Consider the following 118453-nt stretch of genomic DNA (forward strand, 5'->3'; position numbering starts at 1 on the left):
ATGGTTGGACATGGAGATTGTCATCCTAAGTGAAGAAAGTCAGACAGAGAAAGATAAATATATGATATCACTTATATGTTGAATCTAAAAAAAACTATACAAATGAACTTATTTATAAACCCAAAACAGACTCACAGACATAGAAAACAAACTTATGGTTACCAGAGAGGAAGGGGGTGGGATAAATCAGGAGTTTGGGATTAACAGATACACACTGCTATATATAAAATAGATGAACAAGTTCCTACTGTTTAGGGAACTATATTCAATATCTTAAAATAACCTATAACAGAAAAGAATCTAAAAAAGAATATATACATATGTATTTGTATAACAGAATCACTACGCTGTACACCTGAAACTAACACAACATTGTAAATCAACTATACCTCAATAAAAATAAATTTTAAAAAAACCTAAAGTATATTTATTGTGGATATTTAAGACAGTCTCAGTATATAGAGTAATACAGTGTTTGCTTGTGTATGTAAACACTGAAATTTCAATTAAGTCCCTGCCGGCACGGGGCGTCTGCGTCCCTCTGCTCAGTCTCCCGCAGGAAGCCGCCCGTCTCATCCTTCATGTTGGTCACAGCCAGGCACCGCTTCACTTTTCCACCACAGCCGTACCCAGAAGCAGCACAGCTTCTCCGAAAGGCTTTGAAAGGCCAGGAACTGAGACCAGCGTGTGGGTTCAGTCCGTGGGTGGAAGAAGACGGGCCACCAAGCTGACACCCCTCCGTCCTTCCCGCCCCCATCCGTCCTGTGACATTTGCACGCCGTTTGCAGGGTCAGGTTCATGGCTCCTTGTGGGTCCCTGTGGGCGGGTGCTGCCACACCTCAGGAGGTTCCCCTGGAGGTGTGTGGGAGGCCCTGGGAAAACACCTGTGGCATTCATGACAGAACACATCCAAGAGACAGTGGCCTCTAAGGCCTGAATAGGGGCTTTCAAGGCCAGGTGGAGGAGTCTGTGTTTTTGGATGACGAACACCGCGGTGACCTAAGGATGGACACTGAGCAAGTTGGACCAGCCAGGAAGCCCCCAGTTCAGCCGTGTGAACAGCTATTAAACACTGGTGCAGGGCAGGCATGGTGCCAGGCCCCAGAACCACAACAACAGCATGGAGACTCTAACCTCACAGCAGCACGGCCCAGACTTCTGCCCACATCCAAGGGCAAGGCTGTCACAGCCCGAAGGTCGACCTAGAAGTCTTGCTCAGAGACTGGCCTTGCTCGCCACTGGGACAGAGTTCCATTAAGTTTCTATCTTTGCAAATTATATGGAAAAATATAAACCATGACTTGTGACATCTCAATGTTCAGATTATATGAATTACGCTGCGGTTTCCCGAGGGAAAATGGGGCTGTCTCGTCCCCGAAGACCACCGTTAGCGCCTGGACTGGCTCCTCACCAGGCAGGACTGCAGGGCTTCAGGGTCTATTGGTGTCAATATTGGCTAGCGGTCTAGGGACGCTGAGGGATCTGGGGGAGATGACGCCCTCGGGGGAGGAGGATGGCTGCCCCCCGTCCATCCTCTACCAGGTGGGAAATCTGAGGATGCCTCCACCCCGTCAGCTCATTCCCATCGTTTTCCACATGTGCTCTGCCGGAGGCTCCAAAATTAGGAGAATTTGACCCATTTAAGAATAACTGTTCATCCAGGGGCGTCCCACATGATGGAGCAGGGTGTGGTTCCTGCACAGCTTTTGAACATCCCGAGTACAGCACCAAAAACAAAACTGTTCGTCCAACCTTGACTTCTCCTCCCACGTCTTTAACACAATTGCCTGAGAAGAAAACCCACAAAGACAAAGCAGCAATGTGTCGTATTCCAAAGCCAGATTCTCAAAGCCAGATTTGGAGCTGTGTTCCTAGGGGACCCCAGCTCTAGGGTTTGAAATCTGAAATCACTTGCACAAATGCCGCTGCGTACTGAAGGGGCCAGTTAAGGCTGTTCGAGGATCTTCCATCCCAGTGCTTATGGGTGATCATCCTGCAGGGAGCCCAGTGCTCCTGGACGTGCGCAAAGTCAGGGAAATGGTCTCTGCAGAGAAAAGGCCGCCCTCCACTGTGGGCACAGAGCGGAGGCCCGCCTGCCCGGGAAGGCTCTGCCTGTGGACCCTTTCCTCCCCTGACCACGCCCCATGCCCAAGCATCCATCTCCAGGGCAGGGTCAGCCCTTTGCAAAGTCTCTGCTTCCCTCCCTGGGTCCTGGTCCCCATGCTCAGTGGCTCCTCTCACAAATTAACAGTGGGAACCTCTGCTTTGGTCTCTTGGCTTGTTCATCAGAGGACGATGTCCTGAGCTCACCCCTGAGTCCACATGTCCCTCTGCCCCCAGGTCCTGGTGCCTCCAGAGACCCCTCTGGCCACGGGGCTGGAGCAGAGTTCAGGCCAAGGTCATGCATTTTCAAACTGAATCCTTTATCATCTCGTATGAATTTGATTTCTTTGTTTTTACACTTGCACATATATTTGTATTGTGGTACAATAAACGTAACACAAATTTGCATTTTAAGTGTACAGAAGCTGTAGTATATCTATACAATGGAATAGTACTCAGCCATAAAAAGAATGAAATCATGCCATTTGCAGCAACATGGATGGACCTGGAGATCGTCATACTACGTGAAGTTAAGGCAGACGGAGAAAGACAAATATATGATATCGCTTATATGTGGAATCTTTTTAAAAAAAGGACACAAATGAACTTACTTACAAAACAGAAACAGACTCAGACATAGAGAACAAACTTATGGTCACCAAGGTGGAAAGGGATAAATTGAGAGTTTGAGATTTGCAGATACTAACTACTCTAACTCTATATAAAATAGATACACAACAAGGTCCTACTGTACAGCACAGGGAACTATATTCAATATCCTGTAGTCACCTATAATGGAAAAGAATCTGAAAAGGAATATATGTGTGTACATGGATGACTGACACATGATGCTGTGCACCAGAAATTGACAAACATTGTAAACTGACCAGGCTTTAATTTAAAAAAATTAAAAAAAAAACGGCTATGATTCCGACTTTTCTGGAGTCAAATCACAGAAGGTTTCGTGCACGAGATATCTCAGCCTATATACAATTTAAAAGCCCAAATGGAAAGACCTGGAAAGCGGGTGAGACGCAGGCAGGGGACAGGCCTGAAGGGTGGCAGCTGCCGGGGCAGAGGGCTCACGTCCTGTGGTTTCAGGGTCCGCCCAGCGGGAGCGCTCTTCTGTCAGAATGTTAACATAAAAAGGAAGCTTGAGTGAAGCCAGAAATAAAATGGAAGAGAGGAGGGTGAGCTTTCCCAGGGGCTCGGGCCAAAGGTCAAGTGGCCAGTCATCCAAACAGCATCCACTCACATAGCAGTCTGGCCGCTTCCCAGACCCTCCACTCCCAAGCCACCCCTGGCATGTCCCCAGCGTCTTTCCAGCTCTCTTCCGGGCCCACGGTCACAGGCACTTGGAGAAGCAGCTGTCTGCTAAGAGGCGGCTGCGGGGGGCGCGGCAGGAGAAGGCGGCTGGCTGGAGGCCTGGGCAGTGGGCGGTGAGGACCGGGCAGTGTGGGCCCCGCTCCTGGGACAGCCTTGCCCCCGGGGAGGCTGCTCCCAGCACAGACACAGCCATGGGCAGCCTGACCTCAGAGGGTTCCAGAACGTCTTGAGAAAAGCCTGGTGTTTGGTCTCCTGGTCTCCTCTCTGCCAGTCCACCCCAGGCGGCCGTGTCCGGACTTTCTCCAGCATCAGGAGGCAGGGCTGGGCGCCGAGTCACGAGGAGGGGCGGGCCCAAGGCTTTTCTGAATGAAGACAGAAACCCCTGCTGTGGGCCAGGGGAGAGCCGCTGGGGGCCCCGAGCCTGCTGGAAACCTCTGGGTGACTAATACCCCCGCGAGTTCAGAGAATCAGACACGGAAGTTCCCATGTCCCTGAGAGGGGGCACTGCCAGAGAGGGACCCTGGGGAATAAGAAGGCTGCCCTTAGGGGACCAGCCACTCCTCCTGTCCTGACTGAGTGAGCTGGGCCCCAGGCATGCGGAGACACAGGGTTGGTGGGTCTGATGCAGAGATGAAGAGACATCAGATCTCGGGGACCTAGGAAGGGGGGCTGGGTGCAAGAAGGGAAGGAGCCTTGGCTGGGAAGGAGGAGAGGAAACAGAGGGCTGAAGACAAAACCCCAAGATCCCCGCAGCCCCGCAAGCTCGCAATTGCAACCAGCCTCTCCAGAACACTCTTATCTGTAACCTGGCACAATGTGAAGGCTCAGGGATTAGATCTTGACATTATTTGTTTGTTAATATTGAAATAGTGCTGTTGGGCCCTGGGAAATTCACAGGGTTTCTATGTCCCCGTCTCGCCACTGGTTTCAAGCGGAATTGTCCATCTGATTCTTATCTGCCTTTTGAGAGGTTCTTCCAAGAAAGCAGAGCCCACGCAGTGGATCCGGGAGAGAGAGGGTAACCCGGCCCCACCATGGGGAAGAAACTCACGTTCAGAAGTAAAGTAATTTGCACAGGTCACCCAACTACAGGTGGTAATAAGGCGAAATAAAGGCATTAGAGACAGCATCGGGCGGGGAGGGTGCAGCTCAGTGGAGCGCAGTGCAGGGCTCAGCACGCACGGGGCCCTAGGTTCAATCCCCAGAGCCTCCACTAAAAAATAATAAATGAATAAATCAGTGAATGAACAAACAAACAAACCTAATTACCTTCCCCCTGAAAAAGAAAGAAAAAGCAAAAAAGAAACAGCACCTAGAAATTCCCACCAGGCTGCCCTAGAAGATATTTCAGAAGTGCTCGCGATCACCAGGCCCCAGAACGGCTATGAGAAGGATGGCCCTGAGCCACAGCAGGTGCGGCACCCTGAGAACGCTGAGCAGAACACAGGGGACAGGTGCGCAGACCTGGTGGGTGAGGTGTGGGCACACCTGCCAACTCTGCTGAACCCCAAAGCCACCTTCCGTGCTAAGGGACAGAAAGCAGTCGTCATTTGAAGGCAGAGAGTTTGGAGTGAAATCAGGAACAACATGGGGGTTTGGGGTGCTGCCACCCCACACGGTGGAGACCAAGTGTACCTTCACCCTTGGCCTCCTTTTACCTGCAGTGCTGCACCCTTGGATTCGACCACCGCAAGGCATGTCGCACGGCTGTCCAGAATTAGGGGGAATGTCCAAGTACATGTAGACCTGCACACTTGAGACGCATGTTGTTCAAGGGCCAGCTGGATATGGAAACCCTTCATAATCTGAGACGTGTGATTCAAGTACAGGGCTGTGCTTGAACTTGCAAACCCGAAAGCTGGCACCAGAAACGTGTGATTTCCCAGTCAATTTGCAAGTATCGCTAGAGAGCTAGTTGTACAGAAATTAACCCACAGGGATGCAGTTCTGTCTTTAACATTTGTCGGCCCAGGAGGCACGCCAAGGCTTACCCAGAACACATCGGAACACTCAGTCTGTAATCAAGCTAAGTGTTAAGCAGGCCCTGCCTTCCTGTTGCTCTGAACCCTGGGAGGCCACTTTCAGACACAGGAGCTCGGTTTCCTCCGCCATTCAGTCTGAGCCAGCTTGTGACGGTGCGGGGACAGCCTCCCAGCCCTGCCTGTGTGAGACCAAACCCGAGTACGTCGCAAGGGTGCCCCAGCCTGCCCATCCAGACCCGTCCGCACCACCCGCCTGCTGCTGCTGCCCAAACCGGGCGGAAATGCCAGGCTGCGGTTGGGGGAGGTACCTGGGAGGCCCATAGGCCACAAGGCACACCGGATGCTTTCTTAGGGACTTTTCTGCCAGTTCTAGCTTCTATTGCTGCTGGGAATATGGCAGCCAAGGTCACTGACCCGAAAAAGACATCCAGACCAAATTATTCAGGGGAAAGGCAGGTTTTAAAGTACCATATACAGAACAACACAGTGTTTGTCAAGGAACAAACACAGTGAGAAATCTGGAAATGTGTCATCCCAAATCTGTGATTGGTGTTATCCTTTAAATAAAGCTGTTTCTTCTACCGATCTCTCCTCAAAGGTAACTCCTTTTGATTGCTGCTGTAGTGGGGCACTAAACTGATAGATAATAGATAACAGATAGACAGAGTAGAGACGTAAATACAGCAACAGATCGCATTTCACACCTAGGAGAGGCACACAGATGACAGAACGTTCTCGGCAGGCAATGGCTGACGTGTGGTCAGAGAGACTGGGGAGGAGAGGGAGTTACACAGGTACTGCCTGCTCTCCATCCCGATATGAAAGCACCATCAGTAACGTGGGTGATAAACCAGAGTTCACAGCGGCGGAAGACAAGTGAGCCAGTGATGTTAGGAGAGGGGGGAAGGTGGGTTTGGACTCAAGGAAGACAACTGTGTGCAGACACGCTGGACAAGGCGGGCTGGCCGCACATCCCTGAGAGAGCGCGCGCCCAGAGCAACGTAAGGGTAGAGCAGACAGATGACAAGGTGGTAACGGGCCACTGTCTACACACACACACACACACACACACACACACACACACACGTGCGCGCATATCTGCTGACCACCAGCAGAGCAAGAGGAAAGGGGCTGGAGGTCGTGTGATGGCCTTCTGCCCTCTGGATGCTTGGTCAGGGCTGTGGTTGGGAGCCACATCCCTGAAGTGGGAAATAATACAGGGAGAGGACCGTCAGGGCGGTTACTGAAATAATCCTATGTTTGGACATGAGAACTTTCCAACCAGCACCTTAGGTGAAAAGAAAGAAAGCCAAGTTGAGGCTCTAATTAACAAAAGTATTTCAGATACGATGGACCAGTGCAGAAAATAACACCTCGTCACCACGCGGCCCCCAGATCGGAGCAGAAATTGCAGATATAATTTCATTGCCTTCGGCTGCCTGTTTTCATCCCCTTCTTCCCCACCCTGGAGGGAAACATGCCCCCAACTTAGTGACTGTCCTTCCTGACCACGGTTTTGTATTTTTCCTGTAGAAAATATTGTCCGAAGTCACTTAGAATAATGGGTGTTTTTTTCATTTTCAGTTTTATTAGGTAGAATTGTTACAACGTGACTGCACATATACAATATATTGCATGTAAATACATATATATAGCATACTGCACGTATTTTAAAATTTACATGTATGTACTTTTCATTGTTTCTAAGAATAGTTTAGAGCTTTAGCTTTTTAAACTTACATAGTTATCAAAGGAATAAAGCCAACCACAAAACAAAAATCAGTAGAATGCAGTGATCCAATCATAAAGGACAGTCAAATGTGCTCACACACATTCAAGAATCAATCATCTAAGTTATAAATAATAAGTAGTTCATTTGTGTCTTTTTTTTATTATTCCACATGTAAGTGATATCACATGGCAATCTTCTTTCTCCTTCTGGCTTACTTTACTCAGAATGATGATTTCCAGGTCCATCCGTGTTGCTGCAAATGGTATTATTGTATAGAAGAATGAGTGTTGATTTAAGTGATGCGATTCGCCACTTGCCTTTTCCCCATGAACTTGGCACTATGTTTTTGACATTCATTCTCCATGAAGTGTGTCCCATTAACTTTCACTCCTCTCAAGGACACACAGTATTCCACTCTACAGACATGCTACAATCTATCCATTTCCTGTGGACAGACGTTTAGGTTTTTCCTTTCTTTTGCTTTTTCTGTGGTTTCCCCTTTCACATCCTTGGACTGTTTCTCTCTTAGACTTCTTATATCTTACTGATCTGTAGAATCTGTTTTTATATGGTAGATTCTAGTCCTTTCCAGGTTACATAAATTGCAAGTCTTTTTCTAACTTTGGGCTTGTCTTTTTACTTAGTTTATGTTGTCTTTTCACATAAAAATGTTCACCTGCTCTGTGGTCAAGTACACTGGTCTTTCCCTTTCCATGTTGGGTGTTCCCATTTTGAAGTATTCTTTCCTACCTCAGTGGCATACGTATATTTTCCTCTGAAAGTTTTAAACTTTCGTTGTTTGCATTAAAAGTTTTTAGCACATCTGAAAAGAAGTTTGAGATTCTTGAGAGTGGCATTCTGCACTGGGCACTAATTTCCCTGAGCACCGTGTATCGAACAGTCTATTTTTTCTACAGTGTGTACCATACCAGCTGTCATGCCCCAAGGTTTCCATATGTTTGAGTCCTTTTTTGGATTCTCTGTTCTATTCTGTTGATCTTTTTGTGTATACTCTTTATTTTTTGTAGGGCAAGTCTCTCAACAATTTTCTTCTTGAATTTTTAGGTTCTTAGGTTGAGGAATGTTTACAAAAACTAGTCACATTTTTCTGTTTCCTTTCGGGCATCAGTTAGCAGTCCTTCTCCAGCAAGAAACAAACAGTGCCTCTATTTTAAGCAAAAAGAAGTGGGGGAAATGATTCTTTGGAAAGATACAGGTCTCACAGAATCAGCAGGAGACTAAGATGGGCTTGGAAAATGGGTTAAATGCAAGACAGTGCCAGGAAGCCAAGTTGAAGGAAGCAGGGCCCTGGAGAGGCCTGCGGGTGGAGGGGTGTCCCCTCCTCGCTCAGTGGCTGCAGAATGGACCCCCGGTGGGTATAACTGACCAGACCTCATAGGACCAGCCTGTCACACATCAGAGTGTGCCCCCAAACAGGGCGATTTTATTTGCTATCTTTGATGTCAACCCACTCCAATTTTTATTAACCAATAGACAAAAAGACACTGAAATCATGTCTTCGGCAGGGATGTCTGACTTGGTCCCCTGTGTGTCAGGGAGACAAACAGCAGGTTCACATCAAGCACATCAAATGATTTTTTAAGCCTTTTTAAACTTTATGACATTGGCGGGGGGGGCTGGAGGATTAAGTTTATTTATTTATTTTTTGATGGAGGGACTGGGGATTGAACCCAGGACCTCGTGCATGCTAAGCACACACTCTACCACCGAGCTACACCCTCCCTCTTCTAATGCTTTTTATATTGGTTCAAATAACGCTTCTTAATACTCAGCACGTATCAGAATCACCTGGGAAGCTTTCAAAACGTACTGATGCCCTTAGCCCTCCGCAGGCCCGAATCTCCGGGTTAGGCCGAACTTCGGGACTTCTTTAGATACCTCCCGCCCTGGCCCTCATCCAGTGGTGCTCACGAGGAGCCCGGGCTGCAAGGTGCCCGGCTGAGAGCAAGCAGCTGAGCTGACAGCCGTGCTGGGGGGCGGCGCCCCACCTCTGACTCCCCCGGAAGCACCGTCACGCTGACTGAAAAGCGGCATCGATGACCCCACTCTATTTCAAAATCACGCAGTTTGTCAATGGAAGCGAAGGCTGGGGAAAGACACGTTCTTCAGACACACTTAGACAGTCTTGATGAGGTGTACCAGGACGTAACAGTGTTTGCAGTGAAATGATGGTGCCTGCAGCCAGCTTCTCTCTCCTGGGCAATATTAAATTTTTTTAAAAGTCCTTCGTTTCTTGCAGGGGGAAAAATCATGTTTTGAAGAGAACGCTTGTTGAATCATAGATTTATAATTTAAGGGAGATAAAAGACTCCTGTTGCAAGAGATGTAATATACCAGTCTTTATTTTCATCAGGAGGAAACCACGCTGATAGACTTAATTACGGGAAACAGTTTGGCAATTAAATTCTACTGCTCAGAACAGGATCGGAGTTGTTCTGATGGCAAGAGAGCTGCTCCTGAGGCATATTTTTCTCCTTCAAATCTGAGCGATTTAATTCTTTAGATTGGTTAGACCTCCTGGCTTCCAAAAGAGAGGATTCTTGGAACCATTTTAAAGAGGTCTTTGGATGACTTCAGAGTGAGTAACTTAGTGTAATCATATACGAAGATCTGTGTTTCCGCGATCTTTTCCCAGGAGCCCTGCTCTGAGGGACATCCTCCGGTGTGTCCTGATACCTGAGCCCACGGCGGCACAGGCGTGCCGGGGACTCTCCTGGGGCAAGGCCGGGAGTGTAGTGACTTCTGTTGTGGAAGTCCTCCCCCTCCGGCCGACTCAATTTCAAGCTACCAAATTTAGGCCACTAGTCAGAGCTGGGAAGAGGAGCCCCGTAGGTCCCATCAGATAATAATTCCACTTCGCAGGCACCACAGATGGAAGGAAACTTACGGACCTAGAAGTAGTAAGGGTAAGTCAGGAGGAAGTGAGGCGTTCCGAGTGCGTATTACCCTGCTTTTCATATGCTTTATTAATTAAAATTTATGCAGTTTAATTTTTAATACACTTTACTTTTTAGAACGCTTTTAGGGTCACAGCAAATTTGAGAGGAAGGTACAGAGATTTCCCATATACCCTCTGCCCCCAACCCACTCACACAGCACCCCCACCATCAACGCCCCCACCGGATGGCAGAGGCCTGGGGTGGAGCCTTCCTTCAGAGCCTCACGAAGGAACAAACCGGAACCTTGGTTTCAGACGTCTGGTCTCCAGACCTGACAGAGAACACGTGTCTGCTGCTCTAAGCCCCCTGTTTGTGGGACTTTCTTACAGACACCCTAGTGACACACACACTCGCCCTCTACCCTTTGGCTCAGTCTTATAAGGGACTCCAAGTCTCTCTGACGAATGCCACACAGTCCTCGAAACAGCCACATTGTCTGGGGAGGATGGGGATGGGGGTCAAAACCCAGTTAGGAATCTGGGTGCTCCCACCAATGAAGTATATAAGCTGTCCTGGGTATTAGCATCCTCGCTGTCCAGAGGGGCCACAGTGTCCCCCCTACACACCACACACACACCACACACATGTACCCCCCACCACACACACACCACACACACACACACACACGTACCCCCACCACACACACACACACACACCCCTCACCCCACACACACACCACACACACACCACACACACACACGTACCCCCCACCAAACACACACACACATACCCCTCACCCCCCCCCCACACACACACACCACACACACAATGTTGCCGTGAAGGCCCGTGCAGTTCTGTACAGAAAGTGTACATACAGACAGAACTTGATAAATTCTTGTTTTCTCCTTTTCCAAACAGTTTTCTTAAGGTTATATCTTTTTATTAACTGAAATAAAATGACAGTGCCTCACTTTTTATGATGTTTTACCATAAGCTTTAACCCAGAGACAACTTTTGTTGCTGAAGCTGTTCTTCGGCCAAAGCAGACTTACAGCAGGCCTGCTGACCGTCATTTTCTGAGTGTGTCAGGTGCCTTTATTGTAAAATGCAAGTAAGTTTAATAAACCATGACAGTACGACTGGGCATAAAAGTGAGAAGCGTGTCGGGTCAAAGGTGTGTGCGTGTGTTCAGGGTTGTGACAGCTCTCATCTGTGGACCTCGTAAAGCCTTTAGAAGCATGAACTTGTCACCTGCGTCTCCCTGTGACACAGCCATCAACGCCAGTGTCATCCCACAGAAGGGACAGACAAGTCAGTGTGGTTTCTGCCCCTGGAGTTTCTCCGTTCAAATAAGTCAACCCACATAGAAAACGGACGAACTACGTCTATAAAATAAGTTTCTCAGTTAAGGCTGTGTGGACCCGTCAGCGAGTCTGGAATCTGCTCTCTCGGCTTCTGCGGTTTACGTTCCTGAGACTCCTGGTTGCTTATCCAACAGGCCCTTCTTTCTCGCTGGTAGAGGTCACTTCCGTCCTGGAGGCTGAAAACACCAGATACTCACAACCCCAGCCTCTCTTCCAGCTGGTCACGGGCCCAAGAACCAGTCAAGGCCAGCGGACCAGAGAGCGCACCTGCTAAAGAATTCCACCGCAGGCCTTGTTAGGAAAGGCCGGCCGGAGACGAGCAGGGAAACCACTCGTGTTAGGGAACAGGGAGCTGCACACGTGTCATTGCCTCTGGCTTAACTGAAAATCCACAGTGTTGAGAGCGCACGGCCGACCGAAGCGGGCGGCGAGGACGAAAGAGGTTTCCTCATGGAAACGCAGCAGGCCTCTGTTCAGGGTCTTGGGCGGGACAGACTCCAGAACCGTGACCCTCGCTTTGCTGACTGAGATCAACATTCCGAGGCATAAGAACATTTAACTGGTAATGAACTTGAATCTCTTTAATCAAATTTGTAATTAGTGCTCAGGTTACCCAGGCTAACATTGGAATCCTTACTCATTGATTCAAAGTATTACCCCAAGAACAAGATTTTAAAAAACATAGAAAACAAACCATGGTTACCAAAGGGGAAAGGGTGGAGGAGGGATAAATTAGGAGTTTGGGATTAGCAGACACACATAACTGTACATAAAGTAGATAAACAACAAGGTCCTACTGTACAGCACAGGGAACTATATTCAATTTCTTGTAATAACGTATAATGGAAATGAATTTAAAAATACTCATATATGTATACGTATAACTGAATCACTTTGCTGTGCACCTGAAACTAATATTGTAGATCAACTGCACTTGATAAAAAATAAGATTAGAAAACCCCAATTATTATCCATATGTCCTACCCTAGAAAATAGCCGTCCTCTTGTATCTTTTACAGCACAGAGCAGCAGTGAGATTGGAGAGCAGCTGTTTCCCAAGGGGAGGTCAAGCTCCCAAGAGCGAGGGCTGCTGTGCCAGGAGGACAGAGCTTTCCCTCCACCGCAGCCCGGCAGCTGCGGGGCACCCACCCCCGAGTCACCTGCCCCGTCTCTCGGCCCTCGCTGAGGTTGCTGACTGCTCCCAGAGAGCAATGTCCTCTTTTCTAATTCAGTTGTGCGGGGCGTTTTCCTATCACAACGATATATGTGCATGTTTTGAAGTCACGTTATTTGATGAGAGGCTTTTTATGCAAAGCAGCTGGACCTCCTCAGCATCCTCTGCTCCCCAGGGGCACCCGGGCAGCACAGGCTGCCCACGTTCTTCAGCATTTCCTTTCCCGTCTCCCAACACGGGCTTCTGCTCCGCTTCGTGGACTCTCTGGGCTGCCCTTCCCGGGACGAGGAGTCTGTCCTCTGACAGCCCCCGGCTGTCCTCCCCCAGCTGTCATCCCCCAACTTCATCGGCTTACATTTCTTGCCTTCCCATCCTCTGAGTACAAATAAACCGAGCGCGGAGTTTGGCGATTGCAGTTCGGAGTTTGCATAACGATGCTCACGCACGCTGTTCACAGCTGAGTCACGGTGGACGACGCTTGCTTTTCCTTTCTTGCACAATATTATGTTTTCCTTTCCTTTCTTGCACAACATTTTGTTTTCTCTGGTGCTTATCGCTTTCCCAGGGGTGTGTGTGCGTGCGCGCACACGCTGAACTCTGCATTTATACTACGTACATTCAAACTCTCTCTCCTTTGTGTAAATCAACTCCTTCTACAGGCAAACACGCAGGGCGCCAGTCGGCTGGAGCTTCCCGCCCTCGTTCTCTGTCCTCCGATTCTCCGTCTCCGGTTCACGCCCCTGCTTTGAGAACGCACCCAGCAGTGGCGCCGCTTCTCCTGGAGGGAAGTTTCCTGCAGTCTTGCGGGCCCTGACAGTCTGTATCCCACCCTCACACTTAGCTGATCTGCTGGCCAGGGTACAGGACGCCAGGAGAGGCGTCCCTGCCTCTCGGGATTTTGGAAGCTCTGCTTCACTGTGGTCCGGCTTCCAGGGTTGATTCAAGGACGTCTCATTAGCGCCCTTCTGTTCTAGACTCTGTCTGTGAACTGCTGGCTTGTCCCTGGGGTTACTTTGGGTTTTCTCCTTGTCTCAAGGGCCCTAAAATTCCACAGGGATGTCCCTTGGTGTGGCTCATTTCCATACTCTGGGCCAGCTGCAGGGTGAGCCTTTTTAACCTAGAAAATATCCCCTCAGTTCCAGAAAACACTCCTGGGTTACTTCTCAAATAATTTCCTCCCCACAGCTCCCTGTTCTCACCCCTCTGGCTTGCTTGCTGGATTCCTGGCATCTACACTGAGTCTCTAAGTTTCTTCTTTTTTCCCTCCCTCCGGTCTCTTAGTCTTCTCACTCCACTTCCTGGAAGGTTTCTTCAGCGTCATCGTTCAGCTTTCCTGCTGGGCCTCACATCTCAGCGATCATACTTTTGTCTCCGCAGATTCTTTCGGCCCCTCGAATGTTGCTCCCACATCAGAGCCTCTTCGTGTTTGCGGCTACAACAGCTCCTTTAACGCACTCTTTCAGTGAATCAGAATGAATGCAAAAATCCACAATGAGCACAGTGTCCCCACTTCACATAAAGACAGGATGGGAGTGACTGGTTCTCCTGGGACTCATCTTCCAACACAGCTCGGCTGGTGGGGGTGCAACCCACGACCCTCAGCCTGTCCGGTGACCCCGGTTCTCCCCACGGCCGCACGATGCTGTAAATTCACAAGAAGCTGCAAATCGTATTTTCTACTTGCTCATCAGGCAAAGGAACCTGAAAGTCCAAGACGTGAGGGCTAAATCCAGTCGGCCTGAGCCATTTTCAGACTAAATGCCATGCTGGCGTCTGGCAGGTGACCTTGTCTGGCGAGGAAGGGCATTCTCAAGTGTCCTCCAAGGGGTCCTTCATCCTAATAAGCGCCCCTCTGGAAGACTTCCGCGAGTGACAGTCGTGTTCCTGTGTCAGCAGGACAAATGAGGGAGCCCAGAAACAGGTGTTTTTCACTCTGTGGGGACATCTGGCGTGTGGTCCAGGTGTCAGTCATCAGTCAGGCGGCCCTCACACCCAGAAGAAAGACAGCCAAGTTCAGGTTTTCTGCCAGAATTTACATCAGCAATTTTCTCACTATGTCCCAACCTTAGCAGTTCAGTGTCACCCACTCCAGGCTGAGCTCAGACACCTCAGCTTGTGCTGCAAACGGCTGTGCAAGTCCCAGTCCTCCTCCACACGCCCTCCAGGCCGCTGGCTGCACACTTCTGGGTCCTGTTAAGTGGTCAGCTACCCCGACTCCAGAACACCCTCAGAGTCAGGAAGCCTGGTATTTGCCCATCACCTGATATTTGCCAGGAATCACTGAACCTTTTCGACAAATGCCATTCTAACGGCCGCATTTCTGAACACACTTTCAGGGATGTCACTCTGGAGACACTTTCCAAAACCCTGCCCTCTGGGGGGAAATTTTCCCCAAAGCTTCCTGCCTTACATTGAAACTAAACGGGTCCTCCTCAAAAGCCGGGGTGCTGTTCCAGGGGGCGGGTGTTATAAAGATAAACTCAAGTTTCCACCTGTATTTTGAGACCCAAGAATAAAGGAACTCTAAACTGCTGCTAGATATACACTGTACTATTTAGTGGGTTACCTGAAAAAATATGGGGGGGAGGTGCTTGGCTGGCAGTTCTCTGCTTCTTGAAGGAGCCGGTAATCACCTTTCGGGAGGGAGCGAGTGCATGTGCGCACGCCTCTGTGTGCCAGGTAAGAACAAGGCATCATTGTGAGGAGAAGCCTGACCTCACGGCCTGGAGGCTCAGCTGAGACCACACCTGGAGGACTCTGATCTGTCTCAGGAAGCTTCGGTCCAAAACGATGAGGTGATGGAACACGCTCACAGGAGCAAGGTCTCATGGGACAGCACAGGGAAGTAGTTTTAATACCTTGTAATGGCCTAGAAAGAGCACGAAAAGGAATATATATGTGTGTGTGTGACTGAATCACTATGCTGCATACCAGAAATTAACCCAACATTGTGAACCAACTATATGTTCAATGAAAAAAAAACTTAAAAAAAAGAGATACAGGAAATTAAAGCTGCCAGAACATGAAAAAGAAAAATCTCAAGGAAGTAACTATCCCCACATCGGTAACTGACAGTGGCTTAGCAAGAGTTTGACACGTGTACGACTCCACACCTTAGAGAATTCAGACCCTTCCCTGACGGTGCTTCCCACAGAGTCAGCGGCCGGAGCAGCTGTGACAAGCAAACACCTCCAACCGTCCTGGCCGCTGTGCACGGGGTCGCGGGGAGCTGCCCCGTCAGGAACACTGAGGCTGAGCTCCCGTTCCGCACCCCTGGCGCCACCAGCCAGGGGAACAGATGCTACACAAGCAAGCAGACAGCTTTAACTGAACAACAAGGCAAATCCTAATACAAAGTGACAGTGTGCAGTCAGTCCCCTGGAAGGGACGCCTTGAAACACAAAACTCTAAACCAGGCAGAAAGAGGGCTGCAAAGAGAAATGTGTTCTTTGAGCAAAATCCCTCCTTCCTGAGGCTCAGAAATGATCACAAACATGTAGTCACGGGATTTCAAATGGCCAGCAGTGGCCACGGGAAAGAGGGCCGCTTGAGGGAACGAGACAGCACAGGAAGCAGCCTGGACAGCAGTTCCGTCTCGTCAGGGGCATGGTGCTTGGGCGCCCCGCTGCCGACCGCCGCTGCTGGGACCCGTTACCACGCACGCAGTGGCTTGAAATCCACAGATTTACTGGGTCACGTTTCTGTAGGTCAGAAGTCCAACAGAGGTCTCGCTGCGCTGAACTGAAGGTGGCAGGGTTGCGTTCCTTTCTGGGGGTCTAAAACAGCATGCCCTTCCCCCTCACAGGGCCCTCTCTGTGCTCTGCCCACACCCTCGGCCATGGGCCACAGAGCCTGGAACCCCCTTCCCTGTGCCCAGCTGGCGAGTGGGGAGTCAGTCATGGTGCTAAGATGGGACAGCAGGGACTGCCCCCCCCATTGGGATTTGTCCCCACCACTCCCGTCTAGACGCTCCTGACCCATCTGCCTCCTCGTCCTCTTCCTGGTGGTGGGGTGACACCCGGGCAAGGTGCCCTTCGAGACAGGACCCCCTGAGTGGGGATGTGAACCTGGAGGGGAACCTGGGCACTGGTGTGCTTTCCCACCTGGACGTTCAGATCCACGTATGCCACGGACACACAGATGAGTGCACATCTGTGTCTCACTGTCTGGATGTGAAACAAGTCGTCCCATGGAGGTCCAGGTCCTTGTCCTGGAGGTCGTCCCTGTCAGTGAGCAGCTCAGTCCTGATTCTTCATGACCTCTGGTGGCAGAAGGACACGCTGATGTTTCCCAAGGTGTCTGGTCTCACATTTGCCGCACCGTTTCTCCTGAATCTCTCTTGTCCACCCAGCTCTCCATTCCCACGGCCACTGCCCACCTCGGCCTCTCCCTCATGCCCTTGGCCCCTCCTCGTCCACAGAGCACAACCCCTCACCGGGTGGCTCCCACACCCAGAGAGGAAGCCACAGTCTGCTCCTGCCTCGACGGGGTGGGTCGGGGAGGAGGCTGTTTATGGTCTTTATCCCTGAGGTGTAGGGCCCAGACGCTTCTGCAGAACCACACGTGGCTGAGTGTGAGGCACTGCCCCAGAGCCCTCGGGAGGTGGACTGTGTTCTGAGTCACTGGCGCTGTTACCTGTCTGAGACCTAAAACGTCTGATTTGAGAAAGACAGCCGCCCCACAGGCGTGGTTAAGGGCTGGGCACCAGCTGTGCGGACACAGCTGGCTTCCCGGCCAATACTCACTGGGAAGAGTTTGCACCTGGCAGAGAATTTCTCTCCCTCTCTCTTCCTCTCCGGCTTCTCTTTATCTCTGGCTGCCTCCCTCTTCCCTCTCTTTCCCCCTCCCCCTCCTCATGCCTCTCTCCCTCCTTCTCCTGACACCCACTGTGGGGTGTAGGGGGGACAGCATATGCTCTGCTTGCCACAGGCAGCCATCCTGTGACCACGAGGAAAGCAAGACTTTGGTTGAAGCTCACAGGGAGGCTGGCAGAGCAGAGAAGCAGGCAGAAGTCAGGTCTGTGGAGACATCTTTGAGCTCTTGGACCCGCCCTCCCTCTGAACTTGCCTTATGTGAGATGATAAACTTCCTTATTGCTCAGACCAGCCTGAGCTTAGAATTGTTCCCCATGACCTTCAGGATAAAGTGTTGCCTCCTCAGCTCAGCTGGGGCAAGAGACCCTGTACCCTGCCAAGAGCAGAGACAGGTCTTCTACTAAGACAGGAAGAAACTGAATCCCGAGAGTTGATACTCACAAGGGCAGCGCATCAAGAGAACGCACAGGCGTGCCCTCCTGGCCCCAGTGCCAGGCTGGTGGCAGTGGTCGACGCTCCCTTGGGGTGGGGTTGGGGGTGGGGGAGGCACATACCATGTTTTAAAATATTCCAAGCCTTCAGCAAATTAGTTTTCCAGGTAGAGATTCAAACACAGGGCTGTTATTCCTTTGAGCAGTAGCTCCCTGATGTACACAGCCAGCCTCAGAAGGAGTGTGCAGTGGGCCGTGTGGTGTGTGGACACCCTTTCCTGTGGTCCAGCCAGCACGCATCCCTGAGAAACAGCCCTGTTGTCTTGTTGTCACAGCCTGAGTGTCCAGGGAGTCTAAATCCATCCAGGCAAGAAGGATGCTCAGCAGGACGCCTTCCTCCCCGCCACAGAGGCTGCTTCCCTGAGGTCGGCTAGTTCACGACCAAGGGTAGGTGCTGACTTGGGGTGCAGGGAGAGGGGAGAGGAGCCTTCCCCACAGGGCTTGGTCTCAGCATAGCTGACTGACAGCTGTTGGCTGGGGGCAGCGGGGATTGGACCAAAAAGACAGATGAAGTCAGTTCCCAGCCCAGATGCACTGGAACTTGTTTGACTGTACTCCAATTCCATTTATAGCCTCCCAGAGCACTCCCAGACGGTGTGTCTGTCACCAGAGGGGATGCCGACTGTCAGGCAGCCGGAATCAAGGCGTGGACACGACGACGGATAGGGAAACAGCACCTGAACCTCAGAGCGGGCTGGGGGACCACATGGAGGGTCACAGCAGCAGAGCCACGAGGCGCCAGGCGGCCGCTGTGTGCCGGGTGCTGTCCTAGGGACTGGAGTCCTTACCCCACCCGGGGTTCACAGATGCCCCCAAAGGGATTCTCCTCACTCAACAGAGCCCACCAACACCCGGAGAAATCATCGCCAGCTGCCGTCACAGCCAGGATCTGCCGGACGCTCTGTGCTTTCTGTCATACTCTGTGCTTCTGAGAAAGCAGCCCCACACCCGCTGCCCAGGGTCGCGGGCTGTTTGGAAGGAAAAGATCACGCGGAGTGGTCACTGCCATGGCCGTGAGTTACTGCCGCTGGGTCAGTCATCCCACCCCAGTCTCTCCCGCTGGGTCATCTTCTCACAATCGGCTTCATCTCATCTTCAGTCGCTCAAAATAAGGGCAGGGCTCTCCGACAGGGAAAGTAGGATGAATCCTCCATCAGAAACTCACCATCCACACAGAGAAGGTCAGCACTGCGCCGTGGGCCTCCTGTCCATTCACGGCCACCCTGGGAGGTCTGGCTGTGCCCCGCATTCTCAGGTTTTGGGGTGCCCAGCCCCCTCCCCGGGGTGGGAGCGAGGGGCAGAGGGAGGGGTTCTCGCTCTGTGATTCCCAAGCTGAAAGTTGTCACCTGGCTGTGTCATCAGCTGGGCTTCAACCTGTTCGACAGAGTAGGTACCTTGATTCCTGAAGTGGTGCTACTGAAGTGGGTCTGAATGGCGGGCCTCAGGGGCCCTGGAGCGTTTAGGAGTTAGGATCCCACCAATCTATAAAGAGTCACAAGGGCTGGGCCAGGGCACGATGGGGGCAGAGTCCTCCCCTGGGGGGACTGCGGGCAGGAGTGAGGGGAGGGGGGCGTCTGCAAACCTCAGGACACCAGCCTCAATCACACAGTGAGGCTGACCGGCCACACCTGGAGTGGGGTTCTCCTGACAGAGAGAAGGGGGAAGGGGACTGGTGACCCCCTGGTGGGTCCAGTGAGCAGTGAGACCGTGGCTCAGACAAGACAGAGACATTCGTGCAGACTGGTCTCAGTCTGGCGTACAATGCATGTCCCTGGGAGGAGCACTGTCAGCTCCTCAGTTGCCTTCCTCTGCTCCCGTGGTCCCACACTGATGGACAGATTTTCACACCTCTGGGCAGAGGGGTTTTGCTGAGAAAGCTGTGTGCGCAGGAGCTACTGCTCAATTTCTGAACCAGAAAAGCAGCTGAGAACTTCCTCCGAGGGACCCAGAAAACGCAAGCCATCCCGGCTGACCTCAAAACCAGCCGTCACCACGGGGGAGAGTCAGGTCCCCAGTGTCCCAGGCATGCCTGGTGCAGCCTCACATCACCTGTCTAGTCTCGTCACACTCAGTACTGGCTTTGCAAGGACTGAAAGGCCTCCTCCTGGAGGGTGGAGAGCCTGGAGAAGGCCATCACAACATGAAAGGCCTCGCAGAATACCCAGCAGGGTAGACAAGAAGAAAACCGTAAATTAGAGGGAGCACCACCAAGAATTCTGATGAAAAAGAGAAAAGTGCTGAATCTTCCAGATTGAAAAGCAGCCTACCTACTAGGATTGCAGCCCATACTCTTTCCTGAAAGCTTGAGAGAAGCTTATAAACCAGTTCCTGAACAATGCGACCATCGCCTGACACTGTAGTGGAGGGCGGGTGACCGGAGTCCTGCATCGGTCCACGCCAAGCCCAAGCCCCAGGCAGACACAGAATCCGATAAAGCCAGGTCTCCGGGTTCCTTGCAAGGAGGGAGAACGCACACAGAACCTCGGGGCGTTCACCAGGAAGGGAAGGAGGGGAGCAGGTTCAGGACTGGGGGGGAGGTGGGGCTGAGGCAAAACTGACAGGCAGCAGCATTTTCACAGCTCAAAGCAAAGCGGGACTGGGCTTCCCTGGACCAGGTCTGGATTGCAGAGTCCAGGGTCCTATTTCCTTGGAAATCAGACAGGAAAGAAGCCACGAAATTCGTGTCTAGAATGCCAGCATCTGAAACTCTGCACCCTTGCAGCTCCTCTGTGTCCGGGACGTAGGTCCCTGAGCGGGGTGCCTCCCCTCCCACTAGCGTTTGGGAGAGCGGAGTTCCGTCAGCCTGTGATGGGAGGTTAGATCGCTCTGACACCTCCCAGTTTCAGCACGTCCTTGGGAGGAACACTGTCAACTTCTCAGCTGCCTTCGTCTGTTTATATTTTCCAGACAAACAAATGGCCATCTTCTGACCTGGGTCTGGGCTAAGTTTTGCTTCTCAGCCTTTTCCACCATGCTCTGCCCCAGGGCTGACCTAGAGGAACCACATCGAGGGGTCCTGTGCCCAGGGCTTCTGCTTGGGATGGTCTGTGGTCCAGCAGACTGGGGAGGGGGCTGGGAGGACAAAGGCAGGGCTTGTCCCAGGGGCTCCCCCAACCCCTTCCTCCACCCCGAGGGGCAGCCTGGACACGTCTGTGTCTCCTGTGTGGGCAGCTACTCTGTGCAGCCTCCTCCTTCTGGGCTCAGACAGCTCCCCCCCTTCCCAGGGGGTAGCAGCTTGGCTGATGGGAAGCATTAGATATGCTCACCCACACCTTTATCCGTAGTGTCTGTGTAAGGAAACCTCCTTGAAATGTCCTAGTTTGAAGATGCCACCTGTTTCCTGATGCAGATGGCACAAGTCAGTAAAAGTCAATGTTATCTAATAGATCAAGCTTATTAATATGCCATTCAAACTTAGTACATCCTTGGGGAAGTCACACCTCTCTGAGCCTTTGTTTGCCCACCATGGAACAGAGAGGGTCGAGGGCTGTCCTGTGGGTTAAATGAGACAAAAGATGGGAACTTGCAGTGTGTTCCTCTGCAAGCCTGAGCGTAGCTTCCTGGAGAAGGACTGTGCCGTGGGGCACACAGGCTTGGTAAAGACCCCCTCCCTCCACGCAGCTCCCCCTCCACTGCCCCCTGCTGGACGGATCTCCCCGGAACCCTGCCCCCCAGCGATGCCCCCGTTCTGTTCTTTGCAAAAGACATTCTTGACTGGACACTTCAGTCCTGGCCCTGAGCTCCAGCCTTCGTGCACAGCCCCTCTGACAGAAAAGACCTGTCAGGGGCAATTCCCAGAGCGCACATCTAGAAAAAAGCCCTGATTCATCAGTGTTCGATTCCCCGGGGACACAGACGAGCTACAACGGCCAAGTTGTGCCTTTGGAAACTCCCGTGAAGCGCAGCCGGCTGTGCACTCATCACAAGCTTTCATTTAGCCCCAAAGCCCTGGAGGCCCAGACACAGCATTGGCCCAAAGGATGGCCTCTGTCTCAGCCCCACAACCCTGAGCTTCAGAGGTGCGTAGGGCTCGTCTTCCTTCAGCTGTGACAAGCTGCAGGCGCAAGGGGGGTACGCGGTGGCAGGGCGGGTCGCACCTCTGTCCTGTCCAGCCTGCACCTCGTGGGGACGGGAACTGCAGGAGGGGTCTCAGCCCTCCCAGCCTCGTCCCATCCGCTGGTGACAGACGGCCAGCTTTCCCAGGGCCGCGTGAGGCTGGCAACTCTGCTCCGCATCCCAGCACAAGCAGGGCTCCGAGCCTCTGTCCGGGGACCAGCCACCTTGCTGGGCAGCCTTTCTGGAGGCTGTTCCTTTCTCCATCCACGCCATGTTGGTCTGCTCTCCCTCCAAAGCCTCCTCCCCTCCAAAAGGTTTCTTCTCCGTGTTGCTTTGTGGGGGAAGAGGTCTGCATGGTGATTACCTGGGCCTCTCCAAGCATTCAGAAGTTGCTTTGTTTGAATGGCTGGGCCAAGTGTCCCCTGGAGAAAGAGAGCAGGAACCTCCAAAGAGGGTGCCCTTCTCACCCACCCCCTGTTCCATGAAGAAACGCATTGCTCGGGGGGCAACATCAGCACTGGAAAGAGAGCCCCCACCCCGACCTGTATGATGGGTTCTGCTTTGCCCCGGGAGGGCTGGGGACCAGGAGGACTAAACCTCCATCCACATCACTGCTGTGCTCACCTGGTCCAAAATGTTCCTATTAATTACACGCTCCTGATCTAACCGTCTTTCTACAACATTTGAACCACTTTTTAAAAGCTCAACTCCTCAGCAAGTTCCTACTGTAGAGCACAGGGAACTATATTCAATTTCTTGTAATAACCTATAGTGGAAAAGACTCTGAACAGAAAAAATTATGTGTGTATGTATATGTATAATTGAATCGCTTTGCTGTACACCTGTAACTAACATCGTAAATTAACTATACTTCAATTTAAAAAAATGTTAGAAAGCTCAACTCCTCAGATAAACATCATTTTGGAAAACAAAGACAAATAATTGTGCAAATTTCATCTCATGGGCATTGCAGTAAGTTTAAACAAAGTTGCCAAGATACAAAGAACTTGGGATCTAATTGAGTTGCCACCCTGCCTACTTCTCTGAAAACCTTGCGGCAGAATACTTGAATTTGCTTCTTCCCGGGATGCCAGGAGATGGCGCCCACGTGGACGCTGGGGCTGTCTTCCGAGAGAAGGCGGCTGAGCAGGGACCAAACTGAGCTGTGAAAAAGGAGGAAGAGAAAGAATCGAAGCGGGTCGCGGGATGAGAGCGTGTCAGGACAAGTCTCAGGATCCCGTCCACAGCTCATCAGCTGCTTCTGTTTGGGGGACGGCAAGGCTAACTAAAGCAACACAGGAAGAGGCGGAAAGCGGATGACGGAAACAATGCTATCATTTTAAGTGCATCCTCCGAGCTGGGGCTGTGGGGAGGGGGGCGTCACACGGGTTATTTGTCCCCGCTGCTGGCGCACGGGTAGAGAAAGGGTGAGGCTGTGGGTCACCCCGGGTTGGATCCCCGTTGCCGGACTCCCAGCCTTGAACTCCACGGAGCCTCACCTGTCGACTGTGATTAGCATCCCTCTCGCTTGTGGGTGGTGATTAAATGAGCTAAGATTCAAAGGGCAGAAACTTCAGGTCTGTTCTGTTACAGAGTAACCCGCAGCAAGCCCTGTTGCTGTAAAGGGAGACTTCTTCCCCGGTGGTGCACTTGTGGTGTGCACTGCATTCCTTTTCCTGTTATGCTTTTCATTTTGAGTTTATTTTTGTACGTGTGTGTATGGTGTAAGGGAGTGTTCTAGCTTCACTGATTTACATGCTGCTGTCCAGTTTTCCCAGCACCATTTGCTGAAGAGACTGTCTTTATTCCATTGTATGTTCTTGCCTCCTTGGTCGAAGATTAGTTGACCAAAAGTTTGTGGGTTCATTTCTGGGCTCTCTACTCTGTTCCATTGGTCCACATTTCTGTTTTTGTACCAATACCATGCTGTCTTGATGACTGTAGCTCTATAGTATTGTCTGAAGTCTGGGAGAGTTATTCCTCCAGCCCCTTTTTCTTCAGTAATGTTTTGGCAACTCTAGGTCTTTTGTGGTTCCATATAAATTTTATTATGATTTGCTCTAGTTCTGTGAAATATGTCCTGGGTAATTTGATAGGGATTGCATTAAATCTCTAGATTGCCTTGGGCAGTGTGACCATTTTAACAATATTGATTCTTCCAATCCAGGAGCATGGGATATCTTTCCATTTTTTTAAGTCTTCTTTACTTTCCTTAATCAACGTTTTATAGTTCTCTGTCATGCTTTTCAAAGTGTCTATCTCATCAAGTTCTGGCAAAGCAGGCAGCGCAGAAACTACGATCACCCCTGCTTCTGGGTCGTGGAGTTGAACCCCAGGCTAGTGCTTGGCCATGGACGTCGAGGCTCCAGCCTCTTAGGGTGGACAGGGAGGAGGGCACAAACCAACAGACCCCTTGGAGTTAGACAGACAGGAAACAGTGTCAGATGGGATGTGGTCAATGGGGGAAGACAGGGCGGGTCCCAGCCGCACCCAGTGTGGATGGTGAGGCAGGAAATCAACAAGGCAGCAGGAGGCAAACCCCAGGGTCAAGAAGAGCTGTCAACCCCCAGAGCGTCTTCCCTCAACACTCAGCCACAGACAGACTGAATGTTCAACATCCTAGGAGTTTTTTTAAAAGTCTGCTTTGATACGGAGTCTGTGTCTGTGACATATGCTGCAAATGTCTTTTCTTGCTCTATTTTTTCACACTCCCCTTGGCGGCTCATGTTGGAAGAAGTTTCCAATTTTACTATAGCAGAGTTTAGTCATCTTCCTTCTGTGGTTAGCACTGTCTGCGTCTGCGTTAGGAATTTCTTTGCCTACGTCAAATTCTCCTGCACTATTTTCTAGAGGCTTTATGGTTTTCGCCTTGAGCTGATCTTTTGTGTATAGAATGACATAAGGGTCAAGTGCCCTTCTTCTGCATGAACATCTGACCCAGCAACACTCACAAAAAGACCACCCTTCCCCGCTACTCACTGGAGCTACCTGTGTCTTGGGGCGTCCATGCACGTTTGGGTCTGGCTCTGGGCCCTCTGTCTGTTCCCCTGGACTATTTGTTGATCTTTGCATCAGCATCACGTTGTCTTAATGACTCTAACTTAATCAGAGGTCTTGTGATCTGGGGATGTCAATCTCCCAACGTTGCAGTTTTCTATTTTCCATGAATTTGTTTCCCATGTATTTCCATAAATTTTAGAGTCAGCTTCTCAGTTCACACACACACACACACATCTGCTGAGATTTTAATTGGGACTGCATTAAACCCATATATTTGGGGAGAACTGACATCTTTACAAACTGAGATTTTCTATCCATTAACATGTCATACCCTGCCATTTAACTACATCTTTAATTTCTTTTACAAATTTTTTAAGTTTATTAACAAATTAAAAAGATACTTTTGATGCAGTTGTAAATGGAATCATTTTTAAATGTTCAGTTTCTAATTTTTTTGTACTGATGTATATATATAAATACAATTAATTTTTTAATATTGACCTTGCATCCAGAAATCTTCCTAAATTTACTTAAAATTTTAACAGTTTATCTGTAGACATTTTTGGAATTTCTTTATTGACAATTATGTAATTGCTGAATAATGTGAGACGTAAAACCTCTTTTTTTACAATCCTTATATATATTTTTTTCCTTACAGCAATGACGGGGACATTCACCACAACACTGAGCAGTATATTTTGATAGCAGATAACCTGTCTTGTTCTCAATCACCCGGGGAAAACTTCCAATAGTTTATCAAATATTAAAGTATCTGATACTTCAAGTACTAAAGTAGGATGCTTTCCTTGTGTGTGTTATACATTTTACTGAGGTGAGGAAGTTTGCTCCAATTCCTAGTTTGCTAAGAATTTTCCCACAAATTATAAATGGGTATTTACTTTATTAAATGCCTTATTGCTTTTTGACTTCTAAATAAATCATACATTTAAAAATAAATCCAAACAAACCTCTTGAAATGAATGCTCAGATCAGTGACTGTTAGCTTTCTTCTTCCCTAAAATATTTCATTAAAACTATGTGTCTCCCTCTAAATTTGGCATTAGCTAAATTCCACAAATCTTAATAGGTATAGTTTCATTATCATTCAGTTGAAAATACTTTCTAAATATGATTTTGTCATTTATCTTGAGCTGAATGGTACTATTTTCAGATAATGCACTTACATGATTTCAACCTTTTTCACCTTGTTTAGACTTGCTTTGTACCAGCTTAGGATCAATTTTGGTAAATGTCTCATGTGCCCTTGAAAAAGAATGTGTAAATTTCAGTCATTGATTGCAGAGCTGTATATACGATAAACTGGTCAAACTGTTAATTCCTTACAGCAGACTGGCTGGGAAAAAATCCAGTTTTTGTTTATTTGGAAGTGCCTTTGTCTTGCCTTCATTCTGGAAGACAAGCCCACTGGATACAGAGCTCTATATTGGGAGGGTTTTTTTCCCCACCATTTTGAAGAAATCGTTGCCTTCTGGTGTCTATTATTTCTGTTAAAAACTCACCTCCCAGTCCTGTCATTGCTCCTTTTAAGGTAATACGTTTACTCTTCTGGACGCCTTCCGTTGTTTTAGCTTTTGTTTCAGCAGTTTTCCTGTGATAACAGGAGTGTGGGCTTCTTAAAACGTTATCCCACCTCCAAGTTCAGCACTTCTTGAATCTGTGGTTTAATGTTTTGTCCTTTAAAAAAAAAAAATCCTCACCCGTTAGCTTTTCTAGATTGCTTCAGCCTCATTCTCTCTTTCCCTCTTGGCTCTCCAATATGACACGTGGTCACAACTTTCACCATATACTCTGAATACGCATATCTCCTAAGCTATTTTCTACACATTCCACTCTTTTATTTCTCAGTGCTTCAGTCTGGCTATTTTCAGATGATCTATACTCCATCTCGCTCTTATTTTTTGCTCTTAAACCCTTCTTTATTTCATTATTATTGTTTTCAGTTCTAGAACATCCATTTGATTCTTTTTTTATCGTTTCCAGGTCCCAGATGAACTTCTTCAACTCATTAAATGGACTGAACTTATCAGTTATAGTTACTAGAAAGTTAGTATCTGATAACACCTATGTTTGGATCTACAGTGGGTCTACTGCTATTGTTTGTGTATTTTCTTGGTTTTAAGTCCACTGCTTCTTTTTGCATGTCTGGTTATTTTTAACTGGGTGCTTGACATTGTGTAAGACAATTCAGAGACAGTCTGCAGGTCTGGATGTTGTCATCTTCCACCAGAGAGAATTCACCATTGCTCCTGGCAGGAAGTTGGGGTAAGAGACTGTTCTGTTGTCTCCCAGGAATTAATGTGGTTCAAATCTGGGCTGTTTTACAGCTCAGATCTGGTTCAAGGTCATAATGTTCCCTAGGGTGACAACATTATAAGGATCCCAAGTGAGAGCCTGGAGTGCTTACAGGTGCTCCTCCTTGGTGCACTCTGACCTCCAACTTTTGTCCTTCCAGCACCTGACGTGTCCACGAGCTCTGTCTGTTAGCTGATGGAGGGGCCCCTAAATTAGGAGGCACCAAAGTGTGGGTTCTTGTCACCAGCTGTGAAAGAATTTGCACAGCAGAGGCAGAGGGACAAAGTGAACAGCCGCTTGCTTTATTGCTCAGAAGGGGAGAGGGAAGGAAAGCACTGGAGCAAGGAAGAGCTGCTCGAGTGGGGAGCGTCAGCCAAGATGGGTGGTTGGGACGGCTCCCACCCGGGTCGGGCCACGTGAACTTTGATGGGAGGCTTCCGTCATCATGTCCTCCTTCCGGTGTGATGGAACCAATCAGTCCTGGTACAGGCTTTTCAGTCCCTGTATGGACTTTTCCGGTGGTTGTCATGGCAATGGTCAACTGTCATGGCGCTAGTGGATGTGTCACTCAGCAGCTAATACATTACAGGATTAGGTAAATTTAAAGTGGGCACTGCCAAGGTCCCTAAAGTGTTTCAGTCATACATATAAATACATATATTCCTTCTCATATTCTTTTTCATTAGAGTTTACTACAAAGTATTGAATATAGTTCCCTGTGTTGTACAGTAGGACCTTGTTGTTTATCTACTTTATATATAGTAGTTTGTATCTGCAAATCTCAAACTCCCAATTTATCCCTTCCTACCCCCTTCCCCCGCTGGTAACCGTAAGTTTGTTCTCTATGTCTGTGAGTCTGTTTCTGTTTTGTAAATAAGTTCATTTGTGTCATTTTTCAAGATTCCACTTGTGAGCGACCTCACACGGTATTTTTCTTTCCCTTTCTGGCTGGCTCAGACAGAAGGCTAGCTCTTAACATCTAGATTGACTTCCTTAATGCCTTCTTATTTTAAAGAAGTATTTCAGATTAATATTTACTAAAACAGTGTTACGGGCACTCTCTATGACATCAGCACAAGTCATGAGAAGAGGTTCTCCATATAGAGGTCAATTCGTGTGAATAACGTTTATGTTGTAGATCTGTTGTTTGTTCAATTAGGCCTGCGGTAAACAACTTGAATCACAGGATTTTAGGAAGTGATTTTGTTTCTCACATCGGGGCCTTCGCAGCATCCGGATCCGGGTCTTCTGTGAGACATGGAGAGTGGGAGGCCCACCGTGTCAGACCCACCGATTCTCCACTTCTGGGAAGCCCAGCGGGGAATCTGCGTCTGTAAGCTGCTCCCGGCTGAGAAGTCTTCCTCCTGAAGTAAGTCTAGGAGTCGCTGTGCAGGCGAAGAGAATTTGGGGTGAGCTCAGCAGAGGGGAGCTGGACCAGCGGGACAGGGAAGCCTGTCTTCCAGGCAACAGGACTCGGGACTAAGATAGAGTTCTTCTGCCTCCCTCAGCCCTCCCCTCATTTTTACTCTTCTGGTGTCTCATATGTTCTCGTGCTCCGAGAGTCCCCTGCTGACCTGACCTGCTGACTTTCTGCTCCACTCTTCTGGTTTCCCTCACCATCGGAGGCCACCGGTTTCCAATCAAACCCGTCTCTGCCTCGTGCCTTCAAGTTTCTGCTGACCCAGGTGCTGCTGCCCGGCCAGCTCCCTGGATGGCTGCATTCCAGAAAAATGCCATCCCTGGGGCCTCTTAGAGCAAGGCCAAGTCTCCCTGAAGGCTGGGGTTATCTCTGAGTTGTAGAGACAGCGAGGTAGCTCACAGCTCATAGTGAGCCTCCGAGTCACCAAAGGAAGGTGCCCTTGGGTTCACCATGGGCAGTAAGAGTCACTGCCCTGGAAACATTCATCAACAATTTTTTAAAATCTGTAACAGGCCTCAGTGACCTGGGGAAAACCACTCTGCTAGAAAAGCGCCAGGCCATGAGGATCCTTCATAAATGAAGAATAGCTGGGTTAGGTGCCATGTTTAAAAAAGAAGAAGTTGCAATGACCAGTGTTTCCACCAGATGGTAGAGTTGATTTTCCTTTCGCTTTTTAAAAAATAGACTTCCAAAATAACAAGTTGGTCTGTATCAGGTGATACAGTTTGGATAACACCTTTTCACGCGAGGACATAGCACACTAGAATTTTTACTAGCAATTCTTTACCCTAAGCCTTTTCTTGGAGAAGGAGAATTCCAGGTAACTTAAAAGACGTGATGTTAGCTAGATCATACCTACTTTGTCAAAGGAATAAGCATGTTTAAATGACTCTTGTGGTTACTTCCAAAATGACAATTTCTCGTGTGGTTTCTTACATTTTTACGTACAGTTATATGACCTACTGGCCTATCATTCCAATCGTTTGTAGAACCTCAACCACACAGCTCCCCAAGTGCACGCTGTAAAAATATATGTCCACTACTGTTAACAACGGTAAAGAACTAGTGTGCAACCTTACTCCTCCTTTTGTGTGTTATCATCTACATCTTATTTTTTCCCTATTAAACTGAGAGCAAAAACTAAAATCAGAAGAAATTCCTTTTTAACAACTAGTATAATAAACATTTAACATGCTTGCGATAATAAAAATCGATCTTCTCTCTGGTTCTAGCAACAAATGACTAGTCAGCAGACACAAATACCCATGCAGGCCACACTGCCATGGAAATTCCAGGCTTCAGCCCTAGATTTCAAGAGTGTGACTGTGACCAAACGCTGGGACCATGACGTGTCGGATGGTGACGTCTGTACCGTCTGGGAACTCGCCTCAGCACTACGATCAGGTATAAATTTTCGGAGCTTGAAGGCTGACATCCCTACCCCAGTCTCCCTGACGTGCTGGGCTGAGTCACCTCCAAGTTGCCCAGCAGCCCTGTGCGGTGAACGGACGCACGACGGGCGGCGGGAGAAGGGGGGCCACGTCTGCTGCGTGCAGATTCCCGAAGTGCGTAAATTTCATCCTACGTAATTAACAGTTACGTTCTTATTTATCCCACATCCTGGATGAGATCACGGAAACCCAGAGCTCTGTGCCTGCGCCCGACCAGAACTTAATCATGTGAACGCCTTCTGGTCTCTTCTACCCCTGGAGAGCGCTGAAACCCGGGTTCATTTTCTATAAAATAAACGATATAGTGCTGTGTGTCTCGCACTGCTGAAAAAGCTGAAAATCCGATCTCACCAAAACAGACGCTGACTTGGTTAAATAAGCCCAAAACATGTTCAACGGAAAGCTTCTGTGAGTCTGCACCAGCATCAAACTGCCTAATTTTCCCAACGCCAAGTTCTTTACTGTCAGTCAAGAAGTAAAGATCTTCGTTTTAAACTAAAGTTTAGTGGCGGCATGCGGTTTAAATGCTGACGTCTTCCAGGAAGTAATGTGGTGGGACTGAGAACGCTACATTTTTTTCCTGTGATATTTAAACTTAATCTTTTTTAATAGATATAGAAGAAAGGAAGCCAAAAGTCTACGAGAGGCAAAGTCTGAATCAGACTTTTCATTCCACTTTCAAGTATTCATTTAACATCTACCGAGAGTGTAATCTTAGTAAGAGCCAACCTTATCAGTGCTTTCTGTGAGCCAAGAATTATTCTATGCACTTTTCCTATATTAACTCATTTAACGTTCAGAGAAACCTTATGAACAATATTCTCCTTTCAGCCCCACTGTGCAGAGAGCAATCAATCCTAGTTGAGCTGGCTTTTTTTTCCTAGCTCACAGCATCCACGCGCAAACGGACCAGCCTCCACACCCCCTCCTCCCCATGCAGGACGCACCCAACCAGGCGCTCCGGGAGGAGGAGGGACCGACAGGCCCAGCAGCACAAAGGAGCAGCCGGGAGCCTGCACGGTGGGGAGGCCGTGGAGCTGAGCAGGGGCTGCGGAGGCACAAGGTGGGTGAGGCGGGTCCCTCCCCGGGCTGGGCTAAGAGCTCAGAATTCATCCTGTCAAGTAAGCAGTGGTTTGAAGCCGGGAAGTAACTCCGTCTGCCTGAGGGTGCAGATGACAAGGAGAAGTTGTGTGGAAAATGAGCTAAGGAGAGTTTGGGGTCTCATGGGGCAGATGAGAAGACAGATGAGGGCCTGGGTCTGTTCACTTGTGGGGCTGGCCGAGCCCGCTGAGGTTTTGCTCCCTCAGGCGTGACCTGGAGACGACCCTACCTTGCTGGGAGGATTGAATGAGGCCACGGTGCCCCCTCCCGCCCTCCCCACACACCCCAGCCTCCTTCACCCCCGCTGCAGGGGGCCAGGTTCAAACCCAAGTCCATCTGCTAATTCTAAGTTCAGGCTTGCACGCTCTATGCTTCCCGAGAGCCCATCATGGCAGGGGGTTTCTGAATCCCCTTCCCCACACCTGCCCACTTAGGGCAGGTGGCACTGAAGCAGAGGAGGGTCCTGCCTAGAGCAGGACGCAGCCGGTCGCTGCCACTGTCCTAGCACACACAGGCTGGCGGAGCCTCAGGCCAGGCCTGCCTGATGACTGGAGGTAGCAAGTCCCCTGGAGGGTCTCAAGCCCACACAGCACTCCAGACGGCAGCATGGCGAGGGCCCCAGGCACACGTCCCACACCACCTGGCCCTCGGGCCACGTCTGCCAGCAGCCAGAACTCTGAGCAGAGATAGAGACCAGGGGATAGGCCTCTGCCCTCAGAGGAGCCCAGACCTGCCTGGAGAGAAAGGCAGCTCTCGGACCTGTCCTGAAGCAGGAAGCGTCTCCACTTGAAGTTGCCTTGTGGCATTACTACCTGGAAATCAAAGTTAGCGAACCGTGGGGAGCCTGAGGCCGGCGCCCCAGAGTAGGCGCCCCGAGTGCGGGGAGATGGAGGCGGGCTGACACCCCAGAGGAGGCGCCCTGAGTGTGGGGGGATGCAGGCGGGCTTGCCCCACTGCCCGCAGCGCAGCAAACCGTGGGGAGCCTGAGGCCGACACCCCAGAGGAGGCGCCCCGAGTGCGGGGAGATGGAGGCGGGCTTGCCCCACTGCCCGCAGCGCAGCGAACCGTGGGCCAGGGCTGGCTACACTGTCCTTTCTCACTGAGACCAAGTTTCTTTACAGAGTCCTTTCTCCCCACTTCCCGTGGACACCCCACCCACAAAGCAATTGACCCAGGCCCTCATTTGCTGTTCCCTGGGCCAGGACACCATCAGAGGGCAGGGATCCACTGTGCTCGGGGCCACGGCCAGGGATGGGGCAGGACTGTAAGCAGACAATACAGTGGCCCTGGCAGCTTAGCGAGGACAAGGACAATTCGTGCAAAGGAGCTCAGCAGGTGCTGAGACGTGTGAGGAGGGCAAGGCCGGGGGAGGGGGCAGCAGGTGGGGAGTCTGGGGAAGGAGGCGGGACTGGCTGGTGAGGGGCCTGGCCTCCTGGTTGAGGAGCTGACTTCGACCCTGGGGGAGGGGACCCACATTCAGGGGCTTGGCCTGGGGATCCCTCTGCCCCAGCTGCTGTACCACCCCAGAGCACGGGGACCATGCAGTGGCTGAGTGGAAAGTGCCACTGCTGCCAGGAATGGAGCAGAGAGTTCGGGGACTGGCCTGGGCTGGTGGCCAGTGTCACCCTGGCTATGCCTGTCAACACACACTCAGCTCTGAGCACCAGGCTGGTGGGGCACAGCTGAGGGCTCTGACGCATCTGTGAGACTAAAGCCCAAAGCCGCCCAGCACAAGACTCCTGCTACAGAAATAAACAGGCAGAAAGGAACTGAGGACAGGACCTGGAATCCTGAGGTTCAAACCCTGTGCCGGTGATCACTGGTGTCCTGCTAAACCCGAGGCTCAGGATCTACTTCTAGAAAACGCTTCTGCTCATTTCCTCACTTCACAGAACGTGTGAGGCTTAAATGAAATCGAGCAATATATGCAAAACCCTAAATTATTCCTAAATACCAACTACCATATCCCCAAGTCAGCTGAGCGAAGAGAATGGCCACACATCCTGCAAGCCAAGCACCGAGGTTCCTGGGAGCACCCTGGTGCCGGCCTGGGCGTGGGTGGGACGAGGGCAAATGGGTGGCCCCTAAATGCTTATTGGAGATCAGGAGAGGCTATCAATGCCAGTCTCCTTAACAGGGCACGTGCCACATGCCAGGGCAAATAGCACCCAGAGAAAGGTTCGTGGACTGACCTGGTGCCCCAGAAATGATGTGCTGATGACAAGTGACCGATACGGCTTCTGCCAATGTCCGAGGGGCAGAAGGCCGTGGTCTGAGCCACCCCGAGCCCGCCCCTGGAACCAGATGAAATTTCAACATGGACTCTGCATGCACTTGAGAAATGAGGGTGATTGGAAGACCTTAAACTGCTTTGGCAGCGAATCCAGAAAAAGCGAAATGGTCAGAGCTAGAAAGGAGGGAGGAGAGATAATCTGGAGCCTCCGAGAGGTGGAAAACCGGGGAGGTGCTGATCTCACCTAAAAATAATCCTTGGAAACGAGACAGCCTGCAGCGGATTTGTTTGTATATTGCGTACCTGACAACAGTCAGCCCCTCGGGAGCAGTCAGGATGGACGCATCTGGAGAAGATTTAATTCTGGGTTTGCCAGTGTGGGGAGGACCCAGAGCAGCTTTACTCTGAGACTAGACATAGCTGGGAGCCAACTTTGTAAAGGGAAACCCATGAAAGTTTCTTGCGAGGCTCTGTGCCCTGCTCGCAGGGTCAGCCCCACCCCGCGGGGTGGCAGGGGCACAGGGTGACGTATAAGTCCCACCTTTGGAAGATCAGTCCGTCATCCCGTGGGGCCAGCCTTGACGCCGTCCTGATGTGCTCTTGGCCAGTGAACTATGTGAGACATGGGTGGCTGGGATCATCTGAATAAAAGCAGGAAAGTGGATTTCCAGCATCCGTACTTTGACGGCTTCACGGGACTCATCAGGTGGGCACACACACCGTCAAGAAGGCCAACAACCAGTCCTCCCCTGCTCCCAGCAACACGGGGCTGTGCTAGTCATTCAAGCTCTTTCTATTCGGCAGAGTTGGGACTGTCCAAAATGATCATTCCAAACAGGCTTGCTTGTTACAAGGCCCAAAGGAAGAGATCTTTATCTAACTCCCACAAAGACTACGTGGCGTAGGAAGTTATTTTATGCATTCACATTTAATCAAATGAGATGTGAGTAAGGAGGAAGGAAACGGGGGAAAGTTGCAAAGGTTTTCACTGAGTTCACGCAGTTTCCAGATCCACGTTCTCCAGCGCTCAGATCACATTTCATGTGTCAAACCCAAGTGTCAAAGACCAAGGCACAGCAACTCAACAGACGATGACCAAGTGGGGCAGTGTGGCTCCGGAGCGGAGACCGCAACACCGAGATCCTGAAGTGCGTCCGTGGGACCGCGGCCCTGTTCTCCCGACAGGGGGAAGTCTCTTGGGACAAGGTCTTGCACGTCTGTGTGTCCCAGAAAGTGTGCCTCTTGGAAAGTGTCCCGTGACCCGGGTGGCGTGGAAAGGAAGGAGTGAGCTGAACCACAGGATGAAGATAAGGGCGTTAGGAATAAGAATTTAAAGATGCAGAAAACAGTAGATAATGCCGGAGGCTCACGACCAGAAGGGGGTTGGGGGGTCCTGGGGGTGGGGGCCAGGATGGAGGCAGGTCTCAGCGACCACTCCCCTTCTCCCCTTGTCACTTGTGATGTCACGTCGCTTCCCTTCTCAGGGTCTGGCTTCTCTCTTGAACCAAATGTGTCCTAATCATGCAGAGACTGCAGGGCTGCTCCCTTCCTATAAAATGACTTGACAAAAATGACTAAAACAGACCAATTTGTGACATCTTACTTCTCGCACCTACACTATAAAGCAAGGAAAATTTCCTCCTTACCTCAAAAGTCTTCCTCCTTCATGGGGGTCTGGGATGTCAATCAAGTCCTACAATACATGGAAACACCCGCCAAATGCAAATATGGGAGGAGCGACATCTTTCTCTTTCCAGACATGTTTCCTTAATCCCTGACTAGGATGATCCCGCACAAGGACCTCCAAGCCCCGCCCCTGGCACTCTGGTCCACCAGACTGCAATCATGGGAGGGGCTCGTGGGGCGCTACTCCACCGGGCCAGGCTGGTGGGGGAGGACAGTGGGGGCTCCTCTGGTCAAGGAGACGCACACGGACCCTGGACACGTGAGAGGGGGAGGTGGTGCCTCTCTCAGGGCAAACGGTGTGAAGGACGACGTGAAGGAGACCACTTGTTTCTCCGTGTCCACTGCTTCCAGTGCTGCGATTAAAGGTGACTAAGCACAGAGAGGGCTTTAAAATAATGGAAAAAGCTGTTAACAATAGGTTTGAAACAATGAAAATAATGCAGGAAAGATGTGAGGAAGACAGAGACACAGGCCGGAGCGCTCAGCCTGGGTCTGCAGGTGCTGGAGGGGATGCGAGGTGACCGCCCAGGTAACCCCGAGGGAGGTGAGGATTATGATTGTTACTATTATTATTATTATTATTATTATTATTATTATTATGGATAAAGTCATGCCTCGGATTAAGGAAGAGGTCAGTCTAGCAGCTTCCGGGGACAGTGACATACACTGGAGCAGTAACACGTTCGTGGGACAGGAACACAGCGGGGAAGGCGACTGTCTCCGGGCTGGTACCTGCACGTGGGAAGGTGCAGAGGGTTTGGAGCAACTTCTACTCTGCTCACGCCTCACCCTGGCCCTCCCTTTCGCGTGTCGTAATCCAGACCCCACAGGCCTGTTACAGCCATCACCGAATCAGCACTGGGAGTCTAGACACTCACATGAGTGTTGAGACTACTACAGAAATGTTCATATGCAGCTCCTAAAAGGAAACAAAAAGCCCTCCTTTCTTTATTGATGAGACGCTTTCTCAGTCTTATGAAAAAGTAAACATATTGTAAAAGTTCTATTTTCTTTGGATGATAAGGAAAGAAGGGTTTTTTTGTTTTGTTTTGTTTGGGGGGGGGGCTTTTTATTTTGTTTTTTTGAAGTTTTCTTTTTTGTATCTCACAATTGTCTCAAAGACACTCACTAAGGCTATGTGGACAAGCGGACCCAGCAGAAGAGCCGCTCACAGTGGCAGAGTCTGACTCACCACGCTGCCAAGAGGCTGGCGCGTGCTTTTTTTGCTAAATGCACGTCAGATTCTGTCTAAAACTGTTAATTTGCACAGTTCTGATGATCTACGATGCTTTCCCCGAACACCCAGACAACGAGGATTCCCTAGAATTTTGTTAAGCTGCGTTTTCCACACCTGGGCGCTGTGCTTTCTTGCCCTCACTGCTGAACTAACTGCCCCCTGTGAGAACAATGCCTGATCACAGGAAATGCAAAGTGCAATTCGCACAGGAAGGAGAAAACGCCTGAAGGGAACTGTAACGTGTTATTCTCTGGAGAGTTGAGGAGGCGCAGACACCACGTTACAGGAAAGCTGAGATCGCTCTCGGGGGCAAACGCTGGGGGAGGAATGGGCGTGCTCTTGGGGCTTCACGTATGATTGATAAACACACACCTGAGTTCTGTGCTCAAAGTAGATGCACCTCCAAGGACACCAACACAGAAACCTGTAGTTGTTAAGTAAGGCCGATTCATAGGGAGACGGAGGCACGGAAAGGACTCAAAGGGTCAGCACAAGAAAATCTCTGATTAGATCATGTTTAAAATAGAAAGGAAGCAGGGACCAGGAGAAAGTCAGCATGTCCATTCACGACCACCAACACCTGGGGGCACGCACGCGCCCATCAGCTGGTGAGCAGATAAGCAGACGGTGCGAACGGTGGCGCATTCGCTCACAGAACAGAAGACGAGCAGGCAGTAAAAGTAACGCACGCCTTACACACACCTCTCGGAAGCATTACAGTAAGTGAAGGAAGCCGAGGAAAAGACTACATAGTGTATGAGTCAACTCTCATGACATTACAGAGAAGGTAGAGCAAAGGGAACAGACAAAACTGCGGCTGCCAGGTGCTGGGGGGCGTGGGCTGCGACAGAACATCTTGGAGTGACACATATTCTGTGCTGTGTGTGGTGGGGACGTGCCAGCACACCTTGTTAAAAACTCACTGAACTGTATACTATAAAAAGGTTAATTTTCCTCTGTGTAAATTATACCTCAATACACCTCATTTTTAAAGAAAATTAGTGTGAAGCCATACAAGTAGGTAGGCTAAAGTCCACTAGGAAATGATCCTGAAAAAATGTTAAGAGCAGCAAAAATGTTGTTTGATGTTGTTCTAACATTTATGTTCTTTTCACTTACTTCTCAGTGCCTCAGTCTCCCCTTCCAAAAACCAGTGCTAATGACAGTACCTGTCCCATAGAGCTTCCAGGAGGATTAAATAAACAACGTAGTAAAACACTAAGAACAGTGCTTCACGTATAACAAGGACTCAATCAGCGTTATTATTAGCTTTTACTGGCACCCTGCTGCTGATATCCATCCCGCTTCTTGCTTTTCTATTATTCATTTATTTTCCATAATAAGTGACTTTCTTCATTGGCTAGAAGGTTGAATAGGTGACCTCAAAAGTTCTTCCCCAACTTTTAATGTTCTATAAACGGTTTCAGCATCTCCTTATAAATACTGCCTCTTGTGCTAGATGATTTGTTCCTTCAGGTCAGAGATCTGTGTTTTAGTTTGTCTGACTCCTCAAAATGCCCAGCACAGGGCTGGATACACAGCAAATATTCATTAGAAAGTGATTCTAGAAACTGGACATCCATGCGTAGGTCCAAGATCTAAAGAAGTAAGTAGAGAGCTACGTCTGCTAAAAGCATTTATTTTAAAAATTCCTACCCGAGCCAGAAAAATCTCCATCATGAGGATGGGGTGGGTGCTTTACAGGAATTACATCAATGAGTCATCTAACAAATTTACGGTTCAACACTGCTATCTGCATTTACCAACGAATAAAATCGAGACTCAAAAAGATTAGGTGATTTGTCCGAACGCTCACAGCTCGTGTGAGATGAAGCTGAAATCAGATCTCAGGACTGTCTGATGACAAGCCCGTGTTTTATCCATCAGCTGACACTATATAAATGTATAATGTGGTAAAAAGAAAGCATGCAGGTTGGTGTAATCCCCAGTCTCTACGAAAAGGAAACAGGAAAAAGATCGCCGCAATGTTTAATGTTAATAAAAATAAAGCTGATGTGTGAGCGTTCCGGTGTCTTATTTCAGGCAAGCGATGCCCATGGGGACTTGGTAGGTTTTCCTCCAGATCACGGACGAGGCTTGTCACTGCCTGAACCTGAGCTTGCTGACTCTGTGGCTGAGGTCAGTGGGTACTAAGGGATTCAGACTGGGGCACTGCAGTTAAGAGATTCCGACCACGGCTGGAAATCTAAGCCCAGGTCAGAAAGGATCTCACTAACAGGACACGCTGAGGTGTGTAGCACCAGCAAAGGCCATCATACGATCAAGTAAATTGGTACATTGTGTGTGGCTCACTGAAAGTAACATGGAGTTTCAGAGGCGAGGGCAGGAGGCTCTCGCGTCTTCACAATTTGCTAATTCTTGATAAGCCCATGACGGCACTCAGCTGGGCACATGGACACTCACTGCACACTTTTCGGTCGATTGATTCAGGTGTGAAAGAATAGCCCCGGTGAAGATGGAATGTGTGCATTTATAATTTGTGTACTTTTCTGATTTAAGAGGCACATTCACCTCTTAAAGCCAAAATGCTTATGGAAAACCAAAAAAAGCAGTTTTCCAAGACAGTAAAGGAGAGACTCTTCAGTCAGTCAGAACACCGATGGACGCACAGGCAAAGAGAGCTCACTGCTGGAGCAGCTGCATCAAGGAAGAACATGCTTTAGAAAACAAAAAACGCACATCCCTGGATCCCAACAGCCATGCCCCCCTCCACCTGCCCAAAGCTCTGCAGGGTGAAAGGTCACCAGGCTCCCTACTCTCAGCCTGAAACGCTGGGTCCTTCATCTCACCGGCACATAACCAAAGGTAGGGAGAGAGCTGTGCCTTTTTGCCTTTGAAATGCCAGCTGGCTACTGGGAACACGGGTTCTGGGGCAAAAGCCCGTCTCCAGCCCCAATAACTGGACGGGAGGAAAAGAATCGGGAGGAATAGTGGGACCAGGAGCAGCTTCCCAGTGAGCACGCCTCCTGCAGGTGCTCCAGGGGGCCGGGGAGACCTGGGCGGCGTGGTGACAATGGACAACAGGGTGGGGGACTCTAGGCTGACAGGTTAACGGTCATTCCAAGGCTAGGCTCAGCTGGCTCCATGCTCATCGGTCCTTTGTAAGCCTTCACTGTCCACCTTTGTGAAAAGTCCTGGGATACACTGTTCACTGTATGATTTCAGCACCCAGGGACAGTGCCTGGAGGGCAGGAGAAGTTTGACATACACTTAATAAAAAACTGGGTGATCTGTATTAAATTCCCACCAAAAGTAAGCAATGAAGTTATGTAATAAACCTTATTTTCAGATCTAGGCATTTAAGCATTAACCTTGGCTTAACTATTTTTAAACGACAGAAAACATCCATAAGAATTTGTTATATACATAGTCCACGTTAAACATAAAACCTAGTTTTTGGCCTGAAGAAGCCTCCAGGGGGGGCTGTACCATTTTATGTTACACCCACCAGAAATCTATGAGATCTAGTTTCTCCGCATCCTCACAAGCATTTGATATTGTCACTATTTTTTATTTTGGTTTCCTCATATTCAAAGGTATTATTAAAAAGTACAGTTGATTTTTTATGTTGATATTGTAACCTGAAACTTCGCTAAACTCTAGAGAAGATGTGGGTTTTTGTTTTTGTTTTTTTTAATATTCCTTAGATTTCCAACATAGACGATTGTGTCATCTGGAAATAAGGACAATTTTATTCCTTCCTTCCTTCCCTGTATGTAATTTATTTTCTTTTCTTGCCTTATTGCACTGGTTAGAACTTCAAGTACTATGTTGAACAGCAGTGGTGAGAGAGGACATTCTTGCCTAATTCCAGACCTTAGGGAGAACAAAATCTTTCTTCATTAAGCACAATTAAGTGTTACTCTGATTGAATTTTGATTTGACGAGTCTTTAATGACTGATGTGGTGCCAAAGCAAATGCTTCCCAGGTTAATTCTTGTCGATATCTGAACAGCCCTGTGACAGCTGTATTATCAACCCAAACTCCGGTGCAGAAACTGAGGGCTGAATGGACGAACTCCCAGTCACCCAGAGGGAGCTGGTCACCTTGCAAGTCCAGGCCTCTTCCTGCCCTCCAACCACCTTCCTTAGACAATACAGAAAACAGTTTCCCCTCATTCCCAGATAGCATGGGGTCCCCTTCTGTTTCCATTTCAGAACCTCCAAGAGTACAGAACTGACAAGGAAGGTGCCTCCCCAGGATGGGAGCCAGGAGTTGCTCTCAGGGCTGTTCTTCCGACCAGGCTGGCGTTGGTGGAAGTGTTCATGCACTCCCATCTTCCTGCCAGCAGCAACTGCACAGGACACCACCTCTGAGTTGCTCTTTTGGGTTCTCAGTCACCTCCTTAAATCAGTTATTTTCTAAGTGTTCTTCAGGTGATCTGTTTCCTCTTTTCTTTTTTCCTATGTAAAACACTAGTTTTCTATGGAGAAACTATTTTTTATTAAAAAAATATTGAGTATAAAAACTGTTCTAGGGTTATTTTGTTTGACCATCTCATTGCTTATTTTGCTTTATTACCAACATGCCTGTTTCCCCCTTTCTTATGTATCTAAACCTATCAGTGAAGAAACAGAACCATTCACATGTGGTCTCTGAGGTTACAATGGGGCATTAAAATACCGTTTGGATTTAAGGGTGCTTACTGCCTGGCTGGGGAGGAGGCGGGCAGAAGTGAACCATAACGAAGTTATCACGATGTTAGCATTATTCTGATGTTTGTTTAGATAATGTTCCAGAAACATGATTCCCCAGGAAGAGACCCTGACATGTGTGTTTTTTTCTGGGGGAGGGGGTCTAAACTGGGAGACTGGGAAGGAATTCTAGAGATCATTCTGCCATTTGACAAAAATGTTAAGTTGAACCACATGAAATTCCCAATATTGTAACTTTCGAATCTCAGAAATGGCAGTTTTATGTAATTCAACATAATTGCATTAAAAGTGACACGGGGGGATGTGGGTGAGGGAGGAAGAGAGCAGCGGGGTGAGGGAAGATGGCTATAGGGTTGTAGACACCGATGGTCGCCCCCTCCGACTGCTCTTGGGATGGGCAGGGGATCATCGGTTCACAATTACGGCAAAGTCAGCCTGGCAATTTTATGGGGACTAATGTGGGAAATGTCAGATATAAGAAAGTTCCAGAAGACTCGTTTACTATTGAAATTGAAGGGCAGATCTAAGGCTCAGGAGGAAAATTCCCTGAGTGCCAGTGGTTTGGGGCTGGGAGAAACACCTGAACCTCAAGAGAGGGGTCTGAAGAAGAGAGGATGCCATCCCCAGAGGAGCGGACCTCCAGTGCCTCTGAGAGCAGACACGCGCCCCCCGGAAATGGCCTGGGCAACGTGGAACCCAGGCTCTGCAGTTGACTCATTACATAAACTGATTCTGGGGGTTTCCCAACTCCAATGGAAGGCCTGACTGTGTGTCTGCTGGGTGACAACGGATAGGCTGGTTCAGGTAAAAGGACAAGTGAAAGATGGCAGGGCAGAAATTGGTGCCGAGGGCTTTGAAAGCCACCCCCTGAGCCCTCTTCTCACAGCCCTGTGGCCGCAGGCGTGATGGTAGCAGGGACCACCCCGCCTGAGAAAATGCCGCGGAAAGTCCCCCGACGTGAGATCGGCGCCCCGCCTGGTCCGAAGTTGGGTGGCCGTGCAGACACTAACTCATCACTTTTGAGGACTGAACTAGAGAGAACTTCAAACTGTAGGCACAAAGCGTGCAGACAGATGGCCTCAGACTTGCTTAAAATATCTTCCCCGGGGTCTCTCACTAGGTAGCAGCTGTCCTTTCCAAGAATGTGTTTATCAAAAAGGCGACTGGAAACTCTGCTTTCTCTAGAACTCTGTTAACACGCAACTTGAGATAAGCACACATGCCTCTCTTTGGAGAGCAGAGACAGACTATTTATAATCCTAATGGCTCAGCCATCACCTCCCCTAGGGCCGGCCCTGCGGCAAGGTCAGGACGTCATGGGCCCCTCCAGATAGGCTGGGAGTGTTTTGCTGCAGCCTGAGGAGGCCACAGATTCCAACTGCAAACTCCTCCCCGGAAGTGAGGGCCTGGTGTTTGAAGCAAAGATCGAATTTCTAGAAAGAAAGAGTCCAATGATCTCCTAAGAGGCAGCAATTCTACCTCCGGGGGATCCAACCACGCAAACCCCTGATGCTCCTGAGAGCTCTCCGGCCCTCGAAGCAACAGCAGGGAAGCAGCTGGTTTCTACTGCAGGAGCTGGCAGAACACAGCACAACAACAAAGTGATCCTGTCCTGGACGTTTAAAACTTCAAAAGCAAGCTTCATGGGAGAGTCCTTAAAAACCAAAAACAGACTTACCCTATGATCCAGCAATCCCATTTCTGGGCATATATCCAGAACTCTAATTTGAAAAGACACATGCACCCCAGTGTTCACAGCAGCACTATTTCCAATAGCCAAGACATGGGAGCAACCTAAACGTCCATGGACAGATGACTGGATAAAGAAGTTGCAGTATATTTATACAATGGAATACTACTCAGCCATAAAAAAGAATAAAATAATGCCATTTGCAACAACGTGGATGGACCTAGAGATTTTCATTCTAAGTGAAGTAAGCCAGAAGGAGAAAGAAAAATACCATATGCTATCACTTACATGTGGAATCTAAAAAAAAAAAAAAAAAGACACAAATGGACTTATTTCCAAAACAGAAACAGACTCACATAGAAATCAGACTTATAGTTACCAGGGGGGAAGGGGAGGGAGGGTAAACTAGGAGCTTGGGATTTGTAGGTACTAACTACTATATACAAACTAGATAAACAACAAGATCCTACTGTAGAGCACAGGGAACAATATTCAATAACTTGTAACAGCCTACAATGAAAAAGAACCTGAAAGGGATTTTATGTACACGTATAACTGAATCACTATGCTGTCCACCAGAAACTAACACAACATGGTAAACCGACTCTACTTCAATAAAACAAAACAAAACAAAAGCAGGCTTCCATTGTGTCTCTAGCCCAAGAAAGGGAATCTCATGTTCCCTGCAAGGGGCATACTTTGCTCTTCTTTGCCAGCTGACCATTGGCCATTTATGATTCAGGAATTCTAATCTTGGCTCAGTGTGCAACTAGTTGTCAAGCCTGAGTCTGTGAAAGAGTTCCAGAGAACACGGCTCATCCTGATAATTCAAAAATACAGACCCCTTAAAACTGAGCCAGTTTGCCCTTCCGCTTCTGGTGTTGCCAAAAGTGCAAGCACTGTGCCCAACTGGGTGTTCACGCTCACACGTCACTTCTCTGAGCAGAGAAGTGACATCCCCGGAAAGTTCCTAACCTCCGCACACACGCCCTGGGGGGCGATGCCCCACCCTGGGACCGCGGTCTGAAGGGGACCTTCATGCCCAGCTCGTCACCTCGGAAGAACCATCAGCAGAGCGGCTGACGGACTGCCTTCCAGAATCCAGCTGCCTCTGAAGGGCCAAGCAGCATCAGCCCAGGTAACAGGCGACCAAAAGCTGCTGCCTGTCTTAGAGGACAGTTCGAGCATGACTACCATCAAAACTGCCTCTTAAATGGGAAAAGCGTGGCGTTTCAGCAACTCTGTGAAAAGCTGGTCGGGCCTGACTGGGGCGGGAAGCCTGAAAGTGAAAGGTGTAAAAGCGCACTTTCCCGGGAAGGAATCAGACTTACAGCGCCGCCGCTCTGTCTCTGTGACCTCCTCCCGAAGGCGCCAGCAGGGACGCCCACTGTGTCGCCCCGCCTGGAGGCTAGACTGTGCCCCAGGGTGTGGACGCAGGCAACACCAGGCCTGACGCCAGCCCCTCACTCGCTAGTTCTTCTGTGAAATGAAGCATCTTGCTCCACCGCCCTGAGTGTCAGTTTCTTCATCTGCAAAACAGAACAAAAAACATACATATAATCATAAAATTGTAAAGAACGAACAGGGTCAAATAGGAGCGTTTCACCCACAGAGGTGGGCACGTAGTCAGAGTTACATGCCAGCTCTTACCCCAGTTCTGCGTGGGGCTGGGCCTTCAATCCAGGCAAGCGGGCCCCGCTCCCCATTTCTAGAGCGAATTTCTGGGCCTCTCCCCTACCCGCAGCCTCACTCCCTCCCCTTCCCTCTCCCACACTGCCTTTTTGCCACAGTGACAAACATCATGCTTTCTCACAAGATGATCTCTGGCATTCAAGCCTAAAATGTTAAACAAAGGTCAACCAGGAATATTTATTTTAGAGGACGTTTTAGAGTGTGGTACTAGAAGTGTGCAGTGCACTGTATGCAAACACAGTCAAGTTTAAGGTCTCCCCGCTTGCCAGGCTGTTCTGAGTTGTATCATGCTGTCCTAACCTTGGGATCGATGGTACGTGGAGACCCGGGCTAACCACACGTCTGTGACATCTTTCTAACGAGTGAACAGCTCAGGATGGGCCTTAGTCTCCAAACGCTAGGCTTGGGAAACCTGACGGCTGCTTCACTGTCTCTTCCTGGAACTCATTCAGGGCCCCAGCTCGGAGGAAGAGAGCAAGTGGAGTTAAGAGGGAGGCGGATAATGGGGAGTAGGTGGGAGACCAGAGGACAGAGGCGCTGACAGCCAGGAGGAGGTGGTGAGCGCGCGTCAGGCCCGCGCCGACCCACACGCCTGTCTATTTTTACACCGCACTCGGCTGCGGTGTCACTGAGCTTTGAGGACCTCAGTGCCCAGAGTCCCAAAAGCCTATTTTAAGAGACTCCACTTCAATGGCTGATACCAACAACCAGCACATTCTGCCAAATGGCTTCACAGAGTGGGGGTCTGCCGCATGCAGCTTCCATCACTGGAGAAGCAGAAAAGTGTGTAGACTTCAGGGGACTAGTGAGAAGGCCGTCGAAGGGAATGAGCCCCAGGGAGCAGGCTCACCGTGTCCTGGGCACAGTTTTGTAAAACTGTAATTACAGGTGTCCGGTAATACACCTCTCCACCCCTCCCCAACACGGGTTAAGCCTCTGTTGTTTTTATTTTCCTGTTACTTTTCAGCTTTTCTTTATAAGTGGTTCCTCTCCTTTTGGGGTAGACTTATATTTATAAGAAAAGATAAAGGTGGGAGAAAGAATCTGGTTCCCACAAACCTCTCAGCAGGATGACAGGGGTGATGGCTGATGAGTTTTGGGAACTCGGAGGGCTTGGAGGTGATCTGGTCAGCATGACAAGGAGGATGCTGGATCTTTTCCTGGGACGGGGCCACACCCAAATGTTCCTCCACCACTGATGCTTCTCGTGTTCCGTGCACTTCTAATCACAGAGCTGAGGTTGCCAGGCTCACTTCAGCCTTGGAAACGGGACATCAAAGCACACACCAAACACAAGGGTGCCAATTCACTACCCTTAATGGCAGGTGCTGACTTTTAAGCGTCCTGCCCAAGCACGGTCTCCCGGATAATGATGACTTCTGATGCAAAGCAAGCACTGAGGGCCTGGGGACGGATTCCTGACCACCAGCAGGAAAGAACCATTGCACCAATTTCACACAGTGACCTGTAGGAGACCAGCCCAGTTGCCCTCTCTACGCCGCGCCGGGCAGATCCCTGTGCTAAGCTGATCCTGGCAGGTGGCCTCGTCGGTGCTGAACTCTGATGCTGGGGGTGACCTCTCAGGCCCCTCCTGACATGAAGGGCTCTGCTGCCCCACAAAACCTTAGTGACTAGTGGGGAAGGCAGAGAGCATGCTCAGCACACACAACGTCCTGGGTTCCAGCCCCAGTACCTCCTCTAAAAGTAAAATAAATACATAAACCTAATTGCCTTCCCCCTCAAAAAAAAAAACAAAAAACTTGAGTGACTCAAGTTGCGTGCTTAGAAAGGAAATGGAAAACAAGACAGGATTTGGATAATTGTGGTTAGAAAAATCTTTTCAGGATCCTTTGGCCTGAGGGTTGAGAAGACTCAGGGGGCCTGAAGAATGCAGCAGATTCCGGGAAGACAAGCAATTCCCTCAGAACACCCAATTACCCAGCTTCCCCTGCTTCTCTTGGAGCCGACGCTGTCTGAAGAGAGGTCGTCCTCTGCGAGGCTGGAGCGCTGAGAGATGCTCCAAGATTGCCGTCAGGCAGGACAATCGATGGGCGGCCCAACGTCTGATGCTCATTAGACTGCCATTCGAACAAATTCTAATTCTAAGCCGACAAGAGGCAGGCACTGGATACTCCTCTGAGGAGTCCCCACGGGACCTCACAAGGTCCCCAGCCCTGTAATAGGACTTAGGTGCCTGTACAAGGGGTCTGGCGGGTTGTGTAAATCATGGAAGCCAGCCGAGGTTAGAGGGCATGGTGGGCCTGGGGTAAGCAGGCAGGGCACATGCCAAACAAAGGGCAGCCCTCTCCAGTGCCGACGTCGGCGGGACGCTCAAGGCAGGTCTCCTTTTATTTTCCTGTTATTTTTCAGCCTTTTCCTGCTTCCAGAGTGACTAAATTTACAATTTTATGTAAAATTGCATCATATTGGCAAGACTTTTTTTTTAAATAATATTATTCAGACTAAGAAAAGTCTACCGGCTGGATTCTGTTCATGGACCTCTGCTTTACAACTTCCAACCTATAAAAATAATCTACTGAGAAAGAATAGAGCTGGACACATCACATCCTCTGATCTCAAACTATTATCACAGAGCTATAGTCATCAAAACAGTATGGTATTGGCCTAAAAACAGGAACACAGGTCCATGGACAGAATAGAGAGCCCAGAAATAAACCCACACAGCTGTGGTTAATTAATTTATGACAAAGGACCCAAGAATAGACAATGGAAAAAGGACATGCTCTTCAATAAATGGCATTAGAGAAACTGGACAGCCACATGCAAAAGAATGAAACTATCTGCAGCATACACAAAGATCAACTCACAATGGATTTAAGACTTGAATGTAAGACCTGAAAGCTAGAAGAAAACACAAGCAGTAAGCTCCTTAACATAAGTCTTGGTGATGAATTTTGAATCTGGCACCAAAAGCAAAAATAAACAATTTGGATGACATCAAACTAAACAGCTTCTGCACATCAAAGGAAACCATCAACAAAATGAAAAGGCAACCTACAAAATGGGAGAAAATATTTGCAAATCCTGTATCTGATAAGGGATTAATATCCAAAATATGCAAAGAACTCTGACAACTCAATAACAAAAAAACCACACAATCTGATGTACAAATGGGCAGAAGAACTGAGTAGATGTTTTCCAAGGAAGACATACAGATGGCCAAAAGGCACATGGCAAAGTGCTCACTCAACCTCACTGATCATCAGGGAAACGCAAATCAAAACCACAGTGAGCTATGACCTCACACCAGTTGCCATCAAAAAGACAACAAACAACAAGTGCTGGTGAGGAGATGGAGAAAAGAGGGCACTTGTGCCCTGTGGCTGCAAAAGTCCCCAGTTACCTCTCTAAGCCCCAAGCTGCAATTTCCTGCTGGATTCTTACTCTCACCTTAAGAGCAGACAGATGTTTTGAGGGAAATCACATGTAGCCTTTTTGGTTCATTTCTGCACGGTTCCCTCCTTTATGCAGTTTTGCATCTCAAGCTGCCACTGCTGCAGCCCTCATCTCCAGCCTACATCTCCTCAGCCCAGGCGGGCTCTCTTGAACGCTGGGTCCCGGCTCCCTGGAGCCGAGAGCAGGCAGGTGCTGTCTGGGGAAGCTCAGGACCACTGTGGCGCTCACCCTGAAGTGCTCCCTTCTCTGGGAATTGTCCCATCTCTGGCCCTGCCTGCACTGATTATATTCCAATGCCTCAAAACACTTTACATACTTTTTCCAGCTTTTATTATTTTTACTGAGAGGGTTAGTCCAATACTAGCTCCTCTACTGTGGCTGGAAATGTCACCTTCCCTTCTGCCCCCAAGCCTCCCTCACACTTCTGTTTTTATAGATACTTGCCATCAGTGATATTAGTTATTTCCCTCCCTCTGGGGCACATTAGCTGCATATTCACAGAGAGAGGAAAGGCAGAATCTTTTCATACAGATGGTTTCTGAAGTGTTAAAGTGGGTAATTACTTAATTTAAGGAAATCCTCAAAAATGCATAGGCACAACTTACATCCCAAGAAGCACTAGTCTCTGGACGTCAGGGTGTGAGGTCGCTTTCTCCAGATGGGCAGACAAGGAGGGCTCAGGCCCACCTTACTCCAGACACCAGAGAAGCTGGACATAATGTGAGAAATTCTGTCTGGAGTCACTGGAGTGCTACCAAGGTGGTGAGGACTTGAAGCAACAAAATTGCAGGGCTGGGCAGGGGTGGGGGGAAGCAGAGCCAGAGCTGTCTGACATTCTGAACAAAATTCTAAGTACCAGACCCTGGAACCCAAACTCATGCCTTAAACACTGCCATCAAAACTCCAGAGCCCAGCAGGGAGGGTGTAGCTCAGTGGTAGAACACGTGCTTAGCACACACGAGGTCCTAGGTTCCATTCCCAGTACTTCCGTTAAGGGGGAAAAAAAGAAAAAATTCAGAGCCCAAAGGATTCGTTCTCTAATTGATGAGGAGAGTAACTGTGGTCAGGATGGGGTGTGCCTCAGCCAGCCATCCCATAACGGAGTCAACACCGCTAAGTGAATCTGAGTCCAGGTTTCTACTGGGGCAAAACACTGACATGGTAGGCAAGTTTGTAGCAGCTGTCACTTCCCATGTGGTCTGGCGCTGGGTGAGGTGCCTTAGACCCCAACTTCTCCGTGGGGAGGGAGACCCAGGTCAGTTTGACCATCATCACCAGGGAGCTGGTTAGAAATGCAAAATCTCAGTTCTATCGACTGAGTCAGAATCCGCTTTTTTGCAAAATCCCCATGAGATGCGTGTATAAATTAAAGTTGGAGAAACGGTGGTCTAGACTCATGGTTTCAATCCTCATAACCTGAAAATATATGTATATATGTGTATGTTTATGTATAACTGAATCGCTTGGCTGTACACCTGAAACTAACTTTGCAAATCAACTACACTTCAACAAAAAGTAAAATTTAAAAAAATCTCAATCCTTGAAGATCAAAAGACACCTGTGTGATTCCATTAACTGCCAAATACGATGCGTTTTTGCCAGACTGAGCTTCTTGGCTTTGCTTCTGTCACTTAGACTTAAAATGAAGTAGCAGCCCTGAACCCCCATGAGGACAGACAGGGAGGGTGACGGAGGGGATCTGGGGACACAAAGATAATACAGGACCTGAAACTCGCCTTTAAATAGCAAGTCACCTGTGCCAAGCACAGTGTGTGTGCTGCAAAGTGGGAGGCATGTTCCATTTTCTTAGGAATCTTACAATTGATGAAGACACTGAAAATTAAATGGTTTAATTGGGACAGTTCTTTAAAACCTAATTAGTGACAACAGAGTGAGTGCAGAGTTGATACCTGGCTTTGTCGATCTACTTGACATGAGGGAGCAGTGCTGGTTCTTTAAACCCCAGGGGCGCCATGTGCCATGTTCCAGACATAGTCACAGGAGTGAGTGGGACGGTGTCTCCTGCTTTAGAGCAGTTGCACTCAAGTTCAGAGACAGAACTGGTGCACAAACTTTCCAAATTTAGGGCAGGGAAGGAGCTGGCCTGGTTACCAGCTGGACCGTGTACTCCTCCAACGTGACCTGTCGTTGAAGTCTGGGCCAGTCCTTTCCTCAGATTCTCTGTTCCTCCAATACAACCAAGTTGACCATCTGTTCAGAAACTGTCAGGGGCATCCCACACTCAGCCTCACGCAGGGGCAGGACCCCCACATTCACGCCCTCCAGTGACAGAGAATGTGGACAATGATGCAACAACGCTTGTCCTTTTTGTAAAAATCAAAATCTCGGGACCACTTCAACGACTATCAAGTCAGACTTTCCACGCCAGGACTTGGAAAAGGAACTTGGTGACCAACTCTTCTCTGTGGTTTTGTGGCCCAAATCTTACCCACACACCCTCCAAGCTCTCACGTGGCTGGTCCACATGTGACTGTGGGGAGGCAGGCAGAGGGCACGAACTGCAGCCCTGGGCCTGGCAGGTTGGAAAGTATCCTGGTCTCCATTTCTGTTCCCTAAATCATCCCCGTCCCTTTGAAAAGCTGACCTGCAGGAGCAGAGCCCCCTGCTGCGTGCATCTCCCAGTCTGGACCAGGGCACCTTCCCCTCGGGACGCCCTGCAGACTGCCCGCTCCAGCCACTGCTCATCCGTCTTCTCTGCTTCCGTTGAAGAAGGTGGTCCTCCCAGCAAAGATTTAGACATGATTTATGTTTGCTGGTGGGGAGAGAGGAAGATGACTCAAAGCCAAAACAGAACAGTTAGCACAAGATTGCTTCCTGCCGAATGTGGTCTGGCACCAGATTATCTGGAAACCATCTGCTCCCAAAAGAATTGCAAAAATGTTTGGAAATTAAAAAAAAAAAAAAAAAGTTTGCCGGGGCAGTCTTGCAAGTCCAATCTGAAGGAAGAGAGCTCGCCCGGGGGGCGTGGCAGAGGGCCTGCAAGAGGAAAGCCATGAAGAAAGGACACCAGCGCACATGGGGAGTTCAGAACGCAGGCCTGCCTCACAGACCTGCTCTGGGGTCACACTGAATCCTTCATCAAACACTAGGTGCCTCCTTGCGCCAGGGGCCGGGCTGGGTCTGAGGGATTCACTGACCAGCAGGCCTGCTTCCTGGGCCTTGGTCTGCTCGGCCTGCGGTGTCCACTATCCTACAGACCCGAGCTCCGGCCTAGCTTGAAAGGGGCCCAGATGAGGGAGCGAGGGGTCGTGTCCACACTGGGGGGAAAGGTCAGGCCCTCCTCCAGGTGTGACCGTCACCCCCGCCCAGGAAGAAGGGTGGTGACAGCCCTGGTGATGGAGACCGCCGCTGCTCCGGAGCACTCGAACGTGCCGGCAGATGCCCACCCGGCGAGGGAGGTGGGCTGGGCGCCCCGGGCCTCCCGAGAGGAACCCGTTCCCTATTCATCACGCCACAGAACTGGGTCAGCACCTGGCCTCTGCCCCCGGAATCGGCTGCTGACAACCACGTGCCCGCGGACGTCCGGGTGGTGGGGTCTCCCATCAGGCGCCAGGAGGAGGAGAGGACGCAGGGCAGCGGCCCCGGGGGGGCTCCCCCAGACCCAGCCTGCAGACGGCCCTGCTGCACCGCGCGTGGGACACTTCTGTCACAGCCAGGCCACCTCGTAAAAGTGAGTCTTCCAGATTCTCCGGGGAATCTGAAGCGCCGGACATGCCAGGCCTATGTCCACAGCGGGGCCCGGAGGTGAGCGGGCTGACCCCCGGGGCCTCCAGCATGTGCTCAGGATCCCTCCATCCTCCGTCCCGAGTGGCCCAAAGGGCCCTCCCGCCACCAGACCTGGAGCTGGCTGCGGCAGCAGGGGAAGGCTGTCTCCTCCGACCTGAGGCCGGCAGGCAGGAGCTCGCTCCCACGACGGGCGCGGCGGCTGCGTCACAGGCTCTCGCAGCAGCCGGTTCTCGCGGGGCTGCGACTGCACACGCCCCGGGTCGCGGCGCGGAGCTGCACACGGCCCCACCCCCGCCATCTTGAATCAAAGCGTCACAGCGGCGCCTCTGCACGCATCTCGCCCAGCGAGGTGTCGGTGCCGCCATCTGGCGCCGGGGCGTGTGAGGCCTCTGCACACGCCCCCCGACCCCCGCTGCCATCTCGGACTGAGAGTCCCCGCACAGTCGTCTCTGCACACGGCCCCACCCCGCCATCTTGAATCGCGGGGTCGCGGCGGCGTCTCTGCACACATCCGCCCAGCGAGGGGTCCGCGCCACCATCCGGCGCAGGGAACTCTGGGCTGAAGCTCCCCGTGTGAGGCCTCTGCACTGTGGGCCTGGGAAACCAGACTAAGCACACAGGGTTAAACAGGTTAGACTTTATCTTTTCTCCCAGATTCTATTCTTATTCCCCGGAACCCTGACAGGGCTTCGCGGTGACAAGGGTGGGTTCTCGCTGGGGTGGCGGCCGGGCGGGCGGCTCCTGAGGCGAGGCGCTGAGCTGCGGGTCATTGGAGGGAGGAGAGAGGCACGGCCTCGCATGCGGGCGTGCTCAGCCCGGAACACAGATAGCGTGCTCTAGGCTGGAGCCCCCGAGGGCCTGAGAGGGACGTCTTTCTCCGGAAGGGGCGGGGCGATGGGCGGTTCCAGGACTGGCCCCACCCCATGTCACGTGGCCCCAAGGTGGGGTGATTTGGCAGATCCGAGGGTCCCAGGTGGGAGCAGGACGCCTTCTCCCTCCTTGTTCTCAGGAGAAGCACCTCGTGTCCCCTCGGCTGCATCTTGACCTTGGTCCCCAGGAGAGGCCCTGCCCTGATGCGGGCAGCCCTCACCGACCAGGACCACCCTGTGTCCTCCTCCCGGCCCCCTGCATCATCTTGTCTTCCCTTCCATGGGCTGCTCCCCTCAGCATCCTGCTGTCATACCTTCATCCTTAAATAGGAAAACAGACAAACTCACCCAAAAAGGCCCCTCCAGTTACTCCTCTAGTGTTCTGCTCCGCTTCCCAGCAGCACTCTTGGAAAGGGCTGACTTTGCAGTTGTCATCTCCTCACCTGCAAGTCCAATCAGACCTTCATGAGTCCATTTCTGTGGACTCCTTGGTCAGGGTCGCCGTGTCCTTCACTTGGCATCTTCCAGCCTCCTCATCACTGGATCCCTTATCAGTCCCTCCACTGGAAACACGCCCTGGACTTTGGTTTTGGTACACCATCTTCCTTGGTTTCCCTCCTTCCTACCCTGTCTCTGTCTCCACACACAGGGTAGGAAGGAGGCCCTTTCGATGACAGGATTTAGTGACTTGGGATTTGGGTCTCTAAGGAAGCTTGGAGCTCCACGCAGATGGGCACTGACTGATCTGGGCCACTTTCTTCTCTATCCTGAGCTTCCAGACTTCCCTGGCACTCAAGAAATCTTTGCAGAAAAGAGAATGAATAAACAGGTGGTTGTGTAATAATGCCCAGCAGGCCGCAGAACGTGTGTATGACCCAGCACTTAATAAGTACATTTGCCCCTCAAGGCTTCTGTAACAAATCACCACAGATGGGCTTAAAACAACAGAAATTTATTCTCTTACAGCTTTTTGGAAATCAGAAGTCCAAAATCAAGGTACCAGTGGGGCTGTACTCCTTCCCAAGGCTCTGGGGAAGGATCTCGTCTTTCCTCGGCTCATGGAAGCACAGCCCCAGTGTTTGTCTCCATTGCCTTCTCCCTTGTGTCTCTCTGTATCCAAATCTCTCTCTCTTTTCTCTTAGAAAGATGCTATCATTGGATTCAGGGCCCATCCTAAATCCAGGATCTCAAAATCCTTAACTAATTACACATGCAAGGGCCTTATTTGCAAACAAGGGCACATCTAAGGTTCCTAGTAGACATGAATTTGGGGGGGAGGACTCTATTCAACTGCTTACAGTAAGTTTAGCTCTCCCTTGACATTTAAATTTTGTAAATACCTGAAACAGCCTCTAGGGATCCATCTGTTGGGTCTCAAAGATTTTTCGTTCACATCTTTCTTACAAAGGAAAAGTTCATAAATTGATGGAGCTGGCAGTGGGGCTAAAATCTCAAACATGGAAAAATGTATCTTCTTTTATTTTCTCACGTGTGACTTATAATTCTTACTTGAGCTCCAAGTCCACATGATAGAGATGATCATGCAGTTGTTTCCAGGTAAGGCATGTTCCTCAGTCATTCCAGGTTGGAGTACCCTGAATTCTAATTCCCACACCTGCCACCAGCTCTCCCATTCCTCTGTCATCCGGAGTCCTGGATGGCTCTGTGAGCAGGGTCTCTAGGGTCCTGTTTGCGCTTCTGGGTTATCCCTCAGGACTGAGCACTTGGACCGCAGCGCCATGTGTAGTCGTCCCCTTGACAGACAGGTGAGGACACCACTCCAGCACCTACCTCCTTGTGTCTGCCCCTTGCCACTGCTTCCTTCACTTTATCCAGGCTTGGGGCAGGGGTTGGGGGGTGGGCATGTGAATAGGAGTTGGGCCAGTACTGCCCAATTGTGCTGCACACAGATTTTTCTCTTTCTGCAAACTGGATGGAGGTAGTTGAGTTTGGTTTGGTTTTCATTTTTGAACTTAAAAGTCAAGAATTGTCTTTGATCTCAGTTTCTACCACACCCACTTTTCTCGAAGACGCTGACTCATGTCGCAGCCTGCTAAAGCAGAGGCCCTCTGGGCATGAGAAGGGATGGTCACTAAGACGAGGGTGGGGACAGAGCCCGATGCCAGGACGCAATCTTCCCCACAGGGCTTTGAAACATCCCCGAGGCTCTGTGAGTTGTGTTGATGCTCCGGGGTGCTTCACCCGCAGTGTGAGGACCATGGCCTCAGACCAAGAACACAAGGTCTTTTCACTCCAAGAGGCACAGGTTTAGTGGTATAGGTGAGTGTTTCCTTCTTACATGTCCAGCCTGACTGCTTTGTTCTCCTGACTCATGATGTTTCATCTTTACAGCACTATAAAACTTCCTGGTTTTCAGTATTTAGTGTCAACCTGTAGGCCAAGTATGGACAGACCCATTCAATACAGCTGAAGAAGAGAATGTAGCTGTTACAAACCCCATCCAGGAAAAGTGATGGGATTGCCAAAGCATCCTGGGGTGCCGGGCAAAAACAGGTGCAGGGGGTGGACGGTGACTGCTTCCCTCCACTTACCTGGTGGATAAAACTTGGGAGGAAATGACTGAATGCAACAGAACACGAAATAGAGGCCCAAGCACATTGTTGAAAGTTGTAAAAGTAAGAATGAAAGCATTCAAGTAACTACTTACAGAATGGAGGGGGCAGAGAAGTTGGGGAAGTGTTACTGAGCTGAAATCTTTACCCACAATATGAGAAGTTAATAGATACAGCCGAAATCTGAGAAGTTACCAGAGGAATAAACATGTGCTCTTAATTTTTTAGAGGGACAGCAGGTAAAGGTGTATCTCCCTGGGGAGGACTACTGTGTGTACGGGTAGGGTTCAAGTTGAAGCAAGACTCCCTTACTTTTCATTTGCCATCATTCCATTGAACTTATTACTTTGAAAATAGAAGTTTGTATTCTTAAAAAAAAGTTTACTAAGTGTTAAGTGGAATGACAGTATCCAAAACATAATGCTGTATAGTATGATTCCAATACACTTCATATATCTAGTTCTAACCTGAGTTCGAAAAAAAGATTGGAAGAGGTAATCACATTGCTAACAAAGGCCAATTCTGGGTGGTGAGAATACCGGTATTTTAATTTCAGAAATTAGTAGGCCATCGCTCTCAAAATCAGGAAAAACTGTCATTTTCATCTTGAGAGCTGGTACCAGTATTTTTCTCAGGAAGAGAACTAAATTTTCAGTGTATGGGATTTTAGAAAACATCGTCTTAGCCCTTGAGGAATGGGTGAGAGCTGTAGGCACAGGTATCTGCCAACACCTGGGCAGCAGGGTAAAAGTCCACACCCTTCCTTCTCCAGCTGCAGGGCCAGCTCATGCTTGAAGACCACGCCCAGTCATGGATACAGGCCAAAGCTCTGAATTACTGCTTTTCCATAAGCTACTTTTTGACTCTTGGGTACTGTGGTCCCCACTCTGGACTTCACATCTTGGTAAGAGTTCAAAACAACCCCTGTCTGGGAGGATGGATGTCATGGAAGGTCTCCATGGGCCATGGGAGAGAAATCAACATAGGCAAGTTGAGACCAGGGTTGGGGTCAGGGTGTATGTGTAGCTGTGGTAGAGGGTTCCATCAGGAGCCACAGGGAAAGCCCTAGTTCAGGACTGGACTATTCCCGTTTGTCCCAGGAGCCTCCAGAAGACCTGAAATGTTCACCATGAGGCTGTAGCCAGCCAGGAGTCACCTGCAGGTGGGCCTGCCTGGTGAGGTGAACCAAGACTTTATGTTATGAAATCAAGGCTGTGTGCACATGAATGCCTGCCAGGTAGGTGCCAAGGTGGCTCTGGGATATATTGGAGACAGGTGATTTCTGTCCATGTTTTGGGGTCCCTTTCAAAGCTCTTCAGAAGGAATTCACTACTGAGTCCACCACCTTTAGGAGAGTGTCCAGGGATTGCAGACTCTTATGCCTGCAGCAGCCAAGCAAGTCTATGAATGGGTGAAGCAAACTGCTTCAGGCTGTGAGTGGAAGTGAGGAGGGAGACCCTGAGCTGGATGAGTTGAAGCTCAGGAACCACATGCACAGGACGTGACCTCCAGCTGCAGGTGGGTGGCCCTGGTAGAGAGTCCAAGGCCAGGCTGATCAACACAGATTGTAAAGGCACTGGCAAATCGTGCCGGGATTGGAGGCTTTGGCCAAAAGACAAAACCTTGAGCAGAATATGAGCCCCATCAAATCACGTTACTTTCATCAGCCTTTCTGCTCAGTTGTTTGCTCCACTTTTTCCCCTTCCCCCCCGCCCCTTACATTTTTCTATTCAATTTAAGCAAAACAGACCTTGAGTTTCTTGCTTCTGGAATGTTACTGAAAATAGCTTACTCAGAAAAGCTTACTTTCCATAAATATACCAATTTATAAATGAGGGGCATGATAACAGGAAAACTGCAGACATTTCTAATTTGCTTTTGTTTCTTTGACTTTCTTGGGGACATAATTATCCAGTGTGCACAGTCTTTTCGGATCTGCACATTAGTTTTGGAGTCTTGACCAGAATTCCTTAAGCCAAAAGATTTTGCTCTTTGGCTGTTCGCTGTCAATGATCCTCTCAGACCCACTGACAGAAGTAAGCAGAAAAGTTATTATTCACATAAAGAATGTGGAATTAATGACACAGGATTAAAAATCCTCTTTCTGGCTTTACTTAAATAGGTCAGAACAAAAGATTAAAGAAGGAAAGGTCATGATACCTTCTACTACACACCCATGATTTGCTGGTGCAGTTGGAGGTTACAGAGAGAGAGAGAAAGTTCTAGAAAAAAGAATTAATTGATAGAATTCATTAGTGAAACCATCTGGTCTTTCTTGGGATGCTTTCAAGTTTTGATTCTATCCCCATGCTAGTTACAGGTCTGTTCAGGCTTTTTATTTCTTGGTGTATTGGCCTTCATAGGTCATCCGTTTCTAGGAATTTATCCATATTGTTGATGTCATCCAATTTGATGGCATGTAATTTTTCATAGTAGTCACTTACGATCTTTATATCATCAGTTCTTCTCAAACTCTTGCCAAAAAAAATTGAAGAGGAGGGAATACTTCCAAACTCATTTTATGAGGCCAGCGTTATCCTGATACTAAAACCAGAAGAAGATGCCACAAGAAATGAAAACTACAGGTCAATATCCCTAATGAATATAGATGCAAAAATTCTCATTATAATACTAGCAAATCTAATCCGACAGCACATTAAAAGGATTATACACTATGGCTAAGTGGGGTAATATCCCTGGGATACAAGAATGGTCCAATATAAGAAAAATCAGTTAATGTGATATGCCACATTAACAGAAGTAAGAAAGAAAAGCACATGATTATTTTAATAGATGCAGAGAAAGCATTTGACAAAATTCAACACTCTTCATGATAAAAATCCTCAACTAGGAAGGAAACAAACTGGAAGGAAATTATCTCAACAAAATAAAGGACACATGAAAAGCCCACAGCTAACATCATACTCAATAGTGAGAAGCTGAAAACTTTTCCTCTTAGACCAGGAACAAGGCAAGGATGCCCACTCTCACCACTTTTATCAACATAGTACTGGAACTCCTAGCCAGAACTATCAGGCAAGGAAAAAGAAATGAAAGTCTTCCAAATCAGAACTGAAGAAGTAAAACCCACTATTTGCAGATGACATGATGTTATATAGCGAAAAAACTGAAAACTCCATAAAAATCTGTTCAAATTAATTTTAAAATTCAGTAAAGCTGTAGGATACAAAAGCAACATTAAAAGATCAGTTGGTTTTCTATATACTAACAAAGAACTATCTGGAAAGGAAATTAGGAAAATAATTCCACTTACAATAGCATCAAAAAGAATAAAATATTTAGGAATAAACTGAAGAGGCAAAAGACTTGTATACTGAAAGCTACAAAACATGGATGAAAAACATACAAGACACAAACAAGTGGAAAAACATGTGTTTATGGATTGCAAGACTTAATATTGTTAAATGTCCACACTACCCAAAGCAATCTATAGATTTAATGCAATCCCCATCCAAATTACAATGGCATTTTTTAACTAGAAAAAGCAATTCAAAAATTCATCTGGAACTACAAAAGACCACGAATAGCCAAATCAATACTGAGAAAGAATAGAGTATTTAAGATGTGAAATTTGGCTTTTTTAGTGAGAATGTTTTCCTGGGTCATTCTCATGTATACACGTTATTAACTTTTATTTGATTCTTCTGTTTGGAAAAAGAAGAGAAAAGCTAGAAGCATCACACTTCCTGATTTCAAACTAGATTACAAAGCTAAAGTAACCAAAACAATATGGTACTGGCATAAAGACAGACATACAGAACCATGGAACTGAATAGAGAACCCAGAAATAAACCCATGCATATATAGTTGACACATCTTTGATGAGGGTGCCAGGAATACACAATGGGGAAAGGGTAGTGTCTTGAACAAATGGTATTGAGAAAACTGGATAGCCACCTGCAAAAGAATGAAATTGGACAGAAATCAACACTCAATGGCTTAAAGACTTAACTATAAGACTTGAAACCATAAAACTCTTAGAAGAAAACATAAGGAAAAACCTCCATGTCATTGGTCTTGGCAATGATTTCATGACTATGACATCAAAAATATAGGCAACAAAAACAAAAATAAACAAGTAGGACATCAAATTAAAAAGCTGCTGCACAGCAAAGGAAGAAGTCAGCAGAGTGATGAGGCCATCTAAAGAATGGGAGCAAATATCCGCAAACGGTATCTCATAAAGGTTAATATCCAAGATACATAAAGGACTCCTACAACTCAATTTTTAAAAAGCTAATAACCTGATTTAAGTAATGGGCTAAGGATTGAATAGACATTTTTCTGAAGAAGACATACAATTAGCCAACTGGTACATAAGAAGAATGCTCAGCATCACTAATCACTAGGGAAATACAAATCAAAATCACAATGAGATACCACCTTCATCTGTCAGGATGGCGATAAACAACAGCAGCAAAAAAAGACAGTAAGTGTCGGCAAGCATGTGGAGAAACGGAATTCTTATGCACTGTTGGTGGGGATGCAAAATGGCACAGCTGCTATAGAAAACGTATGGATGTTCCTCAAAAAATTAAAAATAAAACTACCGTATGATCTAGTATTCCTATGAATATTTATTTATCCAAAGAATTGAAATCGGGATCTCAAACATCAGCTCGCCCATGTTCATTGCAGTGCTATTCACAGTCACTAAATGTCCACCAATAGAGGAATGGGTAAAGGAAATGTGATACACGTACACAGTGGAATGCTATTAAGCCTTAAAAAAACAAGGAAGTCATGCAGTATGAGACACTGTAGATGAGCCTCGTGGGCGCTCTGCGAAGTGAAATAAGCCAGTCATGGAAAGTTGCATGTTTCTGTTTATCTGAGTGACCCTAAAATAGTCAAATTCAATTCATAGAATCAACCAGTGGAGCGGTGGTTGCCGGGGGCTGGAGGGAGGGGTGAGTGTGGGCACTAGTCAGCAGGCATGAAGTTTCATTGTTGTTTTTTAGCTTTTATCTGATCTTTTTCTACTTCCTGCACACCTTAACTGTTTTAAAATCAATAAATATCTTCACGATAGAAGACAGATTTTGACTCCTTGCTCAAAGCCCTCTCTGATTCCTCCCAAAATAGAAGGGTAATTTGGGAGGCCTTTTTCCTCTTGATTGTCCCTGACGATGGAAAAACAGGGCAAAAACTGTACATTTGAAGAATGCAGCTGTCACAGCAGGTATCACCTCTTCCACAGCTGCCATCTTTGTTTCCGAGACAGAACAGAACCCACGTGTAAGGAAATAAGTGTGCTTGGTGGGGAAGGGGCCGCTTGGCTCAGCTCCTCTCCGTTTGCTTCTGAAGGAAGGTTTGTTGCCTACTTTCTCTCTTTGACTTTTTCTTGGAGGAGCAGCCCCATCTGCTTGCCAAGGTAACTGTTGGAGAGTTTGTAGCATTTTCACCAGTCCTGTATTTTCTGGGTATCTTTAAATCAGGCAGAGAGGGCTCTGACCCCCTTCCTCCTGCTTGCACATCTTTCACGTCTTTCTCTTCTAGCTCCCTCGCTCTCTCCCAGCCCCTGCTCCTCTCCAGCTCTGCCGCTCGCTTCCTCCTCCCGCAGCCTTTCTTGGCCCTCCCACTGCCTCCTCCTTAGAACCTAAGCCCATGGCTCCCCGCCTGATGGTAGGATTCCAGCCTCAAAGGGTTGCTAACCTCTTTTCACCACCCTTAACCTCCACGACTCCTCGAGGGTCAGTCTTTGTGCCTCTGTTAAAATGTCTTCACTGTAGCACCAGCGGATCCTCAAAGAATCAGTTAATATCGAGTCCCTCCCTGTGTGTCTGGAGAGTCTTACTGGTAAATTTGTGTTGCCCTAACACCTCCCATGTTTTCATAAATTACAGTGACCCAGGACCGTGAAGTAATTTAAAGGACAAGGCCCCTTGATTTAGGCAGGTAAGAGTTCATTTCAAGGGGAAGTTGACAAATACGGTAACATCTTGATTTTGTCAAATGTCACCAACTATTTTTCAACTATGTGAGTTCAGCAAAACCAAATCTCTCCCTTCCTGGACTTTCAGATTCATGTGTACTTTAGGTGAAATATAACCCCTGTGTTTCCACTACATTTGCCCTTAATACAACCGGCTCTTGTTTTCTTAATGTCCAAAAACACTTTGAGAGATTTCAACAAGCCTCTTTTGAAAGGCTTTCTTCCTCCCAGGCCCCTAAACAGGAAATTGTATTTTACTAGGGATAAGCAGATTTTACAGTTTCCAAAGTTCAAGTGTGGCTCCACGCCAAGCGCCCAGCATGATTAAAGAGGCTCCTAAATTTGGCAAAATCTCTGTTTCTTCTGGTTCAAAAGTACGCAGATAGGAAATTCCTAACAAGTTTATAATCTTACATGTATATGATAAGATGATCAACATATGGTATAAATGCACTATATACCTTTAGGTGAATACTTTCTTCTGAGTTCTATGCTAAGGTCTAGGAATAGTTCTTTAATCTGCATACAAACATATTTAATTAAGAGTTTTGCATTACACGTGGTAAGATTTTAACATTTAAATCAGGAATTGCCTAACTTGGAAGGCTCTGAAGCCTTCTCACGTCCAGTGCTTAGACCCCACTGCTGTCTGAATTCTGACACTCTCTGTCCAGTCCCCTCCATTTGAATACCATTCGCAGATCTTTATAGCTAATTGCTCCACTGGGTTAACGAAATTGGTTTTTACGGTCTGAATGCTTTGCGAAAACTCATTTGCCATATGCCTGCTGCCCTCACAAAACTGGTTACTTTCCCTCCAGCTAGGCTGGGCTGCCCCGCAGAAATTAAGTGACCATGTGCGGGCCGAGGGGTCCACTCTGTCAGTCCTTGCAGGCTCCGAAGCTCAGTGCTGTCTCTGCACAGTGTTTCCTAGATCCTGTTAAACGTGTTAGTATTACTTAACACTTAACGTACCTAAAACCTCAAATTAACTATTTTCATGCTTGGATATACAGATCTTAGTCCAAAAAATGTCAACCCCCATTTCAACCTTCATGGTGTATTTAAAGAATATGAAAAGCATAATTAGGAAAAGGCAGATGTATTATCAAATACACAGACCTTGAGAAAAGCCCTGAAGCAGTCCATCCAGTCTACCTCTTGATGGTCCTTTGCTCTCTTAAATATGGGATTTAATTGGAGCCTTTCTGTGCACCTAGTCCAAGTAGAGGTGGGTGTGACCATGTCCTCAGACACCTGCATCCAATCTTTACCATTTAAAAAAAAAATTACCCAGCTGACCAAATGGTTCATCCATCGGTACCTTGTCTCTGAGCTAGGACAGGGCAGAGTGTCTGCAGCTAAGCCCACCCAGAAGATTCTAGCGCTACTCTAGTGATACATTTTCCTGCCAGGATCACTCGGCTGCCAGATGTGTGGAAAGTGATTCCGGTCAAAATGTTCCTTTTCCGTGTGTGCCAACAACACACTTATGAAAGTGTTCATTCTTAATTTCTGAGCATCCTTGGTTCTCTGCAAGTGTAGAGACAGACACACAGACACAGACACACACACACACACACACACACACACACACACACACACACACACTCACTCACACTCACACTCACTCACTCACTCACTCTATGCCCACATATCCCTGAACCCAACATGACTTTCACTTTTAGCACAACCATTCCAATCTTAAAAAAGAAATTTTACTGTGTGTCCTGGGGCCCAAGGCAATCCCCAGGTGGTTTTGACTTGATAACCCAGAGAGCATTCTTGTGCTCTAATCTCACCTTTATGGTTCAGCCAACAGCCAAACCTCTGTCCTCTGAAGCAGTCATTGGAAAGAACAGGAAAGACAAAGGCTGGAGAGGGCTGGGATTTGCTCACTGATTTAGGGGGAAATCATTCACATTAATGGTTCATTGTTGGCATTTGTTTCCTGAAAGTTTTGAGAGCCTTTTCCTGGTGCTTGGCGGCTCCCTGCCCCTTGTGTCTCTTGCCCGTGGTGCTGCACCCTAGTTGGAAATAGAAAGAAAAATATAGGAAGAGGGTGAATGGCCCTGATGATAGTTGTCAGAAGCTGGGGGATCAAAATGAAATGGAAAAGTCAACTCACTTTTGCTTATTGATTTTATGTTCTGCAACTTTGCTGAATTTGCTTATTAGTTCTAGTAGTTTTTTGGTTTTCTGTATGTAAGATCATGTCATTTGCAAACAGAGACAGTTTTACTTCTTCCTTCTGATTTGGATGCTTTTTCTTTTTCTTGCCTGATTGCTCTGGCTGGGGCTTCCCATAGGGCCTCTCAAGGGGTCTCTTTGAACAAAGCAGCTTAGATTCCCAAACTGGTGCTGGCGACTTTAAGGCAGGGAAACATTCATGAAACACTCACTCATGATGTGTCTCCTAACTGAGCCACATGGGCCAAGCTGTTCTAATTCTTAAACTATGCTTGTGTATATTTATTCTAAAGAGTTCAAGGTGACCTAATGAAGAAAGCAGCTATTTACCTGTGCCACCCAAGTGTCCCTCTACTGATAGAGGGATATTACAAAACAAGATTCAAGGGAGGTCATTGGAAGATGGAGTTGGCTTTATCCAGTGGACCCTCAGAGGAGTGAAAAAAAGGGAAGGTTTTTATAGGTGGAAGGGGGAGGGTGGGAGCAAGGAGCAGAAGAGAAGAAAAGGGCTGTCTCAGGCAGGGTAACCTTCCCTTGGGGGGAGTGCAGAGGTCTTACTTTGCAGGTGACCTCACCAGTGCTGACCAGGAAACTTCAGATTATCTATCTAAAGGTCCAGTTCTGGGGAGAGGTTGAAACTACAATTAAGGCTCGGTTGCCGTCCTCGGGGCAAATGAGTCCATTTGGGGCCAGTGGTTTCTTTCTAACAGGATATGCATACAATGGAGCATGATTCAGCCTTAACGGAAGGAAATTCTGGCACAACTGTAGCGTGGGAGAGCCTTGGAGACAGAGTACTACCTGAAGTAAGCCCGGGTGAGGTGTTCAGTCACGTGTGCTGTCCCCAGCTTGATGGCCAGAAACCCCTGCAGTCCCCTCAGTGGTGAGAACAAAGAGCTTATCTTTTGTTCTAATACTTGGGTTTTGTCCCAGGTCCTGAAGTAGCTCCAGAGGGTAAAAGTGAGAGGCGGGTCCTGTTGCGCAGCGACAAGCCACTTTCAGCCACACCTGAGTTTATGTTAATGAGGTGACTTTTCGGAAAGCCCCTCAGAATGGGGGGGCTGGTTGCCAAGGGAACCAACCTAGCGATTAGAGGGCTGGAACCTTCAGCCCACTCCCGACCTCAGAGCAGGAGAGAGTGGAGGTTGACTTTATCTCTAGTGATTTACTCAATCGCGTATGTGATGAGGCCTCCATAAAACGCCCGAAGGATGGGTGCTGGCAGAGCCGGGAGATGCCGGGAGGCAGTGCACCTGCCCCTCCCTAGGCCCTGGCCCGGGCAGCTCTTCTGTCTGGCTGGTCCTGAGCTGCAGTCCTTGTATGAAGCAGGCATAAGTGTTTTTCTTGAGTTCTTTGAGCCGTTCTAGCAAAGTGTAGCCTCCAAGGAGAGGGTCATGGGAACCGCTGATCAGAGCCGGTTGGTCAGAAGTCAGAAGGGGGCCCAGACTCGTGGTTGGGGTCCGAGGGTAGGCAGCCTTGTGGGACTGAGCCCTCCACCTGTGGGGTCTGATGCCAAGCCAGCTAGACAGTGTCAGAACCGAAGGGAGTTGTCGGACACTTAACGTCCACAGAGAAATGGAGAGTTGGTTGATGGAGGAGAAACACAGGTCTGGTGTCAGAAGTGAAGTGTGAGAGCATGAGGGAAAAACAGTTTTGTTCCCTTTAGTCACAAAAGGACCCATCCTGTGTGATTCCACTCATATGAGGAAACTAAGGTGATCAAAACTGTAGAGACAGAGTAGAGTGGTGGTTGCCAGGGGCTGGGGGAGGAGGGGAAGTTAACATTTAATTGGTGCAGAGTTTCCAGTTGGAAAGTACTGGCATGGATGGTGGTGACTGCTGCACAGCAGTGTGACTGTCCTTAATGCCACCAAACTGTCCACTTGACATGGGTAAATGGTAAATTGTATGTCTATATATTCTACCATAATGAAAAATACGAACATTTAAAAACATTTACCTTGTGGTTTTCCTCCCAAGCTGTACCCGTACATCTGGGTGTCTAGGACACTTGAAGGTACCTTTGCAGGTGCAGGATGAGTCACGGGGCTGTGCCTTGAGTGACTCACAGAACTCTTGCTTACAATCAGTGGGACACTTTGGCCTTTTGCAATAAGGTGACGCTAGGCTGGGCTCTGAGCAAGGCAGGCCGGCCTAGAGCGGGTAGCTGGAAGGACTTCCGTTGAGAGAGGGGTCATCAGAGCAGAGTCAGTAAACACTTTAGTCCCTGGGGAAGGAGTGAGGGGCGCCTCGGACCTGACAGTGCGGCCAGCAGGAGACAGTCGGTGTTTCCTCTCTTGCTTCGGGCATTCCAGTTCGGAGTGAGCTTCTCCCCCAGTCTTTCCCATCTTTCTTTAGTCTGGTTCCAGGATGTCAGCCCACTCAGATGGCTGAGAACCAGGGCCTCCTGCTGGTGGACGCCCCTCTCTCTTTGGGGACCAGCTGGGTCTTCCGCTCCTGCAGCCCAGAGGTCCCCTCGCCCACCTCTGGGGAGGAGGGACCGCGGGGTTCTAACCGGCCGTTCCCCGCGCTGCCTGAGCTTCCTCTCCAGCTTCCCATCCAGGGGAGGGACCAATGGCTTGGCCTCTAAGTGGGACGGTGCAGCTGGTGGTTGCAGGGTGCGGCGTGCCGGCAGGGCCCCAGGACAGGGCCTCGCGCATCGTGAGAGCCCAGTGAGTGGCGGGGAACTGGCCGTTAGAGCAGCGTGCATCCCCATCTGAAAACACGGCTGTGCAGGAAATACTGCTTCCCTTAAAACAATTTAATGAGGACCGTGGGGGCCCACTCCCCCAGCACAGTAGGAAAGTCTCCCCCAGCCAGTACTGGGTTCCCTCCTGACATTTGCTGTTCTAGAATCCGGAGGCTGGTGCCACCCCATACAAGGGGTGAGGCAATCCTGTCACTGGACACAATCTCCCGGCCACATCCCCACCCCTCCCTTTCATTCACAGCCCCGTGGGGCGAGAGCTGGGGGGCATGGGACCCACTGTCTAACTGCTTCTGAAGATACTCCATCTTTCTCCTCTGCATCCGTCTGGGTCCGGGCAGGAGAGAGGCCACTCCCCACCCAGGTACCTGGAGGACAGTTTTAACAAAGGCACTCTCTCCAAAGGTGTGGGCACTTAGAGAAATCAGTAAGGAAGAATGTAGGACCCCGGAGCTGGGGACCGTGGAAGTCATCCCACTCGCAGCCCTCAGGGTCCAGAAGGAGCTGTCACCAGACCAGAGAGGACTTCCCCAGAGGTGCAGAGCAGACCGCAGGGAGGAGGGAGCACTGTGGACCTGACCCCTCTCTCCTGTCTCTGCTCCCCGCTGGTCCCTTCCTCTGGCCAAACCCAGCCAGCAGCTGAGAGCGACGGCAGGGGCTAACCTTAGGCAGAGGATCACCGCATGTTATCAGCACTGTGACAGGGAATCGGGGGCGAGAGCAGCAGAGCACACAGTGTGTGGAGGGGAGGAGTGACGCCTTCTGTCCTGTGTGGCGTTTTTTGCTTGTCTTTGGCATGTGACTTGAAGCAGAGGCACGTGTCGGATCCCGGGGCTTTTAAGTGAGGAGAGCTTAGACCAGTCCTGGGCACAAACACGCGCTTTCTTCCTGCAAGTGTGGTGGCTCACAGGACCCCGAGTTAGCGCTCTGACTTGGGAACGTGGTTCATTTCAACAACCCAGCGAGTTCAGCGTAAGCCAGATTCACGGGACGGGCGCCTGGGTTCTGTCTCAGCCACAAATGGTGATGCTGTTTTCCAGGCTGAAACTTTGCAGAGCTGCTCGCAGCCGTATTTACACTGTGGGACGTTTATGCAGCCCTGCTCGCCTGTTTATTGTTCTGGGAAGCGCGGAAGGAATGTTTATGGGGAGATTTCGGTCCTAGCACACAGAGCAGACCACGAAAACCAGGACACGGCAGCAAATGCCGGGCCTGGCCTTCCGGCTCTGGGGATGGACAGTCAGCGGACGCCCCACTTCGTGAACCTCTGCCCTGTGCGCCCCGACACGCTGGCTGCACCAGGACTTCGTAGCGTGGAAGAGCAGGGTCCCCTTCCTCCTCGCCCCCTCAGTCTGCAAGAGTTGACCCCGTTCCTTGTGTCTCTGGCATGAAGCTGCTCTCTGGGGGCTCTCGCTCCTCACCAGGTGCCCCTCCTCCTGCCCCTGCTGGTCCTTCCCCGCCTGGTCAGCTCATCTTCCACTGTCAGGGACTCTGCTATGCCCACGAGGGTAGAAGAGACTAGTCCCTTCCCGCTAGGGCCAAGTGCATTAGTCCCCTCACCTTCCCACTCGGGAGGGCGGGGGCAAGGCTGTCCCCAGAAAGGCAGGGTGGGCTCTGGTGACACCCAGACTCAGAGGCAGGGCCGGGTTGCAGTCAGGCGGCTGGGGGAGGCTCAGCCCTGATAGGCGGGAGGGGCAGAGGGACAAGGTCCGCAGAAAGACGAGGGCTGCCCACCCCAGAGCGGGGAGCACCAGTGACAGTGACCCCGCAGAAAGGTGACAGCGGCGGCACGGTGGCAAACGGCATCGACAGTGAGCGGGGAGAAAGATGTTCCAGGTTCAAGGTGAGAGGCTCCAGCTGTGACCACAGCACACGGGAGAGTCATTTATTTTGTTCAGGGGCCAAGGCTCCTGGATCTGCCCTGTGCCTGACACATGGACGAAGCACGATGAGTGTTTATTGGGGGGAAAAAAAGAGCGAATAGTACAGCTGGGTTAACGGGGATTTCAGGACCTCGTGGCAAAGGGCTTGAGAGGGTGGGCCGGACAGCTGAGATGCTGGCCATGGTGGTGGCTGGGGGCAGAGCCCTGAAGGTCCTGGGACGGGGGTCTCCATTACCTCTCTGTCTTCGTGCCCACCTTTTCTGGTTCCTGGTGGGAGCTCAGCACATGACTGCTGGGTAGAATCAGAATGTCCCAGGCCTGGATGGTCTTTGGTTTTGGTCTCCGAGCTTTGAACAGGGGACCAAGATATCCTGGTTGGCCTTGCCTCTGTGACCTTGTGGAAGAGAGGGAGTGCCCACCAACACGCGGCACCCCCGGTCCTGGCCACACCCCGAGACCCCGCGCCACAGCCCTGACACGGGTCTGCTCCAGGGTGGAGGTGGGCAGCAGTCTGTCACCTCCCCCCAGCCTCCAGGACTGTGTGTGCACGTGTGTCCCCCTGGAGGGGAGTAAGTCGGAGTGGATGGGCAAATGTCACACCAGATGCTTCCCAGCGCTGCCCCTGGAGCTCAGGGAAGGGCCCTGAAACCAGCCCTTACAGAGCTCGCCCGTTGCGTGGCCCTGGGTCCCTCCAAGAGGAGCCCCCCTTCAGCCCATCCCTGCGCTGATCTCTCCCCTTGTCTGGGAAACCGGCCTGAGGCTGGAGTTGCCCCTTCCCACCAGGCCCCCCCACCACGAGGAAGCACTGAAGTCTGAGGCAGGCTGTCAGGTAGACGACAGGGGGACCGTCCGAGCGGCGCTTGGGCCCAGAAAGCTCCGAAGAGCAGTTCAGAAGGTTGCTCAGCCGCAGCCTCCAGGCTCTGGCCCTGGGGGGGTGTCTATTACAGGGCACCCCCCTCCCGTGACAGCAGCTCAACACAAGTGCTTTGAAACTACCCGCTCTCTGCTGTAGACCAGGGCCTGTCCACAGAGGGGGCGGCCCCGCTCTGGCTTCTGCAGCTGGAAGAGAGGCCGTCAGATGATGGGGCCCCTCTGTACCCCTGGCCCCGGGAGCCCCTCCCAGGCACACTTGTCAGTGAGATGTGCTCTGCCATACAGGTTCGACTACTTCAGTCAAAATCAATGAAAAAGGAAGTCATCAGAACATACAAGTCCTACACATAGAAGGACAGAGCGGCCTCGGTCACGTCCTGGTCAGAGCAGAAGTGGGGATGGGACGTGTTAGGTCAGACAGGGGCGAGCTAGGGCCGGTGGGGGTTTTCCGTCACCCCATCACCTACGCTCTCACCTTCTCACCCCTCTTTCTCCTAGTGTGCTTTGCTCTCTTGTTCTTTCCTCTCTGTCCTCTGGACTCACCTTCACCTTGGCGGGGGCTCTTGGGGGCTCTGCTGGCCTTGCCACATCACACTGCTGATACTGCTGTGAAGAAAGGCTGCTGACCGCTGTCTGAGCCTCCCCACAGGCCAGGGAGACCCCAAGGAGTTCTGTCATCCTGGAATAAATGTGGGTTCCTTAGTGCGGAGACACAGAGGGCTCTGATTCTCAGAAACGTAGATTTTACATGAAATGAAGTTTTTTGATATAAAAGCAATACAAGATGATTAAGAGCTTGTGTATAAGCCAAAGAAGAAAATGAAATCAGCTATAATTCTGTCATCCAGAAGTAACCACATTTTCGCATTTGGTGCACATATGACTGTGCAGTAACTTACTACCAGTCCCCCATCTTCCCCTTAAAGTAGGGGCGTTCTTGTCCCCAGTTATCATGATACTGTTTCTATATCATTAAACCCTCTTCTGTGTCGTTTCCGAAGGTATCAGGGCATTTCCTTTATGGACATACTTTTCCTCTTTAACCAGCCCTCTGTGGTTCGCCATTCAGGTTGTGTCTAGCTTCTCCCAATGATGCAAAGAGCAGCAAGAAATGTCCCCACAGCTGCATCTCTGCCCACATCCACGACTCTCTCCTTAGAATCCATTCCCAGACCTGGAATTGCCATGATCACGCAGACGGGGGGCCCTGGGAGGAGGTGCCTTTCGAAAGAAGTGTGGTAAGTGAGGAATCTAAGGCCAGCCGGGAGCCCTTGCCCCAGTCTTGCACGCAGGTTTTAACGACTCCAGTAAGACCTCATTTTCTTTAGAGGAACTGACTTGAGGCTGTAGAAACCCTCATTGCCAGGCGGGAGCAGGGAGAGTGGGGAGAGAGGATGTTCTGTAAGTACCCCCAACCCTAACTTGCGGATCCCCTGGTCTCCCCAGAATCTTCACCCAAACAAAAGCTCCTGAAGCCAAGAGGGGGTGGGGGTGGGGTGTCAGCTGAAAATCCACTCTGGCCACAGAGGTGCTGTTTGTCCTGGAAAGTTTCCTCCGGCTTCTGCGTCTCCATGACCAGCATCTAACCTCAGGGCTCTGCCTGACACTTCCTGGCGCCCTGCTCTCCCCTCCTTCCGCTGCTCCTCCTCCGTCACTGGAAAAAATGCTCCAGGCCAGGCCCGGGATGTCCTTGAGGCAGGCCAGCCAGATGGGGAGCTGGCAGCCCCTTCCCATCCGGGGGCTGAACGGCTGAACGCCTTTAATTTGCATACCTTAAAAGGCCTGCAGGAGCAAGGGCCTGGGTTCTTATCTCCCATGCTCTGGACGCACCTTATTTATAGTCCAACTGGCTGACAGCTGCTCACACGTTGGTGAACCCCCGGGGTGGTCGCCGTCTGCTGTCCCCTCTGGTTGGGCTGGAGGCAGAAACGGGACAGGTAAGGCTCTAGTTTCTCCCTTCCTTGCTTCTCCCTGCCATCTTCCCTCCCATGTCTGCACAAACTTGCCTCCAGTGGTGCTCCATCCCTCGGAGAGAGCTCTCTGGCACTGTGGACTCAGACCCCAGACGGGGACCCAGGTGGCATGGGCGGCTGGCTCCCACCAGCAGCAAAGCCCCTGATGTCCCCAAAGCTACAGCAGGAACCCACAGGGACACTGGGAACACAGGGCACCCTCGTTCATCTTGCCCTCTCTCAGTGGGAATCAGGAATTTACACTGAGTTTTGGACACTGGGGAAGAAACTTTAAAAAAAAAAAAAGGCAAGGAAAAGAAATTATAAGATCAACACTGGAAGTGGGGAAAAACACAGTGCCCTTGAGTTTTGCTCGCTGGTGGGCTTTCCGGATGGCCTGGGGTAAAAGGCAGATGACTGGCGAGCCTGATCGCTCCGGGGAAGTATGTTCACACAGGATGACCTGTCACGGCTGGTGGTTCAAAAGTACAGATCTCTGCTGCGAGCTTTCAAAAGGAAATGCATTAATATTTTACTAATTTCTAGAGCAGGATATACGCCAGAGACACAGTCCCGAGTAATGCCCTCACGCTCGGGCCAGCTGCGTAATAATGTTAATATTGATGGAATGACGCATATGTGCTAATGGGCACCGTACGTCTAAACATCCTCCTGCCAGGCTCCATGCAGGGCATTTACCAAAATCCAGTCGAAAAGGAAAAAAACCATCAGATCAGTTTTTAAAAAAATAATTCTGAGGTCAAAAGATCGATTAATACTTGTGTTACAGGTTAATGCTATTTTATTACATGTTTTCTCTGGGTTGTTTGTTGCTGTCTATTTCTTGAGAAATGTTATTTGAATCTTGTTCTTACTGCTGGGTTGATAACAGCAAAATGTGCTGTAACAGTCTTGGGTTGGGGGATCCATTCTATAGTAAAAAGTTTTTGCTTTTAATGCAGTAGCCAACTAATTGACTCAAGTCATTACATTTTGGAGGCTTTTTCTAATATTAAGAAAATATTAATGTATCACTTCCATGAAAAGCTGCCTATTTTCCCATAAAGTGTACCCTGACTGCTCGCCCTCATCTTGCCTGTCTCCGAGGACATCATGCACTTAGAGATTTCATGATCCTGTTCAGTGCTTGTGTTGACTTCAGACCCCTAAGGCCAGGCCACGCCACTCCCTGTGCATCCCCCCCCTCTGCCGCCCCAGCACCAGCACAACTTCTGCTGCTCTCTGAAAACTCCATATTTAAGAACAGATGGCCAGGACACACTGATTTTAAATTCTCTTTTCCCCACTGATAAAAAAAAGATTCAACTGAGTACATTTTAAAGATCTTGGTTTTTTCAACAATTCATGAATTGAGCAGCATCCCATCCAGCAGAGAGAAGGGAGCTCCAAGGAGCTGGATGCAGTGATAGACTCTTATTGGCAGAAGGGAGCAGAACAAGGAAGTCATACTTGGCAAAAAAACGACTTGGTTATCGGAAAGGTCACTTTCCTTTAGGGTACAGCAGGGGCCTGCCAGGCAGATGACCTCACCAGTCCTGGTCAAGCGATTCCTGATTGACTGGTTTAAGACTCCATTTCCGGGAGGGCTGAACCTGTAATTAAGTCTCAGTTTTGTGACAGGGGGCTTAGCATGCACGACTCCATTTTGGGTCTGTTGTTTTTAACACCACAAAAGAAAGAGGAGAAATTACATTCATAGAGTTTATATTTTCTTTTGTTTTTTTCTTACTATACAAAGATGTGTTCACCATAGAAAATACAAACCAGCAGAGAGAAGAAAATGGAAAATTATGTGTAGTCCTACTATGCAGGAATAACAACTTTTAGCATTTCATGATTTGTCTTATTTCTCGATTCTAAGAGGTTCTTGATTGTAACATCAACCATTAATTTAACACCAGCTTTAAAAGAGGGAAAAAATTCCCCCTATGTTGTACAGATTAAGATGAAATATAAATTGTAATTAAGGAAATATATATCAAAATGTATGACAGGTTATTTGGTGATCTGCTTTTTGTCCAATTTATAGTCAGTGTATTTCTACTGTGTATTCAAACTCTCATTCTTTGACAACTGGTTTTCAATTTTTATGTATACTACATATGACATTTTCCATTTAGCCAGAACATTAAAATATCCATAATGGTGAGATAAATGGGAAGTAAAAAAATCATAAAATGAGATAAGATAGATAAGAAACTTTTATCAAAATATAACTTGTTTCCAAGTATGATCTGCTGATTTTTACACTATTGATGCTACCTACTGAATAGAGAAACAGCTCAGCCACCTAGGACCTGGATCTGTGTCCCCTCCAAATTTCGTTTTACTGATTTTCTTCATTATTATTGATCTGTCAGTTTTTCATACTTAGTCTCCAGTATACCAAAATAAGGATGAAAAAATAGAAAGGAACATGAGTTCTGAGCAATTGGATATTTAACAGATCTACTTCATAAATACTACTAAATGTTAAGGGTAAGTCTATAAAAATAAAATCCAGTTTAACTTTGAGGATATTTTTACAATTTAGGGGCTTTGTTTAAATTTAAAAGATACATTTTAGATAGAAGAGGAATAAAAATTCATTTTAGCAGAAGGTTTTGTTGTAGTTAAAAAGTAATACGGAAAAGTTAAACTGGAGTGAAACCACATCAAGCCAACGACACACAAAATATGCTGCAGGAATGTTATTACAAAGGCGTGCATAATTAGGCTTTAAAGGAAAGTGTAGGAATTGGTTTTTAAGACATGAGCCTCCTTTCTCTGCCTGGGACCTGTCTGCTCAGCATGAAGGGGTCGGGGGTGGGGTTGGTGAAACTGAAGGGCAAGGGGACCGGCTGCCTTCAAGGAAAGTAAAGGCCACCAGAGCACTTCCTGCCTGGGTTCGGGTCTGTGTGATAAATCCAGACTGATTTCAAAATGTCAGCATGAACGTAAAACAGAAAAATAAAGGGTGTTGATTATTCTACTTCTGTCTAATTCGTGGCCTTTGTAGGAAGATAAAGTGTATGATATGAAGGTATAAATGCTTATTTGACAACACATTATACATAATAACTAAAGTGATGAGCAGTGAGGTCACGCCACAGTAGAAGGCGGTTAAATAAATCGTGGCAGAGCCATGGTGTACCGTGTACGGTCATTCAAAGGAAAGTTTGCATGGAATTTTTACTTTCCAAAAATCAGATATCAAGCCATCCATATGCTTATCATTAATGATCTTAACTTATATAATACATAAATGCTGAAAAGAGAAATCAAAATACACAAAATTATTGTGTTTAAGGAAAAAGATGAGTAGTAATTTTATATTTTCTCTACATTTTAAATAGTTGGATGAATTTCCTATGCTGAGACTAATCATGAAAAATTTTTATGGCAAAGCTCCATGCAAATATAAAGCATTCTAATTATCGCCGCCAACTAGAAAAATGGGAAGTAGCCTCTCAGAATGGCTTGCTTCTTAAAGCGGGAGGTAAAAATGTATCAGATTGATCACAAAATCCAGGAGGCTGGTGTCAGCTCACTTAACACACAACTGCCCTACAGGTAGGTAGTATTATTATTATATTAAGAAACAGGCTTAGAAAAGTGTCATCACCCCAGCAGATGCCACCCAGGGAAAGGCAAGGTCTGGTTTCAGCTTTGGTGACCCAGCTGGCATCAGAAGAAGGAAACTGTAAGGCGGGTCTGAGTGCCTGCGGGAATGCTGCGGCAAAGGCGGCTGGTGTTCCTGCAGGAGTGTCGCTGGGAACGAGAAGGAAGGACTTGGGGAAAAGGCTGCATAGACAATGGTGTGGAGGCTAAGGAATTGTGGAGAGGCAGGGGAAAGCGTGAACAGTACGGAGCTGGAAGTAGACTGGTTGGCCAGGTGGAGGGGGTGGCCCTGGGGAGCAGAGATGCTCTGTGTGTGTGTGCACGTGTGTGCTGGGGAGGGGAGCCCTGACGACTCAGGGACAGGGTCGCGTTGCTCCTCTCTGGTCTCTTTGAGATGTTTCTAAAAACCAGGATTTTATAAGAGGAAATGCAGAGGTGTCCCGGCTCCCCAGAGTGAAGCAGGGAAGACGCCTCTCACAAAGATCTGTCAGGACTCATTTCCAGCACCGTCCCGAATGTGAACTGTGCAGCTCCGGGTTCCAGGGTAGCCGTGGCTGGTGTTTGGGAGCTTGGGGCGCTGGCCCCGCTCTGGGTGCCACGCGCGTGTGCACACGCGCGCACTCCCGTGTGTGCGCACCACAGCTCCGTGAGGACTGCCTCTGATTTGTACATGTTGACTGAAAAAGATGCACAACCTGAAAGTTGAGAGCTGTGTTTTATCCGGCGGACTCTCTGAGGACTCGAGCCTGGGACACAGCCTCTCAGGTGGCTCTGAGGGACAGCTCCGCGGAGGTTAGGGAGGGGCCACGGTGAAGAGCTCTTGGGGCAAAGACCAGGTGGGAACATCAGAAGACTAATGCTAGAGAGAGAAAACCAGACATCCCAGGCTAAGGAGTTTAGCGCTTTTCTCTGGGAAGATGCAAGAGTCTGGGCTCATTGAAATCGGCCCTGTGATGTGCACCTGGCTCTCCAGGGCCAGCGTCCTGTGCTTTCCCGTCCTGTGTCCCCTCGGGGCGGCTGCAGTGTGACAGCTTGACCACTGCGGCGCCCTCTGCTTACCGACATAACAGGCAACATTCTTCATTCGCGTTGGTGAGGGGTGAAGGGGCTCAGGCGGCCTGGGCGGTGCCACCTTGGGACCACCGGAGGGGGACCAGGGACAGCTCACCGCAAGGGGACTGAGGGCTTTCCATGTGCCCTTCACTGCACTTGTTTAACTCTCCCCTCATTTCCAGCACCCTCTCAAAGCCTGGGGCGGGTGTCGGCCCCCTAGTCAAAGCCCCAGGAGCCAGCAGGGCCTTCCCACAGCAGCTGCCTCAGAAGCGCTTCCTGAGCTGGGTCGTGGGGTTTAATCAAGCTGAGAAGTGCTAAGATCCAAAGGAAGGGGCTGGAGGTTTTCCTTGTGGCCAGTACTTTTCCCTCCTGCACTGCTGGCCTGGAAATGGGTTCGGTACTCACTCCCCGCCCTTTGGTACACAAGGTCATGGTTCGTGATCGTAATAGTGTTTTTAATGGAATTTTTACTGGGCAAGTAATACTAACATGTGATGGTAATGTAGCCCCAGGGAGTAAATTCTCTGGCTTGGAAGTTCTCATTCACCACAGTCAGTGGGTCTGAGTGTGTGTGTGGCTTGCGGAGGTGTGTGTGTGTTGGATGTGGGTATATGTGTTGTATGTGAGGGTGTGGTGGGGGTTGTATGTGTGTGTGGGGGGGAGGTGTGTATGTGATGGGGGAAGGGGAAGGAATGGAGATACTAATTACACTGAATTATAGACCAGATGTTATGCCTTCCAACCCCTAAATCAAGACAGAGGACCACAAGACTTTCCAATCAGTTAGGCTCCCTGAGAAAATAACAAGGTGTGTGTAGCACCCAGACAGCGAAGAGATGCTGAAAGTGCACGAGAGAAGCTCCCTTTAGGCGCCTCTCTCTCTTGCCTCCCGCAAGTTGAAAAATGCAAAAATCCTATGAACAGGTTGTTGGCACACTTGCTGGCATCAAATTCACCCACATGAGCAGCCCTCCAAGTGAGGGGAGAATATTCATGACCACAGTTCCATGTGGAAAATACTGTCGGAAAACTCTCAGGGCAGCAAGGAGGGTGAAGTGAGCATCTTCTAATTAAAACATAATTCTCTGCAAGTCAGAATTCACAGTGGCAGGTTCCACACCATGCAAATAATGTAATTTGGACAGAAGGACGGTAAGTCCTTCACCACCAAGATAAGCAGGGCACACGCCCTCCAGCCCCTGTGGATGAGCTCAGGAAGTCCTGGCACCCGCCCAGAGCTGCTTCTGCTTTTGGGGTTGCATGTCTCTTTCCTGGGGAGCTCAGCAAATCCGAGCCAGCCTCAGGCAGGAGCAGCCGGGCAGCCCCAGAGGCCAAAATGAGCTTGATTTTACTATAAGTCTCTCTAAATTTTGATGTCATATTCCAACTGATATTAGACCCACCTCTCTTCTGCTCAAAATTCCCCAATCCCTTCCCAAGTCAGAATAAAGCCTGACACTTCATAACCTGCAGGGCCCTCCACGATCCGGTCCCCAGAACCGGACCTCATCGCCTTGCTTTCTCCCCTCCATCTAGGAAGCTCCAGTCACTCTGCTCCTCCCCAAGGTGCCAAGACCCACCCTGCCCCAGGGCCTTTGCACTTGTTGGTGCACTAGGTCAGGCTCTCCCTCAAGAATATCACACCCCTCCTTCCTGCCTCCCCCCCCATAAGCTTCTTGCAGACATTTTTATTCCTTTCACAAGGATAAGAAGCCAGAAGTCCAGTTTCTCATAAGGGACATCTGGGATGTGACCCTTACCCTGCCACCATGTTAAAGTCTGGTGTCCTTCTTTCTCCAACAGACTGTTGACCTTTGAGACGTTTTCCTGAATCGGGTGCTTGGCTTCTCTGCATTCTCTCCCCATGTGCGTAAGGAACGTGAACTTGCCAGAAGTTCTCCTTTGCCTGAATCTCCCCTAAACTCAAGCTTTTCCAACTCGGGGTCCGTTTCATAGTTCTTAGGGAGCCACAAAATCCACCTAGTGGATGGAGACCTACACATGTTTAACAATAAGATGAAATTGACTAGGGGACAGATGAAATAAAAAAGAACAGAAAGCATCTCACATAATAGAGACAAGAATTGTCTCGTGTCTCAACACGACTGTGTCAGCACTGCACGTGGGGCCGTGGGAAGCGGCTGGGACGGAAACATGGACTTCCTAGTTTGCAATGGTGTCAGCGTTCGAGACACTGCCGGAAATCTGTGTGGGATTTCCCTTTGCCCAGGTCCTTACCTCCTCCTAGGAGCCCCAGACACTTCTCTCTCTGCAGGCGGCTCAGTGCGATCCTTTAGGCGGGAGCCAATGCAATAAATGGTTTCCTTCTTGATCAGCTCTAGAAATGCGAGTCTTCCCAGAAAAAGAAAAAGGAAAACACAAAAGCAAAACAAAGCACTGTTGGCCATTCACCCACGAGGGAGTGGGCCCTGTGAGCAGGGTCTCAGAGGAGCCTAGGACCCCGCCAGCCCAGCATCTCCCCCAGCACCACTGTGTCTGGTGTCCAGGTCCCCGTGTTTGTGTGTGCGTTCTAACTCCCTTCCGTGCCCCGAAATAAGGAGAAACACCACAGCCTGAGGCCCCTTCTGCTTTGTCTCAGCCTCTCTGTGCTGTGCTGGGCTCCCAGCCTCTTCCTGTAATTTGGCAGAAGGCCTTGTTGTGGGGGGGTGGTTCACTGGTTCCCCCTACATCAAAGGCTGCCTTTGGTGACTGCTGGCTAGGGGAAGGGCCAAGAGGGCCCCGGTGCAGAGCAGAAGGGAGCAGGATGCCTGGAAGGAGCGATAAAGCAAACTGGCCAAGGTATTTTAATAGACACGCTGTTTCCATTCTTGGCCATGTGTTTTTCATTCGGGTTTGTTTACTTTTGACTTGAATTATGGAACACTGACTCTTGGTTAAGGTAACTTCGATACAGTGACTTTTATGCATCAAAAGTGAATGCTGACTTCCAAGGCGGGGCTGGGATGGCGGTCAGCGGCTAAGGCAGACAGCATATCACCTTTCAGAAGGCTGGGAATTTCTCTCTTTCCTATGGCACTAGAGAACTCGGTTTCCAAGAGCCCAGAGCACTTTGACAGAGGCAGGTGGCACCACACGGCCTCCACTGTGGAAGAGCCCCGGTGACAAAACGCAGAGGAAGTAGCTCTTCTCCCCGGAGGGGCCAGACGTGCAGATAAACACTTTCCAGCCGCAGAGCGCGGTGGGCTCACCGCGGGCTCCCCAAGTCCTTCCTCTCTCTGTCCCACCATCTCTTCTCCAACAGGCCGATCCTTCTATTTGTCAAGGGTCATGAAATATGCCTTTGACGTCAAGTGGCTTCTGAATAACTGAAAGTCAAACTATAATTTCCCAGTCCTTCCACAAGCTGCCTGATGCCTGTGTTGGAGCCCTGATCCTCCCTAGCACCCCTGCCTTTCCTAGCTCCTGGGGACCTAATGGGACCTCAGGGGTCCGGGCAGAGGATCTCCTACGCCTTCTGAATGAGCCCTGGTAGATGTCTACACTCGAGCCAAAGCCACCCACCAATCAGAGCCGGCCCGGGCTGTTTCCCACCTCGGCCCTTTCCCTGGGCTCTGGGGTCCCCGCAGCATTCTGTGGAAACTGGCTTCCTTCCCCGTCGTAAGAGGAATCAGAGGTAGACGGGGGAGGGATCTGGGTTAAAATACATCCTCTCCTGAAGATCTGCGCTGGACACTGGCTCCTTGAAAGGCTCTGAAAAATCCTGCGGGAAAGAAACGTATGAACTTGTTCAGCCTGGGACTGGCCGGCCCCTCCCAGCTCAGCCTCGCGTGCCGGCTCCTGTGGGTCTGCGAGGCGCCCCTTACACACTGCTGGCTGCAGGCCTGAGCAGCAGGCGCTAACCTCCAGGCACACAGGGTTCTCCCTGGCCTGGCCCCAGCTCCTCCGCCCCATCCCTGGCTCGAGTAATCCTGAAATGTGTGCCAAGCCCTGATCAGGCCTTGGCGTGGCACGGGGCCCTCTGTGCCCTCTTCATGTTGGCCAGCCGGCCACGTCTTGCCTGTCTGTCGAGGCTCTGGTCAGACGGCATCCCCTCCAGGAAGTCTTCCTAGGACCCTGTCTCGGTCAGTCAGTGTTCTCCAGAGATATGTATCTCAAGGGATTTATCATAAGGAAATATCTCGTGTGATTATGGAGGCCGAGGGGACCCAAATTCTGCAGGGTGAGTGGGCAGGTGAGACCCCGAGGAGAGCCCAGGCTTCCATTTCAGTCCAAAAGCAGGAAAAAAATTGATGCCGGGTCTCGAAGGCACCAGATGGGAGGAATTCTCTCCTACGTGAGCGGCGGCGGGTGGGGGGAGGTCAGCCTTTTTGTTCTATTCAGACCTTCACTTGGTTGGATGGAAGCTCCCCCTCCGCCCCCTGTGAGGGAGGGCTGTCCACTTTACTGGGTCTACAGACTGATGACCTGGTGGTATCCACAACCACCCTCACAAAACACCCAGAACAGTGGTTAACCAAATATCTGCCCCTACCCCGCTGTGGCCCAGGCAACTTGACCTGTAAAGTCACAGACCCCCAGGTGGGGCTCAGTGCCGTCCTTGTGTCCCCATAACTTCCTCCACAGAGATACATTGTCGCCACCTGGGTGTCCAAGTGTAACCATGATTGGTGGTAAGGGTATTCACGTTGACAACAGACCTCCAGAGTGCTTCTATCTTGCAAAACTGAAACTCTCTACTCATCAAACAACTCCCCCTCCCCTCCCCCAGCCTATGCACCCACCATCTACACTCTGTCTCTATAAATGGGGCCACCCTAGGGACCTCATATAAGTGGCATCATTCAGCATCTGTCTTTTGTGACTGGCTTATTTCTCGGGCATGACGTCCTCAGGGCTCACCCGTGCTGGAGCGCGTGACAGGACTCCCTTCCTTTTTAAGACTGAGTAACAGTCCATTGCTCACATATACCATACTTTGTTTCTCTGTTCCTTTGCTGATGAGTACTTGGGTTGCTTCCGCCTCTCGGCTGGTGTGAGTTATGCTGCTGTAAACATGCAAGGGCAAATATTTCTTTGAGACTCTGCTTTCAACTTTTTTGAATATGGTGGGATACACTTTGCATAGCTTAACCCTGAGCAGCTCTCACTGGGACTTCATCTTTACCGAGCTGACCGCCTCCCTCCCAGTCACACTGGACTTTAAGCTCTGGAGGAGGTGGCCTGAGTGTTTCGTATCTTAGTGGCATGGCGAGGATGACTCACTCAGCAAACAGCAATTTCCTGCTCAGTACAGCTTCTTCTTGACCCCACCCCTCCAAACCAGCTGTTGTCACAAGGATGTCATCTGAGCCTTTAACATCAACATAGCTCTAAGTTCCAGGGCTGTTCACAAATGTCTCATTTCAAAGATTAGAATCCTGGGCGAGTAGAGAAAAAAGATTCTAACTCAAGCCAGGAATAAGAGACCAGGGCTATTAAGTTGTGCTTGAAAAGAATTAATGAGAAAGAAATGTCATACGTTATGCTTAGTTTTCTTTAAAAACTTGCTCCCAGTGTGGCAGCATGGATCTTTGATAATCCTCTTTCTACAGGTACCATTTTAAAACTTTAATTCAAAGATAATACTGGGAAATTACGCTCTGCCCTTTAATTTTGCCTGCAGTTTAGGATAGATTGGGTGTGAGTCCGCCTTAGCTTTAGGATCAGCTTTATTTATTTTATTTTTTATGTACATATATGTATTTTTTCAGATTCTTTTCTGTTATATGTTATGAAATTGAATTTATTTCCCTGTGCTATACAGTAGGTCCTTGTTGTTTATTGGACCGGTTTTATTGACTGAAATGAATGAGTCTAAATAGCTAAAGTGATGATATTAATGTGAACACATGACCCCCAAGAGGCCCACTTGGAATTCTTTTGGGTTGATTCACCTTCCTTCTCGCCTGCCCTGCCCTGCCCTTCACATTTGGTGAGGATTTATTTAACAAGCCACAGGTTCAGGGCCAAACTGGTGAACGCTTGGTAAATGATGAAATGGAACTTGGAAATAATTAAAATAAAACCCTGCATACTGTTCCCGGGACTATCTTACCTGAGGCTGGTTTGTGATTTAGTGTGCCACCTCCTGACACAGCTCAGCACACTTTTGTTACCGACAGTTCCTAAGTGCTCGCAGCCAGGACTGCCGCCTCCTGTCTCTAGCTTTGAAGCTGTTAACTCCCACCGGAGAGGATCCTTCATTTCGCTGCTCTGCAGGGGAGTCTTTGGTGCGTCTTTCCGCTTGTGTGGACCCCTCTGCTGACCGGCATGACAGGGACACAAGCTGACTCAAGGAGATGTGCGCACCCCACGCTCCCCTCCGGCTGCCAGGGCTGAGAACTCCCGCTGGTCTGGGTGAGCCCATCCAGAGTGCTGTGTTAGACACCGGCATCAACTCGCCACCTAATAGATGACGCATTCCCCAGAGATGAGCAGTCAGATGACTTCAAAAGGCACCGCCCTGATACGTCCGCTGGCAGGTGGCTCGCAGACATTCAGAGCAGTGTCTACTGAGGACTGGCCTGCTGGGGACTCTCAATTACGGGGCTGTGACCCGGCAGGGACTCACGCAGGCTGAGACCGGCCCTAGACCCTCCAGGTGCAGAGAGGAGGAAATCATTCATTTTGCAGTTTAGGGGGTTATTTCCCTTACTGGGGCACGTGTCTGCTTAGCACGAGGGCAGTGAAAGGAGGCAGACCCTTCCAGGAGGTGGAGGCTTTGCTGTGAAGTTACCCTGGGTCCCCTGCCAGCTGGCAAGCTGCCTCCACCTGGGGGATGATGCCCTCCTGCCACATTCCTGCTGTCCTGTCCCACCTGGGGGGTCCTGCCCCCCAAGTCCCAGGCTCTGCTCCACGTAGGGCAGAGGGTGGTCCGGGTCCCCACCCCAGCCTGGTATCCATCCGGCCGGGCTCCGGGTATTCCTCCCCCTCTGGAATGTCCCTTCCTCAGGGTTAACTTGGCCTTGGGCCCTGTGGCAGGAGCCAGGCAGGAGTCGGCTTGTCTTCCCAGCAGACCTGCCCAGGAGGCCCTGCGAGCCATGGCTTCCTTACCCGGGGATAAGCCCGGCCCGCGCTCCTCCAGTCCCACCCATGGGCGCTCTGGACCCGGGGGGAGGACAGACATGGGGTGCTGCAGGGTGGGATTTTTTCCTGTTTTTCTTTTTTTTTTTAATTGAAGTATAGTCGATTTACAATGTTGTGTCAACTTCTGGGGTACAGTGCATTGCTTCAGTCATACATGAACATAACATATATTTATTTTCATATTCTTTTTCATCATGAGCTACTATAAGATATCGAATATAGTTCCTTGTGCTATACAGTATAAACTTGTTTATCTATTTTATACATACATATATTCTTTTTCATATTCTTTTCCTTATAGGTTATTACAAGATATTGAATAGAGTTCCCTTGGCAGTACAGTGGGACCTTGTTGTTTATGTATTTTATTTTTTTAACATTTTTTATTGATTTATAATCATTTTACAATGTTGTGTCAAATTCCAGTGTAGAGCACAATCCTTCAGCCATACATGAACATATATATATATTCATTATCACATTTTTTTCTCTGTGAGCTACCAGTAAGATCTTGTGTATATTTCCCCGTGCTTTACAATATAATCTTGTTTATCTATTCTACAGTTTTGAAATCCTGTCTATCCCTTCTCACCCTCCGCCCCTATTTTATATGTAGTAGTTTGTATCTGTAAATCTCAAACTCACAATTTATCCCTGCCCCATCCCCTTTGGTAGCCGTAAGTTTGTTTTCTTTGTCTGTGAGTCTGTTCGTCGACAGATGATTAGGTAAAGAAATCTAAGCATTATTAAAAGACTGGAATATGGCAGGGGCGGGGGTAGGAGCAGGGCAGGCGGGGCCAGACTCTCGCAGTCGCAGTGCCGCCCCAGGACATCCACGGGTGGCCCCTGCAGCCTCCTACCTCCCTGCAGATGACACACCCCAGGGCTTCCTCCGTGTGACATGACGCAGAATCTGGAAGGGAAGGCCCGTCTGCTTCGCTTTGATTCTAGTGGTTTGCAAGTTGGATGTCAGCGCAGAGCCCTGATACTGGAACTGGCCTACTGGACCAGAGCCTGATTGCCCGTAAGAGCCTGCAAGCCGCGGCCCTGGGCCTTTTCAGGAGACCTGAACTGAACTCAGCAGATACTGAGATTCAGAAACACACGTCGCAGTACCTGCCCGTAGGAAGCTCACACTGTATGCTTAGTTGTACATGTGAAAGAGATGAGACAAGGTGGAATGACCAGAACCAAGGCTCTGGACAGGCCCCCAACAGCCGCCCTAGGCAGGACGCTTTACCTGAATTTTAAAGGATGCACGGGAGTTTGCAGGCAGAAGAGAGTGAGGAGAGGACTTCCAGGAGCCACAGGATGAGACAGCCTTGGTCACTGGCTACAGGGACAGGTGGGAGGGGTCTCAGAGACCTCCGAGCTGAGGGGCGCAGTTCCCGCCCCCTGACCTGATAACTCTCCACACACATTCTTAGGAAAAGGAACCTCTCATGCGTTTCCTTCATCTGCTTTTAGCGCGTCCAGAGAGCTCAAGGCACCAATATTGACATAGGGAAATAGACACACACACACACACACACACACACACACACACACACACGGATGGGAGAGAGAGCTGAGTCCATGGAATATTAACGAGGTCAGGGAGCTGGGTGATGGGAGGGCCACCTGCCAGGTGAACACAGAATTACAAACTGCTGAAAAGAAGGCGAAAGGAAGGAAGAAGGAAGGAAGGGAGGAAGGAAGAAAGGAAGGACGGACATCTTGCATTTAAGGACAGCGAGATGAACGTTTTGGACACCTGACAGTAATTTGTGCCCGGAGCCCCCTCCATCCTGCTGGAGGTGCATGACTGATCTCAGCATCTAACTGTGCAGAAGTTTCCAAAAATATTTGTGCAGTGAGGATGGCCCAGAATTCTTAAAGATGTTTTGGGAGGCAGAGCGTGCTGCCAGGAGATGCTGAGGTTGGACCTTTCAGAACATCTTTTCCTGGCATCTCAACAGTCCACTACCATTGCCACGACGTAGAAGGAAGCCCAGCTGTTCTAGAAAGCTCTGTCATGACCCGCAGGTCTGGTGTCAATGCACTTTCTGAAATAGGTGGAAGGTAGCCCTTAACTTGATTTTTAGAAGAACCTAAATCAACTTGAAATACAGCTTTCGTCACACATAAATCCACACCACTGATGAAGAAATGTCCACAGGAGACATTCCAGAAATCTTTCCACTATTCATTAGCCATAAAAACGACTTGAAGAAAAACTAGAAAATTAACACTTCAAGGTCAGAAGGGAGGTGGTTCAGCCTGTGTCTCACAGGTGAGGGGAGTCTGAGGGTGTTTGTTACCTGTCCTGGCAGTTCCTGGCCCAGAGCCCAGCCTCTCCCTCCCGGGGCCTGGCTCCTAGGCTCTTTCTGGCTGGACCACTGGGTTTTCTGTTAATGGCCCTGATTCAAGGCGGAAATAGTGCCAAGGCCTTTGGTGGTAGTGGGGAGAGATGCTGGGATTTTAATGTTGCAGTGTTGACTCGGAAAGTTCCTTGACAAAGAGTAACTGCGATTTCAGTGTGGTTTAAAATCAACATTCTGAGAAACAAGTGAGGCGTGGAGAGCTCCCTTCCCGGAGATGCCAGGAAGGACTGTCAGAGGCTGAAGTTCTTTGGGAATTTTAGGGGTGCAAACAGAGTTCCTTCAGAACAGGCTCCTGCCAGGTTTGCACAGACCTCGGACATGCACACTTCTTTCAACCGGACTTGGGAATAGCTGACAGGAGCAAAAGAACACACGACTGCTGGCAAGCAGAGAAGTGGGTGGATTGCTGCGGAAGAGGACTGACACCAGAGACAAAGCGATTTCAAGGAAGCAGCAGGAGACGACTTCTCCTGGGTCCAGTTTCATCTGAAGAAATCCGGCTCTTCCTCATCCGAAATGGACCCAAAGGAACCACAGTGTGAACGGCTTCCTTCCCTGGGCGTTAACCCCGCGACAGCATGTTCTTACTGACTTAGCAAAGGCACCCTGGAAACTTGGGTCAAATGCTCACATACGCAGAACCCAGCGACAGCAGTCAGGGTCCTGGAGCTGCTGGTGGATTTGCTCCAAGTCAGGCGCGTTTGGAGGCTGTAGACACTGACCGTTTGCACCCAGTAAGTCAGTTTTTGAAAAAGAGAGAGCAAAGTCAGGGGTACGGGAACTCTGCATCTTAAGGAAGAGCCAGGCATTGCCCTCCTAACCAGAGCCTGGCCAGGGGAGGGGCAGGGAAAGAAGGGTTTGCCTTTTGTGAGGGCTGGGCTTCTCCTGAAAGTCTCCCAGGCCAAGGGGCAACACTCAGGTCCTTCACGATGGATCTAGTTGTAACCAGACCACGTCCTTCCCATTTGCTCCCCAAGCTCAGGGGCACAGGGAGGGGTGAGCACCCTTCCTGCCCTGCGGGGCCATCTCCCATAGAGGGATTCCTGCTTAATAAGAGCAAATGGCGCTTTCAAAAAAAGGGAGCCCAGGTGTCTGAGCCACCACGTGGGCTCCTGCCTCCTGAGCCAGCTCCCCCACCCTCCCCTCCCCTCCCAGCGAGAACTCACCCTCTCCCCGCCAGCTTTTGTGATCTGAGACACTTACTCACTCTCCAACCACGAGGCAATTACCAGTGATTACCTCTGAATCAAGGGCAAACCATCCACCGGTTTCCCGCCCAGGGCTGGAGTGGGCAGAACTGACTGGCAGTGAGAAAGCCTTTCTGGAATGGGGGGAAAAGTGTTCTGAAGATCTCGGCTGAGGTGGGCGGGTAGGATAACTGTCACTGGGAAGTCTGCTCCCAGGACCCTCTCTTCCCGGTGGTGTGAGGGCCCCCGTGCTGAAGGATGGCCTCCCCCCAACCACCCACCCAGGGTCTGCAGTCGGGCCCCCACTCCTGGAAGATGGCCTTCCTCCAGGGCTGGGAGGAGAGAATTACAATTCAGCGTTTGTATCACTGAGACGCAGTCTGGGACTTCCTACCCATGAGGGTCCCACCTTGTGCTCCCCTCAGAAGCGCCCTGCAGCATCAGGTGCATTTTCGAGCCCCTGGGCCTGGTCTGTGCTTAGTCTATCCCCTCCCTCAAAGAAACTGACATTCCCTGGGATTCTGGTAAATTACGGAGTCCAGAGGTGGAGTCCAAAGGTAGCATCCCGGGGCGGCATTTCACTGGAAGCTCTATCAGTCATCGGCACCACCTGGAGGGCTTGTTCAAACATGGAGCCGGCCCCAGGGTGTTTTCTTCTAACGAGTCCTGGGTGACCCTAAGGCTTCTGGTTCCAGATCTCACGTTGAGAACCACTGGCCGACACCATAAAGCCTTCCCTCTCTTTCCTCGTTCCCAGCTGAGCCTCTCCCCCAAACCCCAACCAGGCAGGAAGGAGGTGTAGGGCAGTGCTGGCTGGTGCAGGAGGTCTGAACTCAACCAAAGAAGACCTGAATAACCTGCCCGAGTTCCCACTCCATCCCTCTCTCGTGAAATACAATTTCTTCATTTTTTTTTCCTTCTGTGAACTAACCTTTTATCTACAGCAGAGAATTTTTCTCTCAAAAAGGCAGTCTTGTCTTTTCAGAACAGGACTTAAACCTGAATCTTCCCTTCGGACGAGAATTAAGTCTGTTTCCTGCCTTTTGCTACTTGAGATTTAATTGACATAGAACATTTTGTTAGCTACAGGGGTGCAGCACGATTCGCGATTTGTATGTACTATGAACTGATGAGCACAGTGAGTTTCGTTAACATCCATCACCTCGCATAGGTGACAACTTTTTTTTTTTTTCTTGTGAAGAGAACTTTTTGGATCTTCTGTCTCAGAGACTGTCAAGTATACAAACCAGTATTGTTAACTAGAGTCCCACACTGGCCATCACATCCCCAGGGCTTACTTACCTTATAACTGGGGAAAAAAAAGTTTGTACCATTTAACCACCTTCCCATTTTCTTCTTCTTCTGGATTCATCTCCCTGTTACCCAAAGAATAAAAGCTGGTATTTCATGAGGGCCTACTAAAAGTGTGTACTAGTGATGAGCAGCTTACATGCGTCACGTCCAAGGACCATCCCAACAATTTTGCAAGCTCTACGTCATCGGCCCATTTTACATACGAGCAAACAGAGGGAGGTTCTGTGGTTGCCCAAGGCCACAAAGCTGGGATTCAATCCAGAGATCAGCTCTACCGCTGCAGACAGTGTTATATTTTCTATAATATTCCATCTGCTCTACTAGGAAATAATCAGTGACAGAATGAAAGACTTGTCACATATTAAGCAGTTCTTCTGGGGCCCATCCATTCATTCAATGTCCACAGGCACTAAGCCCATACTCTGTGCCCTGCACTACAGTCAGGTCCTGGGAATGCCGTCTGCCCTCCGGAACAGTGGGTTCTGCGCCACATCTTAGAATTCAACCTCAGATGGAAAATATTTTTTAAAAGTTCCAGAAAGTTCCCCAAAGCAAAACTTGAATTTGCCACGCTGGCCACTATTTAGATAGCATTTCTATTGTATTAGAGATTCTAAGTAATCTAGAGATGATTTAAAGTATGCCGGGGATGTGCATAGGTTATGTACAAACACTACACCATTTTATATATGGGACTTGAGCATCCTTGGGTTTGGTGCCCTCAGGGGTCCTAGAACCAGTCCCCTTGGGATACCGAGAGATGAATGCACAATGTTGTACAAACAGAACTTTTCAAAATCTGTTTTCCTAGAATGTCCAGTGAAAATTTATTTTTTAATAGTTTGTCCTTTAATTAAAATTGTTCAGAAAAGAACCTATGTCATTAAGCGCAGAATGCATTCCTCTTTCTTCTTATTTGTTTTCTAGCAAACCGTCTTTGACTTTCTAAAAACCCAGTTTAACAAATTTGTTTCCTCTTTTCTTAAAAAAGAAGCATGTGTTACTTTAACTTCTAAAATATTTTATTTTGAATGAACAATACATTTGTACAGCTCAAAATTCAAAAAAACAGAGGACATTGAGTAAAATTTGTCCCCCCTCCACTCCTGACCCCCAGTCACCCTGATCTCCCCAGAGGCAACCACTGTTACATGTGTGTCTTCCCTCTTCCTTTCCTTATTAACACAAATAGTTGGTTACTGTTTACAAAGTGCCAAATCCATAAATACAGTTACCTCGTTCTTTTTAACAGCTGCATTTAGAAATCATTCTAAAATGGACCATGTGATATTTAATTAGGCCCTGTTGCCGAACATATAACATGGTCCAATATTTTGCCATTACAAACAATTCTGCAATGACAACTCACTCTTGTGTGTATATCCATTTACACATGAGCAAGATTCCCTGTAAGATGATTCCCTATAAGGGGAGATGCTGGGTTAAGGGCACGTGATACGTGCATTGTCATTTAAAATCATTTTCATTACAGAATTTTTCAAGCATTGTAACAGGAAAGAGAATAGTATAAGGAATTTCTGCCTACCTGTCAGCACCTTTCAGTGGTCACCATCATCAGAAATATAACACATAATGCTGATACTATTTCATATATATGTGGTATGTACATATAATAGTATAACAATTAAATAATTTATATTTATAATAAATAGTATAATTTGTAGATATAGTATAATACATAATATAGTATAATTAATAGTATAATATGTATATTTCCTATTCCCCCAACCCCAAATTATTTTGAAAGAACCCCAGACATAGTATTTCTACATAGGTAAATATTTTGGTATTATTCTGAAAAGTAAGGGCTTTAAAAATATGTGTGTAATTTCATTATCATACCTAAAATAAATTAATATTAATTTCTCGATGTCATCATTTGTTATTGTCACATTTCCCCAGATTGTCTCATGAAAATTTATTTTTTTCAGTATTGTGTTCTTTGACTCAGATTCTAAGGTCCATCCATTCACTGCAGTTAGTTAACTCTTTTTAATCTGTTAGTTTCCTCCTCCACCTCTCTGTTTTTGATTTTTCTTTTTTTTTTTTTTTTTAGCAATATTATTGTAGAGACTCAGTGAATTTGCTTCCAGTGTCTGGATTTTGCTGATTACATCCTTAAAGGGTCATTTAATATGTTCCTCTATCTTTTAGGTCAAAGGAAATACACAAAATTAAACTGTAGGATTTCTTAAAATAATAATAAAGAAAACACAGCACACTAGAATCAGTGTGACACAACTAAAATAGTTATTAGAAAAAAACATATAGAACAAAATAACTATATCAATAAAAATAAAATTAAAATTAATGAATTAAATATTGAATTCAGAAAGCTAAAAAAATAAAATAAAATCAAGTAAGCCAAAAGAAAGCAGAAAGAAGACAAATGCAGAAATTACTGTTTCATTATTTTTTCAGCTTGTTTTCACAGACTGAAGCAGTGGGGTCAGCATGTGAGAACAAGACCATTTTGTAATTTGCAGCCACACAGACATCAAATCCAGCTCAGTCAGCGGGGAAAGGCTTTTCAACAGTTTGCTCTCGATTTCACGATGGGGCTGATTTGACTGCAGGTGGGGAATCAGGCCCAGAGCCCACACTTCCTTTCTGCGAGGTGCAGGGAGGGCACCAGGGAGGGAGAGCTGGCTTCACCACACCCAGTTCTGGGGGCTCAGGTGTCAGCCCCCTGAGGGCCCTGGAGTGACTGATGGGGCCAGGGGCCTTTTCTGCCCTGTGAGATACAGGGCTTTGCCTTGGACGGACTCCAGGCCAAATCGCAGCTGCATAACCATTGCTCAGGGGCCTTGAGCAGACCTCGCTGAGCTGAAATTTCTTCACCATAAAACCGAGGTATTAATCCTTCCCTTCAAGGGGCGAGGATGGAGTGAGACGCCCTGAGAGCTAGATCTCAGTGGGTGGTACCTAACAGGACGGCCCTCAAGTTCTGTGACTCCGTGACAGAGACCTGCGCGGAGCCTCCGAAACACCACCAGACACTGAGCATCAACCCAGAGAAAGCGATGGAACAGCTGCTCCTTTTCAGAGGCCGGCTGATGTTGGCCGTGACACCCCTGCCCGCGGCCCACCTGCCCATCCGCACCCCGGCTGCACGTGGAGGCTGGCCACCCACTCCGGAGCAGCGATTCCCTCCCCGCCGCCCTCCCCCAGCCCCGGGCCCTGCCGGGCGGTGCCCTCATCCACCAGGCTGGGCTCGGGGCTCGGGGCTCGGGGCCTGAGCTCTGCGTGTGGGAGGCGCTTTCTCCACCTCAGCTGGGTTCTCCCGCCCTGGAGGGGACAACAGAACGCCCAGAGAGCCCTCTGGCCTGGAGTGCGGGGGGCTGGACCTTCTCTGTCCCCTCCGCAGCGGGACAAAGACCTGGCCTTACCCATTCTTCCTGCATCTGCCGGTTCACTTGGGCCGAGGGCTGCAGGGAGGGTCCGCGGAAACGCCCCGCGCACACCCACCCCGGGCGCACAACCCGCTCCCGCAGACCCGGTAAGTGGCCTCCCTCCCCGGCCGCGCCCGCACCTCCGGCCGACCGGACCCGCGGAGCCCCGGACCCGCGCCCGGGAAGCCGCGGGGACGGAGGGAACGCCCGCGGCAGACAAAGGGCCGGGCCGGGGTCCCAGCGCCGACCTGAGCCCCGGGAGCCCGCCCGCGCCTGGAGCGAGCGTCTCCTTATTTGGTCAAATGACACGCGGGGTTCTCCGGGGCGGGGCGCGCCTGTCCCCGCGGGCCGCCCGCCGCCGCTGCCGCCGTGCGTCCGAGAGAGAGCCGCGCGGTGAGTGCGCTCCAGCCCGGCTGGGACCCGCCGCCCAGGCCCGGACAGCGGAGCCGGGGAGGGGGAGCTCGGGGACAGGGGAGCGAGGGGCAGGGGGCTCCGGGGACTGGGGAGGGAGGAAGGGGAGAGGGAGCCTGTGGGTGGGGGCACCAGGGGGCCGGGGAGCCTGGAGGTGGGGGACCAGGGGACAGGGAAGCAGGCTGTGCGGAACCTGAGAAGCTGTGCAGTGAGGGGGACACCCAGGAGAGGGGAATCTGGCAGTGGGTTAGACTGAAGTGGGGGAGCCAGGCTTTGGGGGGTGGGGGTGGGAAAGGGAGTACGGCAGTGGGTGGGTGGGGGACACCTGGGGCCAGGGAAGCAGAGCTGTAGGAGGACCCAGGAGAGGGGAGCTGCACCACAGGGGTACCTTAGGTGGGAGGGACTCCGCCCCCTCCCCTCGCCCCATCCTGGAGAGACGTCTGATCGTCTGATCGGCATCTGGAGAGGAGGGTCCAGGCCAGTGGCCCCCGGGCACTGGCCGCGGGTCGCAGTGGGCGCCCGGGCGTTTCCCCGCAGTAGAAAGGAGTGAGCTTGCGGTAGCCTCAGGCGTGGACCGCTAGGGAAATTAAAAAATTGAGCCACCATGATAAAAAAAAAAGGGGGGGGGGGTATTTTAAACAAAAAAATGTACACATCTTAAATTGCACTTTTGCACTCGTGTGATATCAGCATATTTGAAATCGCAGAAAGAGTTAATGTTTAGGCTTTAAATGAAAATCAGTTCTATTTACTTTCAGATCCCCATCTGGGTTTCCATTCCCAGTAGTCTGAATAACCCGGTTAAATGAGATGCTGCAGCAGGCACTGGGAAGGCAGTAAATCACCGCTGGGGCTTCTGATCCGGATAACCCGATCAGGACACAGTGTCCAATACTTCTCCCCACTTGGCGCTCACCCTGCTTATGTGAGCTTTGTAATAATATGTTAGAGTGAGGAGGTTTGGTCTTCTGAAGGTGATTTAGACTTAAACACACTTGAGGCAAGTCTGGAAGTACAGGAATTCTGACAGTGAAACTCACATGAAACCAAACAGTGAAGGACATTTCATTGTGCATTTATATATATTTTTTCATAGTGTTTTTCACCCTGAATTTTTCAGAATTATCAATTAATGTATAGAATTGGGTTTCCACAGTGTTTATCACCGTGGCGTGTTTCCTACGCTTCGGCACAGCTGTGTATTCATCAGGGCTACGTTGGTTTCTGACCGGCCAGGCACTTCCAGGCACCGAGATGGCTGCCTCGTTTCCCTACGCTCCTGGAGGCAGGCGTGACCTGCCAGCCAGTGTGCTTGGGCTGGACTCACATCCATGTCCCTAAGCCACGAGCCGTGCAGTCTTGGCCAAGTCACCTCATCTCGTGGTGCCTCAGTTTGCACCGCTGGAGAGTACAGGTAGGGATGCTGGCTTCCTGGCAGGGTCGCTGTGAAGACTGCACATCACAAGCCGGGGATGCAGCTCTGGTGTGAGCCTTGTCTTTATAGATAAACTGCCACACAGAGAGATCAAAGAAGCTTTTCTCAAGGTTTCCCAGCCTATGAATGTTGGCGCCGATATCTGGCCCCAGACAAACTCGAGAGCCTGAGTTCTAACCATTAAGCTGTGGGGGGGTCTCACCTGAACATTTTAGTGAGGTTTTTGCTGCCTACTTTCACCCAAGATTCTGGTTAAAAAGCTTCCAGTGCTGAAAGGAATCTGAGTTGTAGACAAAAGGGCTCAGCAGGTTACTTTAAAAAGTCAGACTGGGCTCAGGAGGCCTGGGTTCTCTGCCTTTCCTGCACTGAGGGTGCATTATCAGCGAGGGGGCCGGGTAGGTGAGCTGCTCTGACTCAGCACCGTGAGATACCAAGTTCTCTGAGCTCCGGCGAACAGGGACATTGGATACTTCCTGTGTGGTTTATTATGCGAGTTTTATCAGAGCCACATTTGTCACGTGCGTTTAGGCTGAGAGGCCACTTACTGAAAATGACCACCTTGAATCAGATGCACGGTCCCTTCTCTAGTGGCCGAGAGCCCGGTCTTCTGGAGACCAAGCTGGCATTGAGATCTCAGGGTGAGTCACATGAACGGCCCTTCTTTTCCTGAATGGTGGCTTTCGATGTGAGCCCCTGTGATGGTTAATTTTGTGTCAACCCCACTGGGCTCCGAGGTGCCAAGACACAGATATTATCTCTGGGTGTGTCTGTGAAGGTACTTCTGGGTGCGATGAGCATTTTAATCGGTAGACCAAGTCCCCCTTCCCAGCATCCACTGAAGACCTGAGTGAACTCAAAGGGCTGAGAGGCGGGAATTCCGCCTCCCTGACCGTGGAGCTGGGACATGTCCTTTCCCAGCTCCAGACACAGACAGAAACACCAGAGCATCTTGGGTCTTGAGCCTGTCAGCTTCTAGAGTAGAACTTCCAGCACTGGCCCCCAGTGCTCAGGCCCTGAGACTCAGACTCGAACCACAGGGTAGCTCTCCTGGGCTTCCAGAGTCCAGATCTCAGATATGAGCCAATTCCTGATAGTAAACCTCTTCTTATTATACATATCATATCTTCTTATTATATATATATTATATATGAATAAATATATAAATATATATATATATCTTACTCATTCTGTTTCTCTGGAGAAGCCTGACTACTATGGCTCCCCAGTAATTTTGCTTCAGACTTCTCCCCACAGCCTCCCCGTATTGCTTTTTGAAGTTTCCATTGCTCCTTTGCTCCTGGTGGTCCCTCCTGTCCTTTCACTGTAAATCTGGGGGCCCTCTCCCATCTCTGAGGACAGGTTTGGGGCAGCCCCTGGTCTCTCCATCACTCGTCCAGTTCTCATGGGCTCCTCTGAACTTGGACATCACGTGTCACCCTCCTTGTCCTCTGTAGCCCACACCTGTCCTGCTCTGATTCAGTCTGTGACCTAAACATCTCCTTTAGGTGTGTGGTACTAAGAGAGGCAGGTGATGTCTGTGCCAATCAGAGCAGTAGCTGCCCTGTCTTTATGGGTAAATGAAACCAGTGTCAGAGGGCACCCTTGAAGTCTGTACATATTTTGGTTTCAAGAAAACAGTTCTGTCTGTGTTTGATGGTACAACTTTTGGACCTAATTAGCAGGTCAGTGAAGGGAGTGGCGGGAGATGTTCACACTTGTCGTGACAGGTTCCTGATGGTTGTGCTAGAGACACACCGCGGGGAACAGGATTTTGAGGATGGGGTGGGGCTGGTCTTTAGTGGAAGTAGGGGTCAGGACAGATGGAAGGCAGCAGACAAGAACAGTGAGCCACCTTTTGGAGATGGGAGGATGGGAGGATGGGAGGAGACGGATGAAGTATAGTGAGGGCTTTTCCTTTTGTCCCTGTGGAAACAGAGCAAGAGTAACTGGAACACACGTTCCTAGGGAGGCAGAAGAGAGAGGGTGGGGTCCCCCACCCCACCACATCCGTGTGAGTGTGGACCTGAGGCCATCCCCTGCTCTCGCCTGTGTAATTAGGCTGTCCTGCATAGACGGAAGTAACACGTTTTGAGATCAAATTACAAGATAGTATCTTAAAGCTGATTTAAATTCTTCAGAGGCAGAGCTAGACTAAACTCCTTGAGAGACTGTGTTTTATCTCAGTCTCCCAGGGCCTGAAAATAGAGCTTACTTAATACATTTTTGTTGACCAGATTTAAAAGTCTACCGGACATCAAAACAAGTCTCACTCTTCTTATTTTATGGTCTTAAGGTTGGAAATCTAACATTTCCCATTTCCCATGTCTTTTCATTATTCAGTATCCAAAAGATAATTCCAGAGACAGCCCTTCACCTTCAAGCATTGTCTCTCATATAAAACATTTCCTAAAATAATCATAGATAAATCAGGCTTCCTGAAAGTATTTGAAAGTCACCAGTTTATATACCAAATTATAATCGATCCCCTGCCTGTATACTCAGTAAAGGCTCATTAAATCCACCCGTGAACATACGGCAGGGGCATCGTCATTCTTAACAACAACCCCCAGATTGATTTCAAATGGATTCTAAATACATGATCATATTTCTTAAAATAGCACATCCCCTGAGCTGACGCCCTGCCCCCTTTCAACAAAATTTTTATTTAAAAGAAACGGTTCAGCTGGACTAAAGGAAAAGAGCATTGGCGTGAGCTGGTCTGCGTTTCGACCCTTCCGTCCACAGAAAAACAAACGGGTGCAGAGTGTTCCCTGGTTTCCCTTCTGGGTGGGAGAGGCCCTGCCTTTGGATGGCAGATCCCTGATTTCCGGGCTGTCGGGTCCGTGCAGGACGCACCGGCCTCATTGGTACCTGGAGCCTGAGTCGGGTGTGAGCAGGGCCATGCAGAGATGCTGGGGGCGTCTCCGGCTGGCTCGTGGTCCTCGACCTGACCAGACCTCATTCTGCACTCTGCTGTGGGTTCATGTGGGTTCAGATCCAAACACAATCAGAAAAATTCTACCCGCTGTGGAAGCAGCAGTTTATCTGGAAGGGGAGAGGGGCCCGAGGCGGAGGGGAGAGACTGGAGCTCGGATCTGTTGCCTTAGAAACTGTGATGGCCTCGGATGCCAGACCCGGGTACACTTTGGGTTTGCTGTGCAAAGTGGGCTGTTCACCTAAAACCTCGCTCTTTCCACTCTGGAAGCCGCCACGTGTTTGTGCTCTGAGATGTTTACATTCACTGCTGTCCATCTACTCGCTCATTCAGTCATTCTCTGGGTATTTATAAGACATCCATCACCTGGTGAGGCTGCAGGAATCCTGGGGCCCACCTTCGCAGCACTGATGGTTTGGGGATGGGGGTGCGCAGGTGGTCACAGCGTCCTGTGGTCCTGAAAACACTGCATTTTCAAATACATTCTATAAAAGAGCCCACGTGCCACAGGCCACTTTCCTTAATTCTCTTAAAAGCTCTGGTTGTTGATAAGAGGTAAGCGGGTGGCACTGAAAGATGGGGGTGGCTTTTTCGGGGACTGACTGACGGAGGCTGCTTCCGGGGGGAGGACAGGCTTTGGGGATTTTTGCAGATTTCTCTTGAGGGCTCGACTTTCCGGGGAGTTTCCTAAAGGCTCGCTGATGGGGAAAAAGGCTTGGGTTTCGAGGAGGCGGGGAGGAAAGTGACATTTGGGGTTCGAGCAGGTGGTTGAAAAAAGGGAGCATTGAGAAGGATGCTTCACCGAGACTCCGCGTGGCTTCACTGGCCTCCTGTTCAGCAAGGACAAGCCAAAGGCCTGGAGCTCGGTCCTCCCTCAATTCCCGAGAAATGTTTCTGGTTTAAAAAAAAACAAAAATGCATGCACTTCCTGGCTTTAAACGCCTACCTCTCCATCACCCACCAGCTACCTCCTCCTCCCTCTCTACTTCCTTTATTCCTCCCGTTCGTTTGTTTCATTTGTTTGACAGTTCTTAAATCTCCCAAGATGAAAATCACCCACATTCACATAGCCTGGTTGTTGAGAGGTGGGCGAGGGGTCAGAACACCCAGACACCGGGATTTGGGTTCGGTCCACGTGTCTCCTTGCCTGCAGCTCCAGAGTGCTGTCAGCGTCTGCACCTGGTGATGGGCAGAGCTGACCTGTAACCCGTCGGGAGGGTCCGGGGGGTCCGAAAGGGGAGGCACACTGTGCACAATTAGGTAAAAAAAAAAATCCTTACAGAACCAAGGTGTCCTGTTTTTATTTGAAGACGTGATTCAGAAATGGCCATGGACACCCTGAAAACATTTTCAGAGTCATTGCCTCCTGGTTTTGTCTCCCCTAGCCCCACGTAACGAGGTCAAGCTGTCTCGCGGTAAATCTCCGTCACTGCGGGTTGTAACATGCACAACTCACTGCCCGCAGGACTCATCCATGTCTACCTCACGGCCACGGGCCCGCCTTTCCTTGGCCTCTGTCTTTTCAGCTTCACCTTTGCTCTTGAGTGGCCGCAGTCCCTCCCGTCTTCCTGGGGTGTCTGCTTTCCCCACTGTTTCCCGTCTCCAGGCCTCTGCTCTCTGCCACAGCATTACCTGGAGGACCTTCCCCGGTACTGATGACACCTCCCTAGGCAGCCTGAGCTCCTCCTCTGGCTCCCCGAGATGCCGTGTGAGGTTCCCATCACTGCCCCGAGCGTGAAGCCCAACGCCTGATTGATATGCACTGTGTATCTGTTCTCACTAGACTGCAGTCCTGCCTGGGGTGGGGGGGGTTGGATCTCACTCATCTTTGTGCCTCCAGCATTTTACGTAACAGTTCCCGCTCAACAGATGCTTCTTGAGTAAATGAATAATCAGGCATTTTGTAAGATTAAAAATGGACTTATTGGGGGTGTCTGATGCAAGGCTGTGGCTAAATTTTTCCTATTAGAAAGAGGTTTAAGAGTGATAGTATATCTTTAAATACATGGTTTTGTAAAAGACTTTTCTATTTGGTAGCATTTGATGAAAGAAGAATTGGTCTTAAACCCTTTGTGGTAGAAGGGAGCCGCTTCGTTTCCCCATTAGCCCCACTGGGGCCTCTTATTCTGACTCTCAAGGCTTGTGCTTCTTGCAAGTCTCTGGAAATCCGTTCAGGTCGTGTCTGTGTGCTCTGCTCCACTCTCACCCCAACCTGCTGGGTTAAGCCGAAGTGCTCACCTAATCCCTACAACTGCAGTGACTTCTTGGAGAAGATAAACGAGGTGGGAGGGAGGTTCACCGGCATCAGAACTGATGCTGCAGAAATGGGAGCATCGGACCCTCCAGGCAGGTCGCAGCTACGCTGGTCCTGCCGGGAGTCGGTGTCGGTGGTGAGGGCGCTGTCTAGGGGCTGCCTCGGTCCTGCTTTGGCTGGCCGAGCCCTGCCTGTTCTCACTCTCTTAGATGACTGCTGCTCTGGTTCCGTGGAATCGGAGGAGGTAGCAAGCACCCGCCAGGTACATGAGCACTGTGGGGCATCACCTTGGAGAACAGCTCACCCCGGTCCTGCCTCGAGAACAGCGGAAGGTGCTCTGTGGGGGTGGCGGGTGCAGCCTGGGTGCCTTTCCTCTCCCCAGCCTGTCCTGTGCTTGTCCGAACCCACCGGGAACCACTTTTCCATTTAGATCCGGGGCTTGTTTTTCCTAAGTGAGCTGGCTGTTTGGGAACGCGTCTGGGAATCTTCTGTTTTCATTAATATTTCTGGTCTCTCATTTTTCCATCCGTAAAATGAGGCAGACAATCATAGATCAAATGCCGAGTTGTTTCCAGCTTTCAAAATCGTATGGCGATGGTCCTCTCTCCTTTCCTTGTTCTTATTTCAAATCCTCATTTTTCTTAAATCTGTGGGACCCAAATAGGCAGGAAGCCTCTGGTTCCACAGGGAAATGGCAGCTTTACTGGAAAAATCTGCATGTTGTAAGGGCATCGCTCCATCGGGGTGAACTCAACGGTAGCCACTTCCAAGGCCGATAACAGAGGAATTAATGACAGGAAAGCATCGAATCTTCTGCCTCTGTGATCTGATTTGGCCTTAGGACAAGGGATGTTTATATGTTGGGTTTCAGAACAATAATTCAAACACTCGAGAGCCTCGTCTTGCGATGTTATCGCAGGACCGTCCAGACAGTGTTTTCCTTCACTCCAGGCAGAGCGATTGAGGACGGGTCTTGCCACGCGTGTCCAGCTGCATGTTTAATACTTACTGGAAAACAATCGTCCTGTAAACAAAGAAGCAGCCACGTATGGATGCTTGAAAGTTGTTCATTTCTTTGCTTACAGTTGTCAGGGCCTTGTGTACACAAGAGTACAACATGAATAAACACTCAATCGCTGTCCTCCTAAACCAGGCAGCAATATTTTATTTGCTTCGCAGGGAATCATTGAGGAATTTCACTCTCAAGTGGGTGGAAATGACCGAAAGTGGAATCAAGTTTAATTGGAGTTTGTGAAACTCTGCTCAGAGTTACAGAGGCAGCCTGTCTACAGATTTCAGTGTATAGAACTTTTCACTTTTAGCAAATTGAATATTGCCAGCTGAGAAGACATTTCTCAAGAAGGTGGACTGTGTTTCTAATGGCCGGGAGGCACGTCCCCCACACCTAGTCTTCCCAGGGTGGACTTCTTCCTGGGGCAGTTCTGACGTGTGGGGACGGCACAGGAGGAGGAGGGGAGGGGAACCTCTGGTCTCCCTCTGGCCCTGCTCACACCTGCTCAAACACAGCCCACACTCATCCTGGAAAAATGCAGCGCGAGGTGTTGTCTGGAGAGGCGGGTGACTGCGGTCACTGCTTTTCCCGCTGGGCTAATCCTGGTTCCTGGAAGGCAGCCTTTCCCTTTATCCTGCTCTCTGGATACCTGGGCGGAGGAAGGATGGACGATCTCGTCATCAGGGAGGAACGAGGCCCCAGGGAATCTCTTCTTGTGCGGGGGGGTGTGCCTCCCAGGGAGGCTGGCATCTAGATGACAATGGTCCTTTGGCCTCGATTAACCAGCTCCAACATCCCCCTTCCGGGGCCTCTGCAGTTTCTTCTTAATCGAATTCATGAGTCGTAACTGACAGAAAGCTCACGGAAAATCTTTTTACAGACACGAACATGTTGCCTTGCTATTCTGGGGCGGGGAGAGCGGAAGCTGGGAGGTTCCGTCCCGTTCGAAGCAGGCAGGCGCCCCCATGGGCTGAGGGCTCTGATGTGAACTCCGCCTTGTGTCCAGAACCAAGATGACTTTCTGACAGTCACCAGGGATTGGGGTTTTTAAAGGACTGGAATGCCCTTGAAGGCAAAACTGCCCCCAACTAAGTTTTTGAAAAGGGTCATTGAAAATTACGACTGTTTCCAGGGTGAGTGTTAATTGCTCGCCTGGAGCCGGTCCTTACTCTCTGTCCCGGCAGGTGGCTGAGAAGCCGGTGGTGCCAAGATGACCGAGCGCTTCGACTGCCACCACTGTGAGGGCTCCCTCTTCGGCAGGAAGTACGTCCTGAGGGAGGAGCAGCCCTACTGCGTGGCCTGCTTCGAGGACCTCTTCGCCAGCACGTGCGAGGAGTGCGGGAAGCTGATTGGCTGCGACTGCAAGGTACTTGTCCCCCCCACCTCCCCCCGTCCCCCCACTTCCCCCTGTCCCCACCACCGGGCTCCCCAAGAACCATGTGCTTCCCTGCGTGGTCTGTGCTTGAGTCCTGGTCCCCATCACCTGTGGACACCCCAGGCTGCTGGGCTGGGAGCCTGCAGTGGGCTGTTCCCCGCCCCCTCCCCGCTGGCTTGGTCTCTGCCCATCCGTTCGCTGCCCTTGGTTAGGGCTTTCCCCGGATGTGGGTGCTGAGCGTCCTCAGTCCGCTTCTCATAGTCCCGGAATCGGGGTCCTAATCTCAGCAGCCACCTGCCACCCAGTCCCGCGCTTCCCGAGGGCAGGGCTCCCGCTCCCGGGCTGACTCACCCGGCAGGAGCTGTGCGATAAATATTTGCAGAGTGACTGTGCACGAGGCACCCAGCGCAGCCCGCAGGCCGATGGGCTTTCTGAGCAATAGGGGCTCTTTTCCTCTTGGTGGGAGAATCAGAATTTGTGGCTGTGGGCGGAGTGGGGTCCAGGTCTGCCGTGGGGCGGTTCTGACTGGTCCAAGGATTGTCCCCTCTGTCTCTGTCTTTCCTCCCATCCCTCTGAGGACAGGCAGTCAGCAGCCGGCCACACCATCAGTTTCTGCTTGGTGTCTAGGACAGTCGAGCGATAATTTCCATCCTGTGAGGAAGGAAGCCTTGGCCCCAAGCAGAGATGAAGGGGGTGTGAGGCTGCTGCTTGAGCCCAAGCTGCAGCCACGTGTCATGGAATGGGACCCAGGTCATCCTGTGTCGGCTGTAAGACGTGCAGAGGTTTGGACAACCACGAGGAGTTGGTCTAGTGGGGAGGGTAGAGCTCAGTGGTAGAGCACGTGCTTAGCATGCGCGAGGTCCTGGGTTCAATCCCCGGTACCTCCATTTAAAAAAGAAAAAAAAGGCTAGTCTTGCTCATCTGAAAGGTGCCCACCTTCTGACCTCCAGCCCTGCCTAACATGTGGTTAGTCCCTCTGCACTCATCCCCTGGGCCATACTTCAGAGCTCAGACACCCAGCTGCCCCATCTCAGCCTGCCTCTGTGTCTCACTGGCTGTGTGATCTTGGGCCAATGGCTTGACCCCTCTGTGCCCAGCTGCATGTTTATAAAACGGAGCTACAACACGGGAGCCTGCTTCGTAGGGTTCTCAGGGTGTGTAGATACAAAGGGCTCGGCTCTCTAAAGAGTGGCTGATGGTGTCATGAACTCCAGCCCCCTCCTCTTTTGCTGCCTCCTGCTCTCCGCGGCAGGCCCCCTCCCCACGCCTCTCCACGTGTCACCCTCTCTATTTACCACTTTTCATTGGAGGAACATCAAAAAAAAAAGTCCACTTTGAGGAAGAACCAAGAGGCAGGAAAAAAAGTTATTTTATTAAAGTTTTACTTGAAAAAGGCATCAGTGGGTGAGAGGTTTAGATACCGTTCTGACAAAGAACAGCTCAGGGTTAAGGGAGACATTTGGACATGTGGAGGTCGTCATCCTTGGCTGGGGGCTAACGGAAAGGCAAAACCGAAGTCACCGATCATTTCTTCCACATGGTTTCGTGTAAAGACCCTTCAAACGAGTTTTCCTCCAGCACATGTTTTATGGGCAAATAAACAAGAAGCCCCCAAACGGGGCCAAAATCAACAAGACTCCTGCACAGCCAGGCATTAATCACGCTGAACTTTTCAACCCGGGTAACGGTTCACTGTCTGTGGGGTTTCCATGGGTTTTTTCTCCATTTTGGAAGGAAAAAAGATGTGAACTTGAAGTTAGAGCCTGCCTTCTGGGGCTTTCGAATATCTGGAACGGTTTTCTTGGCTTTCAGGAAGCCACGGCAGGACAAACGTGCCTGTTTCGGGAAGTGAATCCGAGGCCTGGAAGAGCGAGCGAGCTGGCGGGTCCGGGGCCCCTCTCTTGTCTGAGAAGGGCAGGGGCGCCCCCGCCCCACGCGGGTCTCTCCCTGAAGGATGTGTGTGTATCAGTTAAAACCCCAGCAAGCCTGTGGGGGCCAGGCTGATTCTGTGGGTGTTAGCAGGACTTCAGGACCTGCTCCCGTGGTCAGCTCACCTATGTTTAAGTTTCATTTTTATGCAGACTCTCCGTTCCGTGCTGTAATTCTGTTTAGTTTCTCCGAGGAGATGCTGTAATCTCTGGCGGTAGAAGTCACTCATGTTTCTGTCCAGTGGACTAGTTGACGACAGGTCATACAAACAGAATGTCATGATTCTCTGTCCTTCTGCTGTTCCTGAAATTTTTCGTAGATCCCCATGGATACTAGCGAAATACATTATTAGCCCGATTACAGACATTTTGGGGGATGGGTCTACTTAAGGCCTGGGCTTCAAAAAGCCAAGAAAGTAAAGAGAAGACAGGCTGGGCCAGTGCTCAGAGGTGGTCCCGGCATCCACAGATCAGGGGCCTTTAGCAAACTCTGAGCCGTGTGCCTGGCACAGACTTTGGGTCATCTGCGTCTCTGCAGGCAGGGCTGTGAAGTCAGATGGGCCACCAAAGCCACCCACGCATGTGTCCAGAGAGGGCTCCAAGGAGGAAGAGGTAGTAATGGACAAAGGACCAGCTGCAGGTCCTAACCTAGCGTTCAGGCTTGGCTCCAAGCGTAGCTATAAACGCTGCTGCACACCGGCGATGGCTGTGTCCCAGGCCCGTGAAGATGCCCTAACCGCAGGACCCAGACGCCAGGTGACGCCCTCCGGGGAGGAGCCCGTTCCATCCCATTCTACGGAGCAGCGACTGAGGTTCGAGTGGTGGGAGGTCTTTCCGGGGTTACAGAGTCAAGAGGCGGAGAGGCAGTGCGGTGGGTCCTGACCGTCCCCGCAGCCTCGGGGACCCCAGCCCGGGCTCTCAGGTCAGATGCGGGTCTGATCAGTGGTCAGTGCTGTGGGTAAGAGGCGGCTGCCTCCTGCTGTCTCCCGGGCCCCGTGGGACGGGGAGGACTGTGCCCAGAAAAGCCGCTCTGTTGGTGTCTGCCGCTCCTCCAGCCTCCTAGGAATTAAGTGGGAAACATCGAGTCTGTGATCAGTAAGTCTCTCAGCCAACGTTTGGAAGGAAGACAGAAAGGTTTGGGGGTCTTTGGACAGAAAGCAGCTGGGAGACCCTGAAATAGACGAAGGTGTCCACACGCCCAGGTTAAGTCCAGGTGGCCTTGTCACCCTTTTAGAGGCTCCCAGCCGAGGCTGGTTTAGGAGACATAGGACAGATTGGAAAACCTGGTTGTCCTGCCCTCAAGCAGGACACAGGCCTCTCCCGCTGGCCTTCCTGGGCCCTTCTGGGAAGAGCTGCTGTTCCCAACACGTTCTCGCAGTCCAGCACGCCATATCGGCCCTTCTTTATTTGTTCAGGTGATTTTTAAGTGTTTAATGAGTGAATCACCTTTTTAGCGTCTCCGTGTAATTTGTCCACAGAGTTTGTAACGAGCCCTGAAAATACACATACTTACTTAGACAAACTCCTATAAGTGGAAAAATCTGTTTCTGAAGGGAATTGAATAATGCAGGATCCTCAGATCCTACAACAAAGCTGACCAAGTGGGCAATACAGGAAAAACCCAGTGCACGAAAACCACGGGGTCACCTGCAGGCAGGCCACAAAGGCGGACAGCCTTCAGCGGTGACACCACGCCCGCTCAGGTAGGGCTCAGCTGGGCGGCCTGGGCCCACCCTCAACCGGCGGTGTGATGTGGGTGAGTCACGCCACCTACAGGCCTCAAGTCCCCACATCTGAGAACTGGGTCTGCCGACCTCACGGGACTGCGTGGGAATTAAACGGCTCACCGTCAAGGGGGCCGCGTGGAGTGATTGCTGCTGCTTCTGTCAGCGTTGATCTTGGAGGATTTGGAAGTAGGTGCATTTGGAAACATGACACCCTGACGGTCTTAAAGTGAAGGACATCTTCGCAAAGGGCTGAGCGCAAATGACATGGCAAATCCATGTATGGGGTGGAATCTCGTGGATTTGAGGAATGTTTGGTTTGGGAATTGAACTTCTTCCGGCCCAGGAGGGACAGGATGTAGACGGGGATGAGTGACCCCGCTGCCCGGAACTGCCATCGTTAACTGGGAGGAGGGCCCTGGGTCCCTCCAGGCCACCGAGTCACCCGCAGCTCAGCCGAGTCTCCTCAAGGGCACTTTTGGGGCAAAGCAGGAGCCTTCCCATATTAGGAGCGTTTCTGAGCCGGAAAACTATCAAATCGGAAAGGAAGTGCTTGGGCCTCGGCTTGGATTGTTTATCAACATTTTCCTGCGATTTATGACATTTCTGTGCACAAGATCTGCTTTGGTATTTTTTCTGGGACACGTCAGAAGATTTTTTTCTTTCTCCCTCTCCCCTTCACTGTCTCTCTAGAGGACCTTAAAACCTGGATATTTCTAGGACATTTCAAAGTTCTTAAAGTAAGTCAGCAAGTCTATACCTCCCAACCTTGTGCCTCCGGCATCTAAATGGGGTCTTTGGGGACCACATGGTGGACTCGCACATAACAGAATTAAGCCAGATGAGACTAGTGTGGTATTAAAACCCAGAACTGGAAATCTGCTCGGAGCTGTGAGCCCCAGCGATGGAGACACTGCCCTGAAGGAAAGGGGCGGCCGGTGACTCAACTGAGCTGACATCTGGGGAAGGACAGCAACCAGCAGCCCTGGGCAGGGCTGGGATCCTCAGTCCTGCGCTGAGAGGGTTCTGTGCTTGGCCAGAGTTCCGCTCCCAGATACTTAACGAAGCAAGCTTCTCGCAGACACTCACCCTCCACAGTGTTCCCAGTGTTTCCGTGTTTGTGGTTCATATTTTTTTTTTTTAAATTCCCTGAACTGAGTCGAGTTGCCAGCAGATCACTGGCTCAGGTAACTGTGGTTTGGGTCGAGGCCCTGGGAACATACACACATACACACACACGATGTGTCAGGGCGAGAACCGGTGTTCCAGCTTGGATTCCGGGATGAGCTGGGTTGGGGGCTCTCTCATCCGGTCCAGGACGTGTGCTCTCAGAGCCCGCCCCGGGCATCGCGCCAGCTCCGAGGTCGGTTTCAGGACCAGGGGTGCCCAGGGGTGCAGAGGGTGTTCTCCCCACTGTCTGCGGCAGCAGCGGGTGCTCGGGCCGCCTGGGAGCTGGAAGCCGGCCCGGGAGACCGTGCGGGGGCCCGCAGTGCTGTTTCTGCCTCGGCCACAGATGGGTGACCGTCGCAGGTCAGAGCTGGGAGGACAAAGAACAGTAGATAAGTAACCCCGTCCAAGACAGAGCTGGGGTAAATAGTGAGTACGCGTCCACACTGGCACTTTCAAACTGCCCTTTTTTTCTGAAATTTTCATTAAAAATTTGTTTTTGTTTTTTTATTTTGGGGGGAAGGTAATTAGGTTTATTTATCTATTTATATTAATGCATGTACTGGAGACTGAACCCAGGACCTTGTAGGTGCTCAGCACACACTCTACCACTGAGCTGTGCCCTCACCCACACAGAAACTGCCCTTTAAAAAGACAAGAGCGAGATTTCCTGTTACTCCTCGGGTGGGATCCACGGTGGCATTGAGCCGGCGTGGTTTCCTCTCCTGGGTTCACCTGTGCTAAGAGGTGTGGACTCCGTCTCCTCAGTTCGTCCCCCATCTGGTGCCTGTTCCCGTGTCCCCGTCCCTGTCCCTGCAGGGGCTTCTGTGTCATCTTCCATCTGCCCTCTCCTCCCTCCTCCCACGCCCTGTCCCCTTGTCACACACAGCCCTGTCCCCTTGTCTCCGTTTAAGGTCCGTCCTCCCTCCACGGCCTCCAGGATGCACTTGCCCTCCCTGCGGACCGCGGGCCTCCTGGTCTGGCCCGACGGGAACTCTTGCCCCCTGGCCTTGGTCTTGGCCCCCCTCCCCCACACAGGCTCCGCCCCCTGCCCCCTCCCAACAGGGCCTCTGTTTCCTCTGCCCAGCTCACTGCCCCCACGGGTCAGTGTTCAGCTGGTGGCACCTAGTGGATGTCCGTCTGGACCCGCCTCCCACCAGGGCCCCATCCTGAGGCTCATTCCTGCAGCTGGTGTCTCACCCGGGGGTCACGTCCACCCTGCCGGGTCGGCTGGGTTTGCTGAGCTTCCTCGAGGTCACAGGGCTCCTGGGGTCTGTGTGCTGGACACATGCCAATGAGTTCCATGTTTCCCTGTCTTACAGACCATCCCTGAGGGAAAACCACTTGTTTTTCAGAAGTATCTCTCTCTCTCATACACATACATGCACACAGGGAAGCGCCTGGCGGGGAGGGCGGGCGGGCGGCAGGTCTGGTCGCCCTCACCGTCTCGTGTGCTCTGGGCCACAGGACCTGTCCTACAAGGACCGACACTGGCACGAGGCCTGCTTCCACTGCTCGCGCTGCAGGGGCTCCCTCGTGGACAAGCCGTTCGCCGCCAGGGAGGACCAGCTGCTCTGCACGGACTGCTACTCACAGGAGTACTCGTCCAGGTGCCAGGAGTGCAAGAAGGCCATCATGCCAGGTGGGGACCATCACGCCAGGTGGGGATCGCGGCCGCCCCCGCCCCCCGCACCACCGTGTGATCTCTACTCCTTGAATTCCTGGAGCGGGCGCTGGGCTGGGCGCTGGGGAGCAGTGAGCTGGAGACCCAGCGGGCCCTCTGCCCTGCTGCAGGCTCCGTTCCTGAAGACTTGGCCACAGCCGGGGCGGGTGCCAAGGATGGGAACATGTCTGCTGATGGGGAGGATGGGGCTGCTTTTTTCGGCGGGGGGTCCTTAGTTTGTTGGTTTGAGAGAGGAGTGTTTTATTTTAAAAAACAGAGTGGATAAAAATACTAGGTGGGATTTAAAAAATAAACCTTGTTAGACAGAGTGAGGGCAAGAAGGGTAACCATGGAGAAGAACCTAAGATTTGGACCCTGGATGCTCACTGGCCACACAGGGTCAGGGATGTCCTCTGCGTGACCAGTGAGGGGTGCCCGGACCTTGGACTTGCCAGATTTAGCAAATAAAATACAGGATTTCCAGGTAAATCAGAATTTCAGCTCATTTTTTAGTGTCCGTCTGATCTGGGGCCCCTTTAATCTGGCATCCCCACTGGAGGGCCACCTAAAACCACTGCCAGTCTTTGGGGCTGTAGACCCTGAGTCAGGCTCAGGCTGCCCAGGGGGTGGGGGGCACAGGCCGGGCCCCCAGCTCTCAGGAAGCTTGACGCAGCTGCGCAGGGAAGGTGTCCAACCTCAAGGCAACTTCTCTGGTAGATACGCTTCCTTTAATCCCAGGGAAGTTTAGAATTAAGGCTGCACATTTTATAGCGGATCCAACCCAGCGCAATAATATTATGTTAAATGATCTGATAAAAGTATGAGTGAAGTTTAAAAAACATTGGTCTAAAGAATAAATTAACCTTACGATTCTGACTGAAAGTGTGCTGTTGAATAAGCGATTTAGGCTTGTGGTTTTACACTGGAATTTTCTTTCTGTGTCAATTGTTTGACAGTTAAGCTATGTCATGATTCATCGTGTTTATTAGGTTTAATTCACTCCAGCAACAATTCCTTAAGAACCGGAGGTCTGGTTTTTTATTGAGGTGCTTAAAAGGAATGTCAAATACATCAAGCTTTCAAATGTACTTTTAAAGGAGTTCATTTCACTATGTTGGTGAACGGAGCTGGATACAAAGAAATGCCCCTTAAAAACGATTTTTAAAATTCTCTGTATTTGTGAAGGCACTGACAAGGTGTGCAGGAGGGACTTCAGGTGAGAGTTTTGAATTTTTGACTTCAATAGAGGGACTGTCAGTTTCTAGAAGCCAGAGTACCTGCTGAGTCCCCACACCGCACGCAGGGGCTGGGTCACACCGAGAAGGAGTGAGGCTTTAGGGCTAATTTAGAGGCAGACTCCTGATTCGTCAGTGGAAGACTGACTGCCAAGCTCCGGAGTTTTATTTTATTTTTGGTTTGCTTTGTTTTTGGCAGGGAAGAGATACTGGACAGACACGCGGGAAGTGATATTTTAGGAAGATATATTAAATGAGAAATAGTAATTTTTACAAAGGCAGGGAGATCATTAGGCCTTCAGTAAGTGGTTTCTTATCACTACGACGTTGCTCTGGTTAATACATTGGAAAAGTAACAGCCACACTGAAAAACCCAGACAAGGTCTTGCGGGCTGCTGGGCGTGTGGGGAAGACGGGGCTGGAGACCAGGCGGGAAGGTCTCTCCCAGAGTCAGGTTAACGCAGAGCATGTTCGAAACGGGGGCCCAGATGTGGCCACAGCGCGGTGAGAACTAAAGCCACACAGTGCTGGGCTGGCCGGCAGTCCTGGCAGGACAGGAACCGCAAAATTAATTAAAAAACAAATGAAATCTTTCCAGCTCTTCATGAGAAGAGCCCAAGAAAGTTCTATTGGTGACTTCAAGCCTCTCTCCACCGACCTCCCAGCACGCGGACTTCCTGTCCGCAGCGCAGGCGGGCTCTGGTCCTGCTCCCCCCAGCCCTCCGTGTCCCTCCTCCGGGGTGGCTGGTTCCCTCCTGAGCCGTGTCCTGCCCTCTGCATGAGGTCCTGCCCCCTCTGCTCCTCGGGATCCTTCCTGGTGGTGGGGTAGTGGGCTGAGGACCAGGCCCCAAGGCCCAGACTAGAGCCCCAGGCACTGGTGGATGGCCCACCTGCAGGAGAAGCACCGAGGCTCCAAGGGGGTGGCTGTGCATCTGGCGACGGGGCCCTGCATGAGCCTTAAGGAGGAGAGCCCAGCCCAGGCACTTGTGAGGAGAACGGGGCTCAGTCCCACAACAGGAAACTGTAAAAGCATCAACAGTGTGGAGCCAAAATGACCTTGAGGTTTGCCCAACTCATTTCACCGGTGAAGAACCACAAGTTTAAACAGCCGACCCGCAGCTCCAGCTCTGAGCCGGGAGCCTCTGGACCAGGCCTCAGGGCCCGCAGGTGACAGCAGGGGTTCTGAAGGTGGCAGGCGGAGGGCCGAGGGCTGAGGCTTCCCGGATGGGTCTCAACGGCTCCCAGGTGGGGTGTGGACAGCAGTGCTAAGTGTGGAAAGTCTTGAGCGGCCCTGGACTGAGATGGCAAAGTCATTTCCATGAGTCACTGTCAGACCAGCTTCTGAGATGTGGGCCTCTTCCTCCCTCTGGATCAGGAACCAGTGGAACATCAGAGCCTCAAAACAGGAAAGCCAGGAAGAAAAACTCATGTGTTTCTCACTTTTCCTGGAGAAGTGGGGGTGCAGGGGTGGAGCCAAGTGAAGGAGACGTCGGGGAAACAAACCAGGTCGCCCCACATCCCTACTGCACCGGAGCCATCAGCCACAGGACCAAAGCAGAGGATGGTCATTCGGACCCCCGAGGGGAGGTGGTCCTACAGGCACACAGATTGGGAGAAACCTGTGATGTCTCGTTTGCTGGACCTTTTTGGACTCAAAGTAAGTCAGCCTGGGGTGGGGGGGTCATCACTGGGGAGGGTCTTGAGGACTGCCTTCTCTCATCTTTCTGGCGAGGAGACCACGATGTGGAAACAGGCATGTTTCCTGGACCTAGTGAACTTTCCACCTGCATAGTGTCCTGGAATAGGGTGGCCTGCAGACGGCAGGCCTGGAGCCAGGAGTGGCCAGTGGCACAGTGAGGTCACGGGCTGAGACACACTGGGGCACGAGGCTCCTTGTGGGGGGACAGCAGTGAGGGCAGGGTGCTGGGCGGGCTGCAGGCAGGGGTCTCCAACTGCCAGGTCCCTGTGCCGAGGAAGTCCTGCTCTCTGTTGTCTGTGAGTCTGGGAAACGGTGGCTGGGTGCTGCAGCCCCACAGTTCAGCAGACATCAGTCCTGAACGCTGTCACTGAGCGAGGAGCCCCAGGGAGCCCCTTTAGATGACCGGATGGTCCAGGGGGCAACCTCCTGAGGTAACGTTTGGGGAGAGTCAGCTCAACCACACACGCTGTCAGGTGTGGATGGTCAGGGCCAGACAGGGCCCCCCCTCTGCAGCACCAGCGCCTGCAGGGGAGACTGACCGCAGCCCCCGAGTGATGGGCCCCGCGTGTGGGGACAGGTACAGCTTCCCAGGCCAACAGTCTAGAAATCCCAGTTTGGGAAGAAAAATGTTAACTGGCATTTTTGATGAAGACAAATATATCTAAGAGTAGAACGTGAAATTTTCCTAAAATCCTTGAGATTTCCAAGACGTTTCTTGATTCTGGCAACACGGGGCCTTCACCCCAGGGATGTGCGTCACAAGGTCTCTGCCTTTGGGATTTTTAGGTACAAAGGTGGAGAAGCCTGGCTGGGACCTGCTGGGAGGGAGGCAGAGCCCAGAGCCCGCAGCCAGGAATGGGGCCCTTGGGAGATCACATTGGAGGATGAGCTGATTTCAGCCCACGGGTGGAGAGTCAGGAGAGGGCGATTCTGGCCAGGGGAGTGGACCAGAGGCAGGGTGTCAGGAGAAGGCCTGGTGTGTGCAGAAGATGACGACGAAGAAGGAAAAGCATGCAAGCACGAGATGCTTTTTTAAAACCAAAAAAGGAATAAAGGCTAGACCAGAGCACTAGCTTCCTTCCTTGGTTTGATTTTAGAAGGTGCTGCAACCAAACTGAGAGGAAAGCAGTGCTGACCGTTGGCGCGGTGCATTTAGATGAGGCCCAGGGGCAGGTACCGAGGGGACAGCTGGCCCACCGCGCACACCCCCACATCATCGCGCGCCGTCCTCGCCTGCAGACACTGAGCCCTGCGCGCAGGTGCCCCGCGGCCCCCAGCAGGCTCAGCTGCCACCAGCCCTGCACCAGGCTTCTGGCTCCTCACTTGCTTCTCTACATCAGAAGACACCTCTTCCTCCAGGAGGCGGACTCCTTCTGGGAGGCTCCGAAGCCGCAGGTCGTTAGGAGGAGGAGCTTTGCCGCCCCCTGCTGGCCACGCTGTGTAATGACCTCATGGTCTACGGCGCCTCAGGTGTGCGCCCCACCCCAACCTGGGGCTAGGGGTGCCAGCAGGTGCCCTCCCCAGGACGGAACCGATCCCTGAGCGCTGCAGTCGACAGAAGACTGTCATCCAGGACATGCAGAAGGCACTTACGTGGTCTGGCTTGGGGTTTTAGTGACAATCACGATCGTCCTGTATTCGCTGACAAATCCTTCGGTTTCTGGGCTGCATGATCAGAGGGGTCGGAGGTTAAAAGAGCAACTGACCAAGGTGTGCCTGGGAGAACCAAGCCCCGGAGACCAAGGAAAATCACTCTAGGATTTATATCAAAATCCTTCCACCGGTTTTACTTGAAATTGAATTGCCCAGTGTAAGTTACCTCATTTTCAGGATTCATCGCCCCATGATTGAATTCCATAGTTTTGAAGATCACCGTGTGCCCCCCCCCCAATGCCCCGACACACCCCCAGCACCTGCACACATACCCTGAGTGTTCTGTATACTTGGTGGGAGGTGGTGACTGGCAACAGCAAATTCGTGAAGCTGGCAAAGTGACCCCAAAGTGACATCTGCTGAAACAACCACATCATGATCCTGGAGAGACGGACGTCACCTCACCAGCCTTCCAACCAGCGGAAATGCAGCCCTTGGCCTGTCGTTTCTACCTTTCAGTCGCAGTCTTGGCGCTGAAGACTAGTGTACAGACGCCTGTGCTGTGCGTCCTGAGCTGTCCCAGAGCGAGGCCACCCTGGCCTCAGCCCTGCTTCTGGCCTCATCCCCCCTGCTCCTTGATCCGAGCTGAGTCTGACTTCTGTGCCCCTCCTGCTGTAGCCCGTCCCTTAAGTGCTCCCAGGGGGTGGCCACACTTTCCCGTAAGGAGCCAGGTAACATTTGGGGCTCAGCAGGCTGAACAGTCTGTCACAAGTGCCCAGCTGGGTCCACATCTCAGCATGGTCCACACAGCCGGCTGCGTCAGGCGAGTGACGCTAAAGCAGGTGTGAGACTCTGGGTTCAGTTACACCCCCCATTTCCCTCCCTCTGAGAACCAGATGGGTGTTTATCCACAGGTCTCTGTGCTCCAAATTCACGCTCTGTAGGATTAGTACCATCTCTGCCAGATGCCTCCTTGTAATTTTGCAGTGCTGAGGGATAGACAAATATTTCCTCATTTAATGTCCAAAATCACCCTGGCCAACAAATAAATACCGCGGAAGTTCAGATGCGGTTCCAGGAGCTGGTGTGTGGCAGGGCCCCATGAGGACCAGTCCCCGCCCCGCACAGAACAGGGATGATTCCCACGGAGAGGCGCGCCTGGGAGCGCTCTGAGCTCCCGCAGGTTCTCCCCACCTCCCGCCGGTGGTTAACGCCTCTCTCTTCCCTCAACTCGGCCAGGCACCCGCAAGATGGAATACAGGGGCAGCAGCTGGCACGAGACCTGCTTCGTCTGCCACGGCTGCCAGCTGCCCATCGGAACCAAGAGCTTCATCCCCAAGGACGGCCAGAACTTCTGCGTGCCCTGCTACGAGGAGCAGCACGCCCTGCAGTGTGTCCAGTGCCAGAAGGTGGGTGCCTCGTCCTCCCCGGGCCTCGCATGTCTGTCTGCCGTCCTTCCGTCCAGTCGACTGCCAGGGGGCCGTTGGGTTAAAGAAAGGAAACTTCCAACTCCGGGGGGGTGTGTGGCGGGGAAGGCATCTCCCTCCTGCCTTCCTGTCCCCATCTGTGCCCTCCAGAGTGTCCCCTCCCTCATACCTTTTGGGCCCTGCAGCTGCAGGACTCGCTGGGTCACTGTAGGGACCCAGCCGGGCTGTGTCCCCTGCACCTCCTGAGCTGTGGCTGGGGCGCCCTGCCACGCACCCCTCTCCCAGGGCGCCGTGCTGCTGATTTTCCTCCAGGCTTTCTCCCTGGTCTCCTCTCTCAGCTCCGCTTTTCTTTACTGTTTAGAATTCCGTTGCTCCTGAGTCCCCCTCCTCTGAGTGCATTGATCTGCGCCTCATCCTTTCGTCCCTTGGCAGGGGGAGGATCAGATCCTAGTCTCTGAGCTGCAGTCTCCCCACCCCTCACCCTCCGGCCAGCAAGGAGGCGGTGCTGCCCCGACACCCAGCAGACGTCTGAGCCCTGACACCACGTCCCATCAGAGGCCGGGGGAGCTTGGGGAAGGGGCGCAGAGGGGTGGCTGCAGTTTCTCAGGGGCTTTGAACATGAGCAGGACCTTCATCCTCCAGAGGTGACCGCCCAGGTGAGGAGGGGCCACTGTGGCCACTGACCGTCCCCCTCTGCCCCCCCAGCCCATCACCAGCGGGGGCGTCACCTACCGCGAGCAGCCCTGGCACAAGGAGTGCTTCGTGTGCGCCGCCTGCAAGAAGCCGCTGTCCGGCCAGCGCTTCACTTCCCGAGACGAGTTCGCCTACTGCCTGGGCTGCTTCTGCGACCTGTACGCCAAGAAGTGTGCCGGGTGCGCTAACCCCATCAGCGGTGAGTGTCCGCCCGCAGGTCGACCCGGGGGTGAGGTTTTAGCTGTGAATCTGTTGATGGATTTAGACTCTCAGGGCCCCCCATCGAGGTTGGGAACAGCCAGCTTTCCCCCTTGTCACACCCGGAGCACTTCCGCAGGTCACAACTTCCCCTCTCACTCACCTGGTCCCTGCAAACCCTGTGGTCTGTCCTCAAGAGGCTGATTTCTGCTTTCGGTTGGATTCTCTCCCAGACTGGAGGCTGTGAGTCTGTGATGACCCTTTGGCCCAGGGAACCGGCATGTCCAGGCTCAGCAGCTGTGCGGGGCTCTGGAAGATGCTCCCCAGCCTCTTACAGAGACTTTCCCTCTGAGGTCTGGCTCTAGGAGGGAGGGGGTCCCACGCTGGGTAGTTCCTTTGCATCCCCCAAGGGTTGGGCAGAGTGAGGGCCCCAGTCTGGTTGAACTACAGCTCGTGCTGAAAATTCAGTGTGGAGAGCAGCGGACTGGCCAGACTCCAGCCCTGGAAATGCTCACATTCGAAACACCTGGGGAGTTTTAGACCTGTCTGCTGCCTGGGCTATGATCTAATTGCTTTGGGCTGTGATCTGTGTGTTAGAATTTTTAAAAGCTTCCTAGGTGATTCAAATATGCAGAAAACTTTGAGACTCTCAGGCCTGAATTACTGGTTTGGTTCTGCCTTGGGGCCAGAGCCTGGGCTGTGTGACCCGAGGGTGTCTCCTGGTCCTTGCGAGTCTAGGATTGGTGAGGGGAGTCAGCGTTTTAGTATCGAAGGTGTTCAGGGAAGGATGGGGAGCTTTGCTGGCGCAGCCCCAGCGGTGGCAGAGGGTTAAGGGTTGAAGAGAACTTGCCTTGGAGACCTGGGTGCCTGCCCGGCCCTCTCTCTCTCTAGCCCAGAGGATGAGCTCAGAGGCCTCCCCCCTGTGAACAGATTTAATGCCAGATGTCAGCCCAAGCAATGAACTGGCGAAAGGAACAACTGTTGGGGGAGTCAGTGACGTCACGTGCTAGTCTGAGACCCTAAACCTTGATGAATGGAGTAGGCGGTGTGGTTACCCTGCTCCTAACGTGGTAGGCTGGACCGTTACCTCCAGAAAGAACTTGTCATTGGAATTCGTTATCCATGTTTCATTAAAGATAACTCTGTGTATTTGATTTGGTTTTATTTTGGGGGCTTGGTGGCAGGACACACCCACTGTACTGCAGTAGGCTGTCTACATACCTTAGATATTTAATAAGAAGTAGTCATCAGGGGGAGGGTGTGGCTCAGTGGTAGAGCATGTGCTTAGCATGCATGAGGTACTGGATCCAATCCCCAGTCCCTCCACTGAAAAACAATAACAAAAAAGTGGAGCCCCGGCACCGGGTCAGGGGAAACTCATACTGTCCGCGTTATACAAGCCAGCCCTTGAAATGGGTCCAGCCTGAGCCCCTTTCTCCTTCCAGTCCCCTGGCTCTAACCGCCCTCCTCCCTCCTCTGTCCACCCCTGTCTGTCTGGTCCTCGGTTGGCAGGGCTGGGCGGCACCAAGTACATCTCCTTTGAGGAGCGGCAGTGGCACAACGACTGCTTCAACTGCAAGAAGTGCTCCCTGTCCCTGGTGGGCCGGGGCTTCCTCACAGAGAGGGACGACATCCTGTGCCCGGACTGCGGGAAGGACATCTGAGGTCCCTGGCAGTCACTGCCTGCGCTGTGAGAGACGGACGCCCCCCTCTCCCCCCGGCCATGCCATGTCCTGGTTCCACCGGCCACCTCGAGACTCTCCTCTCTGCTTCTCAGCGATGCTCACATTTGTGTAAACCCTTTAATCAACCCCCGTGCTTGGTCAATCCCAGGGAGGGCGGAGACCCCGTGTAACCTGGGGTGGGAAGATGGTTTTCAATCTTTGTAATCAAGTAAGGCAAATCCAAGTGTCCAAACCCTTTTGAATGATTTCTTTACAAACATATCTTTCTTTCACCGTGTATTTGATTTTTAAGCGCAGTTAATGTACCATGAACTTGAACGTTTCCAAGCTATGGAAGGTAACGAAGAGTTGGTATTTACAGCGGTGTGACTTTCAGTCCTACGGGTCCAAAAGCAAGATTACATGGCTTATAATAAAGTTATCAGAACAAAATCTTTTGTCAGGCGCGGTGTATGAAATGATGAAATATTAGGGGTCTAAATGTAAACAACACGTTACTGCAGGTAAATGAGCTGGGTGCCTGTTAACTGAGTTTGCATCACAACTGTTACTTAAAAGGAGGTGTCAGCACTTCCCTGGCTGTGAACTGGCAGCTCTGCCTGAGGCCACTGACTTTATTTGGTACCAAAAGATCTGTGCCTGAGAGGGTTGTCAAAAACAATGAAGATCTTAGAGGCAAGCAGTTAAGAGAGGGCTAGTGGCTCCATGATGCTAACAGCAGAAAGCACAATGGCAGACCAGTCCAAAGTCTAACACAGAATTGAGGAAAGAGCTGAGAAGAGCCCTCCTGGGACCCCACTTATCCCTGGGGTCCAGGAGACTGTGGGCGTGGACTTAATCAGAGTGGGATGTGCACAGACTTGAAAGCATTCTCCAGGCCATACCAGATCCTCAGCAAAGAGCAGTGGGCTTACTGGGCGCACAGACCCACCCAACAAACACTGCTGAATGTGTGTTATACACGTGTTCAGAGAGCTAGAGGAAACCACATGTAGAGGGTTGAAGGGACATGCATGAGAAAAATGGCTCATCAGACAGAGACTAACTGATAGGGGGATAAACATGACAAAAAAGAATCAAGTGGAAATTCTGGAGTCAAAAACTACAGTGGAATGAAAATATTTACCAGAGAGGTCAATGGTAGATTTGAGTTGAGAGAAGGCAAAAAATGAGTGAAGACAGATCAATAAAGACTATGAAATTGAGAAACAGAGAAAAAGGAAGGAAAATGAACAGAGCCTCAGAGGAATGTGGGACATCACTAAGTGTACCAACATATGCCTAATGGGAGTCCCAGCAGAGGAGAGAGAAAAGGGACAGAAAAAATATTTTAAGAATTAAGGGCTGGGAACTTCCCCCAATTTGATGAAAAACATTTATCTAAGAACACACATCCAAGAAGCAGGACAAATTCAAAGTAGGAAAAATGCAAAGAGATCCACACCCAGACACATCACAGTCAAAATGGGGAAAGCCAAAGAGAGAAGGAGAAATCTTGACAGAAGGGAGCTGAGGTTCAGGCTGTCACACCCCCCCAGGTCCAACCACCCACGGAACGTGCCCCTGCCTCTCCCCACGTCTCCCCAGGCATCTGCGGGTGGGATCGTGGGATCCTCACAGCGCACGGTATTTCTGGCTGGCTCTAAAGTAACACAGTTCTATGATAGTCCTTGTCATTAAGCAACCCTTTAATTAAGTTGTGAAATAAAACACCCATAAAAGTGCACAAGATGAATGTCGGTGGGTAAAACTAAGCAATGGAGATGGAAGCCAGAACTGTGGTTACCCCCCGGCTGGGAAGGGACCTGAGGGAACCTTCTGGGCTGCTGGAAATGTTCTGTGTGTGGTTAGCACACCGTGGCCCATGGGCTAAATCCTGCCCACCGCCTGATTTCTTAACAACAGTTATATTGGAACACAGCCATGCCCATTCATTTATACACGGCGTGACCCACAAGCCCTAAAACTTTTATCATCTGGCCCTTTATGGGAAGTTTGCCAACTTTTCTCTGTATCTTGACTTGGGGAGTTGTTTTATATATATATATATATATATATATATATATATGAACATATAGTCATATAAATGTAAAGTCACTGAGCTGCAGAAGACTTTTCAAGCTTTATAGTATTTTGTGATATCTTCATAAAAATAAAAAAAACTTAAAATGTGTTACACTTTTTATAGTTCCCTGTACTGAACAGTCATTTGAAAGCTTGTCTTTTTTAGAATGAAATAATGCCATGTGCAGCAATATGGATGGACCTGGAGATGATCATACCAAGTGACGTAAGTCAGACAAATACCATATGATCTCACTTGTATGTAGAATCTGAAAAAAAAAATGATACAAATGAACTTATTTACAAAACAGAAACAGACTCACAGACATAGAAAAAAACTTACGGTTGCCAAAGAGGGGAGGAGGGTTAAATTAGGAGTTTGAAATTAGCACATACAAAGTTTATTTTGTATAAAATAGACAAACAACAAGGTCCTACTGTAGAGCACAGGGAAGTGTATTCGATATCTTGTAATAACTTGTGTTGAGAAAGAATGTATGTATGCGTAACTGAATCACTGTGCTGTGCACCAGAAACTAACACATTGTAAATCATCTGTACTTCAATAAAAATTTTTTTGTAAAATGTTAAAAAAAAAAAAGCTTCCTTTTTTCTCTAAACATAGCAAGCCAACTTGCTTGATTTTACCTGATTATTTACATGAAAACTCTGAGGCTGTCTCCCACCTGACGCTTCCACTGCATCTCACCCGCAGTACCATTTCCCCTACTGTTTGGATGATGGATAATTTTGACCTGTGCTCTTCATGGCCCTTAAACACCCATCTGTGGGGCTTCCTGAGGCGGTTACAGACAAGCGACATCCATCCTGGTAATTTTTCCATAAATCTGAAACTTACCTTAAGAAAAGGTTTTATTTTTTTAAGTTCACTTAAAAAAATTAAATAGCAAGGTGGAATAGACGTAACCAAAGGCTTATTAGCTCGATAGGGTGTTTTTATAAAATTTATGGAAAATAAATTTTACCTTAACGGGTATTTTACAGCCTCCTAAGGCTTAATTATTAGCCAAAGAAATATAATTATCCTAGTTCAAACATACTAAAAAAAAAAAAAAAAAAAAGCCAGGAAAAAGTAATCTTACTACAGGACAAAAATGTTTAGGGCTATTATGTATTTATTGAACTAGTCTTTCTTCTGTCTTTTGATGAAACAGGAATGCTTGGCAAGTCTGAACACAGTTAACAGCTTCCAATTCCTCTTAGAATCAAATCCAAAGTCCTCCACATTCAGTACTCCATCACCTGCCCCGTCCCATCCTATGCTAGCCTCCCGCCGCCTTCACTGACC

The 118453-nt window shown here is 50.1% G+C and overlaps 1 protein-coding gene and 2 long non-coding RNA genes across 8 annotated transcripts; 1 reads left to right on the top strand and 2 right to left on the bottom strand.

The window, feature by feature from the left end:
• Window positions 1-33899: 33899 nt before the first annotated feature.
• On the bottom strand, window positions 33900-44484 carry LOC116661715. The gene is made up of 3 exons (XR_004317619.1): window positions 44401-44484; window positions 44082-44279; window positions 33900-34749 (listed from the first exon to the last, which is right to left on the bottom strand). It is a non-coding gene; the product is annotated as an uncharacterized LOC116661715 (long non-coding RNA).
• Window positions 44485-62721: 18237 nt separating this feature from the next.
• Window positions 62722-81691, bottom strand: LOC116661789. 4 transcript variants are annotated; one of them, XR_004317758.1, is made up of 6 exons: window positions 81339-81691; window positions 78836-79004; window positions 77522-77635; window positions 70488-70573; window positions 69201-69336; window positions 62722-63031 (listed from the first exon to the last, which is right to left on the bottom strand). It is a non-coding gene; the product is annotated as an uncharacterized LOC116661789 (long non-coding RNA). The 4 variants fall into 4 exon arrangements; XR_004317756.1 differs by lacking the exon at window positions 62722-63031 and adding an exon at window positions 67601-68131; XR_004317757.1 differs by lacking the exon at window positions 62722-63031 and adding an exon at window positions 67601-68178.
• On the top strand, window positions 70417-117426 carry FHL2 (four and a half LIM domains 2). Of its 3 annotated transcripts, none has more exons than XM_032474345.1 (6): window positions 70417-70594; window positions 99878-100059; window positions 106355-106529; window positions 112317-112486; window positions 113210-113396; window positions 114908-117426. In XM_032474345.1, the coding sequence occupies exons 2-6, from the start codon at window positions 99904-99906 to the stop codon at window positions 115057-115059; spliced, it is 840 nt and encodes a 279-aa protein (XP_032330236.1). In that variant the 5' UTR covers window positions 70417-70594; window positions 99878-99903; the 3' UTR covers window positions 115060-117426. The 3 variants fall into 3 exon arrangements, with proteins under 3 accessions (XP_032330236.1, XP_032330238.1, XP_032330239.1); XM_032474347.1 differs by lacking the exon at window positions 70417-70594 and adding an exon at window positions 89766-90753; XM_032474348.1 differs by lacking the exon at window positions 70417-70594 and adding an exon at window positions 90913-91039.
• Window positions 117427-118453: the final 1027 nt, after the last annotated feature.

The sequence above is a fragment of the Camelus ferus genome, chromosome 36, assembly GCF_009834535.1.
Source record: "Camelus ferus isolate YT-003-E chromosome 36, BCGSAC_Cfer_1.0, whole genome shotgun sequence".
Lineage (NCBI taxonomy): Eukaryota > Metazoa > Chordata > Mammalia > Artiodactyla > Camelidae > Camelus > Camelus ferus.

What these genes read in the sequence shown, in the direction of transcription:
- FHL2 (XM_032474345.1), top strand. Translation starts at nt 99,904, where the DNA reads ATGACCGAGCGCTTCGACTGCCACCACTGTGAGGGCTCCCTCTTCGGC. An exon ending in TGATTGGCTGCGACTGCAAG is followed by an intron (nt 100,060 to 106,354) that starts GTACTTGTCCCC and finishes TCTGGGCCACAG; the next exon opens with GACCTGTCCTACAAGGACCG. An exon ending in AGTGTGTCCAGTGCCAGAAG is followed by an intron (nt 112,487 to 113,209) that starts GTGGGTGCCTCG and finishes CTGCCCCCCCAG; the next exon opens with CCCATCACCAGCGGGGGCGT.